This window comes from Hyperoodon ampullatus, assembly GCF_949752795.1.
Source record: "Hyperoodon ampullatus genome assembly, chromosome: 10".
Taxonomy (NCBI): domain Eukaryota; kingdom Metazoa; phylum Chordata; class Mammalia; order Artiodactyla; family Ziphiidae; genus Hyperoodon; species Hyperoodon ampullatus.
In genome coordinates this window covers 11,619,643-11,763,821 of record NC_136923.1, presented here as the reverse complement: position 1 = coordinate 11,763,821, position 144,179 = coordinate 11,619,643, and the positions used below count along the sequence as shown (strand labels likewise).

The window sequence follows — 144,179 nt, the reverse complement described above, 5'->3', positions numbered from 1 at the left end:
TAAGCCCCTAAAAGGATCTGAGCTTCCCATTAGTGATGATACAGAAAGAAAAACAAAGAATGAAGAATGAAGTGATCTCTAGAAATGAACTACAGTTTCTCGTCCACAGGCCAGAAAAGGTGCTCAGGTGTCTTTTTCGGCAGATTTTAGCTGGGGGAGATCTGCACGGTGGTGGCAGGATGGTAGAGGACACAAGGAAAGAATCTGTTTTCTCAGCTTTTCTTTTTCAATTTTTTTAATTGAAGTATATTTGAATTACAATGTCGTGTTAATTACTGCTGTACAACAAAGTGACTCTGTTATACATACATATATATACATTCTTTTTCATATTCTTTTCCATTATGGTTTATCACAGGATATTGAATATAGTTCCAGCTTTCATTTCTGCCTGGGACTTAGTCCTGAACGTATTTTCTCACCAGCAAGATCAAAGGGATGGTACACCTGACATCACTCAGGGTGCCCTGCTGGACAGCAGGGAGAAGGGGACACAAATGCAAGTATTTTCTGCCATAGCCACTTGTGTTTGAGAGGAGAGAATGGCATTCATCTTTGCTGTGTGCTAGGCCTCGAAAGAGGGTGACAAATTGCTGCAAAATGAATATTCAATCGGAAATGTCAGTGGCCTGGCTTTCTTAAGAGTTGAATTTCTCTATGCATCTGATTTTCCTTCAGGACAAACCCAGTAACCCCGTTCTGAGTTTCAGCGTCTCTTCTCTTTTCTCCTGACATCTACTGAGTACTAACCATGCACCAGGACTAGGCTGCATACCACAGGATATGGGGTAATGGACTTGACATGGTGTCTGCTCTCAGGAGTGTCCAGTCCAGTGGGAGAGATGAACACTGAGCAGATTCTTACACCCACAATAATTGTCATTGCAATAGATACTAAGAAGGAAAAGGCCGGAAGGGGCAAGGATAAGAATAAAGAAGAGGGACACTGCACCTGGTCTGGGGGTTCGGGGAAAGCCTCTCCCAGGAAGTGATGTTTGAACCAAGACTTGAAGGGTGAGAAGAAATCAGCCAGGCAAGAGTGACTGGTGGGGATGTGGGTGGGGAAGTTTAGCATTTTCGAGAAACAAGGAAATGACCAGTGTGGCTGGAGCCCAGAACACAGAGGGGAGAGTGACGTGACCTGGAGCCGGTGCGGGGGAAGGAGCCAGGGCTGGCCTACTTTCCTCTCACTTTGCAAGGCTCCGTTTAGTTTTTTTTTGTTTTTTGTTTTTTGCCGTACGTGGGCCTCTCACTGCTGTGGCCTCTCCCGTTGCGGAGCACAGGCTCCGGACGTGCAGGCTCAGCGGCCATGGCTCACGGGCCCAGCCGCTCCGCGGCATGTGGGATCTTCCCGGACCGGGGCACGAACCCGTGTCCCCTGCATGGGCAGGCGGACTCTCAACCACTGCGCCACCAGGGAAGCCCTCCGTTTAGTTTTGATGTGTACAGTTCCCAGGCGGGAGGACCTGTCGTGGGGTTGCAGGTCTGCAGGCCAGCGCGCTCTTCCAGGTCTGGCTCAGGCTTTCTCCCCGTGCTTCGCAGCGCCCCGTGGCTGTCTGGCCCCAATGCCCTCCCTCCCCCATGGTGGGGCTGCAGGACTTTCTCCTGGGAGCTTGGCAGCCCCTGAGTGCTGAGACCAGGGCTGTCCTCACTCAGAGATTTCGGGAGCCCTGCTTCAGTCACCCGGGTGATCTGGTTTCCTCTTCTTGTACTGCCTGTGATCTGGTGTCCCAGTAAAGAACCAAGTCCCCACTTCCTACCCCAGCCCCAGTACCTGGTCCCTTCATAACGGTGAGAATGGCTGCCTTTCACACGGCCTTCCGAGCCGGGTCACTCGACCAGGGCTCAAGTGTGGCTCCTGCGCATCAAGTTCTCTGGGTATAAAGGGGAGCAGAACTAGACAGAGTCCTGCTCTGGAGCAGCTTGCAGGCCACCAGGCAGCATGCTCGGCATCTTCCCTCTGATCCCATCTGATCCCCACTGCCATTAGTGCCCATTTTACAGATGAGGAGACAGAGTCAAAGAGAAGTTAAGCAGCTGGTCCAAAGTCACACCTGTCAGCGGTGGCAAAGCTGGGATTTGAACTCGTCTGATCCCAAAGCCCAAGTTCTTAACCAGTGCCTTCTATTCCCTCCACTTACTCCTCTTTCTCTCTGAAATCCTGGAAGAGTCCTTAGGCTGTGATTCTTCTACAAGTGGGACTTTGTCTGTGGGTGCCTCGTGGCTGCTGCACGCCCCGTGCTTTCCTGTGGCTGCAGCTCACCCTCCTGTTCTCACATGCAGGGCCTCTCTCTGTCCCTATCACCTGCTGGCCGAGTTCCCTCCTGTGGCCAGTACTGTGTGCCCTTTGGAGCCAGAGTGTCACCTACTGCCTGGAGTTCAGCCTCTCACTCCCCAGAAGCACGTCTGTTCTTTCCAGAGCCGTCATCACTGTGATCACTTCTTCCCAGGCCCCATAACTTGCCTGCTGCTGACGCTTTGATGGCCAGCTGGGTGACAGGGGACACAGTAAGCACTGTAGTAACCCAAAGAGTGACCAAGGGCTTCCCTGGTGGCGCAGTGGTTGAGGGTCCGCCTGCCGATGCAGGGGACACGGGTTCATGCCCCGGTCCAGGAGGATCCCACATGCCGTGGAGCTGCTGGGCCCATGAGCCATGGCTGCCGAGCCTGCGCGTCCGGAGCCTGTGCTCCGCAACGGGAGAGGCCACAACAGTGAGAGGCCCGTGTACCACAAAAAAAAAAAAGAGTGACCAAAAGACCTGGAGTTCTCCTAAGAGTTGCGACTTCAAGAAAGTGTTTCTCAAAGGGGATGGCACATCCTTAGAGGATGTTTCCAGGTGACGGGGCTTTTGGTTTTCACAAGAATTGCAGGGGTTGCAGGGATGGAAATGAGGAAGTCTCACATCCTCCTGGCTTCGGGGGCCAGTATGAGACAGGCCTGCGGAGCAAAGAGTTGTCTTGTGTCCCTCAAGATTTGAAAAGCCCCACCACTGACACAGGTGAGAACTTATTTTTCATTATCTGAGCATAGGTCCTAACTCTTTTTTTCACATAAACACAAACACCAGCATGGTTTTAATAGCCACCACGCTTCCCAGGAACGCTACTACTGTTTAAATGGAAGGAAGGCTCTAGCAGTTTACCCAGAGCTGTCCGCCATCTTGGAAAATGATGTCATTAATGGCAGTATCACACTTGGGATCTGAGCCACCAGGGCCACGTAGTTGCATCAGTTTTCATGTATAGCTATTTCATTCATGGAGATTCTGTGTATGCTTATCTAGCCCTTATTTGGAAATAGCAAATATAAAGCAAAACAGTCAACAACATTCAGTCGAATATGGTCTAGTTCTTCTGAAATCCAGATGTCATCATTAAAAATAGGTGCAAACATTTGACTACTCACTGATTCTTGAATCATCTGAGCACTTTCGTATTATAAAATACATATTATACTGTAAACTGTATTTTTTACTTCTCCCTTATATGACAAAACAATATATTGATTTTTAGAAATTTTTTGTAGGTAGATTATACCCGGTGTAAATTACAATTCAGGAGAGTAAGGACGATGTTACAAAAATATTTGTGTTAAGAAAAAGGGGTTAGGTGTAACTATGAACTATAGTTTTAAGAAAATGTGAATGAGTTTTTACTTTTGGTGCCAGAATTTATACAGCAAATAAATGATCGTCCCATCCAAGCTTCCTCGGCAATCAAGGACTTACTTTAGTGGCCATTTTTGCTCCAAAGTCTTTTCTAGTCTTCTCTTGGAACTGCCTTCGGAGACAAGGCAGGCTTTTATTTGCACTCCCTCCACCCCCAGCCCCCTTGAGAATTTTCTAGGGTTTTGCTCACTGAGGAAGATTTTGATATTTGAAAAGAGCCAACAGTTTTTCAGATCAAACTGTCACGAGCAAGCTGGGTGATGATAGTCTTGGTCACGGGCTGTGAGATTTGGGGGCAGGCATTGTGTTTCATCTGTCCTTGCCTCTTCACCCCACCACTGGTACACGGCAATAGTAGATGCTCAGTCTTGAGATGAAACAAATTTTGTCACATATGTGATGTGAACTAAATCGATGCACACATATCATACTGAATTTAAATAATACAGCAGTGTGTACTGGGGCAGAAAACAGAACCTGGGTTGTTTTCTGGGTGTCAGTGAAAACATTTAAAAGTTGGTATGGGTTTCCCTGGTGGCGCAGTGGTCGAGAGTCCGCCTGCCGATGCAGGGGACAGGCGTTTGTGTCCCGGTCCGGGAAGATCCCACATGCCGCGGGGCGGCTGGGCCCGTGAGCCATGGCCGCTGAGCCTGCGCGTCCGGAGCCTGTGCTCCGCAACGGGAGAGGCCACGGCAGTGAGAGGCCCGTGTACCGCAAAAAAAAAAAAAAAAAAAAAGTTGGTATGTCATGGCACAGTCCAGTAAGAGGGGACGGGGGCTGTGACCAGCGGGTCAGCCCGAGTTGCTGCATTCCAGCTGAAAATCAGCCCCGCGTCTCCCTATCCGCTCCCTTGGGAATCCCAGTTGCAGAGGAGTAATGGCGCGTTTTGAAAGTTCTCTCCTTACCGTAAACACTGTCAACAATTTAGCGAGTCTCCTTTCAGACTTAAAATACACTCCGTGCTCCGTATCCGCGCACCTGCGGGGCCCCCGTCCACGCATTCAACCAACCACAGAGCGCGTTGAACTGAGCATGCGGACCCGCGGAGACGGAGAGCCGACTGCGCTTGCGCCATTGTATAGACAGGAAGTGAGCGTCTGCGCACTTTTGTGTCTGCCCGGGGTCCTGGAACGACTATCCCGCGGATACTGAGGGACAACTGTGTTTCCATGGAAGGAGTGCGTGTGTGAGGGAGGTGTGTTCAGGGAAAGTGAGAGAGAGTGTCATGTATTTCTTCCACTTGAAAAATGAGATTATATCACAGTACTGTTCTAAAACGTGCTCTTTGCCGCTTTCTGTATTGCAGCCCATTTAGAACCACATTATGATCAAATGCTTGGCTCCGGAGGAAATTCCAAAGCAAGAATGCCAGAGGTGTTTTGAAGTAAGAAAGACAAGAGGACGATTTTAATTGAAAATATGCCTTCAGGTACGAGTTCTGAATGCCATGTTCCCTCCTCTTTTGAAATGTACTGGAACTTTGGAGCTGGTAGCTTTGAGTTCAACCTCATTTATAATTGGGGTCAATTTTCTGAAGAGTGAAATAGTGTGATGGTCTAAACACTAGAAGAAGAGGCCTCTTTAGACAGAGTAATCAGGGAAGGCATCTCGGAGGAGGTGACCCCTGAAAGGAGACCAGAGATCATGCAAAGGCCCTTAGGGAAGAGAGAGCTTGGTGTGCTTGAGGAACCACAGATGTGAGAGATTAGTGACCAACCATAAAAGCCCTGGGAGTCAGGAGCCTGACCTTGTAGGGTCTTGTAGGCCTACATGAACTTCCTGATAAGAGCTTGGATTTTATTCTAAAGGGAGTGACATACTCTGATTTGGTTTTTTTGAAAAATAAATTGTTTATTATTTTTGTCTGTGTTGGCTCTTCGTTGCTGTGCGTGGGCTTTCTCTAGGTGCTTTGAGCGGGGGCTACTCTTCATTCTGGTGCGTGGGCTTCTCATGGCGGTGGCTTCTCTTTGTTGCGGAGTGCGGCCTGGCTCTAGGCGCACAGGCTTCAGTAGTTGTGGCGTACAGGCTCAGTAGTTGTGGGTTGCAGGCTCTAGAGCGCAGGCTCAGTAGTTGGTGGCACACGGCCTTAGTTGCTCCGCGACATGTGGGATCTTCCTGGACCAGGGCTCAAACCCAAGTCCCCTGCATTGGCAGGCGGATTCTTAACCACTGCACCGCCAGGGAAGTCCCTCTGATTCGGTTTTAAACGATGTCTTTGGAGAATGTGTTGGAGAATAGCAAGGGACAAAGCATGGAGACCTGTTAGGAACCACTGTAGTTGTCCAGGCAAGAGAGGATGACAGCTTGGATGAGCGAGATGTTGTGGACACAGAGAGAAGTAAATGGATTCAAGATCTGCTGAGGTGGAACCACCAGGATTTGCTGATGAAGTGATGTAACGTGTGTGTGTGTGTGTGTGTGTGCGTGCATGCACGCAGGCTAGGATTTGGACCTGAGTATCTTTGTGTATGGTGGTACTATTTCTAGAAATAGGGAAGATGGAGAAAGAACAAGTTTGGGAGGCAGAGGGGTCAGGGAAGTGAGACTTCCTTTTTGGTCAAATTCATATCGAAATGCCTTTTTGACACCCATGTGAGATACCAAGTAGGCAGTTGGATAAATACATTAAGAGTTTTAGGGGTGGGTCTGTCTGAGGAGGCACATTTCAGAGTAATCCACATTTAGATATTATTTAAAGCCAAGGGAGCTGACATTGGAAGGTGGCTGTATTTTCCAGTTTTTTAAACGTCTTTATTGCAAAGTTTCTGAGTGATAAGAAAAAGAACTTAAAGAGAGGGAAGAGAGAACAATTCCAATTTTATCTATAGCCTTTGTCTTGCAACAGAACAAGTGTTTGGATTTTGCAGGCTCTTTTTTTAGCAGGGCCTGGGGATGGCACACTTTTATGAGACATGGGACACACACACCACCTGCTGGTCATTTCTTGGCATTTTCCAACACGCCTTTCAGGGCAGAAAGTTTTCAGTTTAAGTGTAAGGCGCCATGGGAATACTAAAGAAATCAGGGTCAAGGTTGCTGCCCTCTGTAGCTAAGAGGCTCCCACTGGGAGACCACAGATGCCATAGGTGTGCTGGAATAGTGGGTTTGGAGCAGAGAGAGCTGGGTTTGAATCTCACCTTTGCTTAAGCAAATGGCAAGGCTCTTGCCTCTAGACTGTAGAGCAGCATGTCAAACAAAACTTTCTGTGTTGTTGGAAATGTTCTACATCTGTTCCGTTCAATCTGGTGGCCACTAGCCACCCCTGGCTGTTGAGCACTTGAAATGTGGCTGGTGTAACTGAGGAGCTGACTTTTAAAATTGTAATTACTTTACCTTTAAGTTTAAATAACCACCTGTAGCTAGTGACTACCGTATTGGACAACGCAGTTTTAAAGAGTCAGTTTCCTCACCTGTACAGTGGGGATGACAGCACCTATCTATGGGATCTTGTGCAAGTTAAATGAGATGATTTGAGAGTACATCTACCAAGATGCATGGCTTATAACAGCCAGTTATAATGTGTGTTCAGATATACACCCAGAGGAATCAGTAGAACATTCCACCTGCACACCCATCACTAAATTTTTCATTAATCTCCTGCCTTGAATTAAAAAAGGAAAACAGGGAAGATGCATTAGTACCACAGGTCTGTCTCAAAAAAAAAAAAAAACCATTCTGTTTGGAATGAATCAGCCAATGTGGTGTTTTGTATTTTTTTTTGCTCTCTCTCTCTCTGAGATGGGAGACTGTATCAGCTTATGGTAAGAGAGTCATGCCAGTCAATGAATAATCAAAGGCAAAGCCAAGCAGATGATAAATCTTGGCCTCCGTCCTGTGAAGCCACCCACCAAGCAACGTTGAATAAATCTGTTCAGGCTTAGCATATTTTTCAGGGTAATTGGTTGCAGTTTTTTCAGACTCGTCAATTGGGTAACCTTATCTTGGGCTTATTCCAAGCTAATGAAACAGAGAATGAAGTAAGTTCTGATTTTGGTTTTAAGTTTCAGGGTGGGGAGCGTAGCATTAGACTTAGTGCTGGGAGCAAAAGGAAATGTTTGTTCAGGCTTCTCTACCCTGAATGCAGGGCAACATCTGGGTTTCTGTTATTTTCCTGGATGGTTCCCTTCTCCATGGAGAGGGCCACAGGTGACTGGGTGAGGACATCACAAAATACCATGTAATTAAACGAATTATGGCTCTGTGGAGTCAGGGTGTTAGCATTTTAAATCATGGGGTGGGAAAGCTGTGAAGATAAACAAGAGGCACTCTCTAGAAATAGTTAACTGTGGGAGCTTAGAGTCAGGAGATCTGCGTTCAAGTTTTAGCTTCTCCCCTTGGCCACTGTGTGACCTTGAGTAAGTAAGATCTCAGAGCCTCTGTCTTCTTGTCAGTATAATGGGCATATTGCTCCCTACCTCAACAGATGGTTGTGAGGAGAAATAAGTTAATGCCTGTAAAGCACCGGCACAGTGCCTGGTTGTAAAGACTAAAAATAATGCTGGCTGGTGTTATGTCATCTCTTCTTTTGTGTGAAACAGCAATGCTTCTGAGAGAAAAACCCCACAACACAGCCTTTTTGTGTCCCCTCGATGTTTTCGGTTGCATTGTTTCTCCCCAAATTTGTATGTTGAAGTCCTAACCCCCAGTACTTCAGAATGTGACTCCATTTGGAGATAGGGTCTTTAAAGAGGTAACTAAGGTAAAATGAGGCCATTAGGGTGGGCCCTAATCCAATGTGACTGGTGTCCTTCTAAGATGAAGAAATTTGGATCCACACGTGTACTGAGGAGAGACCATGTGAAGACAGAGGGAGAAGACAGCCATCTGCAAACCAAGGAGAGAGACCTCAAAAGAAACCAGCCCTGCCGACACTCAGACTTGTAGCCTCCAGAACTGTGAGAAAATATACTTCTGTAGTTTAAGCCACCCAGTCTGTGGTAATTAGTTATGGCAGCCCTAGTAATCCAGTATACCCACTCTGCCTGGTCCTCAGTCATTCTTTTTTTTTAAAAAAAAAATAAATAAATTTATTTATTTATTTTTGGCTGCGTTGGGTCTTTGTTGCTGCACATGGGCTTCCTCTAGTTGTGGTGAGCGGGGGCTACTGTTCGTTGCTGTGCGTGGGCTTCTCATTGCGGTAGCTTCTCTTGTTGTGGAGCACAGGCTCTAGGCACGTGGGCTCAATAGTTGTGGCATGAGGGCTCAATAGTTGTGGCATGAGGGCTCAGTAATTGTAGCATGCGGGCTCAGTAGTTGTGGCTCGCGGGCTCTAGAGCGCAGGCTCGGTAGTTTGGCACACGGGTTTGGTTGCTCTGCGGCATGTGGGATCTTCCTGGACCAGGGCTCAAACCTGTGTCCTCTGCATTGACAGGTGGACTCCCAACCACTGCACCACCACGGAAGTCCAGTCATTCATTTTTTTCCAGCAAATGTTTTTATGCCTACCGTGTTCTAGGTTCTGAAGACACAAAGATGAAGAACACAGTTTCTATGCCCATGGAACATATCTTCTAGTTGAGCACACAAATGAGTTAATTCTTATCGACAGTACAAAGGCCCCAAGGAAGAAATGAGCTTGAAGGGTTGATGGAGTGGATGGATGAGGGAGAATGGCTATGAGACAAGGTGGAGAGACAGGCAGGGTGCACCCAACTCACCAGCTCTAAGTTTTTATGTGTGTTTGATTCATGAAAAGCCAGCACCAGAACTCAGTCCCACTGAGTCCCTGGCCACCGCTGTCCTCATAAACGCCACTGTGATTCTTGTTGAGTGTTGAGCGTGATGGGCGCTGTGATGCACCCCTCAGATCCTCCTTCTGGAAAGAAGGATTATGCCCCTAGGACTTGGGAATGATGCTGGAAGAGAGCCATCTGTTGTCATTCCACTTTGGGGCTTGCATTAACTGAAGAAAACTGCCTTGCCTGGTCATGCTGCCTTCCAAGGTCATGCTTCCTTCCAGAGCAACGCATATCCAGTGACTGGGAGACGCTAGGGTGTAAAGCTGACCCTCCTCCTGCAAATCGAGACAATTCAGGAGGGCCAGCTCAGCTTCAGAGCTGCCCATGAAGTTAGCTGAGACCTTTGTTGAGAGTGCCTTGCGGGTCAGCTTCTCCCTCTGTGCAATCCTGCTTCTGTCGCTTCTCTCTCACAAGTCTTGTCTCCAAGACCTAATAGTCATCCTGCTGCTAAGCTCCATCTCCGAATCTGCTTCTCGGGAGCCCCACCTGTGACAATGTCCCTATTGAAAATCAAGCATGGGTGACCAGCGAATGCAGAAGATCTTCAAGGCTTCCAAATCAGAGGATGGCTGTGCGTCGGACAACTGTGAAGCCGTGAGAGATGGAATATGATTTTTAGAGGAGATCATGAGTCTTCTGGGAGTGCTTGCTGTACTCCCACAATCCCTTCCCAGTGGTCCCTGATGCTTGGGCCACCACATGACCCTGCGTCTCGGCTCCAGCTGCCTCGACCAGGGGCAGGTGCCAGACTCAAAGGCACTCCTCTGTAGGCAGGCCAGCAGCCAATGAGATGGCGTTTTGCAAGCACCGTGTCTAACAGGTGGCTCCTGTCTACCTCTCCAGACTCTCCTGCAATGTGGTGCCTACCTTCGCTTTCCAGGGATGCTGGCTTCACATGGAACTGCCTCGGCCTGGAGCGAGAGGCATTCGCCCCTCCCCATGCCTCTCCTCTACCGTCCTAGAACGACTACTTATCCTTTTATCTTTTTTTTTTTTTTCTTTTTGCGGTACACGGACCTCTCACTGTTGTGGCCTCTCCCATCGCGGAGCACAGGCTCCGGACGCGCAGGCTCAGCGGCCATGGCTCACGGGCCCAGCCGCCCCGCGGCATGTGGGATCTTCCCGGACCGGAGCACAAACCCGTGTCCCCTGCATCGGCAGGTGGACTCTCAACCACTGCGCCACCAGGGAAGCCCCTATCCTTTTATCTTTTAAAAGTCGCGTCTTTGCAGAACCAATCCCTTACCACTCCCTGACTTTTTGTAGTTTCCTTCACATAACTTACCCCAGTTCGTAAATCTATGTTAGGATTGATGTCTGGGAGCCACGCTCGGCTACTGGCAACTCGAGGGTAGGGGCCCGTTCCATTTTGCTCTTCACTGTACTCCCAGCTCCCACCGTAGTGCCCAGAACATGGGGAGCACCCAGCACTATTCGTTGAAAACCTTATACAGATTTTCTTCTTGAAGGGTGACTGAATGAGCCAAATCAGTTCCCTTTTCTTCATATTAGAAGTTTAAATTAGGGATTTCCCTGGTGGTCCAGTGCGTAAGACTCGGCACTCTCACTGCCTGGGCCCAGGTTCAGCCCCTGGTTAGGGAACTAAGATCCCGCAAGCCGCACGGCATGGCCAGAAAAAAAAAAAAAAGGAAAAAAAAGAAGTTTAAATTAGAAAAATACACACAGAGAGAGTCAGGGTTGATGAGGCTTAGGGTGGAGCAGTAGTTCTCAAAGTGTGGTCCAGGGACCCCTGGAGGTCCCTAGAAACCTTTCAGGGGATCCAGAAGATCAAAACTATTTTCCTGTTAATTCTAAGATATTATTTTGCCTTTTATCACCCTCACTTTTTATGAGTATATAGAATATGAAAAGCTCCTTTTATAGTTTCAGATTCCACATTGTAACGAACTTTTAAGAGACTACCACTTGTCAAGTTTTGGGAAAATACCAAAAAAGAATATCCACAACTCTCTGAAAAGTCTTGTAAAATCTGTCTTTTTTAACAATACATATCTCTGTGAGGCCAGGTTTTCTTCACATACTTTAACCAAAGAACATATGGCAATGTCATTCTGCAGAAACATATATGAGAATTCAGCTATGTTGTATTAAGCCAGACATTGCAAGACAATTGAAAAAATGTGAAACAAAGGCATGCTTCTCACTGAATATATTCTATTGGAAAGTGTAGTTATTTTTCATAAAAATATGTTATTTATACTAACACGAAATGAGTTCGTTGTGAGTTTTATTGACAGTTATAAAATTTCTCAATTTTAATTCCTAATATGATAAATATCAATAAAAATAATTCACACAAAAGCTCTTTGGGGTCATCAAAAACATTTAAATTGCAAAGAGATTCTGAGACGAAAAAGTTTCAGAACCACCGGGGTCAAGTATTACTCAGAATTCTGAGTAATTTGGATGCAAGAGACAACTCAAACAGCCATAAGCCAAAGCCTGTGTCTCTTCACCTCTTGGTCCCTCACCCCTTAGTGTTAGCTTCATGCTCTGCAGGCTTTCCTCAAGAGAAGGTGATGGGGCTTCCCTGGTGGCGCAGTGGTTGAGAGTCCGCCTGCCGATGCAGGGGACGCGGGTTCGTGCCCCGGTCCGGGAGGATCCCACATGCCGCGGAGCGGCTGGGCCCGTGAGCCATGGCCACTGAGCCTGCACGTCCGGAGCCTGTGCTCTGCAGCGGGAGAGGCCACAGCACTGAGAGGCCCGCGTACCGCAAAAAAAAAAAAAAAAAAAGTACCGCAAAGAGCAGGTGATGATGGCTGTCTACAGCTCCAGGTTTAAATCCTATTAGCCTGGCAACCTCAGCACATCCTTTCCAATAGTTCCAGCAAAATCCACAGTGTAGACTCTCACTGGGCTGCCTCCCCTCCCATTTTTGTCCCCAAGCCAATCACCGTGACTCTCCTTGGTCAGGCCTTGGTCTTCCGTTCATCCCTGCGATGGTGAGTTGTGGGCAGTCAGTCGAATAAACCGCGTGGACCAAGGAGGTGCCTCATCAGAGGAAACTCAGAAAGCTTTGACCAGGAGAAAGGAAAAGGGTGTCACGTGGGCAAACAATATTTGTCAACTTGGGAAGATAGGAGTAGAAGGCTGAGAAGATCAGAAGAGTAAGTTATCTCTGAGGAGAATTCGGAATAGCCAGACGTTAAGGGGTTTAAATTCTTGGATAAATAGCCCAGGCCCTCTCCTTTCTCTTCTCTCAAATCTTTCCTCTTATGTCCACCAACATCTTGAAGGATCGTTTTAGAAAAGAAGACAGTAGACAGAGGGGAGGATATGAGGGAAACCTGGGCTGGTGAGACACGTTGGGACAGGATTGGTAGAGGGAGATGTTTCTGACTTCCTGCTCCTGTCTCACCCATGGGGCCTTGGTGATGATGAAAAATGAGTAGCTGTGGCCTGTGCTGACTGGATATAAGCATCTCCAGTATTTTGGGGTCTCTCTTCTCCCCAGTACAAACTGGGTCACATCTCATGCTCTGACCTCCAAACGTATCTATCCTGGTCCTGTTCCCTGCAGCCTCTGTGCCATATTAGGGGACACTGAGGAAGAAGAGGTCACAGTAAAGGAGTTAGGGCAAGACTGGAATTTGGAAGGAAGACTTGGGGTTCAGAGTCCTTTAGCATCCCTCAAAAAAAAAAGCCATGAAAGACTTTGCCTGTTATGGCTGCAAAGGTGAAGGCTCCCCGTGGAGAGCTAATCCTCAAGGCGACGACCCTCTCCCTCTGCTCTCACATGGACAGGGCTTCACTGTGGACTTTTACATGAGAAAGAAAATTTAGACTTGTTCCATGTGGACCCAAGACAGGAGAGAGGACCAGGGATGAGAAATAGAGGCAGAAATATTTTGTCTCAGTATAAAGGAAAGTATTCAGTCCCATCATCCAAAGCTGGAATGGGCTGCTTCAGACGTGTGTTTTGGGGGGACAGGTCACTTGGGCACTGTTGCATGACTTCATTTTCTTCTAGGTCATCAGTGTTGGGAGTGCTGAAAACCAGACTACGAGGTAAGCACAAGATAAATTATTATTATTATTATTATTATCAATTTATTTATTTATTTTTGCAGTACGCGGGCCTCTCACTGTTGTGGCCTCTCCCGTTGCGGAGCACAGGCTCCGGACGCACAGGCCCAGCGGCCATGGCTCACGGGCCCAGCCGCTCCGCGGCATGTGGGATCCTCCTGGACTGGGGCACGAACCCGTGTCCCCTGCATCGGCAGGCAGACTCTCAACCACTGCGCCACCAGGGAAGCCCAAGATAAATTATGATTTACTCTGAAGGGCTCCTTCTCTTTCCTTCCCTCCCTCCCTCCTTTCTTGCTTGCCTTCGTGAATATCAATATTTTGGTATAAAGACAGGAATCTGGAAAATGCATTGTATTTGAAATTTTCTTGGTTCTCCCTCCTGTGGTGGAAGGCCTTCCCTCATCTGTTCAAATCCAAATACTTGAAAACTGCAGCAGCAATACAAACGCATGACCGAAAGACAACCAGAGGGGGAAGGTAGCCTGAGCCCGTGGTGTCCCTCGGTGCAGATGCCTGGGGTGCTGCACGGGAGCTTCTCTTTCTGCTTTTCCTTTTCTGTCCTTCTTGGTCTTCAGAGAGGGCTTTTGAAGTCGTTGGTGGGTCCAGTGTCGTGAAGCCTCTCCAGTGGCTTGGCTGGAGGGATCTTGGAAGTGGGCACAGGGCAGGGTCTGAGTTATCACTCTCCTGATCACTGTCCAGAGGGGTGGCAGGAAGCAGGCTGTTCTCATCTTTCTTTGGAGTGGTTTTGAGCCAGACATCTGCATTTGTTTTCCAACCCTTAGCGTCTGGGCAAAGGAAGGAAAGGGTGAGTCTTGTTTCAGAGTCCTCTTGCCAAAGGAGGACTGCCCTGGGGCAGCGGGTGACAGAGGGGTCAGCAGGAAGTCTACAAGGCGCTCTGCACTTCTGCTAAGAGGGCAGAGGGAGAGGGTGCCCGGGCCCAAAGCGGAGCCGGCGGAGCAGGTACAGGAATCAGAGGCAGGAAACTGCTGATTCTCTTGTGGAGCACAGGCTTCTGGCCGCCTGCCCTGGCCCTTGTCCTCCTCCATCGCCCTCATGCGCTCCCAGCAGCGTTCCTCCCAAGCCTCCTTCTGGTGCTGGGGCTCCCCCTTCTTCATGTCACCTGAGAGCATCTCTGGGGTTTCCTTAGTGACCATGGGGGAGGGCTCCATTTCCTGAGGCCCGGTCAGAGATAGACCTACACTGGGTCTATCCATTTGCGTCTCCCACATGACCTCACGTGTACATCGTGAAAACAACAGCTCCCATCTCCTCTTTACTGAAGGACCCTGAGTGTTGGTAAGATGTGTTAGTGCCCAGAGATTCTGAAGCTTATTCCTTCTGGGTTCCTGGTACCCGAGTCTCCTAGGACCTGTGTTTCTATTGGATCGCCTCACCCAATTTTCTAAGGTCCTGGTATCTAAGTAGGGAAGCTGCTGGTATGCCTAAGTTCTTCTGGCCGTCTGGAAAGTGTCAGTGCAACAAAAAGCTGCCCGTTGATCTCTTTAATAGTATCACCAGAGCGTGTTGCATGATCACCTGTAGGATAATGCCAGGAAGAACAAAAGCCTTCATTTCTTAAATACTTAGTGCCTTATGTGGATGAGCTCCTTTACTTCTCTCAACAATATTATGACATAAGTACTATTATTATGTGCATTTTACAGATGAGGAAACCAAGGCTCTGAGAAGTTAATTGGCTTGGTCAAGAACACATAGCTAGTTTAGTATAGAAAATGGAATTAAAAGCCTAGTCTGCCTGATACCAGGGTGCATAATCTCGGCCATCGTACAAAGTGCTTCTGGGTATTCCTAGTAATGTCTCTGTGAGGAGTTGTAAAGAGAATTAAAACACTGGATAGAGAGAGGAAGATGGAAGTAGGACTCTGTATTAATTAGGGAAATGCTAGTTACAAGAAAGATTAAGCCCCTGATTTCAGAGTCTTAACACAGTAAAAATGTATTTGTTACTCACATAACAATCTGATAAAGATTGTCCTGGTGGTGATTCAGGGACCCAGGCATGTCTCATCTCATGGCTCTGCCATCCCTTGAAGGTTCAGAGACCTCTGTGTCCAGGAGGAAGGGGAGAGAGAAGTGACACACCGTCTTCTTAACTGCTTTGGCCAGAGGTGGCACACATCACTTCTGCTCACTTTATATTGGCCAATACCAGTCACACACCCTTGCACAAATGAAAGGCATTGAGAAATGTATTGCTTCCCTGGGCAGCCATGTTTCAGCCACAGCTCTTCTGCACGGGAGGGGGAGCATGAAATATTTGATAAAAAGTTCGTTATTTCTGCCCTGGTCTCAATGAGTATAAGTTCCTTCTACCCCATAGTTTCTATGGTTACATGATTTAATTTGTCTGGAATACATGGGAATTTGATGAGGGTTAAGGTCCTTTCAATAGGACAGTGTTCGTGTGAGAAATGATCAAGACAGAAAATGTCTGTGGTAAGTGTGTTCTGTGGCCTGATGTTTTCAGCATGTGAAAAATGAGTGTCTGAATCCTTTTTCCATACTCTGATCAGTGTGGTCCATTACCAGATTCTAACAGGAGGGCAGCATGGACTCCAGAGGCGGCAGCCTTGCTTAGATTACATGACTCACTGCAGAGAGAGGTACCCAAAGACGTGGTTTTTACATACTGTTTAGAAATAAGCATCTGAGAAGTGTGGAAACATGCCGTCCTGATTTACCCAGCTCTATCGTTAAGCGCTGGCATTATCACCATCTGCCGAATGTGGAAGTTGTTTAAAAATGAGTCACCTGGCACCAAAAATCATTTCCGCACAGAACCTCCCCCATCGTCTCTTGGTATCAACAAAAAGTCTCTGCTGCTTGTAAGTTCTAAGAAGCCTGGGAGAGTGTGAGTCCCCCCAGGTGGCATTTGGTTATTTATCCTCCAGTGCAAAGGCATCAATTTCCTTGAACCTTGTTGGCACACTTACTTTTCAAGGATGCTGAATTACGTTGCATGGACAAATGCAGTATTATATCTAACTTCCTATGAGTACTGGCTGAATTACACTCCTTTGCACCTCTTTCCCATCTCCTACCCAGTATTTCTTTGATAGGTGGCAGTTTAACCAATTAGAGGCATAATACAATTTGTCTCATACATCCAGAAACGTGCTGAACCTGTCCAAAGTCCATGTTTTGGTGATTTCTTTTCTAGGTAAGTCAATGTCCCTTTGATATCCTGTAGCTTAAATAATGAAATATGAGGTTAACTACTATTAACACATCTTATTCCAGAGGCTAGAGCAATGAAAGAGGGTAAAACTGGTTTGTATATAAGCAAATATATTCATGTCAAATAAGGAAGAATGCGCACAACTATCACGGTCCTGGTTTCTGCAACTGATCGTGTGGTCATAGCTGATATCTATGACCACTGTCTTCCTCTACTCACCCCATATTCAGTTTGCCCTTAGCAAGCACATTGTTCAGGGCTCCATGCCAGAGCCCACACTTTCTTTTTTTTTCTTTTTTTTTTTTGGCTGCATTAGGTCTTCGTTGCTGTGCACAGGCTTTCTCTAGTTGTCGCGAGCAGGGGCTATTCTTCATGGCGGTGCGCGGGCTTCTCATTGCGGTGGCTTCTCTCTTGTTGCGGAGCCTGGGCTCTAGGCACGCAGGCTTCAGTAATTGCAGCATTCGGGCTCAGTAGTTGTGGCTCGTGGGCCCTAGAGCACATGGGCTTCAGTAGTTGCGGCACTCGGGCTCTAGAGCACAGGCTCAGGAGTTGTGGTGCACAGGCTCAGTTGCTCCGTAGCATGTGGGATCTTCCCGGACCAGAGATCGAACCCATGTGCCCTGCATTGGCAGGTGGATTCTTAACCACTGCGCCACCAGGGAAGTCCCAGAGCCCACACTTTTATTCCTAACCCGCTTATTGTGTAACCCAAAAATCCATCAGTTTTCTGCAGGGCCTAGAACACAAGAAGACTGTGCCGTGGGATCAGGCTGCTGACTGGATGGTGCTTGCAGCACCTCAGCAGAGGGAAACTGTTCCGAGCCACTGGTATGCCCCCTGCAGCTGCCTCCCAGTGGAGAACCTTAGGATTTGGAGGCAAAGCTGAGTCATCCTCAGCCAATAACTATTCTCCTTTTAAGAGGCCTTGGGCCACCAAGTTACCAGGCGATGTGAGGTGACCGTAGGGCCTAGGAGTTGTGCTGGCTTGCTCTCCATCAGTTGTGAAATATCAGAATATGTGTCCATCTTTTTTTTTTTTTTTTTTTTTTTTTTTTTTTTTTTTTTTTTTTTTTTTGTGGTATGCGGGCCTCTCACTGTTGTGGCCTCTCCCGTTGCGGAGCACAGGCTCCGGATGCGCAGGCTCAGCAGCCATGGCTCACGGGCCCAGCCGCTCCGCGGCATATGGGATCCTCCCAGACCGGGGCACGAACCCGTATCCCCTGCATCGGCAGGCGGACTCTCAACCACTGCGCCACCAGGGAGGCCCTGTGTCCATCTTTAAGAGCCGAGACAGTTTTATCACAGGGATTTCTGTAAAAGTTATTAGGAGACCTGAGCTAGGATCCTGATCGGTGTTACCAGCCAGATGGGTGACTTGAAAATCTACCTTCCTTGTCTGTAAAGTAAGGGTCCCATACTCACTGAGAAAGGACCAAGCAAACCTGGTACAAGGCGGGGTTCCATCCGGTGGATCTGTAGAGCAGTGGATTTGCTCCATAGAGGTTTTTACAAAAGGATTTTATGATCAAATCCGTTTGCTAAGCCTAATCACGTCTGTTGCTCTCTTACATGACTTAAAAAAATAAATTTATTTATTTATTTGTGGCTGCATTGGGTTTTAATGGCTGTGTGCGGGCTTTCTCTAGTTGCAGTGAGCGGGGGCTACTCTTTATTGCGGTGCGCGGGCTTCTTATTGGGGTGGCTTCTCTTGTTGCGGAGCCTGGGCTATAGGCTCACGGGCTTCAATGGTTGTGGCTCACGGGCTCTAGAGCGCAGGCTCAGTAGTTGTGGCACACTGGCTCAGTTGCTCCGCAGCATGTGGGATCTTCCCAGACCAGGGCTCAAACCCGTGTCCCCTGCATTGGCAGGTGGATTCTTAACCACTGTGCCACCAGGGAAGTCCTTACATGACTTTTTATCATCTTTAATTTTCTAATGTGCATGTGATGTGCAGGAGAGCATGTGTATCATTTCCCAAACTTGTCAAAAAATACATAGTTTTTTCACATAAATATAAAAACTGGTAAAAACCCCTTCTTATTGCAGACACCTATTAATATCATCAGGAACGAGGCTTCCATGGAATACGGGGCAGGAAGTTCTATTACAAAGTATTCTATAAAAATGATAAACAGCTGTTGAAATTGGTGAGTCCAATGTCTGGATTTATACATGGGAACGTTTATAGAAAATAGATTTAGGTTAAAAGAAGCCAAAGATTAAATTGCATGTGCATATTGATGACAGGGAAAATTATATCTAAGTACTTTGAAGAGGAGGGAAAATAAGAGCTGGGGTGTATTTGAGAAGTATGGGACTGTTTTTCCATATATTGGGGTTGATGATAGTCAGTTTAACCGATTGAGTTATCAAGTGTTAGACTCGGATGGGTATTTTTTTTTTTTTTTTTTTTTTTTTTTTTTTTTGTGGTATGCGGGCCTCTCACTGTTGTGGCCTCTCCCGTTGCGGAGCACAGGCTCCGGATGCGCAGGCTCAGCAGCCATGGCTCACGGGCCCAGCCGCTCCGCGGCATATGGGATCCTCCCAGACCGGGGCACGAACCCGTATCCCCTGCATCGGCAGGCGGACTCTCAACCACTGCGCCACCAGGGAGGCCCTCGGATGGGTATTTTTTAAACAGTGTCCCAGGTGGCCAAGGGTAAGGTCAGGGTTAAGGGGAGAATGAGGCAAGCTCTGAAAACCTACACTCTGCTTTAACTAAATCACCTCTGCCTTTATGTGGAAGCAAGACGCGGGCTGTGGAGTCAGGAACCCTGACGTTGAATCCCACCTGCTACAGCCACTGGCAATGTGCCCTTGCTCGTCTCTGACCCTTGGCATCTTTCTCTGTCAATGTACAAAAGGAAGAACCTCCCTCTTAAGGCTGTAGACAGGATGAAATGAGATAATCCTGGCCAAGTGCAAAGCACAGTACCAGGCCCTGTGAAGTAAAATTCTTCCACTTAATGGGTTGCCATGTCAGTGCCTGAGCAAGGGGCCTCACAACTAAAAAGGCTTGAAAAACACAGGACTAGATGATTTTTAAGGTCTTTTTCATTGTTAAGATCTGGGGGGGCTTCCCTGGTGGCACAGCGATTAAGAATCCGCCTGCCAATGCAGGGGACACAGGTTCGAGCCCTGGTCTGGGAAGATCCCACATGCCGCGGAACAACTAAGCCCGTGTGCCACAACCTCTGAGCCTGCGTGTCTGGAGCCTGTGCTCCGCAACAAGGGAAGCCACCGCAACGAGAAGCTTGCGCACCACAATGAAGAGTAGCCCCCGCTCGCTGCAACTACAGAAAGCCTGCGTGCAGCAATGAAGACCCAACATAGCCAAAAATAAATAAATAAATTTATTTTAAAAAAAGGGAGTCTGTGATCCAACAATATAACAGGTATGCCCAGTGGCAGAAAATTTCCCCTGTTTCTGCTCCTCTGTTGTCACTTCTGGTCAAAAAGGAGAAAAAAACAAAAAGCAAAAAGACCCACAAAACATTTGTCATATAGTTCCTCAATCCTTGCTTTTTGCTAACTTCATTTGGTTCTTCTTCTAAATATGAGAACTGGCAGAAATGTCCAAAGGGCTGCAGTTTGTCTTCATACAAAGGCACACTGAACTCTTGATTAACTGAGGAGATGAACAGGTTCGCTGGCTTCTGTTTTCAATGTAAAAATTGTCCACTTAAAAAAGTACAATTTACTGTAGAAAGTCTACATACTAGAGAGTATCTAAAAATGGACACAGTTTCTTTATAGGAATATGCTTCCTCCTTTGCCAGTGGTACTCACAAAGTGAATTAAATTTTTACTGGGGAACAGACTGTTTAAGACTTGACTGATAGTGAAGTCAAGAGAATTACCCAGTAGATGGGTAATTCTCCATTTGCCCGCGAGCCTTTTCTCCACCCTTGTAGACCCTGCTCTGCACCCTGGGAAGCAAAGCCCTATGGACTGTGTTTGTCACCTAAGTCATCTTGCCCTCTGGCTTCTGATTGGCCCATGGGAGGCACCAGCTAGAGGCTTGAGGGTGGAGGAGAGAGAAAGGTCTGGATATTTATTCCTCCTGACTTGGCTCCGTTTGGGCCATAGCTATATCCCTCTGTGACTTCATCCTCCCTTGGACAGCCCCTCTCCGTGGTGCTAACCCTCAACCAGACTCTGGTAACATCTTCAGGCCCGCAGGTAGTAATGACTTTTCAAGGCACTAGTCCCTGGGCGCCTCGGTATCCCCATTACCTCCTTGAACCCTCGCCACCTCCAAAAATAGCTACTCAGAGTCTCTTTAAAAATCCTACCCGGACTTCCCTGGTGGTACAGTGGTTAAGAATCCGCCTGCCAATGCAGGGGACATGGGTTCAAGCCCTGGTCCGGGAAGATCCCACATGCCACGGAGCAACTGAGCCCGTGTGCCACAACTACTGAGCCCATGTGCCACAACTACTGAAGCCCACGCACCTAGAGCCCGTGCTCCTCAACAAGAGAAGCCACTGCAGTGAGAAGTCTGTGCACTGCAACGAAGAGCAGCCCCCGCTCGCCACAACTAGAGAAAGCCCACGGGCAGCAACGAAGACCCAACACAGCCAAAAATAAATAAATAAATAAATAAATTTATATATTTAAAAAAAAATCCCAGCCAATGATTCCAACTATATGACATGCTGGAAAGGGCAAAGCTATGGAGACAGTACAAAGATCAGTGATGGTCAGGGGTTGGGGGACAAGGAGATGGATGAAAAAGCAGAGCACAGAGGATGTTTAGGGCAGTGACAATACTGTGTATGATATTATAATAGTGGATACATGTCATTACACATTTGTTCAAACCTATAGAATGTACAGCATGAACAGTGAACCCTGATGTAAACTGTGGATTTGGGTGATCATGATGTGTCAATGCAGGTTCATCAAATGTAACACATGGACCACTCTGGGGGCGATGTTGTTCATGGGGCAGGTTGTGAGTGTGGGTGCAAAGGGATATTTGGGAGATCTGCACCCTCTCCTCAATTTTGCTGTCCTCTAAAGAAAAAATCTATGAATTAAATTCCCAACTGGATGTACCCTTCCTGTGACTGCTGTACAGCTGTTGTGTGTACACTGAGTAACAATGGCATCAGAAGATTGATGGCTGTAGGGACTTCCCTGGTGGTCCAGTGGTGAAGAATCTGCCTGCTAATGCAGGGGACATGGGTTCAATCCCTGGTCAGGAAACTAAGATCCCACATGCTGGGGAGCAAATGAGCCTGCGCGCCACAACTAGAGAGAAGCCCGTGTGCTGCGACTAAGACCCAATGCAACTAAAAACAAATAAATAAAATATATATACAAAAAAAAAAAGTGCTGGCTGTAGAGGAGGAGATAGGCCTGGGTAGCAAAACCAAGACAGCCAGTGACCATACCAGACTGTATTAGATGTGAGGGTGCAGTGCAGAGACCCAAAACCATGGTGGCTTCAACTAGAGCCGTGAATCTCTCACACGTAAAACTCCATGCACTCATCTTGTGGGACTTCCCTGGTGGTCCAGTGGTTAAGACCTCGCCTTCCAATGCAGGGGGTGCGGGTTCGATTCCTGGTCGGGGAACTAAGATCCCACATGCCTCATGGCCAAAAGACCAAAACATAAAAAGCAGCAGCAGTATTGTAACAAATTCAGTAAAGACTTTTTTTTTTTAAAGTGCATTATTAAAAAAAAACCAACACTCTGCGCTCATCTTTCAAGTGGAGATGATTGTGGGGCTTCCTCACTGGGTTGCTGTGAGGATTCACTGAGCTAATTTCTGAGAACTTCATGACCAAGGGGGGAAATCCTGCTTTGAACTAAGTAGCAAAGGGCTGATTGCTGGTAAGAGAAGTAGAATATTTCCTTCCCCATCTGCTGTTGTTTCCCATTAAAGAAAAAAATTATGTGAGACAATACCAAAAGTACAAAAATTTCCCATTATTAAAAAAAAGCCTCAGTACAGCAGCTAGCATGTAATAAATGTAACTTTTATTACTATTGTCATTGTCCCCCTCTCTTCTTACCTCCCTGCACATGCCATGCTCCACTCATTCTTTTGATTCTGTTATGTGGAAAATGAAGTCCTTTAATGATATGCTAATCCAGCTTTTGATTTTATTTTGTTCCAACTCTCTTGTTAGTTGGTTTTGGAGGACGGAATCCTTGGGCAACCAGAGAGAGATTAGTGGCAAAAGGAAGGTGGTCAAATAGCAATTGAGAACTTAGGTCTGGGAAGTGTCCCACATTGGTGAGCACTTGGTTAGGGGCTTTGCAGGAGCTAGCATTTCCCTAAAATTATTTTAAAATATCTATTGTCTATTTTAAATGATGAGAGCATTTAGCTCCTGCCATGCTAAAACATGCCTGCCTCTTTCAACATGGTGGTAATGTATGCAGTGGAGGCTGGAACCTGGGGTTGGGGGGTGAGTATCAGTGTGAGGGGTGACATTGCCAGGCCCCTCAGGACAGGATTCTGATGGAACAAGGTAGGTCCCCTGGGTGCTGGCAGGGACCAGCCACTTCCTCAGTGCACAGCCTAACCCACCTCCCGATCTGGGAAGCAGAAACCACGAAAGGACTGAGCTCGACCCTGAAATAACTGAGAAAACCAGGAACTGAGATTTTATTTTCTGCCACGTGGCAGAACGGGTTCAACAGAGGTCCAGTTGAAAAGTGGATCGATAGAGAAAGGTCCACCTGCTGCGTGTGGGCTACTGTGGCTGTGAGAACTTATACTTACCGTGTTGTGGGAGTTTTTAGGAATGACTGCATGCAGCAATAATACAAGCTGAGACTCGCTGAATACAAATGAGTGCCAGGCCCTATGGTAAGGGACTTACATAAGGGATTTCGTCTGATCCTCCCTACAATCCTGGCAGGGAAATACTATGGTTCACATTTTATAGAGCAGGGAAGCTCTAATGCAGGGGTCCCCAAGCCCCGGGACGCACAGCAGGCGGTGAGTGGCAGGTAAGTGAGTGGAGCTGGCATTACCTCCTGAACCACCGCCCACCCTGCCCCTGTCGGTGGAAGAGTTGTCTTCCACGAAACCAGTCCCTGGTGCCAAAAAACTTGGGGACCACTGCTCTAATGGGTTCCCAGGAGTGAACTCACAGTAATGAAGTGACTGGCCCAAGTTCACGAGGCTGGTTTCAAATCCAAGACCTCTTGGTGTGGAGGCCATGCCTCAACCCCTGAGCCACACTGTCCCCTAGATCCATCACTTTCAACATACCTTGCCTTCTGCTGTAGTTAGTTGCAACGTACCTTATTTTTGCCGACTAGGTTCCAATGTCCTTTAAGGCAGGAGCTTGCCTGATTTGTCTTTTTAAACTTCTTATTGAGGTATAACTTCCTACCACAAACACAAATAAGTGTATGAAATCACCTAAGTCAAGATTTTTTAGAACATTTCAGCATTGAAATGATTTTCCCCTGAGCTCCATCCCAGTCAAAATAGTGCCAAAGATGACTACTATTATTATTTCTATACCATAGGTTTTTGCTGTTCTTGAATGTCATATAAATGGAATCATATAAATATATGAATATTTTATTTCCTTACATGACTTAGCACATACTTATTCAGGTTTAGTTAATGTGCTCAGGAAGTGTTGAATAAATGTTCAAGGCAGTCATGAAGGGCCCTTACCCTTAGTGACACACAAAAATCTTCATAAATATAAATCTGTATTCAAATCTGTGAATATATAATATATATTATATATTAGTAATGTATTATATGTTAGTATTTATTACATATTGCATTACTGTTATATATTACTAATATATGTTACATATGTATATACATGTAGATGTGTACATAGGTGTTTGTGTATGTATACGTACGTGAAAAGCTATTATCTGTGTAATAACACTCATTACACTGTATTTGATGAATCTGTTTAGTCACCTCCCCTACCAGCAGTGAGGCCCTCAGGAGCACAGTTGTTCTATTCATGGAGCACATATTAAATATTCAGTGAATGTTTGTAGAATCAGTGAATAAACCATTCACTGTTTCCCTGTTCTTATTGTCTGATATCTTCTTTTATGAAGTGTCACTTTTGTCTTTTTAAAATTGGGTTAGTTGTCTTCTGTTATTGCATTGTAGGAATGCTTTGCATACCCTAGATAGAAGTCCTTTGTCAGGTAGATATTTTGCAGATATTTTCTCCCAATCTGTAGCTTGCTTATGTATTTTCTTTTTTTTTTTTAATTTTAAAAAAAGTTACTTCCTTTTACTTTTGGCTGTGTTGGGTCTTCGTTGCTGCGCGTGGGCTTTCTCTAGTTGTGGAGAGCGGGGGCTACTCTTCGTTGTAGTGCGTGGGCTTCTCGTGGCGGTGGCTTCTCTTGTTAAGGAGCACGGGCTCTAGGCGCGTGGGCTTCAGTAGCTATGGCACGGGGGCTCAGTAGTTGTGGCTCGCAGGCTTAGTTGCTCCATGGCATGTGAGATCTTCCCGGACCAGGGATCGAACCTGTGTCCTCTTTGTTGACAGGCAGATTCTTAACCACTGTGCCAACAGGGATGTCCCTGTATTTTCTTAATTGTGTCTTTGATGAGCAGAAGTTTGAAATTTTAAGGAAATCCAACTTACCTAATTTTCTTTTGTGATTTTGCTTTCTGTGACCTAAGAAACTTTTGCCTACCCTCAGGTCCTGAAAATATCGTTCTATATTTTCCTCTAAAAGCTTTATGTTTTTTTCTTTCATTTACCAATGTTAATATTAAAGGTACATGGACAGATTTTTTTTAATTTAGTTGTAATGCTTTAAAATTTTTTTTATGGTTTTCTTTTTTTTAACATCTTTATTGGAGTATAATTGCTTTACAATGGTGTGTTAGTTCCTGCTTTATATAACAAAGTGAATCAGTTATACATATACATATGTCTCCATATCTCTTCCCTCTTGCGTCTCCCTCCCTCCCACCCTCCCTATTATGGTTTTCATTTTATGACAACTTCTACTAGTCTTCCACTTATGGAATCAACATACAAGTTTCTTTCTTTTTTTTGGCCACGCCCTGTAGCTTGTGGGATCTTAGTTCCCCCACCAGGGATTGAACCCGGCAGTGAAAGCATAGCGTCCTAACCACTGGACTGCCAGGGAATTCCCACAAGTTTCTTTTTCAAATAAACTTATTAAAGTAAAAAAAAGTGAGAATGAAAGTCTTAATAGAATGGATGGTAGTTGACACAAATCATGGAGATGAGATGATACCTGAATGAATGGAATTTGGAAAGTGTTGAAATATACTGTGTAAAGCAGTATTTCTCAGGCTCTAGAGTGCAGGCTCAGTAGTTGTGGCGCATGGACTTAGTTGCTCCGTAGCATGTGGTATCTTCCCGGACCAGGGCTCGAACCCGTGTCCCGCATTGGCAGGTGGATTCTTAACCACTCCACCACCAGGGAAGCCCCAGGAAGGCTTTATTAATTCCCTCTTCCTTGCTCCCTCCCTCCCTCCTTCCCTCCCTTTTCTTTTCGTTCTTAAAAAGGAAATATAAGTAGAAGTTATAATGACTCAGTGTCTTACCTCAGTGGAAATTCTCCCATCCCATACCCTGTGAGGGAGCTCACATGTTGAAGATCAGAGGATACAGACAACCAAGAAAAAGATACTAGAGGAAGTAAATTGTTACTGTTTAAAAAAATATCCAAGCAGTATAATCCAAAGCCAAAAAGCATTTAGATTTTCTAGCTCTTTTTAATTTTAAAAAATGTCTAAGCTTTGGAATGATTTATGTCCTTGAGTAGATGATGGGGTATTGGCAGTATAGAATTTGAACATTTATCATATATACAATATAATAGCAGCTATTCAAAAATGTTTATAAATGATGAAACAGTCTATCCCTTGTAAGTTTGGGCATCAAGCCAGACCACTGGAGGGAAGTTTTCTTGGATTGTCTTGGTCTCTGAAGGAGACCTTTTATTAAATTCTGCTTTGGCATCATGCTCATGGCTTGTGTTGAAGAAAACCATAAGAAACAGCTGAAAGTAATTCACTGATATATTTGCTTTAGAGATGCTGTGGAGGAATAACCATTATATCAGCCAATAAACCTTTTATGAAAACTACTGTAGAAAGTTCCCTCAGGCATCGGTGCTAGCAATTCTGATTTTGTCTTGAGCAACTGACACACTGACTGGTGTATGTGTGTGTGAGTGAGTGTGTGTGTGTATGTAAAATCAATGAAAATATATTTAAATCTTATATTCAGGGGGCAGAATCAGTATTGAAACTGTGTTTTCCTTTCTGCTTTGGCCACCTGAAAGTTTAGTACTTAATTTGCTGCCTACCTTTTAAAATTGTACAGGACTGTAGAGCATGCTTTATCTTGTTATTGGACCTTGATTTTCCATACTGTGTATCTTTAAGCAAGAAAGAAAATCTTGTGCAATTGTATGCATTTTTTAAAAAGCAGCCTCGAGTCTATTTTAGCAGTAGGCTAGGTGCAGTCTTAATAATGAAAATACCATTTCAATGTCCTTTAATCCATATGACTAACAAATTATTCTAAATGATGGGCATTTTAAAATTTAAGATCACTGAAAAATCTAAAGACTATTGGCATTTATATTCTGCACTTTTTCTCTTAAGTCTCTCAAAAATTTAAAAAAATATTGGATCAATAAATAGCATTCCTTGGGGCTTCCCTGGTGGCGCAGTGGTTGAGAGTCTGCCTGCCGATGCAGGGGACACAGGTTTGTGCCCCGGTCCGGGAAGATCCCACATGCCGTGGAGCGGCTAGGCCCGTGAGCCATGGCCGCTGAGCCTGCGTGTCTGGAGCCTGTGCTCCGCAACGGGAGAGGCCCGCGTACTGCAAAAAATAAAAAAATAAAAAAATAAATAAATAGCATTCCTTGATTCCCTTCCCAGTTCAGAACAATTGGGAAATAATACACAGCAGAGAGACAAATGGACATAAAAATGTCATCTCTATTACTGACAAAGGTGACTGCAGACAGTGGCTTCAGAACTGTGTCCCAAAGGGCTTGCTAACATTCCACTAGAATTAACAGATTTTCCCACCCAGGCTGTGGTGTGGATGAATTCCAGGTCTTTCCAAGAAAATAGATCCCAGCAGGGCCTGAGCTACCCTCCTCATTCCTTCTCCCAAAGCCACCAATTAGAGAAGTCATTCCTTCCCTGGAGTGGGGGAGGACAGGGAACAGGGGGTTAAGAGGGTCACTCTATTGGGATGTTGCTGAATGGTTGCCATTGCTATGTTAGGCAGGACAGTTTCTGGTTGAAGTGTCCTACACACTGTAAGATCTTTAGCATCCTTGACATGTGGCTCAGTTATTTAACAACCAAAATAATGCCCACATATTTCTAGATGCATCTCTTTACCCCATAGGGTTGAGAACTTTGCTTAAGAGGAAGTTCCTCCATGGAAACAGGAGGCGTGTGTGTGTGTGTGTGTGTGTGTGTGTGTGTGTGTGTGTGTAGGGGAAAGGGTGGAAAGGGGCAGAGATGGAAGTTCCTTGTTAATGTTAATGCCTTTGTTATTGTTAAACTTTCTATTAGCCATAAATTTTTAAGCTAATTCCTTAGAATGATAGTGAGGCAGGTTGGTGTCATTCTGGCCCTACCTGGTATCCCCAACAAGGAATGTCAGGAGTAGTAAAGTAAGGCAGTCAGCCAGCCTTCAGGTTTGCTTCACTGGCTTCTAACCCCTCCGGTTGGTAGTTCTCATATGAGATCTCAGGGGTTGTCATAAGGGAACCTTGGGTGGCTTGAATCCTGACAAAAAATCCTGCAAAGCTAAAGCAAAAGAACAGCGCAGGCACAGAAGGTACCAAGGGAAAGCTTGTGGAGGAAGTGGGGGAGGCTTTTGCCTCTCCCATCAGCCATCCTAAACAAACAAAACAGTAAAGGTAGTAATCTACTCCATCACGGTCCCAATTTTAGCCATCCGAAGGAACTAACAGTTAATATTTTCAACTTGCATTTTCATCCTGAATCCGTCACTCACTCTCAGAGATGGCCATTTTTTTTTTTTAAAGATTGTTTTTGATGTGGACCATTTTTACAGTCTTTTTATTGAATTTGTTACAGTATTGCTTCTGTTTTGTTTATTTTTTGGCCACGAGGCATGTGGGATCTTAGCTCCCCTGCAAGAGATTGAACCCTTACCCCCTGCATTGGAAGGCGAAGTCGCGAAGTCTTAACCACCGGAGTGCCAGGGAAGTCCCGAGATGGCCATTTTTAATGATTTTTAAGTTCCGCAAGTAGTTAACATTTATTTTCAACAGTATACATATTCATGTCCTGTTTTACCAACTGTAGATGGTATCTATTGCCTTCAGACCATGAGTTATGAAGAACTCAGTGCAGTTTCTTTACTACCTTTATACCCACCACTCTCCCTTCCCTCTTTTTTTTTTTTTTTTTTGCGGTACGCAAGTCTCTCACTATTGTGGCCTCTCCCGTTGCGGAGCGCAGGCTCTGGATGCACAGGCTCACCGGCCATGGCTCACGGGCCCAGCCGCTCCGCGGCATGTGGGATCTTCCTGGACAGGGGCACAAACCCGTGTCCCCTGCATCGGCAGGCGGACTCTCAACCACTGCGCCACCAGGGAAGCCCTCTCTCTTCCCTCTTTAAGTATTATTTTTAATTCTTATAATGGTGATCTTCATGACCTAAAATAATATAATCAAACCTCGGTTTACTTTTGAAATTCAGACAGTTATCTGTTGGCACTCCCGGATGAAGGAAATGGAAATTAGCATATGAACGCGTCTGTCCAGCTCTCATCTCCACCATGCTTTCCAGTTTTTATTATTTTTATTTTTTACTGGCAAGACTGTAATTCTTTTCTTACCCATCTCAAGACCGAGTCTAAGTTTCGCATTTAATACAACTATTACAATATTTTCATTATGCAGTCACTATTTACCACAGAGCTCATTAGTCTAACTGAGTCCATAGAGATGAAGATGTGATATTGTGCTCTTAAACTTCAGCCATTTGGCAGGAGATGTCTTGAGCATCAGTGTTCATGGGTACCTTCCTTCCTTGATTTTTAGCTTTCTTCTCTTCTTCTGGGTCATACGTAACCACAGTGCTTCTTTTTGTCTTACACTAAGTTCTTTCTTGAATTTTTTTCTCATTTTGCTTGAATGTCTCCTTTTAAATTATTTTGTCCTTCTGTATTTTGGTTTATTTTACTGCACGATAAAACCATAAAGGTGCCCTGTAAGCATCTGAATGCTTTAATCTCTCCAGGAGGTCGCTGTGGCATAGGTAAACTGTAGGTGATGCACATTCCTGTTTTGGGGGCTGAACTTCACCGTTTGATTTCCCATCAGAAACTGTACATTGGAATGTAAGTTTGTTACAATGCCCTCATTAAAGCAGTAACCTCAAATCTGCACTTGCTGAGTTAAAAATATTAAAACAAACCATTCGCAACTTTGGTAGCTATTGATGGTAAGGAATTACTTACAGCAAAGCCCACCCTGCCATTCTGTGCTATTGGCTGAGAACTCCAGCTCTGACAGTCTTGCTCATGACCTGTTATTCTCAGGCTCAGCTGATAGCACTGAAGATGCGAGAGAATCATCCTTGAATGTAAAACTCAGCTCTCCATTCTCTCCCTCTTTTTACACCCAGTCATTAAAACTGGTGAATTATATCTCCTGATTTATTTTTTTTCCTTTTAATGTACCTTTATGAAGGCGTACTTTATGTAGAGGAAAATGCACAAATCTTAAGTGTACAAATCTTAAGGCAAACAACATTCCTATCACTCTGGAAAGTTCCCTCATCCTTCTCTCTAGTCAGTTATCCCCACTCCCCTCAGGTAACCCCTGTTCTGACTTCTATCACCACAGTTTATTTTGATCTGTTCAAGAACTTATTTAAATGGCACCAGACCTATGTAGTCCTCTGTGTCTAGTTTCTTTTGCTCAACGTGATGTTCTTGAGATTTACCCATGCTGTTGTTATCAGGAATTTGTTCTTTTCTACAGATGAATTTCATTTCAGGAATATACCAAAATTTGTTTTTCCATTCTTCTGTTGATGGGTATTTGGAGTTTTTCCTTGATTTTGCCTATTATGAAAAAAGCTACTACGAGCAGTTGTGTACAAGTCTTTATGTGCACACATGCTTTTATTTCTCTTGTGTATATTCCTCAGAGTGCCATTTGCTAGGTTATAGAGTAAATGCATGTCAAACCTTATAGAAAGCTGCCATACAGTTTTTCCATAGTGGTGGCAGCATTTTATACTCCCACCAATAATGTATGAGAGTTCCAGTTACTCCACATCTCCCCCCAACACTTGACAGTTTTAGTCTTTTTAAATTATAGCCATTCTGGTATGTGTATAGTAGTATCTCATTGTAGTTGAGTATTTCTTTTAGAATTATATTTTTATTTAATTATTTTTTTAGAATTTTATTTTAAAATTGAGAGTACATGCATACTAGCATGTGTGAATATTTCTTAATGTTGCCTGATTAGTCTTGGATGGGTATAGAAATCTAGGATCGAAAAAAAAATCATTCATAATTAGAAAACATGACATCACTGACTTCTCAAATCCATGTTTGCTGAAGAGAAGTCCAGTGACAGTGTGGTTCTTTGCTTTGTAGGTAACCAGTTTTCTCTTTCTGGCACAAAGAATATGCATATTTCTTGAAGGATATTTTCTTTTTATTTTATCTTAGAGATCCAAAAGTTCAACTGTATGTTTCTGTTCATGAGCTCCTTTTTATTCACCCCATTTAGCCCTTGGGGACCTTTTAGACTCCCAAAGGGTCACACTTTTCTTTACTTTGAGGATCTTTTCCTCTATTTGAGGAGATTATTTCCTCCTCTCTTTTGTGGCTGCATCTGTTTCTGATAGTCCTAGTACATAAAAGTTGTGACCCAGTAGACTTACCTTCTATGTTCTTTAACTTTTTATTTTTTATGTAACCTCCCCCATTATCAACATCACTCACCAGTACGGTACTTTTTTAAAAAATCAGGGTGACCCTACAGTGACACATCATAATCACCCACTGTCCATAGTTTACATTATGGTTCACTCCTGGTGTTGTATATTCTGTGGGTTTGGGCAAACATATAAGGATACGTATCCATCATTACAATATCATACAGTTATTTTCACTGCTCTAAAAATCCTCTGTGCTCTGCCTGTTCATCCCTCCTTCCCCTCAAGCCCTGGTGATCACTGATCTTTTTTACTGTCTCAGTTTTGCCTTTTGCAGAATGTCATATAGTTGGAATCACTCAGTATGTAACTTTTTCAGATTGGCTTCTTTCACTTAGTAATGTGCATTTAAGGTACCTCCTTGTCTTTTCGTGGCTTAATAGCTCATTTCTTTTTAGTGCTGAATAATAACCCATTGTCTGGGTGTACTACAGTCTATTTACCCATTCACTTACTGAAGGACATCTTGGTTGCTTCCACGTTTTGGCAGTTGTGAATAAAGCTGCTCTAAACATCTCTATGCAAGTTACGGTGTAGACATAAGTTTTCAACTCCTTTGGTTAAAGACCAGCTTTAAAAGAATAGATTTTTCACTCTTTGCTTTTTGCTGTACATCGTAGGGGATTTTTTTCAAGATTATCTTCTAGGTTGCTGTCTTGGTCCTCACCGTACCTTTTCTATTATCCAGCCAGTCCATCCAATAATTAACTTTGGTCAGATTCTTTTATTTGGCTTATGTCTTTCTCATATCAGCCTATATTATTTTATGGATGTAAAGTATTCTCAAGTAATTTTGATGGTCCTGATCAGTTTTTATTAAAAAATTATATCTGTGTTTCCTGAATTTTTTTTCTTCCTTCATGGGTCAGTTGTGTTTGTTCATCTTGACCCTTCTCTTCACTGTTTTGGTTTTCCGTAATTATCTGGTGCAGCTGGTCTAAACGTAATTTGTGGCAGTTTGTGTTTTCCAAAGATGGGCCCACGAAACTATCCCCTCTCATATACTCTTCTTAAACCTGATGCTGACACTGTTCCATCAAGAAGTGGGTCTATGTTCTTTCCCCTTGAATTGTCTGCAGTGGAAATGATGCTAAACGACTTCCAAAGCTAAGTCCTAAAGACAATTCAGTATCTGCCTGGCTATTTCTCGGGATATGTCCCTTTGGAGCCCTGAGCTGCCATGTAAGAAGCCAAACTGCCCTGAAGCCACCACACTGGAGAGACCATCTGTAGAAACCACACAGAGATACCAAGCAGCCCCTGGTGGTCCAGCCCCCATGTTTGAACTGCTCCAGTGCTGAGAAAGCAGACACAGCTGTCTCCAGTGAATTCTGCCTCAACTGTAGATTTGTTGCACAAATAAATATTGCGCAATAAATATTGTGCAATAAATGAAGCACAATAAATATTGTTTTAAGTTTTTGGTCGTTTGCAGCCCAGCAGTAGATGGCCAGAACACTGCTGTTAATCCTGTGATGGCCTCCCAGCTGCCCTACCCTGTGGACTCCCACCCTCAAGCTTCTCTCATCCTTGGGAAGGATTGCTCTTTGAGTGATTCCTCTCTATTCTTTTCTCTCTTCACCAAATTCCATTTTGCTTCTACCTTTTAGAATTCCCGCCCCACCACCCCCACCCCCAGTTTTAGCTCCGCTCCTGGCTCCTTTATTTTGTTTTCCTTCATGTTGTGGTTTCAGTGGTATAAAAACATCTCTTTTATCTTCTCAACAGACCTTGGGAGGCTAAATTCTGTGCACCATTGACCAGAAGCCTTGAAAAAGTAACACACACACACACACACACACACACACAGGTATGTTTTCAAAATGGAAAAAACTCTGGGTAGAAGTAACAAGGAAAAAATTTTGGTCACTCACACACAATGAGTTTTTAAGTTCTGGGCTGAGAATTGAAGGAGGAAGTGAACGTTCAGCGTGATGGAAAGCAAGGTTCCGGTATGAAAAGACTCCTTTATTTTGGTAAGAACACTTAACATGAGATCTATCCTCTGGGCAAGTGTTCAGTGTATAGTATATTATTGTTGACTGTTGGTACTATGTCATAGTGCACATCTCTTCTTACTTAACTAATTCTTCTTAACTGAAACTTTATGCCTGTTGACCATTAACTCCCCATATTCCCCTCCTCCAGGCCCCTGGTAACTGCTCTTCCAGTCACTGCTTTTATGAATTTGACTGTTTTAGAAACCTCACAGAAGTGGAATCATGCAATACGTGTCTTTCTGTGACTGGCTGTTGCACTTGGTATAACATCCTCCAGGTCCACCCATGTTGTCACATATGGTATAATCTCCTTCTTTTCAAAGGTTGAATAGTATTCTGATGTATGTATATACCACATGCCCCCAGTCAATGGAGAACACATGGAGAAGCCAAGAGTTTTCCATGAACCTTCAAGAGCCTGCTTGCCCTTATCTCCTTCTGGGGAAAATATTCCTACAAGGGACTTTCTTCCAAGAGTTGTCATATAATTTGGAAAATGAACTCACGTCTCAGGTCATGTGTCATTGGATCAGAAATGGCACCAAAGCTGTCTGAACATGAGAAACTCCACCCTCTGAGGCTGTGTGGGGTGTGAAACTGTTTAGAAGAGCCTTCCACTCTGCTCGGTGAAGAGCTGACCAATCATAAGCCCTTTTGGGGGAAATATATATTCTAAATGAACAAACATAAAGATGGGTACTTGACTCGGGCTATCTCCTGAGCCTCAAGTCTCTGTGAACATTGATCAAAGGAGTATTGGGAGGTAGATAGATTGCATGGCTGGGGAAAGGTTCCATGCTACCTCAGATTCCCTTGCATCCTTGCAATAACCTCCAATCTCCAAAGGAATCTCTGGGCATGTTTGCCAGGGACAACTTAAAGGAAACAGACTAATAGGGTGAGTGTAACAACCAAATTCAGAGTTTATGATTTACTTCTCTGTTCCGCATTAGGGCTTTGGAGAGGGCAACACACCTGTCATTGTTTGCAAAACACAAAGTGATTTGTAAATGGAGCTGAAGTCCTTGTTGAGGAACAGTGGGTGTTTGTTTCCGTCTGACCATCTGCCTCAAAGCCAATTGTTGAGAGGTGTCTTGTTTAAAATACAAAAATCTGTGTCGCACTGGATACCTGATTAACTAGACTCTTGAGGGAGGGAGTCCTGGAATTTTGCATTTTATGTTTCCTGAAGTTTGAGAACCCGTAAAATACAGGTAGCTTTCTTCAGAGGGTGTGTGTGTGTGTGTCTGGCATATGCACATCTGTGTGTCAGGGGTTTGTGGTAGCCATTCTTAGAAGAGATGGGGCCAATGCCATTGCCTAGAAAATAAGGTGAAATCAGCATTTTATATCCAAAAGCTCAAATGGCTCTTTGAGAAGTTCCCTTTGGGAATAAGAAGGAGGCAAGTGACGTCAGTTCCACCAGACTGCAGAGCCCACACAGCGGCAGACCCTTTGAGGAGGGATGACCTCCTGGGAGCATGTCTGTAAGAACTGGGTTCAAATATTGTGGAGTGCAGTGAAGGGCTCCGTGGGTCAAGGAAAGGAACAGACATCATCTACCTTTCTTCATGGATGCACTGTCTAGGGCATGTAATTGGGCAAGCAAGAATCCACTGCCACCATCAGCAGCCCCACTTGACAGACCATGAGCTGGGCTATTTACCTGCCCACACAGGTGTGGCTCTATGGGTGGTTGACATATTGGAATACGTTTGTAATGGCGGCTCATTAGCCACTGCCTCAATCCTCCGCCCACTCAAGTGTCCCCTCTACCACGATGACTCTGACCTGGCTTCCCCACCCTCCCCTCCAGTATCCATGATCTAATGAACAAAGGTTAAGTTCAGGAATGATGGGGGTCCCAGCACCCTACACTGGCACTGCGGCTTGCTTGTCTTCTGATCGGTTGATGCCCATGGTATACAGATGGTTCAATATTTTGGGTCACCCCATGTGGTGCGTCGCTCATTTCTGACAATGACATCAAGTAGTAGCTTGGAACATTAGCAGCTCTGGTCAACTCTGGACTCAGAAGTCAGGATGCTTCCTGTTGGAAGTCGAGCAGACCCCCTTCTTGGATCATAAGATCCCCTCTAGAATCCTGCATGCCAAGGTAGAGGGAGCACCTCAGCAGACAGATACCAGACTCCCTTCTAATCTTGATACATAAGGCTGTGAACGGGTCCTAATTCAATTTCAAAAATAAAGACATAAAGTTGCTGCTAACCCAGGGATCAGGAAGCAATTCATACTGGTTAAATAAGCATAAGGAATTATTATTCTTTATTAAATTACCACATGTGTCCCAGAAAGGTTACTGACAACAGATCATCAGGGACTGTGGTTTTCCTGGCCCATTTGAAGTTCAGACCAGTAGAACAAACACTTCAAGAGGGTTTTCTTTTTTTCTGTTTTGTTCACTGAGACCCCAATGCCTAGGACCTAGGACACTGCCTGACACATAAGTGAGTCCTTGATCCATTTTTGCTATTATTATTATTTTTACTACCACGATTACCATTACTAAGGAAAACTCACCAAACTGTCTAATAATGATTACCTCTCTGGAGAGGGAGTGAAGCTGGGGTGCCAGGGAGGGGATAGCAATTCATATTTTCTACTTAATACACATCTGGGTTGTTCGAATTATTTACACCAGTCAGAGGCTACTTCTATTATATATATTATGTAAATTATTTTATAAAACATACCTCATGTCAAAATTTATTTCCCCAAGTGCCTTTATCTTCTCTTACAAGCAACCAGTGCAATAATAATGAACCCTTTTTTAAAAAATCTGAAAGGTCGATTCAAGTGTTTGTGTCCCACAGCATATTTTTGGCCCCAGAGCAGTATGTGGAACCCCATGTTATTAACAAAGTTTTCTTTGGATTCCCTGAATCAGTCTTCCCTCAGCACATCCGCAGGGCAGACCACCTGCCTGGGTCTGGTCAACGCCGGGGGCGTTTTGGACGGACGTGTCTATCCTGAAAGCTTCCAGGCCGCCTTTGAACTTGGCTTGGCAGCCAATGAAAATCTCCCGGAGCATCCCAGACGATCCCGCTGCGCGTGGGAGCAGTGGTCCCTCCTCTCGCAGCCAGGGGGAGCCCTGCAGTGCGCCCGGCAGCCGCCAGCTGGAGCTCAAAGGCAGCCGCGCCTCTCCGAGACCAAGGGGAGCCTCGCAGCGGGGGGCGCGTCGGCTCCGCCCGCCCCCTGCCTGTGTGCATCCCGCCTGCCCGAATCAGAGGCATCCTTTCCGAAGCTGGACGAAGTTCACCTCCATCTCCCTTTTCTACGCTTGTCTCTTTATTCCATTACCAAAGGTTGCTTTAGGGCTTTAATAAAACCAAACTGAAACGCTGTCAGAGGAGAGGGATCCGAACGTGGAGAGAACTGGAAACTGGCGTTACTTCATTCATTGGGAAACATTTACAGATCCCCCTACCAGGGGTCAGACCCGCAGCTGGAGGCTTGGGACGCCAAGTTGAGTAAGACAATCCCTGCCTTCAGAGGGCCTCAGCCTGGTAAATAATAGTAGGGTAAAAGACGGTTTCAGGGAAACCATTTGGTTCTGTTTCTGGCTGAAGCACCAAAATAATAGATGTCACATGTCAAGGAGATGTGTCAGGTCGCCGTGCAGGACGTGCAAAAAGGGATGGCTTGGAGGTGCTGAACTCCTCCCACTGAGGGTAGGAAGGGGACCCAGAGGGGAAAATTAAAGGAAAAAGTGTTTGGAGAGAGAACCGTTGATGAGTTGAGTCCTTTAGTTCTCATTAACTTAAACCTAGGGAAAGGGGCTTTAAAGGGACCCCTTGGAGAGGCCTCCTGGGAAATCTAAAACGTGTGGCACTGGGTTGACTAGTTGTTCTGACTGAAGAGGAAAAAGGTGTTACCACACTGGGGGCAATCTTATCCCCACAGTTTGTGAAGGCAAATTTCAGTGAGTGTTCTCAGGGGACCAGATGTGGATCCCCTGTGGAGAGAACCGCAGTGGGGCTGTCTTAGGTCTTGTCTGTGGAGACCTCCTGGTGGAGTGAGGAGATCTCAGCAGAAAAAAGGCTCCTGGGTGCTCTGATTCTAAAAGAAGGAAACCTTAAGCCACCTGCTGAAATAGAGATGCATTTGCCTGAATCCAGTGAACTGCAGGTGAGATATTTCCAGTGCTCCATGAGGGAAACCATCAGCCTGAAATATCTGCCACGCCCAGAGAGTGCCAGCACCTACTATGGCCTTGTCAGTCAAGTCAACACTTTCCAGCCCCCCACACCTGGCTCCCTGCATCCACTGGGTCTGTGCTTCGTGGGTAGGGTGACCATATGCCCCAGTTTGACTGGGATGGTTCTGGTTTACAACTGAAGTTCTGGCATAATTATTGACAGCACCCCCTTTCAGTCTCAAAAGGGTCCTATTTGGATGACAAATTACATGTTCATCCTACTGATGGGAGAATCGAGGTAGCCACTTGGGCAGGTGTTATGAATTGTGCCTCCCAAAGTGATATGTTGAAGTTCTAACCTCCAGTGCCTCAGAACGTGACCTTATTTGGAAATGAGGTAATCAAGGTGAGGTCATCAGGGTGGGCCCTCGTCCAGTATGACTGGTGTCCTTATAAAAAGAGGGAATTTGGACACAGAAACAGGCATGCACCCAGGGAAAACGCCATATGAAGATGAAGGCGGAGGTGGGGTGATACCTTTACAAGCCAAGGCATGCCAAAGGTTGCCAGCAATCTACCGGAAGCTGGGGGGAGAGGCCTGGAACAGATGCTTCCTCACATCCCTCAGAGGGAACCAGCCCTGCTGACACCTTGATCTCAGACTCCCAGCCTCCAGACTGTAAAACAAAACATGTCTGTTGTTTAAGCCACCCAGTCTGTGATCCTTTTTCACAGCAGCCCTGGGAAGCGAATACACCAGGAAACAGAAACAGGCAATCTTGTCCTATATCCCTTCCCAAAGGTCCAGTCTGCAGCTGGCTCAAACTAGGCAGCAGGAGAAATTTTACCTGCAATAATTTTGTTGTCAGTTTCTTAAAACTGAATATATTTGTTACTGAACCTGAAGTGTGCGCAGCCATTTAAAGTGACTGCAGGTTGTTTTTATGGTGTAAGAATAACGGGTGCCGGGGAAGAATCACTGCACAGAGCAATGGCCTAGCAAGGGGGCGGGATGCTGGGTGCCGCAATGAAGGGATGCATTTCCTGGTGAGAAGATAAACCCAATAACAAACCAACAGTAATTTATCTGCTTTTTAGTACTGCTGTGCTGCAGTATTGAAAATGTCAGTGATAAAATACTCCTCCTACCTGGGGGGCCACTCCTGCCACTCCCACCATTGCCCCAGATTGGATTTGAAGGACAGGACAGTGGGAAATAGGAAAAAACAAAAGAACTAATGTCGAATCTGGTGGTTTTTCAGCTGGGGGCAATCTTGTCCCCGAGGGATATCTGGCCATGTCTGGAGCCGTTTTTTATTGTCATAACGGGGCGAGGGTGTGCTGCCAGTGCCTAGTAGATGGAGTCCAGGGATGCTTTTAAAGATCCTACAGCACACAGAACAGCTGCCCATGCACAGAATTATCAGGCCCCAAATGCCAGTAGTGCTGAGGTTGAGGAACCCTGGCTTCAACACCGAAACCACTGTATGTATCCTAAGTGCTCCTAAAGTGGCTGTGAGGATAGCCGAGAGAGAGGACCCCCAGGGCGTGTGGTTGTTGAATGGGAATGCTTAGGAGGGGACTGGGTCAGTCATTTACTGGGCGGCGTAGAGGGAATTTCCACGTTAGGCTTTGGGATCTCAGATGTGAGAAGTAGCGACAGTGAGATTAAAGGAGCACTTTCTGTGGGCTGAGCACTTCCCTGTGCTGAGGTGTCGTTGTGTTGTTTCATTTGACTCTCGTGACAGCCCTGAGAAGCAGATCTTATTTCCATTTAGGCTCAGAGAGGTGAAGTAATTTGCCAAAAGTCAGAAGGGAGAAAATTGGGATGCAAACCTGCTCCTGCTTGACTCCAAAGGGCAGGCTTTTGTTACCCCCAAACTGGATTCATCTCTTGGTGGGTGTTGAACCCAAAAGCACAACTAAGCCAAAGATGGGGGGAAGGAAGGATTTATCACTTGCAACAAGTAAGGAGGACACTGGGGATCTTTTTCCAAGGCAGTGTCTCCCTAAATAGCAAATGGGGACATTTAAAATTGAGTACATGCATATTCATGAAGGGGCTTGAGCAGAAGAGAATGCAGGATAGAATTGAGGCAGAGGTTGCCAGAATCCAGTCTTTGGTTGATTAAAGTCAGGAGGGTTGGAAAAGGTCAGCATCATCATTCCTTGGGTTCTGACCAGTCTGGGATCTCAGCATGTTGTTACCATCCTCCACCGGGGTGGGGCCTTAGTTTCTGCAAAACTTTGAGATCTGTGTCAGGTTGTTAGGTATATCCCTCGAGAAGGAACTAGGACTCTGTTTTGTTGCTGAACTATTGTTTTCTTGACTGTTTTTCCTTTGTTCCTGTCTTCCCTTGTTTTCTTCAGATCGTTAGTTACTGAGACCTGCTCAAAGATAAACATTGTGGCTAGGCTTAGATCACAAAATGGCTTAGGCCAAAAATGGCTTCTCTTATGTCAAGAAAGCCAGGCCTAGTTCTCTTTCTCCAGGACCGCCACCCCCTTCCCTATCTGCTTACACTTTTACCCCCGAAACCATAACACTGACCAGTAATCAAATCTACCAAAAAGCACTGATGACCTGGATGAAGGAGAGATCTATTTGAAAAAAGTTAATGCTTCTATCCAGTACCTGTATTCTTTTCTTTTTCTATTGTTTCTTCTACTTTGTTGCATTTTATTTCATTTCCTTACCTCACTTGGTTCCTTTCACAGACAGTTGAAACTAAAGCCCAGAGGAGGGAAGTGACTTGCCCAAGGTCACTGTTTAGGTTTTAAAGCCAGAATAAGAACTTTTTATTCAAGGTAAGGCTTTTCCTTGCCAGCAGAGTGCTCTTTGCATCACCCTGAGCATCTGTTTAGTATCTGTTTTCCACCCTTGGAATTCTCAAATCATTGACTTTTCTTACAACGGGGGTTGACGAGTTCAGTTTTAGAATGATGAGGAGTGTTCCTTCTAAAGAGAATTCCCTAACTGGTTCTTGCTTCCCTTTTCCCGAGGTTGACACTCTCTTTTTAAAAGACAAAGCTGGTATTCTGCCCCTTGTCAATTTTGAAGGGCTCTCTCTATGACCTGGGCTGACATCCATGGCTAAGGAAAGATTCTGGCTCTTTGACTGACTTGGCCAAGATGCGGCCATGTCCTGTGGAGAAGGCTCAGGTGCTGTCATTTTAAAATGCTGTGAAACTGATAATTAGGCCAGTGGGAACATACGGAATGTGTCACACCCATCTTATTCCTTGTCCAAAACTATTATCTCATTAGACAAATGTGAGGCTGACAAAACAGACAGCTAAGAGATGAGACCCTAACCACTCATTTTCTCAGAATGACTTTATTAGTTTAAGTAGAAATGGTCCCTGTTCTTAAGATTACAACTGAAAATCCTGTCCCTAGCTGTGATATTTCCTCCTCCGTGCCTCAGTTTTCTTCTCTCTCTCTCTCTTTTTTTGAGATTGACACAGCACAAGCTTTATTCAGTGGCCAAAGAATGGAGAATCTGGAATTAAGTTCACAGATCAACTTCTCACCCACCTGGGGAGAGTTATTTATTTTATTGTATTTATTTATTTTTTAATTTTTTAAACTTTTTATTTTATATTAGAGTATAGTTTGTTAACAATGTTGTGTTAGTTTCAAGTGTACAGCAAAGTGATTCAGCTATACATATACATGTATCTATTCTTTTTCAAATTCTTTTTCTGATAGCCAAAACTAGAATGGTCTTCAAGGATGCATCCGGCTCTGATGCCATAGAGTTTTCCATTTCTTATACAGCCATATAGCAAACACATGGGTTATTCTGATCACTTGCCTTGTCCTCTTCATCCACATTCCCAGGACAATGGGATTCCTGACCTTTACACATGACTTGGGAATGTATCTGAGCACATGATCCTGCATTCCCATTTTTATTATTTATTTATGTATTTATTTATGTATTTTTTAACATCTTTATTGGAGTATAATTGCTTTACATTGTTGTTTTAGTTTCTGCTGTATAACAAAGTGAATCAGCTCTAGGTGGTCACAAAGCACCGCGCTGATCTCCCTGTGCTATGTGGCTGCTTCCCACTAGCTAGCTATTTTACATTTGGTAGTGTATATGTGTCCATGCCACTCCCTCACTTCGTCCCAGCTTACCCTTCCCCCTCCCCGTGTCCTCAAGTCCATTCTCTACATCTGCGTCTTTATTCCTGTCCTGCCCCTAGGTTCTTCAGAACATTTTTTTGTTTTCTTTTTAGATTCCATATATACGTGTTAGCATACGGTATTTGTTTGTCTCTTTCTGACTTACATCACTCTGTATGACAGATTATGGGTCCATCCACCTCACTACAAATAACTCAATTTCGTTTCTTTTTATGGCTGAGTAATATTCCATTGTATATATGTGCCACATCTTCTTTATCCATTCATCTGTCGATGGACACTTAGGTTGCTTCTATGTCCTGGGTATTGTGAATAAAGCTGCAAAGAACATTGTGGTACATGACTCTTTTTGAATTATGGTTTTCTCACGGTATATGCCCAGTAGTGGGGTTGCTGGGTCATATGGTAGTTCTATTTTTAGTTTTTTAAGGAACCTCCATACTGTTCTCCATAGTGGCTGTATCAATTTGCATTCCCACCAACAGTGTAGAAGGGTACTCCTTTCTCCACACCCCCTCCAGCATTTATTGTTTGTAAATTTTTTGATGATGGCCATTCTGACTGGTGTGAGGTGATACCTCATTGTAGTTTTGATTTGCATTTCTCTAATGATTAGTGATGTTGAGCATCCTTTGATGTGTTTGTTGGCAATCTGTATATCTTCTTTGGAGAAATGTCTATGTAGGTCTTCTGCCCATTTTTGGATTGGGTTGTTTGTTTTTTTGACATTGAGCTGCATGAGCTGCTTGTACATTTTGGAGATTAATCCTTTGTCAGTTGCTTCATTTGCAAATATTTTCTCCCTTTCTGAGTGCTGTCTTCTTGTCTTGTTTATGGTTTCCTTTGCTGTGCAAAAGCTTTTAAGTTTCATTAGGTCCCATTTGTTTATTTTTGTTTTTATTTCCATTTCTCTAGGAGGTGGGTCGTAAAGGATCTTGCTGTGATTTATGTCATAGAGTGTTCTGCCTATGTTTTCCTCTGAGAGTTTTATAGTGTCTGGCCTTACATTTAGGTCTTTAATCCATTTTGAGTTTATTTTTGTGTATGGTGTTAGGGAGTGTTCTAATTTCATTCTTTTACATGTAGCTGTCCAGTTTTCCCAGCACCACTTATTGAAGAGGCTGTCTTTTCTCCATTGTATATTCTTGCCTCCTTTATCAAAGATAAGGTGGCCATAGGTGCGTGGGTTTATCTCTGGGCTTTCTATCCTGTTCCATTGATCTATATTTCTGTTTTTGTGCCTGTACCATACTGTCTTGATTACTGTAGCTTTGTAGTATAGTCTGAAGTCAGGGAGCCTGATTCCTCCAGCTCCGTTTCTCTTTCTCAAGATTGCTTTGGCTATTCAGGGTCTTTTGTGTTTCCAGACAAATTGTGAAATTTTTTGTTCTAGTTCTGTGAAAAATGCCATTGGTAGTTTGATAGGGATTGCATTGAATCTGTAGATTGCTTTGGGTAGTAGAGTCATTTTCACAGTGTTGATTCTTCCAATCCAAGAACATGGTATATCTCTCCATCTGTTTGTATAATTTTTAATTTCTTCCATCAGTGTCTTATAGCTTTCTGTATATAGGTCTTTTCTCTCCTTAGGTAGGTTTATTCCTAGGTATTTTATCCTTTTTGTTGCAGTGGTAAATGGGAGTATTTCCTTAATTTCTCTTTCAGATTTTTCATCTTTAGTGTATAGGATGAATTCCCATTTTTAAAACTTAACTCTAGATAAAGTTCAAAGGGAAGAATACACTCACAGGACTTTGTACATGATGGACTGACTCCAGAAGAAAATGCCTCTTCAGTTAAAATATCACATAAGGGTGGTATCCTTACCCCTATTTTACAAATGAGAAACTGAGCACCTGAATTGCTAACCAAATGTCCTGAGTCGCTGTGTTCCAGAAATAATAACTAGCATTTAGTGAATGTGGCTGCACCAGGCGCTATAATAAGAGTTTCATGTGAACTCATTTACTCTTCACAATAGCCTTTTGAGGCTGATAACAATATTACCTCCCTTTACAGTAATTAGAGGCATAGAGAGGTTAGGCAGCTTGCACAGTTCACACAGCTGATAGGTAGAGGAGTTGTGATCAGAAGGTTCATTCTATACTATGAACACTATACGCAAAATGTTTATCATCTTGCCTTTCTTTACCTTACTTAATCTAATGTACTATTATTTTATTTAATTCTCACTTTAGTGCTATGAATTAGGTACTATCAGTAGTGTGCCAGTAGATGTCTAACAACTGGCTCTCCAGGGAAGGGAGAAGCCTAAATTGTATTGTTTGCCAATTTTCATGGTGCAAATAAATACTCCCAGAGTGGTTAATTTCAAGCTACCAATGAGAATCGATGAACCCGGAGTTGGGAAGAAATGTTCTCCATTATATGGTATTTCCATCCTATGGATACTCTACTTGTAAATAGCTTCAAGAATATAGCCAAGGGCTTCCCTGGTGGCGCAGTGGTTAAGAATCTGCCTGCCAATGCAGGGGACACGGGTTCGAGCCCTGGTCTGGGAAGATCCCACATGCCGCGGAGCGTCTAGGCCTGTGAGGCGCAACTACTGAGCCTGCGCGTCTGGAGCCTGTGCTCCGCAACAGGGGAGGCCGCGACAGTGAGAGGCCCGCGCACCGCGATGAAGAGTGGCCCCCGCTCGCCACAACTGGAGAAGGCCCTCGCACAGAAACGAAGACCCGACACAGCCAAAAAAACACAAAAATTTATTAAAAAATATATATATAGCTAATAGTAAACTGTATTAAAGTGATTAGGAAATGATAAGTTTTGAATATCTATTTGAATATTTATGCCTTTCTTTTTAATGAAATGTATTTAACTATAACTGAACAAAGGAAGCTCTACAATAATGCCTACAACATGTTCCCATTTTTGTGCATAAGAGAAAATTCTCTACCCCGTATATGTGTATAAATGTTTGTTTGATCAAAAAAGAGTAAACTCTTAAAATGGGTTCCTTCAGAGATGGGGAATTGAGGATGCCAATAAACTGATTCTCTTTTTCTTATCATACCTCTCTACTAGTTGATGGTTTTACAACCATCGTATTGTGCTTTTATGATAAAAAATAATTTATAAAGTTTTCTTTTCTTTCTTTTTTTTTTTTTTTGGCCCTGCCGCGTGGCTTGCGGGATCTCAGTTCCTCGACCAGGTATTGAACTCGATTGAACTTGGGCAGTGGAAGTGCTGAGTCCTCACCACTGGGAACACCTGATAAAAGGGTTTTTGTGTTTTTTTACTGTGAAACTAGAATCGGGAGGTAAGAAGTGACTTTTCTATTAAACGGTTTTAGAGGTGAAGGAAATTATGATAATTGTAAAGGTTGAGGAATGTTCAACTTTTCATTTTGAAATTAGTTTGTTGACTTGTTCATTGTCTTTCCCTCTAGAATGGAAGGTCCGCGGCAGCCGACACCTGTGTGTCCAAAGTCTTGGGCCTAGCCACCAGCATCACTCCCTTACACTAGTATAATTGCTTCTGAACCCATCTCACTGCTTCTGCTCTTTCCCTCTGTATTAATTTGTTAGGGCTGCCATACCAAAGGACCACAAACTGGGTGGCTCAAAACCACAGAAATGTATTACCTCACAGTTCTGGAGGCCAGAAGTCCAAGATCAAGGTATTGGCAAGGTTGGGTCCTTCTGAGGCTGTGAGAGAGAATCTGTTCCAGTTCCTGGTGCCTCTCTTCCAGTTCCTGGTGCCTCTCTTCCAGTTCCTGGTGGTTTGCTGGCAATTCCTTGGTGTTCCCTGGCTTGCAGCTGCAACACTTCAGTCTCTGCTTCTGTTGTCCCATGGGTCTCTCCCCTCCTGTGTCTGTGTATCTTCTACTCTTCTTGAGGAGAAGAAGTCATTTTGGATTAAGGGTCCGCCATACTCCACTAAGACCATCTTAACTGATTACATTGGCAATGGCCCTGTTTCCAAAGAAGGCCACTCTCTGAGGTACTGGGGGTTAGGACTCCAACGTATCTTTCATGGGGACACACTTCAACCCATAATGCCTTCCTACAGTCAGCTCTGCATGGAGCTGCCAGAGAAAACTTTTAAAAATTTAAACTGGTTCACTCTCCGAGTTCCCCATCATATCAAGACCTGAACTAGGGCCACCATACCCTACTTCTCTGGTCTCTGCATCTTTCTCCATCCATATCTCTTAGTATTAGTATTCTGAGCTAACCACACTGACTGTCTTTCTATTCCTAGAGCATTCCATGTGCCTTCCCCCTTCAAAGTCTTTGCTGTTCCTTCTGTCTGAAACGTGCTTCCACCAGATGTGTGCCTGGCTCTCATTCTCATGTCCTCCAGGTCTTCCCATCCAGGGCCAACTCCTTTGAGAGGTCTACTCTGACCCTAACCCCTAGAACAGGGGCCACTCCTGTATCCTCTTGTTCAGTTTTCTTTATAATGCTCAGTACTACATGGCATTATATCTTATATTTATTTGTTTATTATATTACGTATCTCCCCCCTGGAATGTAAGCTCCTCAGGGGAAGGGATTTTTTAAAATTTGAAAAGCTTTCAGATATTTTAATGTACTTTTTAGTTAAATTAAACTTTTGAACAGGTGACTCATTTACATGGTTGAAAGTGAAAATGATATAAAAAGATATCCAGAGAAGGCTCTTTCCCATTTCTGGGAACTATCCAGTTTCTGACTATCCAGTTTCCCTGACCCCCATAGGAAACCATTTTTACTAGTCTCCCAGTATCTCTTTATGCAACTACAATACGTATTTGTATATATGTTCATATATATTCTTGTTTTCTCATCTTACACTGAAGATGTCATTTAATACATAGTTGGCCCCTTGCATTTATGTTCCTTCAAAATATTTCCTGGACATCATCCCATATCAGTTTATATAGAACTTTCTCATTCTTTTTTAAACAGCTCTATAGTATTCCCTTTTGGGAACATACTGGGGTTATCACTTCCCTACTGATAAATACTTGTGGCTTCCATCTTTTGTTATATGCGACGGGGATTTCCATGCTGTATCCCCAGAGTTTTGAAGTCTTTCTGCACAGAGCGGACTGTCAATAAACAATTGTAGAGAGGATGAAAGATGAATGAACCAATATGAATGAGCCAAGGAGGGTAGTAGGAAAGGAGCCAAGGGCGGCTCGCAGGTGCTGCACGGAGGCCCCAACAGGTGGCGCTGTAGGCGGCGGTCGCGCCTGGCCGGGGGGTGGGGGTGGGGGCCCGCCGCTCTTGCCGTAGGCGCAGACGGCAGCGCGGGGACGAGCGTGGGGGGGTAGGGCGAGTCATATGACCCGTTCGGCTTCCTGGCTTCGGCCGCTGCAGCCGCCAGCCCGTGCCCGCCAGCGTCGCGCCGGGGTCCCGAGGAGCCTTTGGGGGGTCCGGGCTGAGGCCCACTTGTGTGGAGGTCGTCGCCACCGCTGCCTGCCCGCTCACCCGTCCGTCCTTCCTCCCGGCCGCCATCATGCTGGCTCTCATCTCCCGCCTGCTGGACTGGTTCCGCTCGCTCTTCTGGAAGGAGGAGATGGAGCTGACGCTCGTAGGGCTGCAGTACTCGGGCAAGACCACCTTCGTCAATGTCATCGCGGTGAGTGCCCTCCCGCTCACCCGCCCGGGGCGCCGCAGCCCGCGCGTCCGGCGCGGGGTCCGCGTGCAGGCCCGGCGCGGGGGTCCCCTCTGCGCGGCGGGGCTCTTGGGAGTGTGTGTGTATTGGGGGAGGGAGTAGCCGTGCTTGTCACCTCTCCTAGGGTTAGGACTCGGAGCTTCGCGTGTGTTGGTGGCTGAAGTGTAGCGCTGAGATCGGCAGCTGAAGGGTTAATTCCATTTAGTTGTCTTCTTCCAAGCGCCGTGTTCTTATCGCGGCCGGGGTTTGGAAAGGGTGGAATTGGGCTTGTCACATTTTTAAGGCGCTTGGGGGATTGGGGTTTCCTTCGGGTTTGGTCTGTGAGGGCAGCGGAAGGGTTAACTCCAGCTTATCACTTTCCTGAAGGGTGGGATTTGGCGACTCTGTGTGTCCCGTGAGAAAGCATAAAAATTGAGATCCTCTCAACTAGCCACTCGGGACGAAGAGCCCCGATGTAGGAAAGCAGGGGACCGGTGGGGACTCATTCCTGAATGCTGTGGGCAGCTTCTCCGCTGTAATTCAGTTACTGGTTTTCACCCCTTTCCCGAGGGGCCAAGATCAAGTTGATTGTGCTGCGCTCCCCGGTAAAGGTGGGGAGGGACATTTCCAGCTAATCCAAAGTAGTGCACAGCTTTTATTTTATTTTAATTTATTCTATATTTTATTTATCTAATTGAAGTATAATTGATTTATAAATGCACAGCTTTTATTAAGCCGAGCAGTTAGGGGGTCTCTGCATTTCTAGAGCTAAATGTCCTCATCTAGGGGGTAAGATCTGCAGCCAGCGTAAAGTTAACTACGTTGAAAAAGCGGGGGTGGTCTTTTGTAATGGTGCTTCTTAAATGAAGGGAGGGGAAGGGTCTGGGCAGGAACGTAGCTTATTCCACGCCCAGGGAATGGGTGTCTGGGAGGGAAATTGCCCTGGGAGCCTATATACAATATGGTGTTTATTCAGCAGTGATTGAGGGGAAGGAGGATCATTCAGTTTTGCTTGTCTGGTTGGCTGGGGAAAGAATAAGAGCGAAAGATTCTCGTCAGTCTTTATTTACAGCCCAAGAGTTGCTGTGACTCAGTCTTAGCTGATAGGGCCTGCTTGTGCTTGCCCAGCTACTCCAAAGAGAGATGGCAGCAGTTCCTCCACCGTTTAGATGATGGGTGAAAAAATAGGCGACTAGCTGTCCAACTGGTTGGGTTACTGAAATTATTCAAACACGCCTTCCTTGTTAGGGAACACAACTCGGTGTAACTCGTGCCTCTTAGTCCTTGCAGTTATAGAGCAACAGGAATGAGTAAGACTTGGAGAAACAGAGATCAGCAGAAATCCGAACTTCCTTTGAGGAATGTTGCATATAAACATAAAGAAAATTGGCCTACTTTTCGGGCTCTTTTTGTATAATATGATTGGGGGGGTGCTTGAGATGACTATTTTTTCAACAGTCATAAAAAAGTGGAATGTGTATCTAGTACCACTAAAATTAGTAAGGAAAAACTTTGGGCTAAGTATCCATACTCGAACTTTTGTATGATGTGGAAAAGATCAGCCTGAGTGCAGCTGAGCTCATTTAACTGTAAATTTTCTGATATTCCTTTCAGATAAGAATTGGTGTCTCCTCCTAAATTCTATCTTTTTGACAAGACTGAATTAATTTATAGTGTATATAGGTGTATTACTACAGTCAGTCTTGTTTGTTGCAGAGAAGTAGTTATTCTTGGGAAACCTAAAAAAAGTTTAGTAAATCTTTGAGGAACTTCTAAAAATATAAGCTCAATTTTCCATGCTTGTGTTTTCAGTAGACAGTGTAGCTTAGTATAATGAGCATGAACTTTGAAATCAAGCATCCCTGGGTTTGCAGTCTGGCTCTGCCACTTAGCAGCCTTGTATCCTCTTTCAGTCCTTGATTTCCCATCTATTAAGAGGAGATAATAATAGGTTTCTTACAGAGTTGCTGTGAGTACCTGAAATGACAGATGTTAAGTGACTCGCATCGTGCCTGCCTATAGAAGGGGTTAGATAAATGGTAACTGCTGTTATTATTTGTAGCGGGTATACTCGTTTAATGCAGAAACGATATTTTGAAAAATATTCAGAAAGGAATTAGCTGGGGTCATTTCCGTCTTTGAATTTGTGTATGTATCCAAATGTGGACTGCTGTAGTGTATTCCTAGATTGTGGCAAGTAATCACATCATGTCCTCCCCCTTCCCCCCTTTTTTGCATTAGATTATTTTGACATCTGGAAAGCTGTTGAACTCAAAGTGAACCGTTTATTTTAACGTTAGACTCTTTGTTGCGTTTTGTTTTGGCCGCGCGGTACGAGTTGGGGGATCTTAGTACCCCGACCAGGGATTGAACCTGGATCTTTGGCAGTGAGAGCTCTGAGTCCTAACCCCTGGGCCGCCAGGGAATTCCCTATACCATTCTTTTTGAATGATACGATGTGGGTAGGTTCTGTTAAGAAAAAATCGTGACGGTAATTGCCCGTGGCCTTTAGGATGCTGGAAAAAAGAGACCTCAGTAAATTTCATGCCTTTTTTTAAACCTCAGATTTTAACCTAATCTGTGGTTCTTATAGAATATATTGAGGGTGAGGAATAAGTAATTAAAAGTGAATTTACAGAGTTTTAGATAGAAACAGTGTGTCCAAAATAGTAAATTTGCTTTATCTTAAAAAAAATCAACTGCATTCTTTGTATAAAGTGTTTGATTTATAGACTCAGAAATTCAGACGCGTTGACTCCTATGTGTTACTTTAGAAAGTTGGCTGTTTATTTCTCAAATTCAACTAGTAACTTGCCAGGTAGGAAAAGCTTCAGGTGAAGCCAATTTTCTTAGGTAAAAATCAACTTTTTGTAAATGTCAAATTAAAATGTGTCTATATTTTCTGCCTTAAAAGTTAAGAAAACTTTGAGTGATGTCATTTAACTTACTCAAAAGGTTTGTGAAGCTGAATTACTTACATGCAGGGTTTGGTCCATTCTGAAATTAGGCAGTCTGCTTACGGAGAGTTTCAGTCCTCAAATTCATATTCTTATGGTTTCAAACCCCAAATGATACTTCATGTTATCTAATGTTTTATGTAGAGACACTTAATATACATAGTGTTCTCTTTGTTTTGAACATTAAAAAAACAGAAAAGAAACACATCTAGTCTTTAATTTTTTTGATTAGTGTTAGGAAATGAAATACTGCCCATTGCTAAGTATTATGGCAGTTATTACGTAATAAAACATGTGTCTTGTATGTGTAATGTACGTTGAGTAATCTTTATTTTTAACTGAAACCCTTAGGTGGGTTATAGGATACTTACGAAGAAATGTTTAATAGGATTTACCAAAATGTTATGGGATAAGTTTTATAGACATTGTGTATTTTTGAAATTAGTAGTATTATAAAAATTTGTCTACATTTTTGTGAAGTGTCAATAGCTCAAAGGTTAATCCAAGGAAAAGTTTATTACTGCTGAGAGTTAGGAAAAGGAGATATTTGGAAAGATTGTAGAAATCTGGACCTAGAATAATTTTTTTAAGAGTTTGTAAAAACCTTAATTAAGTAGTCTAATTTTACCCTCATTTTAGAGATGTAGGTAGGAGATCCAGAAAGGTTAAGTGAAATTCCTAAGGCTAATTAGTAGCTGAGATAAAATTAGAACCCAGGGCCAGTGCACTTTCTACTTATCTGCCTCTGTAGATCTACCTGAGGTTAGAACCATAGAGCTGTGAATTGGGAGCTCTTAATCCTTTAAACATCTTTTTTGAATATAAATATACTCTTACGAATCTGGATAGCATTTTAGATCCAACCTTCTTAAGCATATTGACTAACATTGGAGGAATATACACACACACACAGTGTTTGTGTGTGTGTGTGTATTTGAGGACATGAATTAGAGGAAAGAATGATAATCTATGGAAAGTAGCAATAGTGGAATATTATAATACTATGTTTGCACATTTGAATAACTGGCTAACAGGCATTGTTAGGTTATTGAACTACGTTTAATATCTTTTAAGAGCAGAAATAGTTCTGTGATCAGAGTGCTTCTTATTGAATTACATTGGGGTAAGAAGGGCAAAAATAGTTTTTAAAGAAAACATGCTCACCTGTAAAGTTTAGCAAATCTGAAACTTGACTGTAGGAGCTGGCCTTCCAGTGAGGTCATCTTCAGATACGGATTCAGAGTTGTGGAACAGGAGGCATCCTGCTAAGGAGCATTTCTTCGAAGTTCTTTACCCGCTTTCCCATTGTGTTTTCCATGCAGGCTTAGAATCTCAAAGCAAAATGTTCTCCGTAAGAAGCTGTTAAGAGTGCATTAGGCGCTTTAACTTACTAACTTAGAGGATATTTCACAACTTAAAGCACTGCGTTTCTCAGAGGTAAAGTGGAGTATCAGTGAACATGGATACAAAATACATTGCACCTATTAAAGAACAGTTATTTACATATTATTTTTAGAAGATCTATTTTTTTTCCTAATTATCAAAATAGCACAGGGTCATTAATAGAAATTTGAAAAGAATACTATAAATAGAAGAAACCACTTGTTATCTCCACCATCCAAAGTTAACTACTGTCAGCATACCAGAGTATTTCCTTTTCATCTTTTTTTTTTTTAAAAAGTATATATCTAAATGGCTAAAAAAGTCTTGAGATAATGTTTGTATCCTGGTTTGTTTTCTTTTAATTACGGTGTACACATTTTTCTGTGTCTAAAACCATCTTTAATTCCTTCATAATTTATCTTGTTATAGCATATCTTGTGGATATACCACAGTATATTTGATCATTTCCTCATTATTGGACAGTTGAGTGGTTTGCAGGGTTTTGCTGTTGTACATCAGTTTGATCTGCATTTCCTGAGGATGGGTTCCAGAGTTGGCGTCACTGGGTCAAGGGTATGAACATATTTCATGTCGAATGGCCAAATTGCTTTCCAGAAAGTACGCACTCCTACTGAGAAGGTCTTCTGAACAAAACTTGGACTTCATTTAAACACTTTGTCCTGTGGTATTTTTAGGGCATACTTAGTTTTGTTGGTAAGGTAAAATTAACCAGCAGTATTTTTAAACTATCCTATCAGATAATTGCTCTGTTTCTTTGTTTAATGTTTTAAGAAGTACCTATTTATGCTTCAGCAACTGCTAAGACTGAGACTATAGAGAACATAATTCCTTTTTCAGTTTTCTTTTTTACTGAACTTTGCAGGCAAGCCATATAAATACAGCTCATCCCCTTTAGCTATCACAGTCTAATTTGTTTTAAACTTCCGGTAGATTGCATTAGGGGTTTGTATTCCAGAATTACGGCATGTTTCCGTGCAGTCCTTACCTAATCTTGCTCTATTATAGTGGGATGCTGCTCACTTTTTTTGGGGGGGGGGATGTATTAAAAGCAATTTTTCCTAAACCAGAGTCTAAGAAAGTTTGCCAGGTAGACCACTTTTTGAAGCTATAGCGTATGAAATTTTTAAGTTTATAACTTGAGTATCATTTATACTTGTAAAAGTTGATTCATGTCTTTTGAGCTCTTGTATGAAAAAAACAAAGGAAAAAAATATTAACCTGTCTGCTGAATAGGTCAAAATCAAACGATAATTTAAGGTATTTAGTTTTTCTGAGACAGGACAAACCAAAATTGAAATCTGTAATGGAGTGATTTGAGTTAATTTCTTTCTTCAAAGTAAAAACCACAAGTCTTACATTCTATTGTGCTATTTTTTTAAAGGTTACATTGTTTTTTGTTTTTAATAAATTTATTTATTTTATTTATTTATTTTTGGTTGTGTTGGGTCTTCGTTGCTGCGCACGGGCTTTCTCTAGTGGCGGTGAGCATGGGCTACTCTTCATGGCAGTGCGGGGGCTTCTTATTGCGGTGCTTCTCTTGTTGCGGAGCATGGGCTCTTGAAGTGCGGGCTTCAGTAGTTGTGGCTTGCAGGCTCTAGAGCACAGGCTCAGTAGTTGTGGCGCATGGACTCAGTTGCTCCGTGGCATGTGGTATCTTGCCAGACCAGGGCTCGAACCTGTGTCCCCTGCATTGGCAGGCAGATTCTTAACCACTCTGCCACCAGGGAAGTCCCGTTATATTGTTTCCTAAATTAGATATTGGATCTTGTATTTGGATATGATTTCATAGTTTGCCCAGTTTTATGTAATAGAATAAGATTCTTATTTCATATCCTGACAGAAACTTTTTTTAAAAATTAAAATATTAATAAAGCTTTAGGGTTCATTTAGAAATTATCTCTAAGAATACTGTATTTTTTTTTTTTTTTTTTTTTTTTTTGCATTACGCGGGCTTCTCACTGTTGTGGCCTCTCCCGTTGCGGAGCACAGGCTCCGGACGCGCAGGCTCAGCGGCCATGGCTCACGGGCCCAGCCGCTCCGCGGCATGTGGGATCTTCCCGGACCGGGGCACAAACCCGCGTCCCCTGCATCGGCAGGCAGACTCTCAACCACTGCGCCACCAGAGAAGCCCCAGAATACTGTATTTTAAAAAAATTATAATACTGGCAAAATAATTTTAGGATTCAGGTATCTAAGTAGTGACACTTCTCTTGAAAATTGAGGCCTTTCCTCCTAAACTGGGCTAGAAAAGTAATCATTTGTTAAAAAAAAAATTGTATGATGATTGGCAAAATGATTCTAAAAATGTCTTTTGTATCAATTTACTTGATGACAGTTACTTAAGCATCTACCAAAATAGTGTTACTGTAAGAATATATTTTGAGCCTAAATTTGTTGGTATATGAATGTGGTATGGTTGAGTTTATTTGGAATATGTATAAGTGGCTACATGAATTAGAATGCATGGAGGTTGGGAGTTGAAAGCCAGACTGTTTAGGTCCAGATCCTGACTCTTAACACCTGTGCTATTTTTCGCAAGCTATTTAACCACTCAGTATCTGCTTCCTTACTTGTAAAATGGGAATAATAGTAGTTTCTACCTCATGGAGTTATTACGGGTTTATACTTCTAAAACACTGAACAGTGATCAAAATAAGGCATGTGTTAGCTGCTAGGTTACTATAATGTGATCTCCTTGAGAGCAGGGAATTCTCTCTTTTTTGTTCACTGATGTGTTCCAAGTGTCTTAAACAGTTTCTGGCATACACTAGGTGCTAACATGTATTTTCCAATGGACAAATATTACATTTAAAATATAAAATAAAGAACAAGTGTCTTTTGAACCCATATTCATATTTCAGTATGCAAAGTGTAGCATAATGTTAGGAATGAGAGTTTTGCAGTCATAGATTTGGATTTGAATATTGACTTGGCTGTATATCACTTGTATTAGCATCTGTGTGTTTCATTTTTTTCCTCCTCTGTAAAATGTAGATGGTCAAAGAACTGCCTCCTGGAGTGGTTTTCAGAATTAAATGAATGTATGTAAAGTGCTTAGCACTGTGCTTGGCACATAGAGAGCGCTCTAAATGGTAACTGTTATGTGTCAGGGGTAACGTTTGATGTAATCATCAGCCTTTATGCTCAATTATCATTTAGATTTCTCTTAATTATATTTAAATATTTGTAGCTTTTGTTTAGGAAGTAAGGTTTGGTTTTGTTTAATTCTTGGAAAAGTTTTGAGCACGTTATATTTTATCATGTTGAATTTTTTTGATAGCTGAGATGGGCTGGTAGAAAAAATGTTTTAGCCTCCTGGATAGGCTAGTTTTTTGTTTTTGTTTTTTTTTGCAGTACACGGGCCTCTCACTGTTGTGGCCTCTCCCGCTGCGGAGCACAGGCTCCGGATGCGCAGGCTCAGTGGCCATGGCTCACGGGCCCAGCTGCTCCGCGGCATGTGGGATCTTCCCGGACCGGGGCACGAACCTGTGTCCCCTGCATCGGCAGGCAGACTCTCAACCACTACGCCACCAGGGAAGCCCTAGGCTAGTTATTTTTGATGAACCTACTCATATAATTCTTCCTTTTAGAAAATGAGGTTAATCTATATACTTCTCCTTGGACAGTGTGTGTGTGTGTGTGTGTGTGTAGGTGTATATATATGTATTATTTGTTATGGAAAGAATTCACAGGGAATTGGAAATATGAGTTGTTCTTTTGTTTGTCCCACCACTGACTAATGGCAGGACTGTGGACAAGTCGTTTAACTTCTCTGTTCTTTGGTTTTGATGCTTGTGAAGAGTGAATAAACACTGACAGCCTTATTGTTTGGGAATTTAGTGGTGCTTTCCTGTACCTGGAATTGGAACTCTTACTCATAGATCAGAGAATAAAATAAAAGTATAAAGGCTCCAGTATAAAATGCCGGTTATAAGATCCCAGCCTCTTGCCAGAAGAAAAGCTGAGATGGTTTGCTGCTTTATTTAAGAGGTGGAAAGGTAGACTGATCCCAACAGGAAGAAAAGAGTGAACCTTTTGAGTAGTACCTGCCCTCTAGAATTCAGGTGTCCTGTACAAATGTATGCTTAGATGAAATTTTTAAATTTGTATTAAACCATAGTAGTGCTTTTTGTGTATGTTTGTTGTAATTTTTAAACCAGGATTTAAGATCCAGGTGGATTTCAGTCACTGTTGACAGCTGTAAATTTGCAAGCCCCAGCAGGCGCTGTTCTGTGTCTGTGTTGGCCTGTTCCCCTAGATGAGAAGTGGGCTCTGCAGACTGCATGCAGGCTGGGCCAGAAAGGGCTTTTGGCAGAGTTTCCTCTCTTAAGGTGGCTTAAGGTGTCTGGTTTAGACACTCATCACTAGGTTACTTTTTCTTTACTATTTTCTTGAAAGCTCATTTTGTCTGGAGAATGGTTTAACACAAATATATAGATTTAATCATTTCTGAATAGTTTCTTTCAGAGGAAAAACTGGGAAATGGAGGAAATTCACTTTTTTCTCCCTCTAAAATCTACCTGTTTCACTCCACTAGCTGTTGATTTCCTTATTTTGATCTTACTACTTCTTCATTCAGTGACTGAATTAAAAAACTTAAAACATTTAAAAAAATACACAAAATCCATATTGTTTAAAAAAGAAGTGTGGATATACAGATTGGAAAAAATAATCTTTAATACCATTGAGATTTAATCACTATTAATATTAAGCTGCATATCCTTCAGATTTTTTTCCTCTCCCTTTATATATACAAATATCGGCTTTTTAAAAATTGATGTATTTGACATATAATATTATATTAATTTTAGTTGTATAACATAACGATTCTATGTTTGTATATACTGTGACATAATCACAACAGCCAAGTCCAGTTAACATCACTACCATACATAGTTAGAATTTTTTTCTTGTGATGATTACTCTTGTAGTAACTGCAAATATACAATACAGTATAGTCAGTATACAGTGACTATAGTCACTTTTCTGTACATTATATCTCATGACTTATGTATGTATTTTGTAACTGGAAGTTTGTACCTTTTGATCTCCTTTCACCTATTCCAGCCCCAATCTGTTCTCCGTCTATGAGTTGGGATTTTTTGTGTTTTGTTTTAGATTCCATATATGTGTCTTTCTCTGTCTCACTTATCTCACTTAGCATAATGCCCAGTATATGCTTTCTTGACAACATTGATGGGATCATGCTGTACATACTGAGTGGTCTCGTGTAGTCTACTTGATTTACCTACTTTGACGGCTAATAGGCAACTCACGTTCAGTCAGTTCAAGACGGAATTGCTGATCCCTTCCTGTCTCAATCCAAGGAACCAACATCTACCCTTATCTTAAAAATATTTTTTAAAAAAAGAAAAAAAGGATGTTACAGGCTTTAATTAACCCTTATGTGTACATTTTGGTTACAGGCATGATTTTCCACTGTTGAGTGATTGAAATGTTGGCGCCTAAAACTTTCATTTTGTAGTTTTCTTTGGAGTTCCAGGAAGTGGGCCAAATGATTTGACCAGCTTAAGCTTTACATTTCCCTGTCATCCTGTGTATGGTAGGTATCTTCCCCAGTCAGGATTGATCATGTCACCTCCATTGTAATTTTCACCACACTTACTACCATCAGAGATTATCTTGCTTAATGTCTTCATCTGTTTTCTGAATATAAATTCCATAGGGGCAGGGCTTTTTCCTTTTTTCATTGGTGCATCCCAGTGCAAAGAACAGTGCCTGGCACATAGTAAGCTCTCTAAATGTTGAGTGAATGAATGACTATAACAGCAAAGTAGTGTATCTATTCTTTTATACTCAGATTGTGTGCAAGGCATCATGGTAGGAGATGATTCATAAATGTATCAGGCAACGTTATTTGTGGTAGAGTATTTGCCTCATAGTAGCCATGTATAGGATAGAAATATTAAGTGCCTTAAAATTGGCACATAATGTTATGGGAATCTCCCCACCCTCACGGAAGACATCAGGGGAGTTTTAGAAAGGCAGTTTGTTGGCTTTGGGTGGGACTGTGTTGAGAATGGCCATGGAGCTGAGCTTTGAGTAGGGTGGTTTTCATTCATTCAGTGGGTATTTGAAGCAGTGTTCTAGGCAACATACGCATAATGAAGAACAAAAGAGATACGGTTCCTTCTGTTGTGGAGCTTCTAGTGCCATGAAGGAACAGTAGGAGACGCAAAGACACAATTGAGGGCAAGAACTTTTGTCAGATTGAGTGTAACCTGCATGAAGGGAAAAAACCCCAAAAGGCTAGAAAAATAGGTTGAATCAGTTAACACAAAGCCTTGAGTAAATTTGAATCTGTAGGCATGGGGAGCCATTGAAGATTTTTGTTCATGGGAATGAAGACCTGTGTTTCCAAAGGACTAATTTAGTAGCAATATAGAGAGCATCAAGAAAGAAATTGGTTACAAGATTATTACAAAAGTCTAGTTGAGAGGTAATTAAGTGGGGTGGGGAGTAAGAGAAAGTAGTGAGCTTTATTATGGAAGTGGAGTGGGTACAGTTGAGCAGTTGAGTCAGATGTACAGGGCAAAGGGGAATTTGTAGTCAAAGACCTTTTTAAGGATTTAAGTGAATGGTGGAGAATGTGGTTGTGTGATCAACAAGCAGCACATATTGGGGTAGAGAAGGGGGAATGGGTGAAGAGAAGGGGATAAGTTGAGTATAGAATGTATTATATAATTAACGATATAAAGGGAATGCTGTTTGGGAAGGGAATTAGTACTATATTCACGTACAGTGGCACTAAAGCTGAGAATTGAAATTTCATCCAAAGTCTTTTCAGTGTTTTGTATGCAAAGAGCAAGCAGAATATCTCCACTCCTTCAGAATTGCAGTTGGACTATCTTTTTTTTTTAATAAATTTATTTATTTTATCTTTGGCTGAGTTGGGTCTTCGTTGCTGCGCGTGGGCTTTCTCTAGTTGTGGTGAGCGGGGGCCACTCTTCATTGCGGTGCGCGGGCTTCTCATTGCGGTGGCTTCTCTTTGTTGTAGAGCACGGGCTCTAGGCATGCGGGCTTCAGTAGTTGTGGCACACGGGCTCGGCAGTTGTGGCTCACGGGCTCTAGAGCGCAGGCTCAGTAGTTGTGATGCACGGGCTTAGTTGCTCCGCGGCATGTGGGATCTTCCCGGACCAAGGATCGAACCTGTGTCCCCTGCATTGGCAGGCGGATTCTTAACCACTACGCCACCAGGGAAGCCCCAGTTGGGCTATCTTGATTTATTTTTGGTGCTTAGGTGCATTAATCCGTGCCCAGAATGCAGGCCTTCCATAACAGGTCCTTTACGCAGCTGAATGAAGGCTGTGTGTTCAGAGTGACTCATACTCTTTTATAGTCTTGGAAGCCCTTGCTACTTTGAAGAGGAATGTTTCTATCCCTGGAACATGTCTGGTTTAGTGTCTTTCTACTGAAGAGAAAAGTTGGTATGTGTAATTTATTTTCTTTAAACATAAAGAGTATCCGGTATGTTGGGATTTTTTCTTAGGTGCTGGGTAAGCTTATAGATAGTATTAGGCTTAGAATATCATTTTTTCTTTCTTGTCAGGTTACATTACTGATTATTTTACTGTGTGGTTGCAAAAACAAAGTGTGATCCTCAGTTCTCATATCTCAGGCAGTTTGATGTCTGCTTAGAGACTCACTAAGCGCAGTCTGTCGTGGATTTATAGTGCTCAAAGACATCAGTTCATCTTGGAACATGTGGACATTACCATAAAATAAGACAGGAAGTGGCTCTGCCACCTACACTATGTCGTTCTCAAGGGTGGTTAACACAAAGAATGTTCCTAGACCTCCTGTTTCTTTTAATTTATTTTATTTATTTATTTTTGGCTGCATTGGGTCTTCAGTGCTGCGTGTGGGCTTTCTCTAGTTGCGGCGAGCGGGGGCCACTCTTCATTGTGGTGTGCGGGCTTCTCATTGCGGTGGCTTCTCTTGTGGCAGAGCATGGGCTCTAGGTGCATGGGCTTCAGTAGTTGTGGCACGTGGGCTCAGTAGTTGTGGCTCGCAGGCTCTAGAGCGCAGGCTCAGTAGTTGTGGCGCATGGGCTTAGTTGCTCCGCGGCATGTGGGATCTTCCTGGACCAGGGCTCAAACCCGTGTCCCCTGAATTGGCAGGCGGATTGTTAACCACTGTGCCACCAGAGAAGCCCCATCCTACTATTTCTTAATCCTCCTTTTCCTTTATTTCCATCACACAGGGCATTCAAGAAAAATCTTTTCATTTATTTAGTTAATGAAACAGTTGACTGTTTTATGAAGTGCTTTCGCACACAATGCATTGTATGATTTTTTTTGGCTCCTTTGTTAAGTGGATATTCATTATATAGGGTAAAGAAAGGTTTAAGTGACACAGTTTTTAGATAGATCTGAAATACAATTCCAGTGCTCAGTCTGAATGTTGTATTCCATAAAGAAGGCAAACTATGATGAATCCATGTGGACAGACAAATCCTTTAGGATTTTACTTTGCCACCTGATAAGTACAGTTCTTCCAAGTCCTGTGACAGACTAGTTTGGAAATTGGACATGACCTTGTGGTGTTCCATATGCGATTTTAGCTTTCTTTGGCTGTTTGTTGCCAAATACTTTGTCTGGTTTACTGGTTGTTTAAATAGCCCCTATTTTATCGTTTCTAGGAGCATTTCTAAATCTTAGTGTTTTCTTGTGTTTTTGTGAGACTTAGGAGGGGGTCTTAAATTTGCCAGTGTGGGTATGGGGAGAAGGATAGAGGAAGCAGGCCTTTGGAATCCATGTTAGACTGTGGTAATGAAGGAGAATGAGACACTCAAGATAGCAACCGCCCCCCACACACACACTTTTATTTTGGCCTACAATACAGTTTTTATCTCCCGGTGTTCCTTTTCCCTTAGATGACACTGTCTTACACATTGTTTAGGTCCCAGATCTGTGAAACCTTGCCCCAACTCTTCTCCCAGGCAAAGTTAATTGTCCCTTGCTCTGTTGTCATAATACTTTGTTCAGAATTGTACTTGAGCCAGTTACCTGTTCATCTGTCCCTACTTCCAGACTGTAAACTTACTTATTATTATTTATGCCCGCTAAGTGTAGCTCTGGGCCTGACTCAGTAGGTTCTTCATAATTATTGACTTAATAGAGTGAAGCAGTGTCGGGTCATGTTTAAGTATGTTGGGTCAGACAGGCCTAAATTTGAATTCTAGATCTGTCAAAGCTCTGTGATGCCCTCAGAATTTTAGTTTGCTCATTGGTGATTTGGGAGTGAGACTAGGTACCCCAGGGACTCATGGTATGAGGTAAGGTAATCAGCACAATCCCTGGCATATAGTGAATGCTCCGTAGTTAGTAATTATCATTGCGGTTGATGTGATGTTTGGGAATTAGGGCAGGGGCAGGGGCTCCAGTTAGATGGTAGGTGAAATGGAAACCCCTCACTCCTCAGGTGAGCACTGAGTAGGGATTCAGTTTCAGTGGGGGATGAAAGGCTCCTGAGTGTCAGGGTAGAGGTGTAATGGGCGCTGGGGACCAGTTTCTGATTTTTTTTTTTTGCGGTATGTGGGCCTCTCACTGTTGCAGCCTCTCCTGTTGCGGAGCACAGGCTCCGGACGCGCAGGCTCAGCAGCCATGGCTCACGGGCCCAGCCGCTCCGTGGCATGTGGGATCTTCCCGGACCGGGGCACGAACCCGTGTCCCCTGCATCGGCAGGCAGACTCTCAACCACTGCGCCACCAGGGAAGCCCCAGTTTCTGATTCTTGATGAAGGTTTTCTGTTATTGTGAGAGAGAAACTAAAATAACAGGCTGTCCTTTGCTATAATCCACTCTAGATGTGCTAGGATGTTTGGAGCAACCGTTTGAAAAATTTGCTGGTTTATATGGTTTGTCTTCCTGTTTGTAAATTTAGCTGTGGTTACTAGTTTTGGCTTGGTGGGAGAGATTCTCATTGCTCTAAGTGGGTATTTTACTGCACATGCTAGTAGAATACTAGCATAGTATCTATTTACAGCCTCTCAATTGACCATTGAGTGTGTATTCTGTTGTTGTTGCTTTTAGCGTCCTAATGTTGCCTTCAAGCTTCTGGACAAATGATGACCCTTGCTTATTTATCAACAAATAACCCTCAAATGCCTGAAGTATTATATTCAAGTAGTGAATAACATTAGGGCTTTGAAGTTTAGGCTTGGGTTCAAATCCCAGTTTTGCCACTATTTAGCTGAGTGTGTGACCTTGAGACCTTGACCTCTAACTTCCATTTCTGTAAAGTGAGGCCAATAAATCAAATGGTGTTGTGATGCTATTGTTATTTTTATTGTTATTAATAGGGTGAGCCAGCAACATGTATTCTAGCTAATAACTAACGTATTCTTGATGCAGTAATCACATATAACTGAAAAACATTCTTGTTACTTCAGCCTCTTCCTGCACTTTCAGTTCCCTTCCAAGCTCCCCACCCGGATGGTAGTAAGTGGGGTTGTAGACAGCTACTGAATAAATAATGATGTTAGCATCTTAGAAGGCTCTGCAGTTTGGAACCTGAGCAGTGTACAGTGACTCAGTGTTTCATGATTGTCCATCATTTAAGAGCTGAGTTTCAGTATGAAGCAATTCTGATAACACTGACTGGGCTAATGGAGTAACTTTACAGTGTTTAATGTTTTTTTGGGGACACCCAGAGAGCCAGAGGGTGAAAAATAGCCATTGAGAGAGACCGTATTCAGATCATTTTGAGCAGCCATGCCACTGTACTGCCAAACTGATAAACATTGAATAAGAGATGCTTCCGCTGATACACAAATAAATAGATAGCTAAAAGAATTGATGTATTTTAGTTTAAAATGTTTTTAGGGAATTACTAACTTTAATATTTTGAAAAGTAAACAGTGCTGCTAAACATTTTACAGTGGGGGAAGACAAAGCAGCCCACATGATGTTATCAGTGGAGGAGGTAAGTTGGTAAATCCACAAGGCCAGAAAATGTTACAAGTGGGCAGTAAAGGACTAGTAAAGTAAAAGCCATGTTGTAATGTATCCTAATGATAGGTCCCACAGTTTGCTTTCTCCACAGTCTGACATCAGAATTGTGTTTATAAACATTTTCTTGCCTCCACTACTTCTGTCAAGAATGCCTAGGCTAGGGCTTCCCTGCTGGCGCAGTGGTTAAGGATCCACCTGCCAATGCAGGGGACACGGGTTCAAGCCCTGGTCCAGGAAGATCCCACATGCCGCGGAGCAACTAAGCCCGTGCGCCACAACTACTGAGCCTGCACTCTAGAGCCCGTGAGCCACAACTGCTGAGCCCGTGTGCCACAGCTACCGAGCCTGTGCTCTAGAGCCCGTGCTCCACAACAAGAAGAGCACTGCAATGAGAAGCCCACACACCGCAACGAAAAGTAGCCCCCACTCTCCGCAACTAGAGAAAGCCCGCGTACAGCAACGAAGACCCAATGCAGCCAAAAATAAATAAATAAAATAAATAAGTTTAAAAAAATGCCTAGGGTAGTCTTTAAAAGATAAGGGAGGATTGCCTATTTGTTTTATGAAATAATTGTGGAGCATGGTTTTAGTAGCTTCATTTATCTTCCAGATGGAAATGAGAACTGATAAGAGATCACACATATACTGTCATCAGGCAAGATATCCTGTAATCCTAGGTTACATTTAGAGGATTTTTCATTCTAACATTTAAGGGTTCCAAGTAGCAATAGTAGTCATGGGTTAAATTCTAAACTAGGAGACGGTTTCTTGGTACCTTTTACATAATGTCTTTGACATTTGTTTGATTGCAGATCTAAAAAGCCACTAATGGATATTACAGTTTCAGTGAGCAGTGAAATTTGTTTGCCTGGAAATAGATTGAGGCAGACTCAGACAATTGTGTAAAACGTTGCCAACAGTTAGATTTCTTCATGGCCTAGAAAAACTCCTGTATAACTTCCCTTAAAAAAATGGAGCTGGGCTTCCCTTGTGGCGCAGTGGTTGAGAGTCTGCCTGCCAATGCAGGGGACACAGGTTCGTGCCCCGGTCTGGGAGGATCCCACATGCCGCGGAGCGGCTGGGCCCGTGAGCCATGGCCGCTGAGCCTGCACTTCCGGAGCCTGTGCTCCGCAACGGGAGAGGCCGCAACAGTGAGAAGCCCGCGTACCGCAAAAAAAAAAAAAAAAAAAAAAGAAATGGAGCTGAACAGGAAGCAAAAGTAGTTAATGGATGATCTTGGACCTGGGAGTTCTGAATGTGTCAGTTCAGTTCCTACAGGGTGTCCTGTCTAAGAGAAGTTAGGGCAATATGAGATAGATACAGAGCTTGCGGGGCTCCTAGTGACCTTCCTACTCATATTCTTTCAGAGGTGGCAATGCTCGTGGCATCATCTTTCTATACAGGATGTGATAGCTTGCTTTCTTCACTTTGGGGACCATGTGTGGCAGTTTTAAATTTAATGCTCTTTTGGTGCCTCAGGAACTAAGCTTCATGGATAAATTCCAACACAGATTAATCTTGTCTTTAATTCTCTATTTAGAGAATATTGGAGCAGCTTTTCACACTGCTTAAAACTGAAATGTGGGTACAGTCAGAAGAGAAAAGACACCCTCGGGGAAGCAGTTGTATGTGTGGAACTGATTTGTTGTATTCTGAAAATTAGAATGAATGGTTCCTGGGATACCAGGAGCCATCGAGGAGTTATCACCAGTAACCTCCTGGCAGGGGAGCTTGGCATGCTCCCACTCCGCTACCCTTCCCCACCAGTCTCTGTCTGGGCCTAGAGATTTCTATTTCAGAAGATTTAAAATTACTTATTCCATTTCTTTAATAAATAGAAGACTGTTAAAGTTTTCTTCCTTGGTAAGTTTTGATAGATTGTGACTTTTAAGGAATTCGTCCATTGCACTGGAGTTGTTGAATTTGTGTGCATAGAGTTCATAGTATTTCCTTATTATCCCTTTAATGTCTGTAGAGTTTAGTGATATCTCTTCCTTCATTGTTGGTATTCATAATTTTTGTCTCCTCTTTTTTCATTTGTTAGTTTGTCAGTTTTATTTATCTTTAGAGAACCAGCTCTTGGTTCCATTGATTTGCTTCTATGGATTTTCTGTTCAGTGTTACTAATTACTGCTCTTACTATTTTCTTCTGCTTGTTTTGGATGTATTTTGCTCTCCCTCCCCCCTCCCCAGTTTTATTGAGATATAATTGACATAAACACTGGGTAAGTTTAAGGTAATACAGCATAATGACTTGGCTTTCATATATTGTGATGAAATGATTGTCACAAGTTTGGTTAATATTCATCACCTCTAGATACAAAAAAAGAGGAAAAACATTTTTTTCTTGTGATAACTCTTCGTATTTTACTCTCTTAACAACCTTCAAATATACCATACAGTAGTGTTAACTATAGTCATCATGTTGTACATATCTTTTCTTTTTCTAATTTAAGTTGTTAATTTGATACCCTTCTTCTTCTTTAACATAAACATTTGAGTCTTTGAATTTCCTTCTAAGCATTGCTTTAGCTGCATCCCACAAATTTGGATGTGTTTTTCATTTAGTTTCTTGAGACTTCCTCCTTGCCCCATAGATTATATATAATCAAGTGTTTGGTTATTTCCATATACTTCTGTATTAATTATTTCTAGTTTAATTCCATTGTAATCAGAGAACATACTTTGTATGACTTGAACCTTTTAAAATTGCTTAAGTGTTGTTTGATGGCCAGCATATGGTTTACCTTGAATGTTCCATGTTTACTTGAAAATAGTGTATATTCTGCCCTTTTTGAGTGGAGTGTTGTATAAATGTCAGTTAGACCTAGTTGACTGTTGGTGATGTTAACTTCTGCACCCTTGCTTGTTTTCTTGCTATTTGTTCTGTCAATTAAGAGAGGAATCCTGAAGTCTCTATAATTGTGGGTTTATTTCTCCTTTTAGTTCCATCAGTTTTAAATTTATTTTGAAGCTTTGTTGTTAGTTGCATACATGTTTAGGATGTTATATGCTCTTGGTGAATTGATTCTTTTATCATTATTTAGGGTGCCTCTTTATCCTTGGTAATTTTCCTTGCTCTGAAGTCTGTCTTGATACTGATATAGCTACTCCAGCTTTCTTTTGGTTAGTCGTTGCATGGTGATACTCTTTCTAGCCTTTTCCTTTTAACCTACCTCTGTCATTATATTTGAAGTGGATTTCTTGAAGATAGCATATAGTTGGGTCTTTTTAAAAATATATATATTCCGACAGTCTGTCTTTTAGTTGGTGTGTTTAGACTACTTACTTTTACTGTAATTATTGGTATGTTTGGATTTAGTTCCACCATTTTGTTTGTTTTGTTTGTCTCCTTTGATTTTTGTTTCCTTTTTCCTCTTCTGTTTTCTATTCATTCTTCAGTATTTTAATTTATTGAGGTTTTGACTGTTATCTTTGTATGGCTCCTTTAGTGGTTATTCTTGGGATTAAAATGTACATACTTTACCTAGTTTACTTAGAATTAGTACATTATCACTTCATGTGGAATGTAGAAACCTTACCACCATATAGGTTCGTTTACCTTCTTCCCTTTATGTGGTGCTTGTCATATCGTATCTACATACATTGAAAACCATACCAGACAATGTTGTGATTTTTACTTTCAACCATCAAACATTTTATAGTAAAGAGAAAGTGAATACTTTATTACATTTACTCAGATATTATCATTTCTATTGCTTTCCCTTAATTACTGAAGCTCTAGGTTAGTTTCTTTTATGGCTGAAGAATTTCCTTTAGTATTTCTTTTAGAGCATATCTGCCAGTTGCAAATTCTTTTAGTCTTCCTTCCTTTGAGGATGTCTTTATTATCTTCATTCCTAAAGGATGTTTTCCCTGGATATAGAGTTCTAGGTTGACAGTCCTTTTTTCTCACCCAGCGCTTTTGAATAGGCATTTATTATTTGTGATGAGAAATTCATAATCATTCAAATTGTTATTCTCATGTCATATATCATTTCTCTCTGGCTACTTTCAAGATTTTTTTCTTTGTCTTTGGTCTCAGCAGTTCAATTATGATGTATCTGGGTGTGGATTTCTCTGAGCTTACCCCACTTTGGGTTTGGTGCATTTCTTGAATCTGTAAGTTTGTCTTTCACCAAATTTTGAACATTTTCAGCCATTTTCTCTCTCTCTCTTTTTCTTTATTGTATAATTGACATCGAACATTATGTTAGTTTCATGTGTGAAGTAAAATGATTCAATATTTGTATACATTGCAAAATGATTACCACAATAAGTGTAGTTAACCTCTGTCACCTTACATAGTTGCCAAGAAACTTTTTTTTCTTGTGATGAGAACTTGTAAGATTTACTCTTAGCAACTTTCAGATATTTAATATAGTATTATTAACTTTTGTCACCATGCTGTACATTATATCCCTATGACTTACTTATTTTATAACTGGAAGTTTGTAACTTTTGACCCTTTCACTCATTTCTCTTACCCCCCATCCCGCATTTCTGGCAACCAGCTGTTTGTTCTCTATCTATAAGCTTAGTTTTTTTGCTGTTTTGTTTTTAGATTCCACATATAAGTGAGAGCTTTTAATATTTGTCTTTCTTTGTCTGACTTTTTTCACTTAGCATAATACCCTTGAGGTCCATCTATGTTGTTCCAAATGGCAAGATCTCATTCTTTTTAAAGACTGAATAATGTTCCATTGTGCGTGTGTGTGTATGGGCGTGCACATGTTTATATGTCTATTAATCTGTCACATTTAAAAAATCTTTTCATTCGACACTGGACACTTAGGTTGTTTCCATATTTTGGCTGTTGTAAATAATGTTGCACTGAACATGGGGATGCATATATCTTCTTGGGTTAGAGTCTTCATTTGCTTCAGATAAATACCCAGAAGTGGAATTACTCGATCATATGGTAGTTCTGTTTTTAATTTTTTGAGGAACTTCCAGACCATTTTCCAAAGTGGCCAATAGTGCCAATTTACCTTACCATCAAGAGTGTACAAGGGTTTCCTTTTCTCCACATCCTTGCCAAAACTTGTTATTTGTTGTCTTTTTGATAATAGCCATTCTAACAGGTGTGAGGTGATATTTTCTTGTAGTTTTAATTTGCATTTCTGTGATGATTAGTGATGCTGAGCACTTTTTCACGTACCCGTTGGCTATCTATATGTCTTCTTCGGAAAAATGTGTTTTCAGATCTTCTGACCAGTTTTTAACCAATTGCTTGTTTTGCTAGCTTTTGAGTTGTATGAGTTCTTACATTTTGGATATTAGCCCTTTATCAGGTACATGATTTACACATATTTTTCCTATTTGGTAAGTCGCTTTTTCATTTTGTTGATGGTTTCCTTTGCTGTGCAGAAGCTTTTTAGTTTGATGTAGTTTCACTTGTTTATTTTTGCTTTTGTTGCTTTTGGTGTTAGATTAAAAAAATTGTCACCAAGACGTGTGGCAAGGAGCTTATTGCCTATGTCTTCTTCCAGGAGCGTTATCGTTTCAGGTCTTTTATGTTCAAGTCCTTAATTCACTTTGAGTTAATTTTTTTAATATGGTGTAAGATAGTGAGTGGTACAGTTTCATTCTTTGGTCAGTGAACCTGGACCACTATCCAGTTTTTTGGTTGTCCAGTTTTCCCAATGCCATTGATTGGAGTGGCTGTCTTTTCCTTATTGTATATTCTTAGCTCCTTTGTCATAAATCAGTTTATTTCTGAGTTCTCTATTCTGTTCCATTGATCTTTGTGTTTTTTTTAGGCTCATACAATACTGTTTTGATTATTGCAGCTTTGTAACAGAGTATGAAATCAGGCAGCATGATGTCTCTAAATTTGTTCTTTTTTCTCAAGATTGTTTTGACTCTTTGAAGTCTTTTGTGGTATCATTCTTTTTCTCTTATTCTTGGATTTCAATGACACGAATGTTAGACGTTTTTATAGTCTTATGGATCCTTGAGGCTCTGTTCATTTTTCCCCCAATCTTTTTTTCTGTTTCTTTCAGCTTGGAATAATTTCTCTTGATCTATCTTCAACTTCATTGAGTTTTTTTCTGTCACCTCCCTTCTTCTATTAGCCCATCCATTGAGGTGGTTTTTGTTTTTTTGTTTTGTTTTTGTTTGTTGTAAATTTTGGTTATTGTATTTTTCAGTTCTAAGATTTCCACTTGGTTCTATTTTATGGCTTTTATTTACTCTCTGAAACTTTCTATTCCATTCATTTCAACAGTGTTTGCCCTTCTTGGAGTATGGTTATGATAGCTAGTCTTTGATATTTCCATTATTTGGGTTATCTTGATGTTGGCATCTGTTCAGTGTCTTTTTCCCTTGCTACTTGAAATTTTCTTAATTCTTCACATATTCAGTTATTTTGGACAGTTTGAATATTATGAGACTCTGGGTTTTGTTTAAATTCTTTGGAGAATGTTGATTTGTTGTTTTGTTTTAGCAGGCATTTGGCCCAGTTAGGTTTAGGCCACAAGCTCCAATCAACCTTCTTTGGTCTTTGGTTTTTGGTTCTAATGTCAGTCCAGTTTGCAGTAGTACTGTTTGGATCATTCCTGCCTGTACACTACTGAGGGGATTAACCAGAAATCTGGCTAGTGGTCTACCTCATAGTTTAGTTCTCAAGGCCTTTGGTAAGTTGTTTAGGGTCAGACCCACATATCACAGTTTGAGGATGAGCCCAGGAGTTCAGATACAACTTATAGGGTTCATTTCCCTAGTCCCTTCCTTTATGAATCTCCCTGATACTGACTCACAGGGCTCTCCCCCTCCCCGCTTCCTGATCCTCTGGCTATAAAGTTCTGGGTGGTTGGATGGAGTCAGTCTCCTTGCTTTGCTGTGCCCTTCCGTCAACTGAATCTCTCAGGAGCTAAGTGGTAGGAGAGAGAATAAAGACCAAAAAAAACCCAAAAAATCAACAGGGGTTTCTCCCTCTATCACCCCCGGTGCTCTTCTCATCCACTCCACCCCCAAGTACTTCCCACAGTTCGTATGGTTAGAGAAGATTCCTCCTCTCAAGGTACTTGTTTGGCCATAGCTGCTGTTAGGTGCTCACAGCTTCAAGACTTGGTTTGTCTGGGGGCTATGGCAGGAGAAAGGATAAAACCCAGGGCATTTCTCCCACTTTCTCTGTCCTATTACCCACCTCCCTGCCTGCCCCCCCCCCCCAAACAGCCATACACAGTCCTCCTACCAAAAAGAGAAGGCTCCTCTCTAAGCTTTTTCTGTTCATGCTTGGTATACATTTCTGGCAGTTGGGCTGCCTTTGATCCAGGCTCTGGGAGAATGAGGGAAGAAAAAAAAGAAAAAAAGCAACTAGGAAATAGCATCAGATTGCTTATGTTGGTTTTTTTTTTCTTTTGAGGATATATTTATTCAAAAAATTTTTAATAGATCTTTATTGGAGTATAATTGCTTCACAATACTTTGTTAGTTTCTGTTGCACAACAAAGTGAATCAGCCATATGCATACACATGTCCCCATATCCCCTCCCTCTCCCACCCCTCTAGGTCATCGCAAAGCACCGAGCTGACTTCCCTGTGCTATGGTGCTGCTTCCCATCAGCCAACTATTTTACATTCGGTAGTGTGTATATGTCGATGCTACCCCAGCTTTGCCCTCCCACCCCATGTCCTCAAGTCCATTCTCTATGTCTACCTCTTTATTCCTGCCCTACAACTAGGTTCATCAGTACTTTTTTTTTTTTTTTTTTTTAGATTTTATATATATGCGTTCGCATACGGTATTTGTTTTTCTCTTTCTGACTTGACTCTGTATGACAGACTCTGGGTCCATCCACCTCACTACAAATAACTCAATTTCGTTTCTTTTTATGGCTGCGTAATATTCCATTGTACATATGTGCCACATTTTCTTTATCCATTCATCTGTCCATGGACACTTAAGTTGCTTCCATGTCCTGGCTATTGTAAATAGTGCTGCATTGAACATTGTGGTACATGACTCTTTTTGAATTATGGTTTTCTTAGGGTATATGCCCAGTAGCGGGATTGCTGTGTTGTATGGTAGTTCTATTTTTACTTTTTTAAGGAACCTCCATGCTGTTCTCCATAATGGTTGTATCAGTTTACATTTCCACCAACAGTGCAGGAGGGTTCCCTTTTCACCACATCCTTTCCAGCATTTATTGTTTCTAGATTTTTTGATGATGGCCATTCTGACCAGCGTGAGGTGATACCTCATTGTAGTTTTGATTTGCATTTCTCTAATAATTAGTGATGTTGAGGGTCTTTTCATGTGCCTCTTGGCCATCTGTATGTCTTCCTTGGTGAAATGTCTATTTAGGTCTTCCGCCCATTTTTTAACTGGATTGTTTGTTTTTTTGATATTGAGCTCCATGAGCTGTTTGTATATTTTGGAGATTAATCCTTTGTCTGTTGTTTCATTTGTAAATATTTTCTCCCATTCTGAGGGTTGTCTTTTTGTCTTGTTTATGGTTTCCTTTGCTGTGCAAAAGCCTTTAAGTTTAGTTGTCCCGTTTATTTGTGTTTTTATTTCCCTTACTGTAGGAGGTGGGTCAAAAAAGATCTTGCTGTGATTTATGTCAAAGAGTGTTCTTCCTATGTTTTCCTCTAAGAGTTTTATAGAGTCCAGTCTTAACATTTAGGTGTTTAATCCATTTTGAGTTTATTTTTGTATATGGTGTTAGGGAGTGTTCTAATTTCATTCTTTTACATGTAGCTCTCCAGTTTTCCCAGCACCACTTATTGAAGAGGCTGTCTTTTTTCCGTTGTATGTTCTTGCCTCCTTTGTCGTAAATTAAGAGATTGCTTGTGTTTTGAGTTCTGATTTCGTTGTCTAATCTACCTGCTACACTTACTTTCAGAGTTCTCAGTTAGCTGCTGCATGCATTCTGTCCATGGTTTTTAGTTACATTCAGTGGAAGGGACAGGGTGGAGTGTGTTTACCTAATCTTAACCAGAACACTGTGAACTACTTTGTAACATCACATTTCATGGACTCTGTGTGATGATGATGATAGCAAATATTCAATGCTTCCCCTGTACCTGTAACCAGTGCCCGAAGCAGGCATTGTTCTAAATGGTGTATGTATTTTAAATCATGTAACTTGAGGTAGAGACTTGGTATATTCACTTTACATTTGGAGAAAGTGAGTTTCAATGAAGACTAGGCTTTTTTTTGGCGGGGGCTGCATTGGGTCTTCGTTGCTGTGCACAGGCTTTCTCTAGTTGCGGCGAGCAGGGTCTACTCTTTGTTGCAGTGCACGGGCTTCTCATTGTGGTGGCTTCTCTTGTTGTGGAGCATGGGCTCTAGGCGCACAGGCTTCAGTAGTTGTGGCACACGGGCTTAGCTGCTCTGTGGTATGTGGGATCTTCCCGGACCAGGGCTCGAATATGTGTCCCCTGCAATGGCAGGGGGATTCTTAACCACTGTGCCACCAAGGAAGTCCCCTCTTATTTTGTTTTAAAAGAGTTCAAGATTCATTTTACCATTTGTAGGTTACAAGTTGTGATTTCCATCACAGTGTTTTTCTTAAGACTAAAAGGCTTTTGTTATGTATGTAACTCAGTGATGTGTAGCATTTGGTTGGTTTTAGGAATCCCCTTTTTAAATTTAATAATAGAAGCCTATTTTAGGATTTGAAGGAAAGTTTTTTTTTATAAGCTTTTTTTTTTTGAACAAGCTGTACATGCACACACAGAAGGGCATACAGTGAAAACTAAGTCTCTTTCTCATTTTAGTTCCCTAAATACCCAGTTCTTCCCCCAAAGAGGGAAAGAAACTTTTAAATACAGAAAATCACTTATTTTCTTCAGTATAGCTGACATATAGCACTGTATAAATTTAAGGTGTACTGCATAATGATTTGACTTATATACATCATGAGATGATAACCATAATAAATTTAGTGACATCTATCATCTCATATAAAATTAAAAGAAAAAAAATTCCCTTAGAACGTTTAGGATTTACTCCTTTAATAGTTTTCATATGTAACATTCAGCATCATAATTAATTATATTAATCATGTTGTACATGACATCTCTAGTACTTATTTATCTCATAACTGGAAGTTTGTACCTTTTGACCACCTTTATCCAATTCCCTCTCCCCCCGCCCGTCACCTCTGGTAGCCACAAATCTGACCTCTAAAAAGAGTGTGTGTTTTTGAAGTATAATTGACCTGCAATACTATGTTAGTTCCTGATGCACAGTATAGTGACTTGATATTTCCGTACGTTACAAAATGATCACTATCATAAGTCTAGTTATCATCTGTCACCATACATAGTTATTACATTATTATTAACTGTATTCCCCCACTCTTGTGTATTTCGTCTCCATGACCCATTTATTTTGTAACTGGAAGTTTGTACCTCTTAATTTTCCTGTTTCACTCATCCCCTCCACCCTCCTCCTCTCTGTTTTCTCTGTATTTGTGGCTCTGTTTCTGTTTTGCTACCTTTGTTCATTTGTTTTGTTTTTTAGGTTCCACATATAAGTGAAATCATAACTGTATTTGTCTTTCTCTGTCTGACTTATTTTGCTTAGCATGATATCCTCTAGGTCCATCCATGTTGTCACAAATGGCAAGATTTCATTCTTTTTTATACCCAGTATTCCGTTGTATGTATGTATATGTACACACACGCACGCACATATCACACCTATCACACCCCACATCTTTTTTATCCATTCATCTACTCACCAGCACTTAGGTTGCTTCCTTATCTTGGATATTGTCAGTAATGCTGCAGTGAACGTGGGGTGCATATATCTTTTCGAACTAGTGTTTTTGTTTTTTTTGGAAAAAACCCAGAAATGGAATTGCTGGATCGTATGGTAATTCAATTTTTAATTTTTTGAGGAACCTCCCTCCTATTCCATAGTGGCTATATCAATTTATATTCTCACTGACAGCACACAACAAGGGTTCCTTTTTCTCCACATCCTTGCCAGCACTTGTTATTTGATGTTTTTTGATAATAGCCACTTTGACAGGTGTGAGGTGATATCCTTTTGTGGTTTTGATTTGCATTTCCCTGATGATTAGTGATGTTGAGCATCGTTTCATGTGTGTGTTGGCCATCTGTATGTGTTCTTTGAAAAAATGTTTATTCATGTCCTCTGCCCTTTTTTTTAAAAAAATATTTATCTCTGCTGTTGAGGTCTTAAGGTTAGTGTCTTTCAACATTTTAATTAATTTATTTATTTTTATATTTATTTTTGGCTGTGTTGGGTCTTCGTTTCTGTGTGAGGGCTTTCTCTAGTTGCAGCAAGCGGGGGCCAGTCTACATCGTGGTACGCGGGCCTCTCACTATCACGGCCTCTTTTGTTGCATAACACAGGCTTCAGATGCGCAGGCTCAGTAGTTGTGGCTCACGGGCTTAGTTGCTCCGCGGCATGTGGGATCTTCCCAGACCAGGGCTCGAACCCATGTCCCCTGCATTGGCAAGCAGATTCTCAACGACTGCACCACCAGGGAAGCCCTGCCCATTTTTAATTGGATTGTTTTTTGATGTTGAGTTTTATGAGTTCTTTGTATACTTTGGATATTAAACCCATATCAGGTTATCTTCTCCCATTCAGTAGGCAGCCTGTTTGTTTTGTTGATAGTTTCCTTTGCTGTGCAAAAGCTTTTTAGTTTGATGTAGTCACATTTGTTCAGTTTTGCTTTTGTTTCCTTTCCCTGAGGAGACATACCCAAAAAAATACTGCTGAAGACTGATGTCAGGGGACTTCGCTGGTGGTCCAGTGGTTAAGACTCAACTCTCCCAGTGCAGGGGGCCCAGGTTTGATCCCTGATTGGGGAACTAGATTCCGCATGCCACAACTAAAAGAGTCCTCATGCTGCAACTAAAGATCCTGCATGCTTCAACGAAGATCCCGCATGCTGCAACTAAGACCCAGCACAACCAAATAGAAAAATAAATATTAAAAAAAAAAACCAGACTGATGTGAAAGAGCATATGGCCTGTTTTCTTCTAGGTGTTTTATGACTTTAGTTCTTACACTTAATGTAGCTGTCCAGTTTTCCCATCACTATTTATTGAAGAGGCTATCTTTTTCCCATCATGTATTCTTTCCTCCTTTGTCATAGATTAATTACTCTAGTGTGAAATCCAGCAAAGGGCACATGTGCCCATGGTGCCGAAAGCCAAACTCTGATAGTGGTAGTTCGCAGCAAAGTAAGGATATGTTGCAGGGCGCCAAGCAAGGGAGTAGGAGGCAAGCCTCAGATCCACTCCAACTTGGTCTTTGAGTTAGTTTTTTGTTTTTGTTTTTTTAAAGGGGGGAGAACAAAGAGGCTGGGATTAATCATTGTCATTGGACATTTCTTACTTGAAGTTTTTGGAGTGTGGTTTATGAGTATCTGCCAAGTGGTCCATGGGCTGGGGGTCTGTTAGCTCATCTTGCCCTGGAGAACAACCTGAGTTTGTACGTTAATGATGATATGATGATATCTATAATAGCAGTTTTAGTACATTATCGATGTCATCGACAACAGCAGTTTCAGTCATCCAACTGGTTGATTAGTATTAAGTTAGCATAGGATTGAGGTCAGAGGAGACAAGAAAGGGAATAAAGTATAGGATAGAGAGATTAATGATAAACTTGGTAAGGGAACTTGGCTTTAGGGAGACTCAGTTTGAAGTGTGGGTTTGTTTCTGGGCTCTCTGTTCTGTCCGTTGATCTATGTCTCTGTTTTTCTGCCAGCACCATACTGTTTTGGTTATTGTAGCTTTGTAGAATAGCTTGAAATCAGGTAGTGTGATATCTCCAGCTTTGTTCTTCATTGCAAGATTGTTTTGGCTATTTGGAGTCTTTTGTGTTCTTATACAAATTTTAGAATTATTTGTTCTACTTCTGTGAAAAGTGCCATTGGTATTTTGATAGGAATTGCCTTGAATCTGTAGATTGTCTTGGGTAATATGGTTATTTTAACAATGCTTATTCTTCCAATTCATGACCATGGTATATCATCTTACATCTTGTGTCATCTTCCATTTATCTAATCAGTGTCTTACAGTTTTCTGAGTACAGGTCTTTTACCTCCTTAGGTAGGTTTATTCCTAGATATTTTATTCTTTTTGATGCAGTTGTAAATGGGATTTTTTTCTTGCTTTCTCTTTCTGATAGTTCATTGTTAGTGTGTACAGACACAATAGATTTCTATATATTAACTTTGTATTCTGCAATTTTACTGAATTCATTGATGAATTTTTTTGATGGTGTCTAGAATTTTTTATATGTACTATCGTGTTATCTGCAAACAATGGCAGTTTTACTTTCTTTCCAGTTTGGCTTCCTTTACTTTCTTTTTCTTGTCACTTTCTTTATGAAAAGGTATTTGTTACAAAGGAAAGTAAAAATAAAAAAAGTAGTTGAATTGTCTAGAGACCAACCAGTAGTAATAGTATCAATGCCTGAAAATGTGACTTGTATGCTAATTCCCCTGACCCTCATGCTTCTGACTTCAGAACCTGCTTCATCCTACATGTGAAGATTAGTAGACTTTTTCATATAAAGATACAAGTATTTATTACAGATTTAGAGTGGGCTCTTGATGTTCATGGGAAATACATCCAGACATATTAATGACTTGACAAGTTAGCAAATACTGTATTTGCTAAAGCTCTCCAGCACTGATTTCTTCTGGGGCCCTTTTTAACATTGTTATTACATCATCAGAATTTCTGACTGAGTGAAGATGCTGCACTGTGGTGTGGTTGCCCAGTGATTGACTAGGGATGCTTACTAGCAGATTGTTCTATAGACTAGCAAATTAATTTTCTTCAGCAGTTCTTTGGATGTAGATTTAGTAAAACCATTACTAACGTGCTGTTAATGAAAGTCGTAGTGAACATAGGAAATAGTCATTAGAGACCTTTTGAGGTGAATTTTCTTCAGGAATAGAGGTTAGCAGGAATGAGAGTTTTCAGGCTCCTAATTGAAATTGTGGGTTTGAGAACATTTTAATCCTCAGGAGTTGTCTTTGTAAAGGAGATTGCTGCATAGTAGCTCTATTGGTATTAGCTGGCAGTAGGGATTAATTAGTTTGAAATGAGTTGAATTAGAGTGACAGGCATTTTATTAGTTAGTTGCCTATGTCATTATGTTTATTAAAATTTTTTTTTTAATTTGGATGTGATTTTCAGTTATTTTATTTATTTTTGGCCGTGTTGGGTCTTCGTTTCTGTGTGAGGGCTTTCTCTAGTTGCGGCAAGCGGAGGCCACTCTTCATCGCAGTGTGCGGGCCTCTCACTATCACGGCCTCTCTTGTTGCAGAGCACAGGCTCCAGACGCGCAGGCTCAGTAGTTGTGGCTCACGGGCCTAGTTGCTCCGCGGCATGTGGGATCTTCCTGGACCAGGGCTCGAACCCGTGTCCCCTGCATTGGCAGGCAGATTCTGAGCCACTGCGCCACCAGGGAAGCCCGCTTAGTAAAAAGTTTTTATCTAAAGAATTCTCATTTGTTATATTCAGATTTCATAGTTTCATATCAAAGAAAACATAGTGTCTTTCACCTAGTTTTAATGTTGCTACCTAAAAATAACTTTTAATTCATGTTGCTACTATTTGGGGTGTATAAATAAAACCTAACCAATAGTTAACTTGAAAAATAAACTATTCACCTGAAGTCCCTCCCAAGGCAAAACTGATTGCTTGCCAAATTATCATAAATTTACCATCAAAAAAGAACAAAACAAAACCCTGGCAATTTCAATCCTAAAACCTGGAGACTTGCCTAACTGGACCCTTTAAAGGAGTAGTCTTCAGTCCAGAAGTATATCAAGAGTGCCTCTGACAGGAGAGAGACAATTCTTGAGTGGTTTATGAGGACCACTAGAGCAGTTAAGGGTTAAATATTACATATTATGCATCCGAGTGGGTCTGGAGCCTTAAATATCACTCCTCCAGAGAGGCTTTCCTTGAGTACCCAGTCATCCTGTATTATCTCCTCTGTAGGATATATTTGTTGTGTGATGTTTTTATATTTGTTTCCCAGTTACTTTGCTTTTCCTTTTCTCTGTCGTTGAATAAGTGAGTGAATAAATAAATGAATGAATAAAGGCAGAGGCAAAGTAGCTTTGTGGGTTGATAAAACCATAAAGGAGGGAGTGAACAATAATAGGTGTTTGTGAATCATCACAATACAGATTCATTATCTGTGTCTGCTGTTGATGATTGGATCATCTGCGAAGCAGGCTTTTATAATTGGCCTGCCGACATTAGAACATCTAGACCAGAGTTTGTAAATGCTTAGCATGAGAGCCACAAGCACTTCTCCCTCATCTGTGTGGATAACACAGATGAAAGAAGAGCACAGCACTCACTGTGCCCAGGTGGGAGCCGCTGCCAGTTAGTTTGAGTTGGCAGACCAGATGGAAAACATTGGCATCTAGACCACAGTCTACACGGGGGCCTGTCCATGCCAGAATCTAAGGATGCCTTTATCTTTTTGGCTAGTGTTTTTTGAAGAGTTAGAAGTTTGTTTTGTTTTGTTTTGTTTTGTTTTGCGGTACGCGGGCCTCTCACTGTTGTGGCCTCTCCCATTGCGGAGCACAGGCTCCGGACGCGCAGGCTTAGCGGCCGTGGCTCACGGGCCCAGCCGCTCCGCGGCATGTGGGATCTTCCCGGACGGGGGCATGAACCCGTGTCCCCTGCATCGGCAGGCGGACTCTCAACCACTGGGCCACCAGGGAAGCCCTAGAAAGTTTTTTTTTGAGTCAGTATTGTTGCAAATTACGCCATTTTTTGAAGGGTAATCCTGGAACTTTATGATTTTGCAGAAAGTTTTTGTTACTTGATTTGCTTCAGAAAAATAGCTCTTCAGTTTGGTTTATTTGGAATCATGGCTCATTTTCAGAATCTGGGCCATTTGGAGATGAGAGGCCTTAATTGATTATGCCCCTAAGAAACCTAAAATTTAAAAATTTTTTATGCTAGTTAATTTTTTCTGGTAAGGACTGAAGAGAATCCCTCCCTCTCAGAACAAACACAAAACACAAACAAACCCACTGGGATTTTGAGAGATGTTATTCCTTGGTTAGTAATATTTAAATCTCAAATGAATCTTAACCTGTGCTTTTAAACTGACGTTCTGTGGGAAGGAATTTTGTCTGTAGTTGGAAGTAACTCTGGTGCATAAAACTGAGAACAAATTACTGTCTTTTGGGAAATTATTTAAGGAAATGTCCAAAATGTTCTAAAATAGAAAATGAACATTGTATGATCCTTGAAATACTGCTGTAGTGAATGATCTTTTCTAGCCCCTTAAAAAGAGGTTGTAGGGAGATATCCTTAGATACGATGCATGTGTTCACAGTGGTAACTACTGTATGAAACGTTCAGAAAGAAAAGAAGAAGAATATGTGTTAAGTGGGACAGTTTTCCCCAAAACGAAGAGGAACTTAGACTTGGAAGAGCACACTATGTTTTAATTCATTTTCCAGCTTATAAATAAATATTAAAACATTGAAGTAGATTTTAAAATGCCAATTTTAAAGCCCAGAGGCTTTTTCCTTATACTGAAACTATAAAACATGGATTTTTCTATTAGAAGACATTTGTAAGTTAGTATTTTTTTAGAATATTAGAGGACAAAACAAGATTAGCAATGATTTGTTCCTGAACTAGTTGTCATAATTCCTTGTGATTGAATGTATTCATGAATTTCACTACTATTGTAGTAGGTAATTTATCTTGTAATTCTAGTTGTGTCCTAGATATGAAATACAAGAAGATGGTATTTGATTATTCCATTTAAGAAATCTTTTATTTGGAAACAATTTCAAATTCACAGAAAATTTGCAGGAATAAAAGCATTCCAAAAAAACATTTATATACCTCTTATTGAGGTCACACATTTTACGTCATTTGCTTTATCATTCATGCACTGCGTGTGTCACCTTAGGTAAGTAAGGTCTATGCACCATGGCCCTTATTCCTAAATACTTAAGTTTGTGTTTTCTAAGCTTAGGAATATTCCCTTGCATAACTAATTTAGTTGCCAACTTCATTATGTGAGAAAATGATACCTCACATTTTATCTCTTCCTGTTTTGTCACTTGACCCGATAATGTTGTTTATAGTGTTTTTGTTCTCCAGTGCAGGATCCAGTCTAGGGTCAGGTACTGCATTTAGTTGTCATGTCTTTTTAGTCCCCTCTATCTAGTCTGAAACATTTTTACAGCCTTGATCTTTTATGACATTGACATCTTTGAAAAATTACCCTCCCTCCCCCGCCTTTTAAAGAGAATGTTCCTCTGTTTTGGATCTTTCTTCATGACTAGATTATGAAGAAAATGATATGTTAGAAAATGATACCTCACATTTTACCTCTTGTTATTTTGTCACTTGACCCGATAATGTTGTTTATATTGTTTTTGTTCTCCAGTGCAGGATCCAGTCTAGGGTCAGGTACTGCATTTAGTTGTCATGTCTTTTTAGTCCCCTCTATCTAGTCTGAAACATTTTTACAGCCTTGATCTTTTATGACATTGACATCTTTGAAAAATTACCCTCCCTCCCCCGCCTTTTTAAGAGAATGTTCCTCTGTTTTGGATCTTTCTTCATAATTAGATTTAGTTTATGCATTCTCAGCTGAAATACTATATGGGGGATATTGTGTCCTTGTAGTAATACTTCTGTAGGCACATGAAGTCCATCTGAGACGCCCATGTGAAGTCAAGACGTTGTCTGATTTCTCCATTGTAGAATTGCTTGTTTTTCCCTCTGCAACTGATGCGTAGTTTGTGGGGTACACTTTAAGATCATGGAAATACCCTACTCCTCATCAAAAGTTCCCCTAGATCTACCTTTCATTTTAAATAACTTCAGCAAAAAATAGGTTGTCATTTTTTTAACTATTGTAAATCGAAATATAAGAGTAATATTATCAGTAGTTCTACTCATTAGTGAAATATAAGAACCATAATAATGCTACAAACTAGGAAAATGGGTATTGATAATAAGTTTTCCATTTGAATTAAAAGTTCTTGGAAAGAAAAATGACTAACTTATGTATTTATTGGCCATATCTTCTCACTTGTCAAATGTGTAAATTTTGGCGATTAAACAATTGAGTCATAGTGTGAGATGTCCACTCTGCTTAACATGTGAAAGTCGTTTCTTCGGGCTGAAAGGAGAAATTTAGTATGAGTATTTTGTTGTGCTCTTTATTTCATTCCGTCTTTACAAAGTAGCTTGATAACTAAAGCCTTAAAAAATAAAAAGATTCTTAGAGAAAGAAACTGTGAGACATTTGTCAAAGCAGGTATTTTTCCACTTGTGTTTAAAGTTTATTGAATTGGATTGGACTGCTACTACAGAGGAACAGATTAAGCAAACAGAAACTTCTACCATGTTGTTAATAGCTTGATTTCTGCATTTGTTCATTTAAAACAGCAATGGTAAAGTCTAATCTGTTCCATTTGGAGTCTCTACTTTAAAGCCCTGAAATGTATGAGTATTTCACTGTGTTCTCACTAGTGTCAGATATCATGGTATATAAGCAGCCAGTGCTGCATGGTATATCTCTGTACATTAACCTGTTTACAAAGAATAGACTCCTCCCCCATTCTTATTGTCTTAGAATACACTCAGTGAAGTGTCCTTTCACTATTACAGGTCCACTGCCTCTTGTTTTCTGCCTTTGTGGTGTTAACTTTTACCTTGGTTGTTCTCTTTCCTTCCCCTTTTCTATTTGCCTCATTCCTACGATCTGCAGTAATAAATTTAGGTAAGCTCTGTGTGCTGAAGTTGACACTAACAAAACTTTATGGGACAAGGTCTGCTTTTAGCCTTTGGTATACTAATGAATTTTTTGGGAAAAAAAAAGAGCCACATTTTTCCTACTGCTGTAGGCATTCATCTCTTGCTTAACTATATTTTATTTTATTTTATTATTTTTTTTATAATGGTAATTATATGACCATTTCTCTTTTTCTTCTTTTTTTTAAATTTATTTGTTTTTGCTGTGATGGGTCTTGATTTCTGTGCGAGGGCTTTCTCTAGTTGTGGCAAGCGGGGGCCACTCTTCATCATGGTGCGCGGGCCTCTCACTATCGCGGCCTCTCTTGTTGCGGAGTACAGGCTCCAGACGCGCAGGCTCAGTAGTTGTGGCTCACGGGCCTACTTGCTCCGCGGCATGTGGGATCCTCCCAGACCAGGGCTCGAACTCGTGTCCCCTGCATTAGCAGGCAGATTCTCAACCGCTGTGCCACCAGGGAAGCCCGCTTAACTCTGTTTTAAATGAGAGGCCTATGAATAAAACATAAAACCATAAATGTTAGAGCACGAAGTGATTTTGGAAATACTCTTCCAAGTACCTTTTTTTCTAGTAAGAAAGCTTAATCCTGAGGGTAAGATGACTTGCATGTGGTTAGTAAGTAATGTTAATGGTGGCAAGATTCCTGGACCTTGAGATAGTCTTTTTTTTACCATCTTATTTTGCTTCAATTTTATCTTGTCCCAAGCCAGACTCCAAAGATGCTACCTTGTGACTTTGGGTACACACTGATAACTGCAGGTCTGTCCACTGTCACAAAATCACAGTGAGTGCCACTTGTGATCTTAAATTTGTGTTATTAAGTGAAGGTCAGTTTATGTTTCCTATACTGTTTAGGAAGACAGGTATGAAAGCATCTTTTTACTTCTCTTCACAGATCTTAAAAATGATGGGACTTTGAGCAAATGACTTAACCTGTCTTTGCCTTGGTTTTCTCATCTGAAAAATGGGGATAATGCTACTTACTTCATAGGGTTGTTATAAGGATTAAGTAAGTTAATATTGATGAATATTTACTAAGTTCTTAGAACAGTGCTTCACGTTATTTAAGTGTTTGTTAAAATAAATAGCATGATGCACAATTAAGTAGTACTTTTAAAGCATCTACTTGTTCCCTGAATTGCTAGTCTCAGCTTACTGGCATTTTGACAGCACAGAAATAAATTCTGTTATTTAGAGCACAACTGCCAACTTAGTGGTTTAGTCATTCAACACAGACTTTGAAAAGTGACGATTAAGATTTGATACGAAGAAAGAAGTTGAAAATGCTTCCAAGTCTGTAAAGTTGTTATACCACAGAATCCATTCATCAAAGCTGATGAATGATTTTTGAACATTTTGCTGTCCCCAAGACATTTGGGGATTAAAAACCCGAAGATTTGATTACCTAATTTTCAGCCATTGCAGATTAGCAGTGCCAGGTGAATTAGGGAAAGTTATTGTTAACATCTGCCAGCAGTGAGAAGTAATGGTGAAGAGAGAGATGAACATTTATGAAAGTTCAGGAGCAGCCGTGTATACTGCAGCCCCCTACATCATTTTATCATGGGCTGGTACTATAATTGATGGTCATAATCATAAAATTTTACTGCCAGAAGGGCCCTTAAGGGTTATCAAATTTAGTTTTCTTGGTTTTTTTTTTTTTATATTTTAAGTATTTTCACTTTTTTTTTTTTGGCTGCACCGCGTGGCATGTGGGATCTTAGTTCCCCAACCAGGGATAGAACTGGAGCCCCCTGCAATGGAAGCACAGATTCTTTTTTTTTTTTTTTTAACATCTTTATTGGAGTATAATTGCTTTACATTGTTGTTTTATAACAAAGTGAATCAGCTGTATATATACATACATCCCCATATCCCCTCCCTCTTGCGTCTCCCTCCCACCCTTCCTATCCCACCCCTCTAAGTGGTCACAAAGCACCAAGCTGATCTCCCTGGGCTATGTGGTTGCTTCCTACTAGCTATCTGTTTTACATTTGGTAGTGTATATATGTCCATGCCACTCTCTCACTTCGTCCCAGCTTACCCTTCCCCCTCCCCATGTCCTCACATGCATTCTCTACATCTGCGTCTTTATGCCTGTCCTGCCCCTAGGTTCTTCAGAACGATTTTTTTTTTTTAATTCCATATATATGTGTTAGCATACAGTATTTGTTTTTCTTTTTCTGACTTACTTCACTCTGTATGACAGACTCTAGGTCCATCTACCTCACTACAAATAACTCAATTTCCTTTCTTTTTATGGCTGAGTAATATTCCGTTGTATACATGTGCCACATCTTCTTTATCCATTCATCTGTCGATGGACACTTAGGTTGCTTCCATGTCCTGGCTGTTGTAAATAGTGCTGCAGTGAACATTGTGGTATGTTACTCTTTTTGAATTATGGTTTTCTCAGGGTATATGCCCAGTAGTGGGATTGCTGGGTCATATGGTAGTTTTATTTTTAGTTTTTTAAGGAACCTCCACACTGTTCTCCATAGTGGCTGTACAAATTACATTCCCACCAACAGTGTAGGAGGGTTCCCTCTTCTCCACACCCTGTCCAGCATTTATTGTTTGTAGATTTTTTGATGATGGCTATTCTGACCGGTGTGAGATGATATCTCGTTGTTTTGATTTGCACTTCTCTAATGATTAGTGATGTTGAGCATCCTTTCATGTGTTTGTTGGCAATCTGTGTATCTTTTTGGAGAAATGTCTATTTAGGTCTTCTGCCCATTTTTGGATTGGGTTGTTTGTTTTTTTGATATTGAGCTGCATGAGCTGCTTGTATATTTTGTTGGAGATTAATCCTTTGTCAGTTGCTTCGTTTGCAAATATTTTCTCCCATTCTGAGGGCTTTCTTTTCGTCTTGTTTATGGTTTCCTTTGCTGTGCAAAAGCTTTTAAGTTTCATTAGGTCCCATTTGTTTATTTTTGTTTTTGTTTCCATTTCTCTAGGAGGTGGGTCAAAAAGAATCTTGCTGTGATTTATGTCACAGAGTGTTCTGCCTATGTTTTCCTCTAAGAGTTTTACAGTGTCTGGCCTTACATTTAGGTCTTTAATCCATTTTGAGTTTATTTTTGTGTATGGTATTAGGAAGTGTTCTAATTTCATTCTTTTTCATGCAGCTGTCCAGTTTTCCCACCACCACTGATTGAAGAGGCTGTCTTTTCTCCATTATATATTCTTGCCTCCTTTATTAACGATAAGGTGACCATATGTACATGGGTTTATCTTTGGGCTTTCTATCCTGTACCATTGAGCTACATTTCTGTTTTTGTGCCAGTACCATACCATCTTGATTACTGTAGCTTTGTAGTATAGTCTGAAGTCAGGGAGCCTGATTCCTCCAGCTCCATTTCTCTTTCTCAAGATTGCTTTGGCTATTTGGGGTCTTTTGTGTTTCCATACAAATTGTGAATTTTTTTGTTCTAGTTCTGTGAAAAATGCCATTGGTAGTTTGATAGGGATTGCATTGAATCTGTATATTGTTTTGGGTACTATAGTCATTTTTCAATGTTGATTCTTCCAATCCAAGAACATGGTATATCTCTCCATCTGTTTGTATCATCTTTAATTTCTTTCATCAGTGTCTTATAGTTTTCTGCATACAGGTCTTTTGTCTCCTTAGGTAGGTTTATTCCTAGGTATTTTACTCTTTTTGTTGCAGTGGTAAATGGGAGTGTTTTCTTAATTTCACTTTCAGATTTTTCATCATTAGTGTATAGGAATGCAAGAGATTTCTGGGAAGTGCAGATTCTTAACCACGGGACCGCCAGGAAAGTCCCTAGTTTTCTCTTTTTACAATTTATAAAATAACCCTGAAACACCAAGAACACATTAAATCATGTTCCATGGACTGTGAGAAGTTAACCAAGTATGTATTTCATTTCAGAAATCTTTCTGTGCAAGCTTTTTTAAAAGTTTTGGTATCTAAAAACTTTAGCTACAATTTCTGGCTGTTTTATTATGTATAGCACCTTTTCCTAATATACCAGATACCTAATATACCAAATAAATGAAGCATTATCTCATACAGACTTCTCATCAGATATTAATTAAAGCCTATTACAGTTCACACTGGTGATCTGTAAGACATGTAATCAGCCACTATTGAGGTATGTGACCTGGGGAATTTATTTCTTGTTCTGTAAAATGGTAGTGATAATTGCCTCCCTTTACCTCATATATTTCTAAAAAATGTAAAACACACAAAACATTAAAAGTACCATCTTAACTATTTTTGAGTGTACAGTGCTATTAAATACATTTACATTTTTGTGTAACCATCACTGCTATCCATCTATAGGACCTTTGATCTTCCCAACCTGAAATTCTGTACCCACTAAGCATTAACTCCTTGTTTCCCCTTCTCTAGCCTTTGGCAACTACCATTCTATTTTCTGTCTTTATGAATTTAACTACTCTAGGCTCCTTATTTAAATAGAATCATGAAGTATTTGTCTTTTTTGGGACTGCCTTACACTTAGCATAATGTCTTCAAGGTTCATCCACGGTGTAGCATGAAGAAGGTTGGTTTTTTTTAACATCTTTATTGGAGTATAATTGCTTTACATTGTTGTGTTAGTTTCTGCTGTATAACAAAGTGAATCAGCTGTACGTATACATATATCCCCATATCCCCTCCCTCTTACGCCTCCCTCCCACCCTCCCTGTCCCACCCCTCTAGGTGGTCACAAAGCACCGAGCTGATCTCCCTGTGCTATGCAGCTGCTTTCCCCTAGCTGTCTGTTTTACATTTGGTAGTGTATATATGTCAGTGCTACTCTTCCTTTTTGTCCCAGCTTACCCTCCCCCCACCCCGTGTGCTCAAGTCCATGAATAAGGTTTTTAAGGCTGAAAAATACTGCATCGTAGGACTAGACCACACTTTATCTGCTCATCTGCAGGTGGACACTCAGGTTGCTTCCACTTTGTGGCTATTAAGAATAATTCAGCTGTGAACGTGGTTATACAAATATCTCTTCAAGTTCCTGCTTTCATTTAGGTATATACCCAGAACTGGAATTGCTGGATCATGTGGTAATTCTATTTTTAATGTTTTGAGGAACTGCCATATTGTTTTTCATTCTTCAACCCCTGACAACCACTGATATTTTTACTCTTTTCATAATGTGATATTGTTGGAATCATACAGTATGTAGTCCTTCTACATTGGGTCTTTCATTAAACATGCGTTTGAGGCTCCTCCATGTCTTTTGTGGCTTGATAGCTAATTTCTTTTAGTGCTGAATAATACTACGTTGTCTGGATGTACCAGTCTATCCGTTCACTTATTGAAGGACATCTTGGTTGCTTTCAGGTTTTAACAATTATAAATAACGATGCTGTAAGCATTTAATTTATAAGTTTTTGTGTGGACTTAAGTTTGCAAGTCCTTTGGGTAAATACCAAGGTTGTGTCATTGTTGGATTGTATGTTAAGAGTATGTTTGGTTTTGTAAGAAACTGTCAAAGTGTCTTCCAAAGTGTCTGTACCATTTTGCAAACCTGTCAGCAATGACTGAGAGTTCCTCTTGCTCTACATCCTCATCAGCATTTGGTGTTATCAAAGAATACCAGATTTGGGCCACTCATTGCTTTGTGGTGGTATCTCATTGTTTTAATTTGCATTTCCGTGGTGACACATGATGTGGTGCATCTTTTCATATGCTTATTTGCCATCTGTATATCTTCTTTGATGAGATGTCTGTTAAGATCTTTGGCTCATATTTTAATTGGATTGTTTGTTTTCGTATTGCTGAGTTTTAAAAGTTCTTTGTATATTTCCCATAACAGTCCTTTATAGAATATCTTTTGCACATATTTTTCTCTTACTCTGTGGCTTGTTTTCCGAGTCTCTTGGCATTGTCTTTTGCAGAGCAGAAGTTTTTAATGAAGTTATCTTATTATTTCTTTTGTAGATTATGCCTTTGGTTTTTGCCTTTGCCCATTTTTAATCAGGTTATATTTTTTGTTCTTGTGTTATGGCTAGTTTTGATATATGTAGTTTTGATATCATGACTAGATCTTCACACATATAAATAATATGTGTGAAAGTTCTGAAAATGATAATGTCTGTATGTATAAAGTAGTGATTATGGTTGTGTTAACTTTCTTCCTTTCTCTCTTTCTTTTTTCCATCCTTTTTCTTTCTTTCTTTCTTTCTTTCTTTCTTTCTTTCTTTCTTTCTTTCTTTCTTTCTTTCTTTCTTTCTTTCTCTCTCTCTCTCTCTCTCTCCCTCTCCCTCTCTCTCCCTCTCCCTCCCTCCCTCCCTTCCTTCCTTCTTTCGTTTCTCTCTCTCTCTCTCTCTCTCTCTCTTTCTCCTCTCTCTTTCACATTTTTTTTTGAGATTAGCCCAAACTCCACTGAACAGGAGGGGAAAAATTTTAAAAGTAGAACACTTTTGGGGTTATGTAGAAGAAATTAATTTGTAAAATTGGAATTCATTGTGCTTGGTACAATTGGTACTTGTAGACAGTTTTGGAATGAATGTGTGGCAAACAATTGGCCAGTGTTAGGGCCTTGAAAATAGTTCCATTTGTTTAATTACTCCCAAGTTGATACATTTCATAATCCCGAGCTATACCTAATAAATAAGAGATCACTGGAGAAATAAACATTTGGCAAATAAAATATATGAATATGTAAATATATAAAATCAGTATCAATTGTGACTCATTAGGTGTACTTCATAATTGCAGTCAAAATAAAGAATATGACAAGAAAGATGGAAGACCTGTTAGAAGAGAATTATGATACTTCACTGAAGGATATAAGGGATTTCAATGTTTGAGTGAACAAACCATGTGCCTAGGTGGAGAGACTTGGTTAAGTATCAAGAGTTGATAAAGGGCAGTTAGTATTTTAAGAGAATTATTAATTTCTAAAGTTTATTTCAAATGCGAGAGATGAAACACATTCCTGAACATTCCACTTCTTGATCTGCTATATAGAATAATATATAGGATAAGCTACAGTAATTCATGTAGTCCTAATTTATTTCCAATTAGAACTAAACAGACTAATGGAAAAGAATTGAAGACTCAGATATAGAACTGTCTCTATATGGAATTCGGCGTATCACATCAATCTAGTTAGGAAAGTGTGGATTTTTAAATGAGGAGTGAGGGCTTCCCTGGTGGCGTAGTGGTTAGGAATCCGCCTGCCAATGCAGGGGACACGGGTTGGAGCCCTGGTCCAGGAAGACCCAACATGCTGCGGAGCAGCTGGGTCTGTGCGCCACAACTACTGAGCCTGCGCTCTAGAGCCCCCAAGCCACAACTACTGAGCCCGCGTGCCACAACTACTGAAGCCCGCGCACCTAGAGCCCGTTCTCCGCAGCAAGAGAAACCACTGCAATGAGAAGTCTGTGCACCACAATGAAGAGTAGCCCCAACTCGCTGCAACTAGAGAAAGCCTGTGTGCAGCAATGAGGACCCAACACAGCCAAAAATAAATAATAAATAAATACATAAGTTTTAAATGAGGAGTGAGGTGATTATAGGCTATACATTTGTAAAAAGGACCTTTCTTGCATTGTGTAATCAAATCCTAGATGGGTGAACATTTTAAATTTAAAAATATAAATACTGTTAGAAGATATTTAATTTTAGTCCTCTGACAGGAATGTCAGAAACCAAAAAGAGAATATAATTGATTACGTAAGGGAGGATCATGTTTATGAAGAAAACATTTTATAAGCCTTGTTGAAAGACTGACTCAGAAAAGCAACAGTGAATTTTAACAGTATTGTCAAAATAATTTCAATCCTAAAAATAGAAAACTTTGAACTTTTCCTTCTGATTTACTTGTACCTTGTATGCAAAAATTCACGTATAGGTGCACGAATTAATAAATGTTCATATGTAGTTGTACAGCATTTCTTAAACTTAAAAATACGTAAAAAATTATAGTAGTTTCAGAAGTATCTTTAATGGAAGACTATGTCTTTGAATGAAAAAAATAAGGCACCTCTTCAAGATTTATGGCTATTAGGAGTGTTTTCTTAAGGTATATTGTTATTGTCACTAAAAAATTAGTTATTTGCTAAGATGGGTACAGAGTAATGATGTGAAAGGTTTGCAGTGTTACATGTTTTTATAAACAACGATTAATCTAAAAATGTTTTCTTTCAGTCAGGTCAATTCAGTGAAGATATGATACCTACAGTGGGCTTCAACATGAGGAAAGTAACTAAAGGTAACGTCACAATAAAGGTACGTCAGCTTCTTGCCATACTTGAGTTACATTGTTAGCAGATACAAACTAGGAATTTTTCTGTTCGTTTCTTTGCATTTTACATGAGTATTGGCAGTTCTTAATTAATGAGTGGGCATGTTCCAAAAGAGTGTAAATGAAGTTTTTTTCTTTCTTGCTCTAATAGATCAAAATCTGTGTGTTGAAATGTTGTTAAGTGCCCATAAAAAACTTAGCATATGGATTGGCAGAAGTATTATTTGGGATTTAGGTGTTCCTAGGAAAGAAAAATCCCATTTTCAGAGTATTTGGAATGTGATATTATTACATTATTTCATGAATGATATTTTATATTGAAAGATAATAATTGTTTATAATGTTGGTAATTTAGTATTATATTTGTGGTAGCCAATATGGTAAACTAGTTTTCCCTTTCTTTACTAATAAGCCCTAAAATTAAAACTATAAAACAGTAAAAAGTTAACTAGTTTAACGTAATTTTGTTTCTAGAATAAGTTTGATAGGTTTGAATTGTGGACTGTTGGACTGTTTTTTAATTTATTATTATTATTATTTTTGGCTTCCTTGTTCATGGGGGGAGTTTACTTCTATAGCTTGAACTTTATGGCCATTTTACCCAGTTCTTGTGGTTCACAGAAGCTGTTTACTAAATTTGTTCTGTAGCTTATCTAATGAAGCTGCTCATTTTTCGTGTATGTCTTCATGCATGTTTCCAGTGTCTATGGCTAAATTGGAAGCCTCCTAAAGATAAATATCATGACTTCAGACCTTTACATAGCCCTACAGAGTAGCCATAATAGTGAAATTACTGTGGGTAGTAGCTTTCATATGGGTAAAATAATTTTATATAAGAAAAGCACCTAGGCAGGAATGTTTTCTGTTATGTACAGAATAACTAAAAATGATTAGATGTTAATATATACCCAATCAGACAACTAAACTTAAATAGATTCTGAATGAACTGTTTTTTTCTGTGTTGGACTTCAAATATGGATGATGGCTGATTATGCAGATTCTAAGAGTGCTATTTCAAAAAATATGTATTTTCAGTATTGGAAATTTATTGGTTAACAGGCAAAGAAACTATTGCACAGAAACTAAATCTTTGCTCAAGCACCACCTATTAGATCTAATGTAAACATATTAAGTATGAGCTTCAAGTTCAGAAGTGGCCCCAGGAACTTCCAGATTAAGAGCTTGTTTGACCTCAAGTTTTTCAAAAGCAATTTGGCTCTAACGTTGTGGAAATGAGCATATCTGCTTGATCTTTTCCCCTCCTTCTGCTGCTTTTTTCTTCAATGTTATTTGAAATATCTTTATTAAGAACTGTCTATCTTGATTTGAAGATTTGGGACATAGGAGGACAACCCCGCTTCCGGAGCATGTGGGAACGGTACTGCAGAGGGGTCAACGCTATTGTGTAAGCTGCTTCCCCGCCCCTCCCCCCCACCTCCCCCCTTGCAGTCAGTTTAGGTTTCAAGGGAAAACGCTGGTTTTCATACTTTTAAAGGCTCAATTTTTATTTCGGGCAATAACAGTCTTTCTTAGATATTTTCTTAGTGTAATCCCATTAACATCAGACTTTAAAAACAGAATGATAGAATGAGAGTTTTGTTTGTTTCTTATGTAGCTAAGAGCTATGGATATAAATGTTTTACTATCAGGTATTAGCCCCCTAAGAACAGTCTACCTATGTACTTATTTTATTGAAGTATAGTTGATTTTCAGTATTGTGTTGGTTTCAGGTATACAGCATAGTGATTCAGTAGTTTTAATTATATTCTGTTATAGGTTATTAAAAGATAATGGGTATAATTCTCTGTGCTATAAGTATATCCTTGTTGCTTATCTAATTTTATATATAGTACTTCGTATCTGTAGAACAGTCTATTAAAAAGTATTTTTGGGTGCCAGCCTTTTAAAATCGAGGACTTTATTTTAATGAACAGTTACAGTAGTATAAATTAAGAAAATTAAAACATCTGTTAATTGCGATCATCAAGCAATATGGTGGAGACATATTGAGATCACTTTATTTTTTTTTTAAAGCTACATGATAGATGCTGCAGATCGTGAAAAGATAGAAGCCTCTCGAAATGAACTACATAATCTTCTAGATAAACCACAGTTACAAGGCATTCCAGTGAGTATGGAGTACTGGTTAATTTTACATTATATAACTATAATATTTATAATTATATTATTACAAGTATAATTATACATTTTTACTTATTGTGTTTGAAATCAGTAAAATGTCTTTTGTTTTAAAGCCTGGAAGGCTTACATTTACTGAGTATCTGCCACATACTGTGCAGTGTGCTGTTTATTCATTTCGTAACCAGCTGTTTATTGAATTGTATGTAGTAGGAGCAGTGCTTAGTCCTGGGGAAATAGTAGTGAGCAGAAGTGGAAACAGACATGCTGCCTACAATCATGGAGCTTATGGTTCAGTAGGAAACTAGGTAGATGATATGAAATCATTTGAATAATACGGCTGTGATCAGTCCTTCAAGGGAGAGGTACAAGGGGCTATTGAGTTGTAAGTTAGAGGGGAGACTTAATGTAGCTTGAGGGAAGAAGGAAGGATTCCCCAAGGAAATGCTGCTTGAGCTGAGATGTGAGGGATGTGTAGGCATGTGAGGGATGTGACAGCTGGAGGAAAAGGGAGTTGCAGGCAGAGGCTCTTTGGTAGGAGGAGGTGGGGCACTGGGAGGAAGACCGTGTTTCTAGAGCGCAGAGCAGAGTGGGGAGGGTGGGGTGGAGTGTGGCGAGCTTGCGGTGGGCTGGACACTAGAAGAGGCTGTGTGGGGTGGGACTGGTTGGGTTTGTTTGTTTGTTTGTTTATACATACATACATCTTTATTGGAGTATAATTGCTTTACAATGGTGTGTTAGTTTCTGCTTTATAACAAAGTGAATCAGTTATACATATGTCCTCATATCTCTTCCCTCTTGCATCTCCCTCCCTCCCACCGTCCCTATCCCACCCCTCCAGGTGGTCAAAAAGCACCGAGCTGATCTCCCTGTGCTATGCGGCTGCTTCCCTCTAGCTATCTACCTTACGTTTGGTAGTGTATATATGTCCATGCCACTCTCTCACTTTGTCCCGGCTTACCCTTCCCCCTCCCCGTATCCTCAAGTCCATTCTCTAGTAGGTCTGCATCTTTATTCCCATCTTGCCCCTAGGTTCTTCTGATCATTTTTTTTTCTTTTTTCTTTTTTTTTTTTTAGATTCCATGTATATATGTGTTAGCATCGGTATTTGTTTTTCTCTTTCTGACTTACTTCATTCTGTATGACAGTCTCTAGGTCCATCCACCTCACTACAAAGAACTCAGTTTCGTTCCTTTTTATGGTTGAGTAATATTCCATTGTATATATGTGCCACATCTTCTTTATCCATTCATCTGTGGATGGACACTTAGGTTGCTTCCATCTCCTGGCTATTGTAAAAGAGCTGCAGTGAACATTTTGGTACATGACTCTTTTTGAATTATGGTTTTCTCAGGGTATATGCCCAGTAGTGGGATTGCTGGGTCGTATGGTAGTTGTATTTTTAGTTTTTAAGGAAACTCCATACTGTTCTCCATAGTGGCTGTACCAATTTACATTCCCACCAACAGTGCAAGAGGGTTCCCTTTTCTCCACACCCTCTCCGGCATTTATTGTTTGTAGATTTTTTGATGATGGCCATTCTGACGGGTGTGAGATGATATCTCATTGTAGTTTTGATTTGCATTTCTCTAATGATTAATGATGTTGAGCATTCTTTCATGTGTTTGTTGGCAATCTGTGTATCTTTTTGGAGAAATGTCTATTTAGGTCTTCTGCCCATTTTTGGATTGGGTTGTTTGTTTTTTTGATATTGAGCTACATGAGTTGCTTGTGTGTTTTGGAGATTAATCCTTTGTCAGTTGCTTCGTTTGCAAATATTTTCTCCCATTCTGAGGGTTTTCTTTTCGTCTTGTTTATGGTTTCCTTTGCTGTGCAAAAGCTTTTAAGTTTCATTAGGTCCCATTTGTTTATTTTTGTTTTTATTTCCATTTCTCTAGGAGGTGGGTCAAAAAGGATCTTGCTGTGATTTATGTCTTAGAGTGTTCTGCCTATGTTTTCCTCTAAGAGTTTTACAGTGTCTGGCCTTACATTTAGGTCTTTAATCCATTCTGAGTTTATTTTTGTGTATGGTATTAGGAAGTGTTCTAATTTCATTCTTTTTCATGCAGCTGTCCAGTTTTCCCAGCACCACTTATTGAAGAGGCTGTCTTTTCTCCATTGTATATTCTTGTCTCTTTTATCAAAGATAAGGTGACCATAGGTGCGTGGGTTTATCTCTGGGCTTTCTGTCCTGTTCCATTGATCTATATTTCTGTTTTTGTGCCAGTACCACACTGTCTTGATTACTGTAGCTTTGTAGTATTGTCTGAAGTCAGGGAGCCTGATTCCTCCAGCTCCATTTCTCTTTCTCAAGATTGCTTTGGCTATTCAGGGTCTTTTGTGTTTCCATACAAATTGTGAAATTTTTTGTTCTAGTTCTGTGAAAAATGCCATTGGTGGTTTGATAGGGATTGCATTGAATCTGTAGATTGCTTTGGGTAGTAGAGTCATTTTCACAATGTTGATTCTTCCAATCCAAGAACATGGTATATCTCTCCATCTATTTGTATCATCTTTAATTTCTTTCATCAGTGTCTTATAATTTTCTGCATACAGGTCTTTTGTCTCCTTAGGTAGGTTTATTCCTAGGTATTTTGTTCTTCTTGTTGCAGTGGTAAATGGGAGTGTTTTCTTAATTTCACTTTCAGATTTTTCATCATTAGTGTATAGGAATGCAAGAGATTTCTGTGCATTAATTTTGTATCCTGCTACTTTACCAAATTCACTGATTAGCTCTAGTAGTTTTCTGGGAGCATCTTTAGGATTCTCTGTATAGTGTCATGTCATCTGCAAACAGTGACAGCTTTACTTCTTTTACGATTTGGTTTCCTTTTATTTCTTCTCTGATTGCTGTGGCTAAAACTTCCAAACCTATGTTAAATAATAGTGATGAGAGTGGGCAACCTTGTGTTTTTCTTGATCTTAGTGGAAATGGTTTCAGTTTTTCACCATTGAGGATAAAGTTGGCTGTGGGTTTGTCGTATATGGCCTTTATTATGTTGTGGAAAGTTCCCTCTATGCCTACTTTCTGCAGGGTTTTTATCATAAATGGGTGTTGAATTTTGTCAAAAGCTTTCTCTGCATTGATTGAGATGATCATATGTTTTTTCTCTTTCAATTTGTTAATATGGTGTATCACGTTGATTGATTTGCGTATATTGAAGAATCATTGCATTCCGGGGATGACCCCATTTGATCACAGTGTATGATCCTTTTAATGTGCTGTTGGATTCTGTTTGTTAGTATTTTGTCGAGGAGTTCTGCATCTTTGTTCATCAGTGATAAGGGCCTGTAGTTTTCTTTCTTTGTGACATCTTTGTCTGGTTTTGGTATCAGAGTGATGGTGGCCTCGTACAATGAGTTTGGGATTGTTCCTCCCTCTGCTATATTTTCGAAGAGTTTGAGAAAGATAGGTGTTACCTCTTCTCTAAATGTTTGATAGAATTCGCCTGTGAAGCTATCTGGTCCTGGGCTTTTGTTTGTTGGAATATTTTTAAGCACAGTTTCAATTTCAGTGCTGTGATCAGTCTGTTCATATTTTCTGTTTCTTCCTGGTTCAGTCTCGGAAGGTTGTGCATTTCTAAGAATTTTTCCTTTCTTCCAGGTTGTCCATTTTATTGGCATATTGTTGCTTGTAGTAATCTCTCATGATCCTTTGTATTTCTGCAGTGTCAGTTGTTACTTCTCCTTTTTTGTTTCTAATTCTATTGATTTGAATCTTCTCCCTTTTTTTTTTTTTTTTGCGGTACGCGGGCCTCTAACTGTTGTGGCCTCTCCTGTTGTGGAGCACAGGCTCCGGACGCGCAGGCCCAGTGGCCATGGTGCATGGGCCCAGCCGCTCCGCGGCATGTGGGATCTTCGCAGACCGGGGCACGAACCCGTGTCCCCTGCATCAGAAGGCGGACTCCCAACCACTGCGCCACCAGGGAAGCCCCTGAGTCTTCTCCCTTTTTTTCTTGATAAGTCTGGCTAATGGTTTATCAATTTTGTTTATCTTCTCAAAGAAACAGCTTTTAGTTTTATTCATCTTTTCTATCATTTCCTTCATTTCTTTTTCATTTATTTCTGATCTGATCTTTATGATTTCTTTCCTTCTGCTAACTTTGGGGTATTTTTGTTTTTCTTTCTCTAATTGCTTTAGGTGTAAGGTTAGGTTGTTTATTTGAGATGTTTCTTGTTTCTTAAGGTAGGCTTGTATAGCTATAAACTTCCCTCTTAGAACTGCTTTTGCTGCATCCCATAGGTTTTGGGTCGTCGTGTTCTCATTGTCATTTGTTTCTAGGTTTTTTTTTTTTTTTTTTTTCCGGTATGCAGGCCTCTCACTGTTGTGGCCTCTCCCCTTGCGGAGCACAGGCTCCAGACGCGCAGGCTCAGCGGCCATGGCTCACGGGCCCAGCCGCTCCACGGCATGTGGGATCTTCCCGGACCGGGGCACAAACCCGCGTCCCCTGCATCGGCAGGCGGACTCCCAACCACTGTGCCACCAGGGAAGCCCTAGGTATTTTTTGATTTCCTCTTTGATTTCTTCAGTGATCTCTTGGTTATTAAGTAGTGTGTTGTTTAACCTCCATGTGTTTGTATTTCTTACAGAATTTTCCCTGTAATTGATATCTAGTCTCATAGCATTGTTGTCAGAAAAGATACTTGATATGATTTCAATTTTCTTAAATTTACCAAGGCTTGATTTGTGACCCAAGATGTGATCTATCCTGGAGAATGTTCCATGAGCAGTTGAGAAGAATGTGTATTCTGTTGTTTTTGGATGGAATGTCCTATAAATATCAATTAAGTCCATCTTGTTTAATGTATCATTTAAAGCTTGTGTTTCCTTATTTTCATTTTGGATGATCTGCACATTGGTGAAAGTGGGTTGTTAAAGTCCCCTACTATGAGTGTGTTACTGTCGATTTCCCCTTTTATGGCTGTTAGTATTTGCCTTATGTATTGAGGTGCTCCTGTGTTAGGTGCATAAATATTTACAATTGTTATATCTTGTTTTTGGATTGATCCCTCGATCGTTATGTAGTGTCCTTCTTTGTCTCTTGTAATAGTCTTTATTTTAAAGTCAATCTTCTCTGATATGAGAATTGCTACTCCAGCTTTCTTTTGATTTCCATTTGCATGGAATATCTTTTTCCATCCCCTCACTTTCAGTCTGTATGTATCCCTAGGTCTGAAGTTGGTCTCTTGTAGACAGCATATATACGGGTCTTGTTTTTGTATCCATTCAGCCAGTCTATGCCTTTTGGTTGGAGCATTTAATCCATTTATATTTAAGGTAATTATCGATATGTATGTTCCTATTACCATTTTCTTACTTGATTTGGGTTTGTTATTGTAGGTCTTTTCCTTCTCTTGTGTTTCCTGCCTAGAGAAGTTCCTTTAGCATTTGTTGTAAAGCTGGTTTGGTGGTGCTGAATTCTCTTAGCTTTTGCTTGTCTGTAAAGCTTTCAATTTCTCTGTCAAGTCTGAATGAGATCCTTGCTGGGTAATCTTGTTTGTAGATTTTTCTCTTTCATCAGTGTAAATATGTCCTGCCACTCCCTTCTGGCTTGCAGAGTTTCTGCTGAAAGATCAGCTGTTAATCTTATGGGGATTCCCTTGTATGTTATTTGTTGCTTTTCCCTTGCTGCTTTTAATAGTTTTTCTTTGTATTTAATATTTGGTAGTTTGAATAATACGTGTCTTGGCACGTTTCTTCTTGGATTTATCCTGTATGGGACTCTCTGTGCTTCCTGGACTTGATTAACTATTTCCTTTCCCCATATTAGGGAAGTTTTTAACTGTAATCTCTTCAAATATTTTCTCAGTCCGTTTCTTTTTCTCTTCTTCTTCTGGGACCCCTATAATTCGAATGTTGGTGCGTTTAATGTTGTCCCAGAGGTCTCTGAGACTGTCTTCAATTCTTTTCATTCTTTTTTCTTTATTCTGCTCTGCAGTAGTTATTTCCACTATTTTATCTTCCACATCACTTATCCGTTCTTCTGCCTCAGTTATTCTGCTATTGATCCCTTCCAGAGAATTTTTAATTTCATTTATTGTGTTGTTCATCTCTGTTTGTTTGCTCTTTAGTTCTTCTAGGTACTTTTTTTTTTTTTTCCGGTACGTGAGCCTCTCACTGTTGTGGCCTCTCCCGTTGTGGAGCACAGGCTCCAGACGTGCAGGTTCAGCGGCCATGGCTCACAGGCCCAGCCGCTCCGCAGCATGTGGGATCTTCCTGGACTGGGGCATGAACGCACGTCCGCTGCATCGGCAGGCGGATTCTCAACCACTGCGCCACCAGGGAAGCCCTCTTCTAGGTCCTAGTTAAACGTTGCCTGTATTTTGTCCATTCTGTTTCCAAGATTTTGGATCATCTTTACTATCATGATTCTGAATTCTTTTTCAGGTAGACTGCCTATTTCCTCTTCGTTTGTTAGGTCTGGTGGGTTTTTGCCTTGCTCCTACATCTGCTGTGTGTTTCTCTGTCTTCTCATTTTGCTTAACTTACTGTATTTTGGGTCTCCTTTTCGAAGGCTGCATGATTGTAGTTTCCGTTGTTTTTGGTGTCTGTCCCCAGTGGCTAAGGTTGGTTCAGTGGGTTGTGTAGGCTTCCTGGTGGAGGGGACTAGTGCCTGTGTTCTGGTGGATGAGGCTGGATCTTGTTTTTCTGGTGGGCAGGTTCACATCTGGTGGTGTGTTTTGGGGGTGTCTGTGGCCTTATTATGATTTTAGGCAACCTCTCTGCTAATGGGTGGGGTTGTGTTCCTGTCTTGCTAGTTGTTTGGCATAGGGTGTGCATCACTGTAGCTTGCTGGTTGTTGAGTGAAGCAGGGTCTTGGCATTCAGATGGAGATCAGTGGGAGATATCCAGCATTTGATATTACGTAGAGCTGGGAGGTCTCTTGTGGACCAATGTCCTGAACTTGGCTCTCCCACCGCAGTGGCACAGCCCTGATGCCTGGCTGGAGCACCAAGAGCCTGTCCTCCACACAGCTCAGAAGAAAAGGGAGAAAAGAAAGAAAGAAGATAAAATAAAATAAAATAGTTATTAAAATAAAGAATAATTATTAAGAAAAAAATTTTTTTAAGTAAAAAAAAATAGACAGACCCGTAGCACAAATGGTAAAAGCAAAGCTATACAGACAAAATCACACACAGAAGCATACACGTACACACTCACAAAAAGAGATAAAGGGAAAAAATATATATTTATATGTAATTGCTCCTAAAGTCCACCTCCTGAATTTGGGATGATTCATTGTCTGTTCAGGCATTCCACAGATGCAGGGTACATCAAGTTGATAGTGGAGATTTAATCCACTGCTCCTGAGGCTGCTGGGAGAGATTTCCCTTTGTCTTCTTTGTTCGCACAGCTCTCGGAGTTCAGTTTTGGATATGTCCCCGCCTCTGTGTGTAGGTCGCCTGAGGGCATCTGTTCTTCACTCAGATAGGACAGGGTTAAATGAGCTGCTGATTCGGGGGCTCTGGCTCACTCAGGCCGGGGGGAGGGAGGGGTACGGATGTGGGGTGAGCCTGCAGCGGTAGAGGCCTGCATGACGTTGCACCCGCCTGAGACGCGCCGTGCCTTCTCCCGGGGAAGTTGTCCCTGGATCCCGGGACCCTGGCCATGGCGGGCTGCACAGGCTCCCGGGAGGGGAGATGTGGAGAGTGAGCTGTGCTCGCACACAGGCTTCTTGGTGGCAGCAGCAGCAGCCTTAGCATCTCATGCCCGTCTCTGGGATCTGCGCTGATAGCTGCGGCTTGCACCCATCTCTGGAGCTCATTTAGGTGGTGCTCTGAATCCCCTCTCCTCGCGCACCAGGAAACAATGGTCTCTTGCCTCTTCGGCAGTTCCAGAGTTTTTCCCGGACTCCCTCCCAGCTAGCTGTGGCGCACTAGCCCCTTTCAAGCTGTTTTCACGCAGCCAACCCCAGTCCTCTCCCTGCGCTCCGACTGAAGCCCGAGCCTCAGCTCCCAGCCCCAGTCCGCCTCAGCGGGTGAGCAGACAAGCCTCTCGGTCTGGTGAGTGCTGGTCGACTCCGATCCTCTGTTGGGAATCTCTCCGCTTTGCCCTCCACACCCGTGACTGCGTTCTCCTCCGTGGCTCCGAAGTTCCCTCCCCTCCGCCACCCACAGTCTCCGCCCGCGAAGGGACTTCCTAGTGTGTGGAAACCTTTCCTCCTTCACAGCTCCCTCCCACTGGTGCAGGTCTCTTCCCTACTTTTTGTCTCTGTTTTTTCTTTTTTCTTTTGCCCTACCCAGGTACATGGGGAGTTTCTTGCCTTTTGGGAGGTCTGAGGTCTTCTGTCAGCGTTCAGTGGGTGTTCTGTAGGAGCAGTTCCACGTGTAGATGTATTTCTGATGTATCTGTGGGGAGGAAGGTGATCTCTGCGTCTGACTCTTCTGCCATCTTGAAGCTCTCTGGGTGTTTTTTGTTGTTGGTGGTGTTTTTTTTTTTTTTTTTTTTTTGCGGTACGTGAGCCTCTCACCGCCGTGGCCTCTCCCGTTGCAGAGCACAGGCTCCGGACGTGTAGGCTCAGCGGCCATGGCTCACGGGCCCAGCCACTCTGCGGCATGTGGGATCTTCCCGGACTGGGGCACGAACCCACATCCCCTGTTTCGGCAGGTGGACCCTCAACCACTGCACCACCAGGGAAGCCCTCCCTGGGTGTTTTTAAATGATGAGATTTATCATGTAAATCATTCTGATGTCACTTTAAGAACGGATTGAAGCGGGACTATAAGGAGGACAGTTTTAGGAAGCTGTTCAAGTTGTCTTGGCAAAATAGAGTACCATGGTTTGGGGTGGTCGTAGAGAAGGTTGTGAGAAGGAAATAGACTGGAAGGATCTTTAGGAAGACAGGCCGCCAGACTTGGTAATGTTTTACATGGGAAGATATAAAGAATAATTCCTAGTTCCTGGCTCATTTAGTTAGATGGAACGTGGTGCCATTTGTTGAGCTAAGGGATGCTGAAAAGGACTAGGCTTTACCCTCATGACCAGTTCACGAGTGTCAGATCCTTGAGGTATGTCCTCTCAGTTATTCCTAACAATGTATTGAGGTCGATGGTGTGATCCCTCCTTTGTAACAGTTGTTATTCACTCAAGATCACATACTCATTAGCGTATTGGCACAGCTAGGTTTTGACTCCATGTCTTTGTGACTTCAAAGCCTATTCTTCTTCTTCTATGTTAACAACTAGTTCTACGTACCATAAGTAAAAAAATCAGTCTTATCTTGGTCACCGTAAGAGTTCTTAGTTGCAAGCAGTAGAAAGCTGATTTAAGTAGAAAGGAATTTACTGAAAGGATATTGGGTAGCTCACCAAGTCTCTGAGAAGGCTGCCCATAACCATCTTCAGAAAATAGGCTGGAACAAGGGAGGCTCAGCAGCTGCTAGGACTACATCCAGACTTACACCATCGAGTAAGTGTGGTGACGTCATGCAGTTTCTGAACACCAGACACAGTTGCTCCGATTGGAAGGCCCCTTCCCTAGCAGAATGGATTCTCTATCCCCACTTTCTTGCAGTACTGGCTCTGCATTCATAGTTTTGGTTGATCCTAGATTATGTTTCCATTCTCTAGCAGAAAGGAAGGCTTTAAAAGAAATTGTCTACAGAAGCAAGAAGCTTTATTGGGAGGCAGGTTCATAAGGTGGAAGATTTCTTAAATGTAGGAAGAGGGCTAAGATGTCAGGTAACCCCAAAACTGACAACTGATCACAAAGGACCATGATGCATTTTTTAAAACTCACACAGGTCCAGGTTGAGAACGTGGGGTGACTTAAATAAGAGTGTGGAGAGGGGTAAGAGTTGGGGAGGGGAGGACGGGCTGACTGAAGGTGCTGAGATTTGGCTTTTGGCTCTCTGACCCCTGTGATTTAGCATTCGCCGGAGAGCTCCTGGTGACCCTTGCTCTCTGCCTCTGTCCTTGGCTCTTTCTCCTTTGTGAGAACTAAGAGTCTAGGGCCTAGAAATAGAATCCGTCGCCGTGTTTGGAGTCAGGGGTGGGGGTAGGGGCGTGTATTAAGTGAAAGAAGTAGGTTTGACAAGTGTTTAACAAGATGACAAGGTAGACATGGCGTGTACTTTCTTAGGATTGGTCAAAGATACAGTTTCTTAGAGAACGTTGACTCAGAGTAAGGATGTTATCAAATACGTTATATGTACTCATAGGTTTTGCGTCTCATAAGGCAGAAAGGATGTGGATGTACCTGGGAAAGACAGAGTGATGATTGGGACGCCCCTCTCCGCTTTACTTGTTTTTCAAAGCACATCTACCAATCAGATGGCGATGTTTATTCTCAGAGTTTATGGCTACTGCATTTATCCTGATCCCCAGGCTTATCCATTATCTTAGAATATTTATACATTATATTTTATAGGATGGGTGTAGAATTTTAAAGGCTTATTTACATGTTTACCGTTAGATTAATGACTAACAGATAAAAATGGTTGAAACTCATTCCTCCACCCTTGGTTGTTAAGATCATATTCACTTCTTGGTAAAGATTTATTAAGAAATAGCAGAATACATACCGTAGACTTAGAATATTTCAAATAGAAGTTGGCAGCCACATATTGAATTAAGGACATCTGCATGGTAGGAGTTAGAGTAAATGCTAATTTGAATGATTAAATGAATGAGATAGGCCACCAGTCACATAAATATACTTTAATTTAATTATGGCATGACATAACATCCTAATTTTAATGTCTACGGATATGCACATGATATGCTTCTCTGACATTTTCTTAAGTAAAATTTACTCAGTACCTTTTCTTTTTAAAGGTGCTAGTACTCGGAAACAAGAGAGATCTTCCTAATGCCTTGGATGAGAAACAGCTAATTGAAAAAATGTATGTCTTAAGAATGAATGATGGTTTTTTAAAAATAATTTGGTTCTAAATTATACCGTTTTGCCCACTGCTTTGTTTAGCATTGCTGTATTATTCAGTAATGATCATAGTCACGTTTTGGAGTAAACTTGACATACTAGAAAAGTGAACCCGTAAATTTTTTCTTTCCTCTTAAACATTGTTTTTTAAATTAATTAATTAATTAATTAATTTTTGGCTGCACTGGTTCTTCGTTGTGGTGCATGGGCTTCTCATTGCAGTGGCTTCTCTTGTTGCGGAGCACGGGCTCTAGGCGTGCGAGCTTCAGTAGTTGTGGCACATGGGTTCAGTAGTTGTGGCGCATGGGCTTAGTTGCTCCGCAGCATGTGGGATCTTCCCAGAACAGGGCTTGAACCCTTGTCCCCTGCATTGGCAGGTGGATTCTTAACCCCTGCACCACCTGGGAAGTCCCCGTAAAATTTTAGTATCAGTAAAATAATTTATTCTGTATAGTAATTAAAAAAACAAGCAAAATTGAGCAGCGAGTGAAAAGATGATAGTTGTTTTAAGCACAGACTTATTTTCTTAATTCTGCTTTATTTATAGGAATCTGTCTGCTATTCAGGATAGAGAAATTTGCTGCTATTCAATTTCTTGCAAAGAAAAGGATAATATAGGTAAGAAATGACTGGTGTTTGTGGAAGAAGTGGGTATCATTAGAAGGGATGTCTCATGCTTTTTACTGTTTATTATCTCCATTTCTGTTTAAGTGATTTCCCTTATAAAGTACTATTTTGCCTCAGGAAGAAGAGTACACATTATACCTTTTGACAACAAATATAATATCCTGAATCTGCTCCATGCTATTTAAAGAAGTAAATGCAAAAGAGACATGAAGTTAAGCATTATGTGATATCAATTTATTGTACTAATTTTTGCAGAGCTAGTGTCCAGCTGTGCATTATAACAGGATGATGTTTTTGAAATAAGACTTTACAAAAATTGGTCTATAGGCATTATTATGATTTTGCATGTATCAAAATCAAAATATATTACTGTAGTATGTTAGCACTCTAAAGGATAAGCCCAGAATACCCTTTATCTACTTAATGTCTGTATTAATTTCCTAAGACTGCCATAGCAAAGTACCAGCCCTGCTTAGCTGCCTTCTTCTGTCAGTCTAAGTGCTTTTCCTGGCTATTCTCGGCCACTGTAGCTTCAGTTGCCACCTCTACGATGCTGTCTTGCCAGTCTCCGTCTCTTCCTCAGATCTGTACAGCTGAAACTACCTGCTGGACATCTCCATGTGCTACCTTCTCCATCTCAGACTTGGTGTGCCTACTGCCGAATTCTTAGTCTTTTTTTCCCAAGCCTGTTCTTCCTTTAGCTCCTGTTAGTCAGCAGCTCCATGACACACACACTTATTCAGGCCAGAAGATTCTGTCTCACCCACTGCATTTGGTCAGTCCTGTTAGGTTCTGTGTTTTGAACATGCTCCTCATTTTATTCCTCTCCATTCCTACAGCACTTGATTTGCTTCAGGCCTTCGGCCCTTTCCTGTTCCTGTTGTGATCGTCTCTATACTGGCAGCCTTCCAAGTTGCCCTCCTCAGTTGCCATTGTTGAACTTACTACAATAAACTTACAGTTTACAATAAACAGTATGGTTTCCCTGCTTAAAATTCTCCAATGACTTCCTGTTGACTTGAGAATAAAATCCAAACTTCTGAGCATCTTAGAATGGCATACAAGGTTATCTGGCTCCCTCTAGGCCTGTGGTTCTCAACTGAAAACAGCTGAGCTCCGCAGGGGACACTTGGAGATAATCTGGAGCCATTACTTGTCACAACTGAGGATGGGGGGTGGTGATAATGGCGTCTTGTGGTCAAGGTTATAGGTGTTGCAGAATATTCTACTATGCACAGCACAGAATCATCCAGCCCCAAATGTGCAGAGGGTGAGCTTGAGAGCCCCTGCTCCAGCCGTGGCAATGAGTGGCACCCCCGTACCCATCCCTGTGCTTCGGCCACATCTCTTCACTTGTAATCCAGCCAGAGCTCCACAGAGTTTCATGCCTCTGCGTATGCTGTGAGGTTTGCTCTTTCTTTTGCCTGGAATTCTGTGGAGGCTGTCCTCCAAAGCCAGACGACTACCTGCATGTTTTCCAGCATACTGAAAGCTCCTCGAGGGCAGAGAGCAGTTCTCCCGTCTCTTTGCATCCTGGAGCTTCACACACAATACCTGATCTTACAGTCCATCAGTAAACTTTTGAATGAATAAAGGAAGGCACAAGCTGTTCTGTACACAATTTAACTTTGAAATTGGAGACTCTTGTGTTTCCAGATTAACCCCTTGAAGGTCAGCGAATGAAGAATAGTAGGATAGATACAGATACCTATATAAGTATAGTAGTACAGAGGCAGAAAAGAAGAGGGCAGGCCCAGCATATGCTTTGAAATAGCTGCGTTTTAAATATTCTCTGATATTTAGTTTCTTAACTTTGATATCTTAACATCTTCACTTTTTTTCCCTCCACCTTTAGATATCACACTTCAGTGGCTTATTCAACATTCAAAATCTAGAAGAAGCTGAAGCATCTCCTGAAGTCTTCCAGTCCTTCCTGGCTATAATCCTAGAATTATTGTCCGTTCCTCTGAAGTACTTCCCAGAATATGGTCCTTCCTAAACCCAAGAAATTGCCTTTTTCAGAGTTTATTTCTCATGTGCACTGCTGAAGATGTGTATCCTTAATCCTTCATAAAGAATGAGCTAGAGTTGTCATGATAAAGTCAGCACCCAAAAGGCTTCTTATACATACTTGTCTTAAACAGTGTGTAGAGCTTTTTTTAAAAAAAAACACACTTTTGACCACCTTAAATCAAGAAAAATTGCATATTTCTGTTCTGGTCTTTCTGGGCCAGGTTTTTATATTGGCTTTCAGTAATTGTCTGTCTATGATATTTCATTATAGAGTCCAGTAGCTTAATACTGATACTGACTTGATACAGCATGAAGTTTCTAGTGCCACACACAGTATTTAGAAAACCTTTAGCCTGACTCATGTGGGATAGAAACAAAATGTTTACATATCTCACAAATGCATGTGAAATGTATAATTACACCTTAGGAATTTAAAAAATGGTCTGCAAAGAGTGAATAGAGGCACCAGATCAATGTTGTTGTTCCTTCCTTACACAGGCAAGATCTTGGGCGATGAATTTTAAACACGTTCTGCTTTCTGAGAGTTCTTCTCCAGGTAGCAGTTGGGGGTACAGGAGGAACTGAGCCGTGCTGTTTTGTATCTGTCCAGATCATTACTTCTATAGTTTTTCTTTTCTTTTTCCTGGTTCAACACACTTTTTTTAAGGGGTTGGGAATTGAAGATTTTCTCAAAAGCTTTCATGAATTTAGAGCATTCCAGCCAATACAATAAAACGTGTTAAGAATGTCAGACTGTTCAAACACCTGTTTGTTCTTTCTCTCTCCAGTCATTAAACCAGTGCTGCTGCATGACACTCTAACTCTTGACTTTTTATATTCAGTCATAAAGTTGACTTTCAGCACAATAGATACTTATAAACAAATAAAAATTCTTATTTTTCTCTCTTATCGATGTAGGGTTTGGCACTGTTTTGTCTGGTGCCATTAGACATCTTGTTTATTGTGACAACTCTAGACCTGCCTGCTTTATCTGATGTAATCATGCACAACGGCTGCAGGTTGTTGAATAATCACACAGAGGTGAGGAACTGATGCTGTCTGTTGTTTGCTTCTATGATACAGAGATGTATAAAAACGTACCCGAACATGTTTTGTAGTTTAGCGATCTCCATGCACATAAAGGGACATATTAAAACTGGAGCACTTGTAAATTGTTAAGTAGCCCACTGAAGTAGATAAAACTCTATGGTACACTTGCTTATGTGTTGCCTCACACTATGTGTGATTTTGTTTCTTTTGTTAAGCAGCACTCATGTAGACAGTGCATTTCCAAACGTGTTGAGCACTCCAAGTGCAGTCAACAGTAAGTTCTTTTAATGATAATCAGTTTTAATTTATAGACTGCCATGGCCTTAATGATATTCTGTACAAAATACTGCACCGTGTTGCACAGACACTACTTGCTTTTCTCCATTCACATTTTTATGAGTAGAATCTTGGCTTTTAAAATTCTGTTCTTATTCTTTGAAGCATGTTGCATACTTCCCTGATGGGATGGTTGGTTCTCTAAATGAAGGGATATTTAAACTTGGTACTGTACTTCAACACCATTAATGGTCACTGTGAACCATTACAAAGAATGTGGCAATTTGCTTGTGCCTAAAAGGAGGAATCAGAACTGGAATGTGTGACTCTGTGGGGACCGCATAGGTTCGTTAATTGACCTACAGCTAAACCGTAATGTGTTTGTGTGTCTGTTCATTGCTTCCAGCATTTCAAGACATCCAGACACTACTACCAACTTTTTCCTGTGCATTAACCTCTGCATGTGGAACCTAACAGTTACTGAACTTTGTAAATATGTGAATTTTTTTATTTAGGTGGATGCGTTTTTTGTCTGTTTACTGCTCTTCTCAGCTTTATTCAATAAACTTGCATTTTGAGGGTTGTATTGACGGTTTTAACTTAAAATGTGCATCATGCTGGAAGGTGCTGACTTTTTTGGAAGGGGGTGGAAAGAAGGTTACCATGAGCAGGGTCTGTAGACCATGTGCTAGAAAGAAATCAGCTCAGCTCTTTAAAAATTTGGTCTGTGGGCTAGTTAAAATAGAAACAAACTTTTAAATATCCACAGAATTGACCTTGTGATGGGGTGGGTGGGGGGGTGGTGGTGGTGGGGGAAATGCTACTACTTGTAAACTGTCATAATACACCAAATTTAGGACTTTTTAAAAATAAGTATTGAGTTAAGCATTTTGTAATCTGGTTTTAAAAATCATAACAGAACTATTAATAAACTGAAATTACAAGACATGTCTACTTGCTGACTTCAGTTCCAGAATGAAAAGATTTAAAGTATCAAACCTGGTAGTTTTCCCCAAAGAGGCACACTTTTAAAGTAAAACATTTGACTTGTTTTGTATAGTATGTTATCTTTTGCACTATAAAAGTGAACGTTCATCCCATCAAAAGCTCTTGGGGAAACGATTTTATGTATTTTTACTCAGAGAAGTTCAACTTGGCTCTTCCTCCGTATGTACACCATCCTTCTGTGCAGCCAAATTGTGTTGGTCAGTTGGATGTGTGATCTTGCATTTCTAGGATAGAAGTACTTGGGTATCAGGTTTAAATTCTTTTATTGAATCAGTGGAGCCATTTAGTCAAGCTATCAGTTTGCTTGTTTTCTCAACAGCTTCCTTAAAGCGATTTTTGAAGGAGGAGTGTGTTGAGGGCGTGGCTGGGGAGAGGATATACGTTTAGTTTACTTCACCCCGATTCTGAATCTATGTTTGCTTTCAAAAATTGAGACTTCTAAAATTAGTACCTTTGAGGACTTCCGTGGTGGTCCAGTGATTAAGACTTCGCCTTCCAATGCAGGGGGTGCAGGTTCGATCCCTGGTCGGGGAGCTAAGGTCCCACATGCCTCACTGCCAAAAAACCAAAACATAAAACAGAAGCAATGTTGTAAGAAATTCAATAAAGACTTTAAAAGTGGCCCACATCAGGGCTTCCCTGGTAGCGCAGTGGTTAAGAATCCGCCTGCCAATGCAGGGGACACGGGTTCGAGCCCTGGTCCAGGAAGATCCCATGTGTCGCAGAGCAACTAAGCCCGTGCGCCACAACCACTGAGCCTGCACTCTGGAGCCCGCGAGCCACAACTACTGAAGCCCACGTGCCACAACTGCCAAGGCCCGCGCACCTAGAGCCAGTGCTCCGCAATGGAGAGGCCACCGTAATGAGAAGCCCGTGGACCACAATGAAGAGTAGCCCCCGCTCGCCGCAACTAGAGAAAGCTCGCGCGCAGCAGTGAAGACCCAGCGCAGCCATAAATTTAAAAAGTTCCACGTCAAAAAAAGAAAATCTTAATAAAGTAAAATTAGTCCCTTTGATTCTGTCAAGTAAATTGGATGTATTGGACTGTGTCTGCTTTTGTGTTTGTTTTTGACTGAGGAACTAATTGCCTTGTGTATTCTATTCATGCAGGATCCAGTTACCCTGAAATCTTGTTGCTTTGGTAATTCCAACCTCTTCAGGGGCTGGCGGATTGAGAACTGAGCGGCTAATTTACTGTAGCCAGAACCATATCTGTAATATCCAATTGGCTGAATGCTGTTCTCTAAAAATGTGCCATTGGGGGAACCACCTTGTTCAGTACGTGAAATATTTTCATTTTGTTGCAAACTTTAAAGGTTGTACCCTCAGCAGCATGTATATCAGTGAAGATACTTGAAAAGGAAGACAGTTAAAGCAAACACTCGGCTTGCCCGTCTTCCCTTCAGTTTGCAGTTCTACAAATGTACAACCCACGGCAGGTGCTTCCTGTTGATTAGTAAATATCCTCCACACAATTTCTGTTTAAAATTCAGCTATTAATAAAAGTGGGTACTTTTGTAATTGCTGCCTCTTGAATGTTCTTAGGGCAACAGAAGCAAGTCATTGACATGCTAGACAGACTCAATGGAAAGTTCCTTAATCTGAGCAACAGCAGTAGTCATTCATTATCCCATCTCATTAACAAGCTCTCTCTGTAAGGTAATTCTATTTTAAAATCCCAAGGGAGCTGGTGATTTAGGTAATGCAGATTTCCTGGCAGGAGTCAGGAAGGGGAGGGGACCTTAGCCTCCTTTTACTGGGGCTTACAGGTCTCGCATTCATAAAAGCGTTGTGGTGGGGAAAGAATTGTCAGCTTAAAATACTCGGTTCTGTCAAGAGTGCTGGATCGGCATTTAAGAGAATGAATTCTTTGCTGTTAACTGATTGTGTGACCGTGATGAGTTGCTAAACCCCCTCTGGCTCCGTAGTTTTCCATTCTGCAAAATGAAGAGTGGAGGATTTCTAATATTATTTCTCCTACTCAGGCTGTGGTTCTAACAGCCTAGAGATTTGGCTGGTGGTGAAACAAAGGGAAGAGATGAAAAAGCCCACTGGTCCTAGTGTCTGTCCTAGTGATTGTGTTAGTGTTGCCTGTCTCTGCTTGAAAATAATCCTGAAACCACAGAAATGTTTACATTTTGTAACTTTTATTTTAACATAGTTAAGGGCTGGAGATCACAGACATTTTACAGAATGATGTAATAACTTACATTTTGTTTGAAGGAAATGCTGTAACCACACGGGCTTATACTTTGAAAGCCATTTAAAAATGGTAAAGTATTTCCCAGACTGCAGAAAAACGTATATTCTGGTATACAATGTGGAAAAATATAAACCACAGATATACTACCAATTTGGGGGCAAATGTTTAGAGTGGGTGTTTTAACACTTTATAACTGCTGTGTTGCTAAGTTCTGCTAAAATTTATTTAGAGCTTGGAGAAACGGGGAGCAGTTAGAAAATAGTCCTTTAAAATAGCAAGTGGGGGGGAATCCCCCAACAAAATCAATGTGTTCCCATTTGAACATGAGAAGTAGAACATCAACAGATTGCTAATTATAGTATGTCTCCAACCAGCTCTTATATAATCCACAGCTTTGGCCTACCCTCAGTTTTGTACAATTTGTATCACATAACGTACAATCTTGTTTCTACATGTTCAGAGTCCATCATTTTTATCTGTTACCCAATACATGAATTAGATCACTCTTTTTTCTATTTGTATCATCCCCTAAGGAAAAAGAAATTGTCATACCATGAGCCAATTTATGAAATTGCTAGCTCTCCTCTCCCTTCAAAGAAGGGTTAAGAACTTATTCCTACTTTTTCTGGATGCGTCAATAACTTAAGGGCTGGGGCATGGCACGTGAGTGGTGATGAAAATCAGTTCTCGATGGAAAGTTGCAGTGTTTGATTTAGTGGTTTAGTAGTAAGAACACGTGGGCAAGGGACTTCCCTGGTGGTGCAGTGGTTAAGAATCCGCCTGCTTGGGGCTTCCCTGGTGGCGCAGTGGTTAAGAGTCCGCCTGCCAATGCCGGACACACGGGTTCGAGCCCTGGTGTGGGAGCATCCCACATGCCACGGAGCAGCTGGCCCCGTGAGCCACAATTACTGAGCCTGCGCGTCTGGAGCCTGTGCTCCGCGACAGGAGAGGCCGCGATGGTGGGAGGCCCGCGCACCGCGATGAGGAGTGGCCCCCGCTTGCCACCGCTAGAGAAAGCCCTCGCAGAGAGACGAAGACCCAACACAGCCATAAATTAAAAAAAAAAAAAAAAAACTGGTGACATGTACGTGCGCCGAGACAGCGCGAATTGGAGGGAAAAAAAAAAAAAAACCTCAATAGGTTACCAGAGTAATTCAAGGTAAACTACAAATAAAGGATAATTGAGACAGCACCCAATTTAAAAAAAAAAAAAAAAAAAGAATCCGCCTGCCAATGCAGGGAACATTGGGTTCGATCCCTGGTCCGGGAAGATCCCACGTGCCGCAGAGCAACTAAGCCTGTGTGCCACAGCTACTGAGCCTGCGCTCCAGAGCCCACGAGCCACAACTACTGAGCCTATGTGCCACAACTGCTGAAGCCAGTGCACCTAGAGCCTGTGCTCTGCAACAAAGAGAAACCACCGCAATGAGAAGGCCGTGCACCGCAGTGAAGAGTAGCCCCTGCTCACCCCAACTAGAGAAAGGCCACGCACAACAACAAAGACCCAACACAGCCAAAAATAAATAACTTTATTTAAAAAAATAAAAGTGTGGGCCAGAAAGCTCATCACTTTTTTTCTAAGTTCCATTTATTTTTTGAATAAGTTGATTTTTCATATGTATGTTACATGATGCAAAAATTGAAAATACATAAAAAGACATAGGAACTCTTGACCCCACCCATGTCTGAGTAACCACTCTTCCACTACCACCTGGTCTTATAGGTCACCCTTATATATCAATTTCTTATTTATCGTTCTAGTGTTTTCTTATACAAAATACAGGAAACAAATAGAAATATATACTTTTTTAAAAGTCTCTTGTATAGGAGGTATTTGAACATAGCTTTCTTCCACTTGCTATGTACGGGTGATATTTCCACAGCACTATGTAGAGAATTCCTCATTTTCTTTGACAGTAGTATGCTTCCCATTTCATTGTGTATGGTTTTCACTGTGTCGGGGTTCCATAATTTTATTTAACTGGTCATTGTTGATAGACATTTGGGTTGTTTATATAACCTTTTGCTTTTTTTCCCCTTTATTTATTTATGGCTGCGTTGGGTCTTCGTTGCTGCACACAGGCTTTCTCTAGTTGGGGCGAGTGGGGGCTACTCTTCATTGCAGTGCGTGGGCTTCTCATTGCGGTGGCTTCTCGTTGCGGAGCACGGGATCTAGGCGCACGGGCTTCAGTAGTTGTGGCTCGCGGGCTCTAGAGCGCAGGCTCAGTAGTTGTGGCGCACGGGCTTAGTTGCACCGCGGCATGTGGGATCTTTCCGGACCAGGGCTCGAACCCATGTTCCCTGCATTGGCAGGCGGATTCCCAACCACTGTGCCACCAGGGAAGTCCCTTTTGCTCTTATAAATGGTACTGCAGTGGATCATTAAGTACATGTGCTGCAATCCACAGAAACATATCTGGGTCAAAGAGTAAATGCCTTTGCACTTAACGCTGGGAATTGCTGCATTGCCCTTCACAGGGGATGTACTAGTTTTTATTTCCACCAGTCTCTCTCCCCTGTGTCTTGACAACAGAGCGTGTTGACAGACTTCTGGACTTCTGCCCATAAAATAGGTAGGAATGATAATTATATACTGTCCAATTTTAAAACAAATGTGAAATTTAGCTTTTCTTACCTAGCTGAGGAAACAATATTACTGAATTCTGGAGTTGCATCTTTACCAAATTAATCATGGGGTTACAGGTATATCCCCACTATTTTGCTTAAGTTTATTCTCCCCCCACCCTCCCCCTTTATAAAGCAAGTATATATTGCTTCAGAAAGAAGCAGTAATCAGAGTTTTAAAAGTCATCATCACATCACTTGATTTTTTTGTACATTATTGCTTTCGATAATAAATCACATAACTTCTTACAGTAGAAAAATCCCTCCTTTTAATAGACTATTTTGCTCTGGGACTACCCTTTAGGGTCATCAAAGGGCCAGAGCTTTTTTTCTGGCTTTGCAGTTTTAGGAAACTAGTGCGTTGATTCATCCACTCAGCCTCACAAAACTGATCCCCAAAACTGTAATGTCTATTTATTTACAGTGGAGGATATCTTTAAAGGCACTGAAATAGAGGTAAGCAGTCATCTCCTTCAACTATCAAAGTAAGAGGGTGATTGAATTAGGATGACCTTTTGGGATGTAACCCAAATCACACAGAGATTTAGGACCGTGATGTGTGGAAGCTGGAACAGGTTGAGTTAAATAGAACTGGAATTAGACGAGGATTCAAAGCTTTTTCAACTGTTCTTAGACTGTGGTAACTTTTAGCCCTTGTCCTATTTTATACTCGGTTGACTTAGACACATTTTTCTCCTAAAATAGTGCTTTGAAAATTGGAGGGGCTTAGTTATTTAATTCATCCAACAGACCTCAGCCTTGTATGTTCCAGGTACTTTTACTAGATGCTGGTCTTAAGTAGATGAGTAGTAATTATAGGCCTCACCATGTATGTGGCACTGTTGTAGGTATACTATACACAATAAAGAATTTAATTCTCACAACCATACGTGGTAAGTACTGTTTTTATCACCCTCATTTTACAGATGAGAAAACAGGTCCTGAAAAGTAACTTCCCAAGGTTACTCAGCGGGCAGCGCTAAGATCTGAACACCTGGCAGCTGAACTTCTGAGTCTGGGGTCGTAGCTGTTATCTCTTTGGCGTCACCCATTTTTACCACAGAGCATTTCAGTGTTCTTTTTAATCAGTCCCCTGATGCTTTTGTGAGATTATGTGTGGAAGAACCTATCACAAAACAGTCTCTTAAGGAGTTGATTTTTAAGGTTGGGTTTTCTAGTTAGATACGGGTGTTGTTCCAGTCTTAGCCACATTTACCTTCAGGGCAGTCTAGTCTAATCTAAAGGGCTAGCACAAGATTTGCGTTGTTGTTGGGTTTAATTTGAGAAGGAGATATTTTCTGAACCTGGCCCCTAAATCCTAGGCTGTGCCTTGCAGGACACTAGTGTCAGCATTGATGGTTTGGGAAGAATAGAAAAGGACCAGTCTTTCTTTGCTTTGAGGGCCAGCTAGTTACAGTAAATTTCTGGGACTAAAGTGTGAGAAAGCAGGGCAGTAGCTCTTTTTCTGCCTAGAGCCAACTAGCTTGGAGGACTTGAGACCCCCAACCTGACTTCTTCCCTTATGGTTTATGGAACAAAGCATATAAGGTTTTCTGCGAAGATTAAATGAGTACACGTGAAAGTAGTTTGAAACTCACCAGACATATACAACTGGCAGGTATTGTCAGTTTGACCACGAAAAGCATCTTTCAAAAGTTAGATGGTTTTCTCTGGTTATGAAAAAAGATTTGTTTTTATTAGACCTTGTCTCTAATGTGAAAACAGGAGCTACTATCAATGTGGTCTGTAGTTGACTGTGGTGAGTTAAGATTTGCAGTAAAATAACTTAGCAAGGAAACATACAATGCGGTCCTTAATATTCACATTCAGTTTGCAAGTTCCAAGAAGGCAGACCTGAAAGTTGAGATCAAGCGCTGATGTTGGACTTTCAGCAGGGTCCCTAGGTGCCTTTCACAGAGGAAAAGAATCTGTATAGGCAAAAGACCCACGCTCCAACTCTTTACACTCTTTTCAATGCTTGGGCAGGCCTATCTCAGGATTTTGGACAGGAATACGGCTCAGCCAACAAAAAGGGCCTTACTGTGTGCCCGCTACCTTGTGTTAGAATCAAACGTTTCTTTGGGTTCCTTCTCAGTCCCCATTATACCTCCTCTGTGTTGCTAAAAGTCCTCTGAGAATGTGATGAGTGTGCCACGTGACAACTTTATCATCCTTAATCACTCCCTTGGTCACTCAGCCAATCTCTGATTTGAGCCACCGGTCAGGCCTTGCTTCCCAAGCTTTTCGGGAACCTCGGTATATAAGAGGCACATGGTCTAAGCTTATGGAGGGCAAACCTTAGCAGACATTTCCAAATGCAGCAAGCAAAAGAAAACAAACCCCTAAACTGCTGAGTCATCACATGAAAGCAGTAGACCTTCAGAGCTGACATTTGCCACCTTATTAATTATGGGAAGCAGATACAGAGGGGTAAAGTGATTTGACCAGGAATCTATCCCACACCTCAAAGGATAGGTCACTGCTACACTGTACGGGAGAGATGGTGGCAGTGGGAGGGGCAGGAGGGGACATGATTAAATAGATCTAGTAAGGGCTCCCCTGGTGGCGCAGTGGTTGAGAGTCCGCCTGCCGATGCAGGGGACACGGGTTCGTGCCCCGGTCCGGGAGGATCCCACATGCCGCGGAGCGGCTGGGCCCGTGAGCCATGGCCGCTGAGCCTGCGCTCCGCAACGGGAGAGGCCGCAGCAGTGAGAGGCCCGCGTACCGCAAAAAATCAAACAAACAAAAAATAGATCTAGTAAAAATACTTCGGTGGTGGCAGCGGCAGCCTTAACTCCTCCCGCTGTATCTTTTTAAAAAAAGATCCTATTTCCGAGACAAAGGCAATATAACCTAACTCAATATTTCCTGAGATTGCCGGATGCTAAGAATGGCGCAAGAACACTTGTTATACACACATTCTCGGGACACTCCATTGGAGTTCTATAGGTCTAGGACAGGACCTGGGAACAATCACCGTGAGCAATTCTTACAGGTTAGGGTGTTTCAATAAAAAAGTGTTAAAAGACTACAAATTAGGATGTTTTAACAAAAAGAATTCAGGATACCGTTTTGTGCAGTCTTAAGCTTAATGATAGTATCATCCCTACCACATAACATCCCCTACCACATAACAGACAAATTAAAAACCCTGTCCTACAGAAATGTCCTTTTTCCTCCTCGTTCCTTACGTCTTTTCTGTCACCATCCCTAACATAGAGCTGGAGTAGTTTTCCTCCATTCTAGCTCCGCGAGAAACAGGCTCTACGCGGAACCTGTTGGGCCCGGGGCCACGTCCCTGTCCGGCGGCCGTCTGCTCCCGTGCCGCGCTCCCATTGGCTGGAAGTTCCCCCGTCCGGAGCCCGAGCGGTCCCTACTCGCCACGCCAGCCCATCCGAATCCGCCAGCCCAGGGGGCGGGGCCCGGAGGGCGGGGCGGAAGGAGGGGCGGTGCCTTGCGCCGCTGGAGACGTATGGGTGGCCTATGGCGCGGGAGGGAGTCCGCTGCCGCGCCCCGCGAGGCCGGGCCGGGGCCGGGCCAATCCGGGCGACTGGGCGGGCGAACGTGGGGCCTGGCCGGCCGGGCCCGAGGTGCTGGGGGTGTGGGGACAATGGGCCAGTTCCTGGTGCGTCACGAGGGAGTTCCTTAAAGGGGAAGTGAGCGGAGCTCCTGGGCGGACGTGGGGTGCGGTGGTCGGCGGGGAAGGCCCCCCGCGTTTGTAAATAATGCCCGCGGCGCCCGCGCGACCATGCAATGGCGAGCGCTCGTCCTGGGGCTGGTGCTCCTCCGGCTTGGCCTCCACGGAGTGCTGTGGCTCGTCTTCGGGCTGGGGCCCAGCATGGGCTTCTACCAGCGCTTCCCGCTCAGCTTCGGCTTCCAGCGCCTGAGGGGCCCCGACGGCCCCACGTCTCCCGCCTCGGGGCCCGCAGGCCGGCCCGGGACGCCCGGGGGGCCGTCGGGGCCATCGTGGCTGCAGCCGCAGGTCGCTGGGGCGGCGGCGGGGCGGCGGCGGGCTCCGCGGCGGCCCGGGCCGGACGTCTGCGGCCCGGGCCACTGGGGCTACGTGCTGGGCGGCCGGGGACGCGGCCGGGACGAGTATGAGAAGCGCTACAGCGGCGCCTTCCCGCCGCAGCTGCGCGCCCAGATGCGCGACCTGGCGCGGGGCATGTTCGTGTTCGGCTACGACAACTACATGGCGCACGCCTTCCCCGAGGACGAGCTCAACCCCATCCACTGCCGCGGCCGAGGACCCGACCGCGGGGACCCGTGAGTAGCCCGCGCCGGCCCGACGCCCAGGACCGCGCGCCGCACGCGCTTCCTTCGGTTCTCCCGGCGGCTGCAGCCTTCCGTCCTCCGGGTCCCCCCATTGGTGCCCGGGCGTTTAGGGTCCTGGGGGCAGCGCCCACCCGTCCGGCGCCTCGGCCGACCCACTTTGAGGTCGTCCTGGGCTGGAGATTGCGTGGACGGCCCGGTGGCTGTCCTTCTCTTGCTTCTCCCGGAATCTCTGTTACTGGACAGCTGTCAGCGCAGTCTCTTTTACAGATGGGGAAACTGAGGCCCAGAGACCGGAAGGGACAGTGGCAGTACCGAGGGGTGGCTGGGGGGGGCCTTAGACTTCCATCTCCAGCCCTTTCTCCAGGTGAAAGTCAAATCAAAATGAAATCCCTTGTAAACGCAGCTTCGAAACAGCGCTTATCTCCCTCCACCTAGCCAACTCCAACTTTACTGTATAAAAATATAAAAATTCAGGAGTTGATCCTGAGAAGGGACTTTTTAAAGCCATCCAGTGAGTTTGAGGCAGAGCAGGGCTACAGCCTTTCTCCTTTATCACAGGGGCGGCTCCTTAGGCTGAGGATGGTTAGATGGAAGGGAGAGAGGCTGGGTGGCCCAGATTTGGGGTCCTGATGCTCAAGATGGCATTTAGGGTCTGCCCCATAAATTCCCCCACCCTGGTGGCAAGGCTGTCAGGGAAGATCTACCAGTCTTCCCCTTCCATCAGCCGTGTTTGCAGAGGCTGAGCTTCAGGGGTTACTGCTGTTGACATCAGAGTCCAAGAGGACAGCACACCCAGCTAAGGACGTCCTAGCTGGAGGGAACCGGTGTGCCTTGACACTGACCCTGTTAGGCTGGATATGACTGCCTTTCTCTCGGCCGCTCCCCTCAGTTGGCAGTGGAGGAGTGGAGCTGCTTGGTCCCTGTGGACATTTGAGGCCTGTGTTTTCCTTCACCTGATGAAAAGCAGCAGAGTCCAGTCCTTAGGTCCTAAAAAGGAAGCCCATACACTAAGGGGACTTAAAGAGGTTTTAAAATGGTTGGACTGTCTACAGATTCTTGTCTTAAATTGCATTTGGAGAGCATGATTTTTAGTGAAGCCAGGGGGACATCCCAGGTTAACTTAAAAAAGACTCGGCCTTTTTAAAGTTGTAGGAAACTGATGAGTTATATTTTTCATGTTTCACTGTATTAGGCTTTATACATAGAAATGTGTTTTCTATCTCAAGTTTTTTTTTGAGAAAAATTTTAAGTAAGTTTTTTTTTTTTTTTTTTTTTAAATTACTAGGCCTTTCCAGATTTTAGGAAATTGAGTTGTTTTGCTTAACTAGTTTTCTTTGCTTGGGGATGACATCTGCTGATGAGTGGTTTGGTTTGACTGTTCAGTGACAGTCTGGATAAGTTGAGGTCAGGTTGCTTTGAGACAGATATGTTGCTTTTGGAAAGATGGAGTTAGAGATATTGAGGGGGTGACATGTGGGAAGGGTTGTGCCCTTTTGGTTGGTCAGCCTTGGTGTCTTTGAGGAGGTGAAAGAGCTCTGGGGTTATGGTAGCCTTGAGTAGACCCTCATGCTGGCCGCTTGTAAAGAGTGGAAAGTTAATTTTTCTTATTCCTTTTCCTTTCACTTAACTCCTCTCAGACTTTAGTGTTTTCAGGAAAAGAGCAGGCCACATTTACATCCCGAAATAAATAACTGGTAATAAAAAATCTTTCAGATATTTATTTTAAGCAAGTGTATTCTAATGATTACTGTCAAGTGAATTCTATTGACTCACTTAAAAAAGAGAGTAACTTAGACATTAGAATATTATGTAAAAAGTACAGAAACAAAATATGAGTGATAATGTGCCTGTCTTTTCTTTTTAGTCACATTTACTTGAGGCTTATCTTGCCTGTCTTGTTTGACTGGAGGTAGGGTGAAGAGTATTGACATGAAGTAAATAAAACCGGAACACTTTTTTAAAAATAGCAAACGTTTCTGTCCAGCTACAGATCACTGTGCAAACTCAGTTCCTCTCACATCCCCGATTTGGGTTGGAGGATCCAAATTCAAAAGTTTCTTCAAGTAAGACTGGATATTGAAATTTTGCAGTCTCGTGAATAATTAGTTCTGTTAGTTCAGACCTTGGGTGCATGACCCTTCTTTGTTTTCTCCCCAACCATATTGCTATTCAAACAAAAAAGCAAATCAAACCAAACCGATGCTGGCCCCTAAACCGACTTGTTCCTAGGCACCCCTAGTTTAAGATGGCCTCCTCTGCATTTCCCTTTCTTCCTAGAATCTTGGCTTCCTTCAGAGTCAGGCTCAAGTCTTTTTCCGTGACGCCATTGAACTGTTTGAAGATGACTGTCCTTGATCTACTCAGTTCTCCTTTCGGTTCCTTTCCTTTGAGCTGCTTTTCCACCTTTTAATATCGTGTGAGACTTGAGTACTGTTGTGTGTTCACCTTCCTTTCCCTTTGTCTTGTCTCCCCAGATTGTCAATCCCTGGAACACAGGGACTGTTTCTTATATTACCTCTGTGCCTACACAGCACCAGGTAGATTTCTGAACAGCTGTTACAGGTTAAGTATATGTGGAATTTTTTTTTTCCTTTTTACACATGCGTTTAATTTTGAACATGCTGTGTTAGCATTATGTTAGCTGCGTCGCCAAAAATTTTCTGTGAAAGGCCATAGTTTTCTCCGTCTTCTCTGTTTGGGGCTAATAAGAACCTTAAAAATGCAGCGTGGGGTGAATGTCACGAACAGTCACACAGGGTAACTTAAGTGGAGAGCCATCGTGGTTTGGCAGCTGGTTATGTGGAAAGATGGGCACTTTTGAACCCAGCCTTGTACCTGAAGTTTGAGTTCTTGGTCAGGCTGGCCATAGATCAAGAAGATTTGCACAGGACAGACAGATCACAGTCTCGCCTGCATGGTGGGCTGGCCTCAATGGACGCCCGATAATCTGGCGCTGTTAGGCCGACAGGCTTCTGTGGAGTCTCCTGTTTCCTTCCTGCCCTCCCCATTTTTCTTTTTTCTATTTTGGCACATTTTGAAAGAGTGTGTAGCAATCTGGTAGAAAAGAATTTGGAAGTGTTTTCACGAACGCCTTAGATCTTTGAGTGGATTTGTCTGAGTGGAGAGAAGGAACCACCAGTTACTACAAACACGTTTTTTCTTGTGCCAACTCTTATAATTGTTCTCTGTCGTGGCTGCTTGGGCGTTCTATTGAGAAGTATTTTAAAACTGGGTCCGATGTAGTTATAGTCTGAAAGGAAAAGCACAGTAAACCATGGGAAGGAGTGCAGTGCTCCAGATTAGTCATCCCTTCCAGGGCCGGTGCAGGTGGGAAGGGTGATACGCCACAGAGGAGGGTGTCCCTCAGGGGAAGGTGGTCACACGGGGTTCACCCAGCATCCAGCCTGGAGGCTCAGCGATGAGGGACCCGTTTTGTGATGAGGTGGGTTGTTGGAGCTAGCTCTTGGTTTCTGAGCAGCAGAGCAGTGGAGGTAAATATTTAAGCTCAGTAGAATGTTCTTGAGTGGGCAGCATTGAGGATCTCCCTGTCTCCTTTGGCCTTCCCCTCCAGCTTGTGACACTTCCTATATCCTCTCTGGCTGGCACTGCCCTTGAAGGGCTGAGCTTAACCCACAGCTCTCGTCTTCAGAGGACCTTCTGCAGTCATATTCATGTATTCAGAAAGAGTCGACAGCTAGAAGCAGCAGGTGCGGTTCTTCAGCAGGTGCGGTGTGCTGGCTTCGCGGCTTGGGAGAGACATGTGAGAGCCCTGGTTCCTAGATCGCCCCTTCTAGATAGTTTGTTTCAAAAAAAAGGAGGTAAAATTTTGCCACACATTCTTTGTCCTAGATTAAGTGACATAACCAGCATAAAACAAAGGCCCAGGTAAAATCGGATGTGAGGTGTGTTCACGTGGGGCCCACTTCACCCCAGCTGAAGCGCATAGGAGGCCTCTCAGAGAGCAGGGCGAGCATCAGGAACACGGAGATGCTGCCCGCAGGGAAGTGAGACAGGACCCATCAGAGAGAGCCACGGAGCAGGTCACGTGGTCTGGGGATTTGGTGGAAGACGTCATAATAACGGTGAATCAGTTGCTGAAGATAAAACTAGGGTGTTTTCACTGTGGTTTTTCATAAACATAATCTCGAAACAGTCATCCTCTTTCTCTCCTTACTTACATCTTTTTCGTTTCTCTCCTTACTTTCAAATCTTTTCAAGCTTCTGCAGTTGCTTTCTGGGTTTGTGGGAATGGGACAGGAATAACTGAACTCCCTAGAATTTGTCAAGCTGACTTTATGACTTGCACTATTTCTCCATCCCCACGTTTCCCAGATGTATTAGTATTATCTTTGTCGTTTTTAGTGCTATAAAGAACTGTCCGTTACCCTCATTGCAGCCCTGAAGTTGGTGTCTTAAGATTGTTTCAGAGTGGGCGATTGGTGTTGATTATGGGGCACGAGGTGTGTGGTAGAAGCATTGATGCAGCTGCAGTTACGAGAAGCCCTGCCTTGGTTCATGGTAAAACAGCAGCTCCTCACAGTTGATGGAGCTGGTGGGGATTCTTTGGGTGGTATGTTAGGGAAAAAATGATATAAAGCAGTTAATTTATTCCCCCACCCCAAGGACAGATGAGTGATACTGAGCCTGTAACTGAGGTATTTATTTGCTGCTTTGTGTGTGTAATCTGCGGCAGTGTCTGATTTCTGAATTAAAGTTTTATTTGCAGGTCATGTGACAGGGCCTCTCCTTTTTCATTCCTAATGATTTCAAAATCAGAGCTTTTTGAAGCTGGACAGAAAGGTCATTTGTGCTGTTAAAACTGTATCTTGGAGAGGGCAGTGACTCTTGTTTCCCATTTCCTTCCTGTTTTGTGTTCTTTCCACTATAGTATAAGCGTGTGTGTCTCTGCTCTTCTGTGACACTATAGAGACTGTCCCTTGTGAGGTAGAAGGACCATTGCCATACTGATCCACCCACAGTAGTCCCTGAATAAATAAGTTTCCAGCAATTTTAGTTTCTGATGAGTGTTTAGTTTTGTTGTCTTTTTTCTCTTTTAAACTACCTTTGTTTAATTTTAATTTTCTTTCTTTTTCAGTTCAAATCTGAACATCAATGATGTCCTAGGGAATTATTCACTGACTCTTGTTGATGCGTTGGATACACTCGCAGTAAGTGTCCAGCTTTATTATTATTTTTAAAAATTAATTAAGATATTTTGGACTTAATTACCCTTACTTTCCCCCAGGGATGAGAATTCTAGGAAACGTGATTCTCAACATGTATTCATAGCTCTGATAGGTATTGTTTATTTTAATGAGCTTAATGCTGAGAGCAAGAAAAACATTGAAGGTTAGATGAGGGGAAATGTGATTCCCCTAAAAAAGCAGAGGAGAAAGTGTGATCGTTGGGCTTCCCTGGTGACGCACTGGTTAAGAATCCACCTGCCAATGCAGGAGACATGGGTTCGAGCCCTAGTCCGGGAAGATCCCACATGCCGTGGAGCAGCTAAGCCCGTGCGCCACAAGTACTGAGCCTGCTGCGCTCTAGAGCCCATAGCCACAAATACTGAGCCCACGTGCCACAACTACTGAAGCCCGTGCTCCTAGAGCCCGTGCTCCACAACAAGAGAGGCTGCTGCCATGAGAAGCCCGCACACCGCAACTAGAGAAAGCTCATGCACAGCAACAAAGACCCAGCGCGGCCAAAAATAAATAAATTAATAAATAAACTTTTAAAAAATGTTTTAAAGAAAGAAAGTGTGATTGTTTTGGGGGAAACCTATTTTTCTGCGGGGTTCCCGCTATTTTATTCCTTAAAGGAACCAGTATACAGTTACTGTAGTTAAGATTTCAGAAGTAAAAGACAGGATCTCAGGATTCAAGATCGCCAGGGGACAAGATCCCCTGAAATGTGCCCCAGCTACTGACTCCCCAAAATCAAGTCTGAGCCCTGGTTCCAGCCCCTGCGCAGAGACCCTCTGTATAAACACTCTTGTTTTATTTGCTTTCCGTGTTTTGTGGACACTACCCCCTCCAGACTTGGGCTGCCAGCTCAGGGGCAGCCTTTACATGCTCAGCCCTTGGTTTCCCTCAAGGCAGCTGGAGACCTCTAGACAGATGAGCCAAAGCACATGGAAGGCAGTCAGACACCATGCATGGTTCTTATTACCAGGCTGCCGCGTGTGCTTGGTGTGCCTCACGACCCTTTGCTGTAGAATACAGCAAGGGACTATATTCCAGCGTAGCGTTGAAAAATTTCCTTAGTAAACATGATTCTACTACCTCTTTGCTCTCCTCCATTGTCCGGCACACCTTTACCATAAGAAAATTTGTACTGTAGTTGATTCCACATCCTGCATTTTAACTTTCCTTAAACAGAGTTTGAAGCTGTCAGGAGTTAGCATTGGGCAACGCTAGCTAAGTTTGCATTACAACTGTTCCAAATCTTGCTAGTAGTAGAATTACCGGAACTTGGGAAGAGCTGGGGCCGTCCTTCTAAGTTCCCCTAGGGGGCTTCCCTGGTGGCACAGTGGTTGAGAGTCCGCCTGCCGATGCAGGGGACACGGGTTCGTGCCCCGGTCCGGGAATGATCCCACATGCCGCGGAGCGGCTAGACCCGTGAGCCATGGCCGCTGAGCCTGCGCGTCTGGAGCCTGTGCTCCGCAGTGGGAGGGGCCGCAGCAGTGAGAGGCCCGCGTACCGCAAATAAATAAATAAATAAATAAATAAGTTCCCCGAGGCTCTTGGTCTAACAGAGAGTCCGGGGTTTCATTCTGCCGGGCTGCAGTTGCACAGCAGTTTAGTTTCCCAATCTCTCCTTCTGAAGTGATTGCTACTGCCTGTCAGTCATCCACCATCACTGATCAAAATGTGCCCGGACGGGTGTGTTCACCCTGATTAGAGTTAACTTGTTGAGGGGACCACAGGCTGAGTCAGGCTACAAGTGTTGCTTTAAAAAAAGTCCCAAGGCTCATATATAGCTTACGAAAGCACACCTTTTCCCCCTGACCTCTCTCCTTTTGCCCCATTGTGTCTTTTTATCCGTCTGCCAGCTCTTGAAGGACAGAGACCTTGTTTCTGTTTCAGTCACTGCACTCTGTCCACACTGCATGGTGTCTGATACATGATAGGAGTGCAAATACGTGTTAAGAAAATGAATTTCTAGTAACCTGGCACTTCCCAACACAGATTCCAAGGGTGTTCTCCCTCAAAGAAGAATTCTGTTCCCAAATGAACTTGAGAAATTCTACCAGTCTGTCCCACTGCTGGAGAGCCACAATGCACACCAGCCGTTTAAAGGCTCTGAGAAGTTCTGAGAAGTAAAGAAACCCCAATCCAGCTTTTCTCGAGCCTGAGTGAATGATTTCAGAACCTCGTTACTCTGTTCCGTAGCTGTCTAAGATGGCAAATTACAATATATCATTGAAAGCTGTTGGCTTCCTTTGCCGTCCTCCACGTGATCTGAGATCATATCAGCGCCTGCAGCTGCTAACAGAGTTTGCTGCTGGTGAACATCTGTAGGGAAACAGACCCATCTCTGTGGTTTTCATTGTAGAACACCCGATCTTTAAGGTACACTTCAGGCTTATTTTTCAGGTGTTACTTCTGTTGACGTTTCCCTTTTCTTTTGCTGACACTTTAAACAAACTTTAACAGGTGTCCTTTGGAAACACTTGGATGATAGCAGTCCCTTGACTGTTCAATGCAACTTGCAGCATGATTGCATAATCTTTTAAAAAGAAAGAACCGAAAGCCAGATAAAAAAACGTCTGTACTTGCTCTGCATGTAACAGCAAAATAACAATGAGGGGGAGAAAAAGAAAAAAAGATGCACTAGATCAATAAACACTAGGAAATAAGACATACTTGAAATAAGTAGTGTCTGAATGAAATTGTTTTTTCTTGTTTTTTTTTTTGATGTCTTTATGATGTCATTATAGTGCCAGGATTGTCATAAAATCTTGAACAGCATGAAAGCATTTCTATTCAGGTTACTTTATCAAATTTTATGTCCAATTTCCACCTCATATAAGAGAGAGAAGCTTGGAATGATACCATATCCACACACCCAAAATAGGAATCCTAATTCTAGAACATTTCTTACAAAGGACGTAGAGCTGGTTATTTGTATGTTTTGTTTGTTTTGAATGTCATTGGTCTTATGCTATGCTCGAAAAGAAAATACCACTATTTCCCAAAGTGTTCAGACATCTGGGAAACAAGCAAGGAGTCAGTTTTCCAGATGTTTCGGTCTCCTGGGAGCTAAGTGCCCAAGCTGTTGCATTATTTGAGGAGCAGAGGGAAAGCCATGTTTTTCGTTTCTTCAGGTTTTGGATTTATTATTACTCATTTCAGGAATTTCTGGAACTGTAATGCCTTGCATGCTAGACAAGGTCAGACAGAAGTTGAGGGAGAATGCGGCTGGACGATGAGGGCTGCTAATGATCTTATGAGGAGTTACTGGCACAGTTTTGCCATTTGGAGATAGGATGCCCGAGTTTGGTGGAAATGGGCTTGCCGTCTGTCCCAGAATGTGTTCTAAGAGATAACTGTGCTCTTCTACCTTTTGTGTTTCTATTCCCACGAGTGGCAAAACCACACGTACAGACATTCAGATGAAGTGGCCCAGCTCCTGCGATCATGCAGCCTCAGTGTCATTTCAGGCCGTTGTAATGGTTTGTGTTCCTCTTTTTAAAGATAATGGGAAATTCATCCGAGTTCCAGAAAGCAGTCAAGTTAGTGATCAACACAGTGTCATTTGACAAAGATTCCACCGTCCAAGTCTTTGAGGCCACGATAAGGTAAACTAGTACATCAAACGGATTGAAGGCTGCTTTTGGGTGTGTAAGGAGAAAACTCTTGGAGGGTCCACCAGCCCCGGGGTCCAGGTAGGGAGTCCGTGCAGACCTTGTGGGCACTGTGTCCCTTTTTTCATCTGCTTTGGATTGATCAAAACTGAAACAATTGCCATTTCAAAGTAATTATATTTGGGGCCAAATAGAAAGACACATTGTAATGCAGGTTTAAGATAGATGTCCCTTTAAAGGAGTTTTTCATTATCTCACTTTATGTCTAGTCTCATTTCCTTCACTGTGTCCTAGGAAAACCCCTATGTATTTCTGAAGGAATCATAGTTTCTCCTGTCACCCACCACCTGCAGAAAACCACTGCTGACCCTTTGGGTCTCCCTCCCTGTCCCTCCCTCTAATGTACCCGGCTCATGTTTTATATCTTGCCTTTTTAGTTGGATAGATTGCGACTGCTTTCCTATTCCGTTTAAACTTTGAAAGTTGTATCACTGCATAACATCCAGATGTAGCGTTTATTTAAAATTAAAGTTATGAAAACATTTGTTCTGAAAAATGTCACACTCTGCTTCAGCTCATTGGAGGGGGACCTGAACTCGTGGCTGCTGAGGGACTGAGATCTAAGCTGGTGGCGCCTGCCGCTCGGTCGGGTCATTCTCTCCTTCTCTTCCCCACCTTGCCTGTTTACCAGAAGTTGGAGAATTTGACGTTGCTTGGCAGCCAGAACTACAAAAGTTACTTAGCGTTTGTCGTCTTGCTCTTTTCTGCTTCTTATTTGGCTAAGTTTTTTCCCCATGTGAGAGAAACCAAGAGTAGTTGATTAATACTAAAAGGTGATATTTATTCTGGAAATGATTAGGACACTCCCTTCTGATGAGGTGATGAAAATGACTAAACATTGTTACTGCTTTACGTGGGATTATTCTCAGTAGCCTCAGAAGAATGGCTCGCTTTCTCCCTTTCCTTAATGCTGTTAGCTAACGAATGATCCTTTACTGTCATGGCTGGAAAGAACTTCAGGGGGTCACTAAGTCCAGTCCCTCTGATTTCAGGCAGTGCTAAGTCCATAGGGAATTCAAGCCTGCTTCTGTCATTCTGAGCTGGATCGTACACATTTACAACCAACGTGATTTTATTCTTCTTTTGCTCTTCCCGTCATTAGGGTCCTGGGAAGCCTTCTTTCTGCCCACAGAATAATAACTGACTCCAAGCAGCCCTTTGGTGACATGACGATCAAGGATTATGATAACGAGCTGTTGCATATGGCTCACGACCTGGCTGTGCGGCTCCTCCCTGCCTTTGAAAACACCAGGACAGGGATCCCCTACCCTCGGGTAGGTAGACGGCGTCAACAACTCGCCACCTTCCCGAATCAAAACTCTTTGTTGATGAATTTATTTGCGGGAAGGGGTGGGACTGATGCGGAAGAGGAAAGCCATGTCCTTGAGAGAATTTGGCCCTAAATATGATAGAAATGGTTTTTAATTCATTCAGCATTTACTGAACACCTGTTGTGTGCTGGGCATACAGTCACTTTTTTTTTTTTTTTTTTTTTTTTTTTGGCGGTATGCGGGCCTCTCACTGCTGTGGCCTCTCCCGTTGCGGAGCACAGGCTCCGGACGTGCGGGCTCAGTGGCCATGGCTCACGGGCCCAGCCGCTCCGCGGCATGTGGGATCCTCCCGGACCGGGGCACGAACCCGTGTCCCCTGCATCAGCAGGCGGACTCTCAACCACTGCGCCACCAGGGAAGCCCCACAGTGACATATTTGACTTAATCCTTCTCCTTAAGGAAGTTATGTTCCTGTGCTCTGTATTCTTAACCGTTTTTGCAGGTGGGATTTATATCCCCTGCTGCAAAACAGTGGGGGCCATTTGTCTTCATTTCTGACTTGGGCCCATTTCCCCACATGTACGCTGGAGGAGCTCAGCAAATGTTCTTTTGAACACTTCATGTGGATCTTTCAAATAAAGCCTGTACAGACCAGTAAGTTAGCTGCTGATTTAAATGCAAGGTCTGGAATGAGATTCTGTCTTTGTGGCATCTGATTTACTGAGTCCAGAACCCCTCTGAGAATTGAGTCAGCCTTTGGGTCAGCAATCAGTGGAGAATTGCCAGACCCCTGAGCCTCAGTGATGAAACAGGCTGTCACTTTCTCGCTGGGTTCATTTCTGTCCCAGTCCAAGGTTTGTTAATGTTTGCTGAGCAGGCCTGAGCTCATAGCAGCTCACTTAAAATTCCTCCGTGATCCCACAGCTTGGCTTTGTCCCCAGTGCCAAAGCCTGGTGCTGCGTAACCCTGAAGAGAACCTGCTGGGAAGAGGCAGATTAGTGAAGAGCGTTATAATGGTTCCCCCAAGACTTGCTCTTATTAATAACACAGGGCTCTGGTGTTCGTACTGTCTTGTTTGTATCTTAACCTTACTCCCATTTTCCTTTTGGATGTAAAGTGGGAGGCAGTGGGCGGACTCCCCCTGTGGTGAGCTTGGTTCGTGAGTGGAGTCTGGTCGCTGTGACCTGGTCTTCTAGCCCTGTGGGTTCCTTGACTTCTGCCACAAATCCTTTGTGTCTTCCTTTCCCCAGGTGAATCTAAAGACAGGCGTTCCTCCTGACAGCAATAATGAGACGTGCACGGCCGGCGCTGGTTCCCTGCTGGTGGAATTTGGGATTCTGAGTCGACTGCTGGGGGATTCCACGTTTGAGTGGGTGGCCAGGCGAGCTGTGAAAGCCCTTTGGAACCTGCGGAGCAACGATACGGGATTGTTAGGTGTGGGGCACCCGTGAGGCCCTTGGCACTGCGCCCATCGCCCCCTTTGCTTTCCTCTTCTCTGGGGCCCTCCCCCCTTTCCACTCCTCCTTCCTTGTACCACTGAACCTGAACATTGACAGCTCAGACAGAAGGGCCCTCCCTCAGTGTCTGCCACATCTGATTTCTCCGTGTGACTTTTCACTTAGCGGGTGGCTGGAAGGTTTGATGGGATAGAATAATGCTCTTCCTATTTGAGGGCTCCCTTCTGATCTGAATCCCTTGGCATATTCCACTTGAAAGTGATTGTTAAATGCTATAAAAAGAACTGCCTCGGAGGCAGATTATATTGCTTCAGTATAAGGTTCCCAAGATAGGAATTTAGAGTTAACCGGTAGAGTGACTTTCTCCTTTTAAGAAATCTCGGCATGTGGTCGTAGGTTAAAAGCCCAGATTAAACCTGTATTAGATTTTTCTTTTCCCTTGAGAATTTTGATCAAGATGTTATTAAAAAATTATTATGGAACATTTCAAACATATCGAAGTAGGCAAAAGTATAATGAATAATGCACCCCTATGTACTCATTATTTATCTTCAATGATTATCAGTATTTTACTAGCTCAAGATGTTATTTTAAAATAGGTTGTTTGCCTCTTGTAACTGTTTGTCTTATTTTGAGAAATATTTTCTTTTTGTCATCGGGAAGGAACTGGATTGGTGGTCCTGGAGCCTAGAGTGTCATTGCAAAAGCACTGCTTTTGAGAAGTGATCTTCGATTACTGTTCCTTAAGTTCTTCAGTTTATTTACAAATTTGTTGTATTTAACAATAATAGTAGAAACAAAATAGTCGCCCCGTCACCCCATTACCAGTGTCACCCCAAACTGTCTACTTTAAAATTTTCCATAGGCCCTTGCAGCCTGTCATGTGCAACTTTTTTTTTTTTGCGGTACGCGGGCCTCTCACTGTTGCGGCCTCTCCCGCTGCGGAGCACAGGCTCCAGACGCACAGGCTCAGCGGCCATGGCTCACGGGCCCAGCCGCTCCGTGGCATGCGGGATCCTCCCGGACCAGGGCACGAACCCATGTCCCCTGCATCGGCAGGCGGACTCTCAACCACTGCGCCACCAGGGAAGCCCCATGGGCAGCTTTTGTATACTTTCAGATTATAATATAGATATTTTTATTCTGCCTTTCATTTGGCAAATCATGCAGGTGGTTTCAAGTTGTTATCTTATTTTCACAGTTATTGTCTTTAAAATCTATATGACAGTCCATTAACTCTTCTGATGTTGGACATTTGGATTATTTCTGTTTTTCTTTCTTTTTTCCATTTTACAGATAATGTAAATTATGTAATTCATCATCCTCTGATGAACAACACCCTTTAGGCTTTTGAAATGAATTGTCAATCTGGAAAAGCAACATGACAAACCTATTTTTCTTGTGCATTAAATGTTTTCCCCATTTTTGTATCAGTGTTGAAACACTGTATGTTCAGGAAGCTCTGGCCACCCCAGCTGCTGATAGGACCGATAAAGACCTGAGGGCCACACATTCATCCCTCCTCTTCCCTGTGAGGGACAAAAGTGCTGAGGAGCAGTGGGGCTGAAGTAGGAGGCCCCCCCCGGCCCCCCCCCACCAGGCCCTGACGAGCTTGCTTGTTTTCACAGGCAATGTTGTGAACATTCAGACGGGCCATTGGGTCGGAAAGCAGAGTGGCTTGGGTGCCGGACTGGACTCCTTCTATGAATACCTCTTGAAATCTTACATTCTCTTTGGAGAAAAAGAAGACCTAGAAATGTTTAATGCTGCATATAAGAGTATTCAGAACTACTTAAGAAGAGGGTATGTCTCCTCACCATCTCTCTTACTGTCCCGTCAAGCAAATAGAATGTATTGTGAAGTGTTCGTATTTTTCTCAACATAGATTCACAGGGTCTTTTGGTCTCTGCCCTCGTTTTACTGCCTCCTAGTTGTTTGTTAGTCATTTGAGGGGGGTGGTGACAAGGTGTATTAGCTATTTACTGCTGCGTAACAAATTACCCTGAAACCTAGTGGCTTAAAACAGCAAACATTATCTCACCCATTTTCTGAGGGTCAGGAAGCCAGGAGCAGCTGGGCTGATCCAGGGGCTCTCACGAGGTCATCTACAAGTTATTGGTGAGGGCTGCAGCCTTGTCCCGGCTCACTCAGGGCTGGAGGGTCCCCTCCTAGGCTTCAGTTCTTCACGTGCTGTGGCTGGAGGTGTCAGTTCCTTGCCATATGAGCCTCTTTGTAGGCAGCTCATGGCAGCTGGCTTCCTCAGAATGAGTGGTCTGAGAGAGATGGAAAGAGAGCCACCAGAACGGAGGCCATATGCTTTCATGCCCTAATCTCAGAATGACGACCAGCACTTCTGCCGGACACTGTTGGTCACACAGACCAGGGCTGATGTAGTCTGTGAGGGTACTGCACAAGGGTGTGACAGCCAGGAGGCAGGGGTCACTGGGGGCCACCTGGAGACTGGCTGCCCCAAGGAGTGACACATCCCTCTGTTTCGCTGGTTTTAATTGCACATAGAGCTGTAATGCGGCAGAGCTGTATTGGTTCTTTCACTTTCTAAAGAAGTTAGGATTGGTCTTTGCACTTGAGAGAAAGGACAGTTACCACCTTTTTTTTCCGCTCTGTGTTTGTTTAAAGCAGCTTTGTTTGCCGCTTGTCAGTTGTGCATTCAGGATGGCAGAAGAGAAGTGCCATTCGAAGCTGCAGCGGCTTCGACCCTGGTGCCGCCTGTCTTCCCTGGGTTTTCCCTTGTGCACATGTGTGTGTTAAGTGGCCAGTGCAAGTGATAGCTCCTAGTTGCCTGCCCATTTCTACCCTAGCTGTTGTAGGATCATTCAAGTGATGTGTTTTAGTAAGAGGCTGTTTGGCCAGAGTTCAGTCCTTTTCGATTTTTAAAGTCCCTAAATTTACTAAATTAGTAGTAATCCCTGAGCTTCTTGCTCTGAGGTGTTCCTCCAGGCCCATGGTGTAGGATTTTATTAGAGAAGAGACTCTTTTGTGTGTGCAGAAATAACCAGACTTCCCCACTGAAGTCAAAACTGACCCATGCTATATACCAAATTATGTGGACGTATTTCTCAAACCTGATTGTCAAAGTGCTTTCTGCAAAATGCAGTGAAATCCCAATGTGTTACCATGGCTGAGTTTAGAACTTTTATCCTTTGGTAAGTGTCATCTTATGCTAGAGTCTTGTATTGAGAGGTAGAAGCAGTCTGTCTCCAAAGGTTTAAAGAATGAGTGAGGAGAAAAGGTTAATGTTGACTCCATCTAAGTGAAACTGCTGGGGGCACAGAGCTGGAGCTGTTTCTCTTTCTTCCCCTTTGGCCGCTCTGTGTGGCTCCTCAGTCGGGAAGCCTGTAACGAGGGGGAAGGGGACCCGCCCCTCTACGTCAACGTGAACATGCTCAGTGGGCAGCTGATGAACACGTGGATTGACTCTCTGCAGGCGTTCTTCCCAGGACTGCAGGTATTTCGCAATCCTGTTTGCTAAGAAAAAGCGGTCACTGGAAAGGGCTTTTTTTCCCCTTCTGTTTTCTTTTTATGGTACCAGAACATTCTCTGGCTCCTTCAGATTTGGGAAGTGAATAGCACAGTACGTCCCCATTATTCTCTTTGGAAATTACTCCACACTAAATCAGTGCAAAGCCATGCCAGAGAAGTAACGGTGTGTGATTTTTGGATGATTCATGTCTCAGTTGCCTGTTCTTCATTCTTGAGTACAGCTAGCCTCTTGTCCTATGCAGTTCTCAGGGCTTTGGCATTGATGGCCAGATGGGGGGTGGGGGGTCTGTCTGGGATGGTCCTTTTGGGTTGGTTTTGTCTCCAGCCACGTTTGTAGGTCAGATGACTAGTGGGGGGAGGGGGAAGCCCAGGGCCTGTGTCACATCTTGCCACTGTGAGAACAGTGTCTTAGCCTGGTGACCTGCGCCTTCCCTGTAGGTTCTGATAGGAGACGTGGAAGACGCCATCTGCCTGCACGCCTTCTACTACGCCATATGGAAGCGCTACGGGGCCCTCCCCGAGAGGTACAACTGGCAGCTGCAGGCCCCCGACGTGCTCTTCTACCCGCTGAGACCCGAGCTGGTGGAGTCTACGTATCTCCTCTACCAGGTACTAGAGCTCGTTGAACAGTAGTTTGTGTTGAAATGCTGGGAAGACCTGTAGCAGTTGGTTCGTAGGGAACACTTGCTGACAGGTGGGGAATAGTGTTATTTCACAGCGACCGTTAGAGTGACCGCCGGCCCAGAGCCCTGTTAGCGCTCAGCGTCTGTCCTGGTTGCACGGGACAGGGAAGACGTCTGCGGTCATGTACGCGTTTGCCCTACATTCTCCAAGGCTGAGTCATATCTTTACTGCAGGGCTTGTTTCTCACATCCTTCAATCAAGAGGAGGATTTGGTACTCTCTGTTTTCCAAATTTATTTGACCAAAGAACTCTTGTTGGCGGATGCATTTCTGTCCTCATGTACTGTGGAACCCTGGTCTGTGTAAAGTATTCAGACAGAAAAATTATTTTTCTTAGTTGGAAAGGGAATCATCTGGGATTGTCTGAGTGCCTACTTTTGTTTAATCCTTCAAAAACACATACAGTGTTCCTCTTTTGTGGAATTACTTGAATGCCAGAGGAAATGTCACTCTAACTGTGAAGGATCTTCTCCCCGACGGTTTAAGGCCCATATTTATACCTCTGTGCGTGCCATACATATATACACATCGAGAGTTGTCAGCCATTCGCAAATTCAGCAGCACGAGCTGCTCACTTTCCAAGAAGCCGGCCCTCCGTGCGTTCGGCAGGCGCGTTTAGCGGGCAAGCCCTCGCAAGGAGATCTGATGAGCTCTGGTAGTAGGATTAGTAGTTTAGATTTATTCCATAGTTTTTTTTAGCACCGAATCCTTGCCATTTGCTTCTGAAAAAGGGAGAAATCCTATGCAACTGGTAACTGACTTCAGGCGTAGAGACACCTTGTGAGTTGTATGTAAGCTCTCAGGGGTGGGGACGTAGCCTCTGATTTTGCCTCCCGGATCCCAGATCCCAGGGTAGAGTCCGGCCACTCACGCTCCGAGGGTGACAGACTCGGGTGCTGGCTGAGTTCTCCTCTTAAGCTTAGGTCTGTTGCCCTTGGGTTGATGCCTCTTTGTTTCCGTCACTGCTTCTTTCTTCTTGCAGCTTCTTCCTCATATTGACTACTTTCTTAGAATCCAGAGAAATCTTCGGCTTTCTGGCCCTGCCTTCTGAAGCTGCTCCGTGTGCCCTCTTAATCCAGACACAGCTGACCCTGTGCTCGTTTGCTTTTGCTGCTGCACGGTTGGCACTGGGCACGAATTATAGGTGATCCCCAGCTTTCAAACTAGTTTTGGGATAAAAGTCTCATCTTCCCAGAGAATTTCTTTTTTCCCCTAACAAAACCATCTATGAGCATGTGACGGAAGAGGAAGCAACCCAGGGACTGAGTTCCTAGGGTGATTAGAGAATGCAGCATGGGGAGGCCTCTTTAGATACTTTGAGAGTCTTCTTGTCCCCTAGCCCTTCTCATGGTGCTGTGGATGGAACGGGGGCAACATCCTGTTTCCCTGTGCTTGCAGCTTAAGTTTCTAGCGAGTTCTGAGGCAACATGGAAACTGGATTTGTTCTCAGATATGGGACTGTCAGTGAGGCGTTGTTTCATTTCTGATCATGATGGGGATCACGAGAGCCAAAGGCAGGGAGTTGATCTGCCGCCCCCTGTTCAAGTTAAGCAGATTGGAGGTGCGCTTTGATGTGAACTGACAGAACACCTTAATCCTGTAACATTCGCGACCCTTCAGGATAAAGTGAACTGGCCCGTGCCTTCCTTTGGACAGTGATTCATCTCCTCGGGACCGTCCTTCAGTCACCGCGATGTGTGTTGACGGCGTGTCTTCCAGGCCCCCGCTGGATCACATTCTCTCGTGTTCTCTCTAGGCAACCAAGAATCCCTTCTACCTCCACGTAGGAATGGACATTCTGCAGAGTCTGGAAAAGTACACAAAAGTCAAGTTAGTTTTCTAAGTTCCTTCCTTTTTTCTGTTGGCCACTTTCGATTTCTTTTGAGTTGTGCTGAGGTAATATAATTCTATTTTGCATTTTACTTTATAGAACAGGTCATTAATGTTAATTTTGTAGGGAAAGTGCTTGCTTTTTGTGTAGTAGAACCTGCCCATTATAGTGGAAATTAAAAAATTTTTTTCACCTTTATTCCTGTAGGGTTCCAGCAGACTATATGAGCTCTTTTTAAGTAACTTATTTCCCCTGTTATACAAATAATATATATACTAAAAAGTTGAGGGAATATAGAAAACATAGAGGTAGAATATTATCACTGTAATCTCCACCTGCAGAGATAACTGCCATCAGCATTTAAGTATATAGTTTTAGGGCTTCCCTGGTGGCGCAGTGGTTGAGAGTCCGCCTGTCGAAGCAGGGGACACGGGTTCGTGCCCCGGTCCGGGAAGATCCCACATGCCGCGGAGCGGCTGGGCCCGTGAGCCATGGCTACTGAGCTTGCACGTCTGGAGCCTGTGCTCCGCAACAGGAGAGGCCACAACAGTGAGAGGCCCGCATACCGAAAAAAAAAAAAAAGTATATAGTTTTATACTCTTCTATATATTTATATACAAATCTATAATGTGTGTATATATGTATATGTATAAAAACTCTTTCAGTTTTGCGATGTGCTTTTTTTACCTAGCTATAATATTATGAGTATTTTCTTACAAAATGTTGTCTTAGACTATCAAATGATTAGTCAGTCTATGCAAGTATTGGGACACGAAATTTAAATCAGTCCTTTTGAATTTGTTGCCAGTCATTTTCTTGGTGTCCTGTTATGCTTTTGGCAAATACTCTCCTCCACCCCCATCCCCCTTCCGCTGCCATTAACCTGATGATTCGGCAGCCAGACCACTTTTTAATGAAGTTTTCAGACAATCTGGGCCGAAAAAGGACAGCCCTTAAACCTACCCTAATTTGTTTCTCACGTGGTGTTTGATGCCTTGGTTGTTCTGTGAATAGGCTACTTCAGCCTCTTAAATTAATACGCAGGTGGGAGGGAGCAGAGGTGGGGCTCACTGGATGACTGTTTCGTAGGTGTGGCTACGCTACGCTGCATCATGTCATCGAGAAATCCAAAGAGGACCGGATGGAGAGCTTCTTCCTCAGCGAGACCTGTAAATACTTGTATCTGGTATGTGTGTTGTAAGATTAACCCAGGAAGCGCTCCATTCTGCTGAAAGCAGGCATTCCTCTGCCTTCCATCTAACATACGCCACCAGGCGCTGCTCCAGGCTGGACGTTTTGCTGGCCCAGGGGCGCAGCACTGTCGGAGCGAAGGCACGTTGCTGTCTACTCCGTGGTTGCTGACCTCGTAGAGGAGGCACTGCTGGGTACACACATAGACACTCTTTGGGTTACACGTTGTGTGAGGTGCAGGTAACGGTTCCTGGGGGACCCTCGTTAGCATGGTGGTCACAAGGCTTCCCTGAGGGAGACCTCAGAATCTCAGCTCCTCCTTCCCCTGACCTGGGCACTCTTGGTGAGACCCACAGCCCGGCCGGCTCTGTCCATACATACATCCGCACGTGTTTAGGGAGAGACTGAATTTTTGGACCTGGAAGGAACCTTCGGGGATCATCTTAGTCAGTGTTCATTCTTCCCCTCAGGGGAACTGCCAGAGGTCAGGTGACTTGCTGGGGTTCTCGGGGTGACGACATGGCAGAGCTGAGGCTTGAGCCCTGGGCCCGATCCCTTGTCCAGTGCTCTTTCCTCTTGGCTGCTTGGCCACGGGCGTGCACGGCATCTGTGTGGTGCACCTGGCCGCTCTCCTCCCCTCTGTCACTGGCTCGTATGGCTACACGCAAAAGAATACTTTCTCAGGGCTCAGAGGGTCCGGCTATCCTGGTGAGGAAGCAGCGTGGAGAATTTAGGCCGAGATCCAAAGATATCCATCAGTAATGATAGGTTCGTTTTATCTCGTTCAGTGGTCCCCAAGCCCCGGGGTCAGCTGGATTGGAGTCACACTGTTAAGATTACAGCCATGTTGAATGGGACTCTTCAGAAGCAGGCTCAGGAACCTGTAATGTTGACAAGCGCCTCTAATGGTCCTGTACCAAGCCGGGTTTCGGAAGCCCCGGTCTAGTCCTCTCAGACGACACTGCTGCTGGTGCTGCTGGCGTCACTGCTCGTGGCAGGCGGAGGAGGTGTGCCCGCCCGCCAGCCGCGTGGTCCTGCCACCAGGTCCTGTGGGCGCCGAGGTCTCCCACACCGCGCAGTGCGGCTGGTCCGGTTGTCTGCCGAGAGCCTGGTGGGCATCCCATCCGGCAGCCGTGGGGTCCGGGGTATTCACGGGGCGAGTTCTGGAGCGAATGAATGGAGGAGACCCCCAAGGTGTTCCCGGGGAAAGAACTCAGGGTCAGGGCGGGTGGCGGAGGGGGAGGGCCTGGGCCGACCCTGTTCGCCTCCTGGGAGCCGTGTGAACACAGAGCAGCTGTGCCGAGCGTTCTTCCTCGTTTGTAAAATTCCTGAGGTGCCTGTGAGGTTTCCTCCGTCTCTAAGAGTTCTGCGTTCTTCCTCATGCATCGTTTACCACACGCCTGGGTCAGGGGTTCTTTCTAGATGCCCCCGCTGCGCCCTCTTCCACCCCCCACGCCCGGTGCTGAAGGAAGGACTGCCTGGGGTGCCCTGTGCCCTCAGAGCCCACACAGGAGTGCACCACACGGTGGCCCGTGTGTCAGGCCCTGGGGACCTGGTGAAGGATAAACCACGGACCTCCTTCTCTCCAGGCTTTTCCAGTTTCGGGCCTAGGTGCGCGTGAGCTGGGGGTAGTTCCAGGATTCCAGCGCCGGAACTCTCCGGAGAGCCTGGGGGCATCATCTAGGGCTTTTACAGATTAGTGGCGCTTGGGTCTTAGCCCCGGGCTTTCGAATCTCTAGGTGTGGGCGGGATCGGGGAAGTCCAGGCGTCTGAGTTTCAACACAACTGGGGATTCCGCCCCACAGCCTGAGTTGGCCTGAGAGCCAAGCAGCTTCTGGTCCCTAAGTAGTCTGAACTCAGCCACGCTATGAATTGGTTCCAAACCTGCTACAATTGTATCTGTTTTCTTTTCTTTTTTCTACTAGCTCTTTGATGAGGAGAATCCAGTACACAAATCTGGAACCAGATACATGTTTACAACTGAGGGACACATTATATCTGTGGACGAACATCTCCGGGAGTCACCCTGGAAGGAGTTCTTTTCTGAAGAGGGAGGGCAGGACCAAGTGGGGAAGTCCGGGCACAGGCCTAGACCTCATGAGCTAAAAGTCATCAACTCCAGCTCCAACGTAAGTTGCTTTCTCCAGGGGTGGTTTGCAATTGGAGGAAGAGAAAACACTACTGCTCACCTTATCATCCAGAGTTCCTGACAGAATATTCATGGCACACTCGGGTTGGTTGGGTAATATGAGAAGAGTTTCAGAAAGAGGCCATTTCGGTAGCTATAGAATTTATATTAGGCCATGGAGTGTAGATTAAGTGAACAAAGCGTGATTGGGAGGAAAGGGAAAAACAGAAGGAGAGATGATAATCATAGCCAACATTTATTTATGGAGCTTACCACATGCTAAGCACTGTGCTAAATGCTTAAGTATGTTAACTTCTCATAGCAGCCCTGTGAGGGGTACATATTGTAATATCCCTACTTCACAGACAGAAAAAGGGAGATACAGAGAGGGTCAGGTCACACGGTGGAGCCGCGTGGTGGAGCCCGGATTTGTACTGAAGGAGACACTCGTCTGATAGACCCGATTCCGTTGTGCCGGGCACCGGGGATGCAGGCTGGTCAGAGGGGTCCTGGTGCTGGATGGGCCCAGGGCCCAGTATAGAGACCGGTTCCCCCCGGGTGCTTCTCAGTAGGAGGCTGTGTGAAGTGCTGTTGAAACACCAAAGAGGGAGGAATTATTCTGCCAGGAAAACAAGGAGGGCTTCACTCAGGAGGCTGCCTCTCAGTAGCTCCTGGAATGATGAGGGGAAGCGTCCCAGGAGGGACGTTCTGGTAGAAGGCACAGCACCTACAAACAACACGAGTGGGGGGCGTTGGGACCAACTGAAGCACCTGTCAGTCTTGGTCTTGCAAAGATGCAGAGCAGGGCATGTGAGTGCACGTGCAGAGCAGCGAGAAAATGTTTCTTTGAGGAAGAGCGTGAATGTATGTGGAAACTTTCCAGACAGCATGTTTGGTTCTCAAACTTAAATCCCCTTTGAGAGAGAGAAAAGAAAAAAAGCCTTTAATTTAAAAAAATAAGTGAATAAATAACACTCTTAAGCATTTAGGTTTTAGCTGTGGATGAGAAGAGCCATAGACTCAGAAAAACAACAGTATTTTCAAGTAGCTAAAACATGGTTAGCGATTCTCGGTGGATTAAGGACCCAAGGGGTGCAGGTTTTGGTCCCGGCCCCTCTTCAACTTGGGTGCATGTCTTTTAGCCTCCCTGGGTTTCCATTTCTTCACCTGTGAAGTGAGGAAATTAAATTACATCAGTGGTCCTCAACTGGAGGTGACTTTGCTCCTCAGGGGACATTGAGCAATGTCTGGAGACAATCTTGGTTGTCACACGGGGGCTTAGGGGCAGGGGGCATATAGCGGGAGAGCCCAGGGGTGCTGTTGACCATCCTGCAGTGCACCGGACAGGCCCCAAGTGTTGACAGTGCCAGGATGAGAAACCCCAGGGGAGGTCATCCAGTCACATCTGAGGAATTAACACATGGCGTCTTAACTGAAAATTCAAATTGTCCCTCATTCATTTTCTTTCAAGTGCAATCGCGTTCCTGACGAGAGGCGCTATTCCCTGCCCTTAAAGAGCGTCTACATGCGACAGATTGACCAGATGGTTGGCTTGATTTGATCTGCTCTCCCCTCATCTGGCCTCATCTGAAACTGGATCTAAAACAGCTGAACCCAGGCCAGGCTGAGACCCAGTCCAAAGTGGAGGAGGATAGGAGTCTGGCTGTCCACGATGGTGTAGGAATCTCTGTCCAGCTCCCCAGCCGCATCTGGTAGATTCTTGGATACTTTAGCGTTTCTCTTCTGTTCAATAAAATGCCCTGTTTGTCTTAAGGATATACTTTGAAGTGAGAAGGTACGTAGAAGTTGGCTTCTTACGACGTGCTGATGTTACTGTGCACCGTGGATGGGGCTCTTTGGCTGGATCTTCAGACCTTCCTACTTTGGAATCTGTCGAGTCTTCTCTGCCAGCGCTTGCGTGACCGCCTCCTGGCGACCTCTCTGCCAGAGGATTGTGAATGAATTTCTGTGCAACAGGGCCTGCGGTTCCCCTGACATCCCTGTTTACTGCATTTTGTCATCCTGTCTCTCTTATTGGATAATTGGGCTGTCTCCCAGGTCTCCACCCACAATTGTCGGTCACATGGGGAAAAATCATCCAGTTATGCATTTGCGCCCCATGCAATTCATCACGGTGTTACGGATTATTTGCTCACGAGTTTATCCGAATTCTAACAGGCAATCTCTTAAGTTGTGGCCTCACAGTTTAAGAGCTTAACAGGTAGATCTTTTGGATGGTGTTCTACATTTATTGTGAACTCACCTGAGGATCTCCCATAGTTTCAGAACCAGGTGCCTTTTAAGGGAGAGAAAAATACCTATGGTCATCTGAGTTTTCATCTGTCTTATATTTACTAACCAAGGATTGTCAGTTCCGACCATGTTTGGGTTGGAATTGTTTCGATTTTGTTTCCTGTGTCTAGTGCCAATCAGCTAAGTCAGGGAGAAAGAAATGATCAGATGACCTTCTGGCATCCTTGAGCCGTCTCTCTGTGCAATGCAGACTTTTGATGGGTGCCTTATTCTCTTTTGGTTTGGGCCACTGGATGTCACAGCTGCTGCTATGATTTTAACCGCCTTGTTTTGTATTGCTACATGGTGTGACCACAGCGAAAGGGGCATGGGATGGATATCAGGTAGGTTCTGGAAACTTCTTGGCCAGTCCTTGCCTTTCAACCTGATATTTTAAGCAAGCTTATATAAAGAGGAAATTGTGCTAAAACGCCTCTTTCCTTTGTTGGTATTATTTCCTTAGTGAGCACGGAACTGTGTCTCTTTGAACTTGTGCAGAGGGCTCAGAGAAAGCAGAGGTGGGTTTGAACCCTGAGCTTTGGCTTGCCTGTAACGTCAGAGGTTGAAATGAACCTCAATAGAAAGGGTAGGAAGTCTCTTAAAAACCTCCAATTTCACCTGTCGTGTGACTCACCCGTCACCGCTAGGATACTTCAAATGATTTTATTTTAGTCTTTTTAAAGCTAGAAAGGAATGCTGTGTGAGCCATTGCATTTTCAGTCAAAAGGGAGGAATTTTATTCTTGAAAATTTAAGTGTTGCTGGTTTTAAAATAGATATCTAATTCAGTTCTTTGAGATTTTTAGAAGAGGGATTTTCAGTAATAAATGTCACCTCTGTCTTTTAAACATTTACTGTACAAATGTTTTAAAGGAAAAAAAATCAAATGCTTCTATTTAACATTTTTTCTTCATTTCAGAAGCATTCTGTTTATCAACATTGTCTCATCTACTGAACAGAAAATTTTCTTTGAGAATACTATATATATTTAAAATATTTTCATTGCCTCGGTAAAACCAAAATATCCCCTTTTAAAGACACACACCTGCATGAGCATCCCTGCACCTTTTCTCCAGGTAAACCAAGGTGGGACTATAAATGAGCTGTTTGGGAGAATGGGGCACCTCAGGGAAGAAAGTGGGCCCTTTGTGATCACGCTGTTATGTTATCGCACCCCAATGTTCCCCCTCCTCTGGGCTGAGGTATCCTATCTCCCTCCCGCTCTGGAACAGGGACCTGGGCCTGAGTGCCACAGAGGCACCTCATGGCTACAGGCTGGCATGAGACATGTTTTGTATTAAGTCTCAGACCCTCTTGGCTTCCAGGCACTGGACTTGTACCAGTTGTGAGTCCGAGGGTGAGCAACCCATTCTCACCCTGGTTGCTGAGCTTCCAGACTGCCCAGTCTAAAGTTGGATGCCATGTCGTCAGTGACTAAGATGCCAGAATGCCCGTCTCGGGGCTAGTTACAGAGAAGGTCCTTTGAGCCACGTTCAAAACTTGCTTTCTCTTTAAAGGTCAGAGTGTCAACAATTGTGATATGTCCTTCAGGGTCTTTGCTGTTTCTTCTGTTCTGTGTCGTGAGAGATCAGGAAGGCGAGGGCTGAGGAGGGGAAGTGTCAGGGAAATTCCCTTGTGATTTGCCCTAGGAGCACCCTGTTTCCGAACATCCCATGCTTTGGAACAGCCGACAGCTTGCACCATCCTTGCATTCCTGTGTGTAGCTAATGTCTAGACTCCGCTTTGGTTCACACAATGAAAGTGGTTTTGCCAAACCTTTGTGGGAAGCTGCCTTATAGCTACCTTTGTGGGTGGAGTCTAAATCTCCCACCACAGAGTTCTAAATTGTTCCAGGGCAGGCTTCGCTGGCTGAGATGCTGTGACTGAGGAACTCCGTTTCCTGGAGGAGGAGGTGACGAAGGAAGTGTTTGCTAGCTCTCCAATTGTCCTGGCCTTGGTGGAAATCCAGCTTCCATGTTCAAATCTTCCCTTCAGAACTTTGAAATCTTCTGTCAGAACTTGCTCTGTGTGACTGCTCTGTACGACTGAGTCCCCAGGTTCTGAGGCTGTCCTGGATCATGGGGCGTGTGCACATCAGTTCAATAGCTTTCTGTGTGTTTATGCGCCAGGATGGTGTCTGTGCAGATGGAAATCAGCTCCCTGGCTGGATACGTGCAATCTGAGGGTCTCAGCTTGATTCCTCTCTCGCCTCCCTGCTGTGTCCTCCACCAAAGAAAAACATCCCTCTTGGCTATTTTCTTAGCTCAGTTTACTGAATGATTACAAACTGTAATCCTTCACTTTGGATTTTGTAGACAAAATATCAGAAATTCTTTTTTTCTAGAGGTCTTTCTTTTTGCCGACTGCAAATTTAATGCTGGTGGCCAGGTCGGGCCGGATGATTGCCCCAGCCTTAGAGTGGCTGAGCAGGGACTTTAGAAAAATGAAGTCTTGATCTTTCTTTCCTTTTCCATTCCCAGACATCCAGCTCCTTCTCTAGTGCCTGTTCCTGCAGGGCAGGGACTCTTGTGAAAGTGAGAAGGTGAGTCGGCTGGGCTGTGTGTCCCCAGGTTTTGCAGGGCTCAGGGTTGCGTTCCCACTTGAATTTACATGTGAATCTGGCGAGAATGTTAAGTACCTGTGGACCTTCCTGATTCATTCCCCCCACTTCCCTCTTACTGAGAGACAGAGAAATAATATTTTTAAAGGTGTTTTGTTTTAGTTTTAAATAGCAAAACACAGGCTGCATTTTTATTTATTATGCACAAGAAAGGTAAATATGTTTTTACACACACAAAAAAATCTAGAGTTGGAAACTCTGGGGAAAACCGATTGAAACATACAAATGCTTCTCTCTGTAACGTGCAATATATGCTTTGCAACTATAGATGATATTTTATGTTTAATCTGTAAATAAGAAATGTATTTAAATTAAAAGGGAGCTTTTTGTAAAAGGACCAAATGTTCTTTTATAAATGTACTAAGAAATATCTTGCTCTTTGAAATTTATTAGGATTTTTATGAGTAATTTTTATTAAAAGATTCCTTTTTTTTTGAGTTGTCATTTTGTTTCTCCTTTATATACTCACACGTACACATTATATGGAGGATAAACGGGAGCAGAGTCTATAAAACAGGATGAATAAAAACTTTATTTTGTTTTTTTACAGCTAAGCCCTGAGTAACACCACTTCAGGCTTGTCTGTCATACCTTCATTTAACCATCCTTCGCGTATGGGTCAGAGCCACGTTTAATGACCTTTGTCCCATCCCTACCCTCTTCACCTTAGCCTCCTTTCTCCCAGGCCTGACTCACTCTCAATTCTTGTTGCCATTTACCTGAGTCTCCCTAGAGCCTGGAAGGAATTCTTGGTGTTATCTTAAGCAAGGCAATTCCTTTCTCCTAACTTTTTACAGGTTAACATGGGATTAAGCGTCCAGGGGAAGCACGACCCGGGAGGGTTTCAGAGGGATGGCCTGCGTGCCTACTGCTGCCTGAATCTCGATGGGATCTTGAAGGAGATTGCTGATTCTACCCCTGTGACATCCTGGTGTTCCAGCTCTGTGTCACTGCAGTTTTGATGGGGCTTTATAAAAACCCTGAATTGCAACAGGGTGAAGGGCTGTCCCCAGTTTGGAAGCACCTGCTGATCCCAGAACACGTGCCACCGTAAGGCAGGGTGAGTGTGTGTATGAAGTCCCATGGGTTTGTAATCCTCTTGACTTCAAGTCCAGGCAGGCCCAGTATGCCAGCGGACAGCTGAAGGGCCACAGATCATGCCTCAGCCCCGCCTTCCCTCTCCAAGATGCAGAGCCCTGGTAGCTGGAGCCCTCGGTCCGCTGTGGAGCGAGTGGACTGGAGCATCCTGTGTGGACACCGCTGGAGGGTGTTGGGGTGAGGGTAGGGACTCCGGATCCACGCTCTTTGGGGTAAGTCCTAACTCTGGACTGATGAGCTTTGTGCCAAGTTACACAGTTATACCATCCATTTTCAGTTTT

At 42.9% G+C, this 144,179-nt stretch overlaps 2 protein-coding genes across 2 annotated transcripts; both read left to right on the top strand.

The window, feature by feature from the left end:
* Nucleotides 1-47,245: 47,245 nt before the first annotated feature.
* Nucleotides 47,246-107,433, top strand: ARL8B (ARF like GTPase 8B). Its single transcript, XM_079713388.1, has 7 exons — nt 47,246-47,512; nt 89,767-89,847; nt 91,195-91,268; nt 91,898-91,991; nt 102,779-102,846; nt 103,432-103,502; nt 105,367-107,433. The coding sequence occupies exons 1-7, from the start codon at nt 47,390-47,392 to the stop codon at nt 105,414-105,416; spliced, it is 561 nt and encodes a 186-aa protein (XP_079569514.1). The 5' UTR covers nt 47,246-47,389; the 3' UTR covers nt 105,417-107,433.
* Nucleotides 107,434-116,404: 8,971 nt separating this feature from the next.
* On the top strand, nt 116,405-139,656 carry EDEM1 (ER degradation enhancing alpha-mannosidase like protein 1). Its single transcript, XM_079712148.1, has 12 exons — nt 116,405-116,952; nt 122,057-122,129; nt 125,658-125,761; nt 126,930-127,101; nt 128,349-128,532; nt 130,184-130,358; nt 131,901-132,021; nt 132,495-132,665; nt 134,496-134,569; nt 135,660-135,756; nt 137,687-137,890; nt 139,361-139,656. The coding sequence occupies exons 1-12, from the start codon at nt 116,435-116,437 to the stop codon at nt 139,448-139,450; spliced, it is 1,983 nt and encodes a 660-aa protein (XP_079568274.1). The 5' UTR covers nt 116,405-116,434; the 3' UTR covers nt 139,451-139,656.
* Nucleotides 139,657-144,179: the final 4,523 nt, after the last annotated feature.

Excerpts from the sequence above, each read along its gene's own strand:
- EDEM1 (XM_079712148.1), top strand. The coding sequence starts at position 116,435 with ATGCAATGGCGAGCGCTCGTCCTGGGGCTGGTGCTCCTCCGGCTTGGC. Across the intron at positions 127,102-128,348 it reads CAGGGATCCCCTACCCTCGG|GTGAATCTAAAGACAGGCGT; the intron begins GTAGGTAGACGG and ends TCCTTTCCCCAG. Across the intron at positions 134,570-135,659 it reads GAAAAGTACACAAAAGTCAA|GTGTGGCTACGCTACGCTGC; the intron begins GTTAGTTTTCTA and ends ACTGTTTCGTAG.
- ARL8B (XM_079713388.1), top strand. The coding sequence starts at position 47,390 with ATGCTGGCTCTCATCTCCCGCCTGCTGGACTGGTTCCGCTCGCTCTTC. Across the intron at positions 47,513-89,766 it reads CCTTCGTCAATGTCATCGCG|TCAGGTCAATTCAGTGAAGA; the intron begins GTGAGTGCCCTC and ends GTTTTCTTTCAG. Across the intron at positions 103,503-105,366 it reads CAAAGAAAAGGATAATATAG|ATATCACACTTCAGTGGCTT; the intron begins GTAAGAAATGAC and ends CTCCACCTTTAG.